This window comes from Bidens hawaiensis, unplaced genomic scaffold (genome assembly GCF_021521415.1).
Source record: "Bidens hawaiensis isolate Kalapana, Puna unplaced genomic scaffold, B.hawaiensis_p1.1 tig00020525_1, whole genome shotgun sequence".
In the NCBI taxonomy this organism is placed as follows: domain Eukaryota; kingdom Viridiplantae; phylum Streptophyta; class Magnoliopsida; order Asterales; family Asteraceae; genus Bidens; species Bidens hawaiensis.
In genome coordinates this window covers 175,954-320,132 of record NW_027493140.1, presented here as the reverse complement: position 1 = coordinate 320,132, position 144,179 = coordinate 175,954, and the positions used below count along the sequence as shown (strand labels likewise).

General features: G+C 36.2%; 8 protein-coding genes, 1 non-coding gene and 5 pseudogenes across 13 annotated transcripts in view; 7 read left to right on the top strand and 7 right to left on the bottom strand.

The window, feature by feature from the left end:
• The window catches only part of LOC143561042 (beta-glucosidase 40-like), a 3,606-nt pseudogene extending 2,962 nt beyond the window's left edge, over window positions 1-644 (bottom strand). Inside the window, exons 1-2 of the transcript XR_013140222.1 lie at window positions 569-644; window positions 95-153 (exon numbers count right to left, since the gene is read on the bottom strand). The product of XR_013140222.1 is annotated as a beta-glucosidase 40-like (transcript). The remainder of the gene's footprint in view (window positions 1-94; window positions 154-568) is intronic.
• Window positions 645-17,679: 17,035 nt separating this feature from the next.
• Window positions 17,680-22,193, bottom strand: LOC143561058 (beta-glucosidase 40-like). The gene is made up of 13 exons (XM_077049213.1): window positions 22,024-22,193; window positions 20,626-20,692; window positions 20,353-20,411; window positions 19,972-20,047; window positions 19,604-19,675; window positions 19,437-19,524; window positions 19,087-19,342; window positions 18,873-18,988; window positions 18,552-18,775; window positions 18,335-18,366; window positions 18,161-18,263; window positions 17,961-18,069; window positions 17,680-17,870 (listed from the first exon to the last, which is right to left on the bottom strand). The coding sequence occupies exons 1-13, from the start codon at window positions 22,162-22,164 to the stop codon at window positions 17,696-17,698; spliced, it is 1,518 nt and encodes a 505-aa protein (XP_076905328.1). The 5' UTR covers window positions 22,165-22,193; the 3' UTR covers window positions 17,680-17,695.
• A 9,206-nt stretch (window positions 22,194-31,399) lies between these two features.
• LOC143561031 (14-3-3-like protein GF14 iota) lies at window positions 31,400-35,622 on the top strand. The gene is made up of 7 exons (XM_077049191.1): window positions 31,400-31,701; window positions 32,625-32,931; window positions 33,321-33,408; window positions 34,276-34,385; window positions 34,464-34,612; window positions 34,704-34,747; window positions 35,181-35,622. Exons 1-7 carry the CDS (start codon window positions 31,629-31,631, stop codon window positions 35,190-35,192), a joined length of 783 nt encoding a protein of 260 aa, XP_076905306.1. The 5' UTR covers window positions 31,400-31,628; the 3' UTR covers window positions 35,193-35,622.
• A 1,843-nt stretch (window positions 35,623-37,465) lies between these two features.
• Window positions 37,466-41,624, bottom strand: LOC143561057 (pentatricopeptide repeat-containing protein At1g26460, mitochondrial-like; annotated as a pseudogene). Its single transcript, XR_013140224.1, has 6 exons — window positions 41,026-41,624; window positions 38,779-39,492; window positions 38,498-38,704; window positions 38,280-38,417; window positions 37,931-38,168; window positions 37,466-37,847 (listed from the first exon to the last, which is right to left on the bottom strand). The product of XR_013140224.1 is annotated as a pentatricopeptide repeat-containing protein At1g26460, mitochondrial-like (transcript).
• A 6,401-nt stretch (window positions 41,625-48,025) lies between these two features.
• Window positions 48,026-52,534, top strand: LOC143561059 (ureide permease 1-like). Its single transcript, XM_077049214.1, has 8 exons — window positions 48,026-48,276; window positions 49,197-49,464; window positions 50,313-50,451; window positions 50,544-50,709; window positions 50,790-50,824; window positions 50,920-51,014; window positions 51,424-51,798; window positions 52,194-52,534. Exons 2-8 carry the CDS (start codon window positions 49,228-49,230, stop codon window positions 52,347-52,349), a joined length of 1,203 nt encoding a protein of 400 aa, XP_076905329.1. The 5' UTR covers window positions 48,026-48,276; window positions 49,197-49,227; the 3' UTR covers window positions 52,350-52,534.
• Window positions 52,535-53,062: 528 nt separating this feature from the next.
• TRNAV-AAC (transfer RNA valine (anticodon AAC)) lies at window positions 53,063-53,136 on the top strand. Its single transcript has one exon. It is a non-coding gene; the product is annotated as a tRNA-Val (tRNA).
• Window positions 53,137-53,802: 666 nt separating this feature from the next.
• Window positions 53,803-78,624, top strand: LOC143561041 (ureide permease 1-like; annotated as a pseudogene).
• Window positions 78,625-83,120: 4,496 nt separating this feature from the next.
• Window positions 83,121-85,123, top strand: LOC143561055 (ureide permease 1-like). Its single transcript, XM_077049210.1, has 5 exons — window positions 83,121-83,369; window positions 83,450-83,588; window positions 83,656-83,809; window positions 83,888-84,359; window positions 84,729-85,123. The coding sequence occupies exons 1-5, from the start codon at window positions 83,133-83,135 to the stop codon at window positions 84,882-84,884; spliced, it is 1,158 nt and encodes a 385-aa protein (XP_076905325.1). The 5' UTR covers window positions 83,121-83,132; the 3' UTR covers window positions 84,885-85,123.
• Window positions 85,124-85,169: 46 nt separating this feature from the next.
• Window positions 85,170-89,102, bottom strand: LOC143561056 (protein root UVB sensitive 3-like). The gene is made up of 13 exons (XM_077049211.1): window positions 88,831-89,102; window positions 88,684-88,743; window positions 87,476-87,514; window positions 87,261-87,380; window positions 86,757-86,820; window positions 86,533-86,616; window positions 86,378-86,460; window positions 86,170-86,299; window positions 85,965-86,057; window positions 85,727-85,865; window positions 85,599-85,639; window positions 85,318-85,508; window positions 85,170-85,235 (listed from the first exon to the last, which is right to left on the bottom strand). The coding sequence occupies exons 1-13, from the start codon at window positions 89,002-89,004 to the stop codon at window positions 85,170-85,172; spliced, it is 1,284 nt and encodes a 427-aa protein (XP_076905326.1). The 5' UTR covers window positions 89,005-89,102.
• Window positions 89,103-91,091: 1,989 nt separating this feature from the next.
• LOC143561054 (pentatricopeptide repeat-containing protein At1g69290-like) lies at window positions 91,092-93,230 on the top strand. Its single transcript, XM_077049209.1, has one exon. The coding sequence runs from the start codon at window positions 91,092-91,094 to the stop codon at window positions 93,066-93,068; it is 1,977 nt and encodes a 658-aa protein (XP_076905324.1). The 3' UTR covers window positions 93,069-93,230.
• A 16,022-nt stretch (window positions 93,231-109,252) lies between these two features.
• On the top strand, window positions 109,253-114,256 carry LOC143561060 (putative inactive purple acid phosphatase 1; annotated as a pseudogene). Its single transcript, XR_013140225.1, has 12 exons — window positions 109,253-109,438; window positions 110,254-110,345; window positions 110,435-110,501; window positions 110,576-110,698; window positions 110,794-110,886; window positions 110,978-111,107; window positions 111,219-111,300; window positions 111,453-111,585; window positions 111,706-111,910; window positions 112,033-112,158; window positions 112,825-113,134; window positions 113,936-114,256. The product of XR_013140225.1 is annotated as a putative inactive purple acid phosphatase 1 (transcript).
• A 1,666-nt stretch (window positions 114,257-115,922) lies between these two features.
• Window positions 115,923-116,972, bottom strand: LOC143561040 (ureide permease 1-like). Its single transcript, XM_077049199.1, has 4 exons — window positions 116,952-116,972; window positions 116,756-116,833; window positions 116,216-116,533; window positions 115,923-116,123 (listed from the first exon to the last, which is right to left on the bottom strand). The coding sequence occupies exons 1-4, from the start codon at window positions 116,970-116,972 to the stop codon at window positions 115,968-115,970; spliced, it is 573 nt and encodes a 190-aa protein (XP_076905314.1). The 3' UTR covers window positions 115,923-115,967.
• A 93-nt stretch (window positions 116,973-117,065) lies between these two features.
• On the bottom strand, window positions 117,066-134,417 carry LOC143561030 (magnesium transporter MRS2-5-like). 2 transcript variants are annotated; one of them, XM_077049190.1, is made up of 7 exons: window positions 134,400-134,417; window positions 132,854-133,393; window positions 132,696-132,766; window positions 131,955-132,083; window positions 131,523-131,879; window positions 117,509-117,556; window positions 117,066-117,420 (listed from the first exon to the last, which is right to left on the bottom strand). In XM_077049190.1, exons 2-7 carry the CDS (start codon window positions 133,299-133,301, stop codon window positions 117,190-117,192), a joined length of 1,284 nt encoding a protein of 427 aa, XP_076905305.1. In that variant the 5' UTR covers window positions 133,302-133,393; window positions 134,400-134,417; the 3' UTR covers window positions 117,066-117,189. The 2 variants fall into 2 exon arrangements, with proteins under 2 accessions (XP_076905305.1, XP_076905304.1); XM_077049189.1 differs by lacking the exon at window positions 134,400-134,417 and having other exon boundaries at window positions 132,854-133,423.
• A 3,080-nt stretch (window positions 134,418-137,497) lies between these two features.
• On the bottom strand, window positions 137,498-140,935 carry LOC143561039 (receptor-like protein EIX2; annotated as a pseudogene).
• Window positions 140,936-144,179: the final 3,244 nt, after the last annotated feature.

The window sequence follows — 144,179 nt, the reverse complement described above, 5'->3', positions numbered from 1 at the left end:
AACTTTTTATATTATCACTACAGTAATTTTTCGAAACTCACTGGGTTCCCGTGAACCCGTGCTTAAACATGTAGGTCCGCCTCTGAGTACTTGCCTCATGCAAGTGATATTGATCAACTGCAACATCAGCACTGCTAAAATCAGATACCTTACCTACAAGATCACAAGGTCAAAAATGTAATTTTACATCATCCATCCTTGTGAAATGCAAACAACCCCTTAAATTTGCCATCTCTGAATTTCACCCTCACACGAAGCAAAATAATAAGGTTTTGAGTTGTTATTTGTATCCCGTTTATTAGTCAGGTTTTGTTTTTGGTTTGAACTGTTTAACAAAACCTGTCAATCTGTTAATCTTTTCTATGAGTGAGATTTTACTAGGCTCGTTCAAATTTATTGCAACCAGACAACCTGTTTAACTCATTTTTAACTTTGATTACAAATTTACAACTCATTCACAACAAGCAAACTTGTTTGACTCGTTTAGATAAATTGTTTAAACCAGTTATGTTCTGACACGGAAAAAAAATGAGTCGTGTTTGTGTTTATAAAAAATAATAATAAATACCAAATGTATGAGCAAATTTGTCCCAAGTAGCATGGTCCCTTCCATCTACCTTCACGGCTCCTTCTGAGTCCTTCATACTGTGAAGTAACAAATCAGTGAATAATGTATTGTACTATCATTTGGATATATGTTGTCGTTTAATAATGTAGTTCTGACACTAAATTAAAATAGCAATATAAGTACAAATTTATCATTTTATGTCCTCCACATTCATAATAAATACAAACTAGTTTTTAAGACTTTGTCGCTGGACCATCGAGTTGTGGCATGCTAAGCGTTAGGAAAAGTTAACGCTATTTATATACAAGCATTGATAAAATAAATATGTCTCAATGGAAAATCCGAATATTATAAAACATCATGTTTTTAAAGTTTTAATAGAAAAAAGTTTATAAAAAATTGAAACCTTGAAGTAGCTTTGACGGTTTATATGCGCGTTTCGATAACTTATAAATTATGACACAAATCTTTGTTTTGAATGAATTTTACATCAAAACGTAGATAAATATAAGTATAAGCTTGTCGTAATGGATATTCTGAATTTTATAAAAATGAACATTTATGAAGTTATAAGAGGAAAACAAAGATTTGCTTGAAGGGGGTAAAGTATATAAATTTGAGGGGTAAAAGTGTAGCATTGTTGTTGAAGATTTGCTTTTATCAAACCTACCATATGAACAAAGAAAATATGCATGACAATGTCATACTACATAAGTTTTGTATTAAAAAGGAATAGTAAATATGTGAGGAGGGTAGAACTCCTTTTTATAATAAATAGTATAACTAGTTTTTATCCCTCGTATTACGAGAGTTGTTTTATATTATTTTTTTTTAATATTTATTTATTTTTTGAATTTTTATATTTTTTATTGTATGAAAGTTAATAATATATTTATGCTTCGATGATAAATTGTTACACAAATATAAATGAGATGTTATAACCCGATTTAAAAAGCTATATGGGATTAATAAGACCTAAGACCCGTTTATTTTTTTACTATAATTTTAATTATAAATAATATATATCTTTCTTTAAATAAATCAGATATTAATTTTTAGTATATCCCTACTTTATAGGATTTTTATATCAAATATTTGGTGATATTAGTTTTTAGTTTGATGAGATCTTATAACCCGTTTAAGAAATATCTGGGTTTGATAAGACCCATACCCGTGAATTCGGGTCAAATGCATGAGAAGCCTTCATTTAAATATCAAGCAAATCTGGTGACTCCTAAAAAAAGGGAGCGACCACATCGCGACACGTAAGATTTTTATGTTTCGTTTATATATATTATAGATAGATTGACGGATAATATCTATTCATGATAACTAGTGTGTTCCCTTCGCACACGTTGCGTGTCGAACTTGGTAACATTTTTAGGAGTGTGATTGAAGCCCAAAAAACTTATTTGAAATTAAAAACGAAATGTTGGTTTTATGTTTTCGTAAAAACGAAGTTATAGCTTATTATTTCATATTTAAATAATCAAATAGTTATTAGTTAACAAAAAGAAAACTTATTAAGCCATTTTTTTCCCAAAGTTTTTAGCCCAAATGACAAAAGTCACAAAACATAAACCAATTGTCGAGAAAATCAAAATCGAACGGTTTTTAAAAACTCAAAACCTATATTTTGGTTTTAACCCATAAACCAATTGAAACCGACCCATGCATGCACTATGCACCCGCAGTAAAAAAAGAGTGGGACCCACTCGTTAGATTGGTTAATTGCAACGTCAATGCATAATAATAAATATGAATAATTCACTGTGTTTGTTTGATTGGAAATTATTCCATGGATTATTTAAAACCATTTACTATAATATTAATATTAATATTAATAATAATAATAATTTAGAGTAGATATTGACAATGAATAATTTAAGTTAGGCATTATGTAAAGATTGTCGATTCGAACCAAAATCCCCAAGAGTTCTAATCTCACTATTTGTTACACTAGAAAGTGGTGGCACAATAACTTTTAAGTGACATCCAAGCCAAACTCTGAAAATCAGTGTAGACTCAGTTATGACAACATAGTTTGACCAGAGTAAGGCAACGAGTCTCTCCAAATTTAGAGAGTGCGTTTGGTTTTAGCCCATCCAATTGAAACTGACCCATGCATGCACTATATTTTGGTTAATATGTTTGGGAAGAAATGTTTGTGTGTTTTAAAACCGAGTTTTGTGAGAATATACTATTATAATAAATAAAAATAATGTTTGTGTCACACGACACCTAATTGGCTTATTTTTGTACCAAGTGACACCCTTATCTTGTAACATTTAATTCATAGTTTTCTAATTAAAACAAATCAATTAAAACATTCCTTAACAATCCCTATTTATTTTAGACAATTTTTAATATGAATGAAAGACTTGAATTAATTATACTTATTTATATTTAATTTAGGTGTTATGGGCTAGATATATACAATTATGTAACCAATATAATAATTTTTCAAAATAATTGTTGTTTTATTTGTTAATTTATCAATTAACAACTTCCAATTAATATGTACTCAGAGTAGAGTATGTTGATAGAAGTTTTCCAATTGTGAAACCTGAGAAAATTTGAGAGAAAAAAGTTCATGGTTTCATTGGATCGATCTAAGTTTTTTTTGACAATAAAGTTCTTGACAAAAAGAAGATTTTTGATTTCTATTGAGTGACTCGTGTTCATATAATCAACTATAGCAGTGGGGGGTGTGCTTGTGTTTTCTTTTCTTGAATTACTAAGTTATGATTATATTTGTAAAGTACACTATTTAAAAAATTATTTTGAAATGTGATGTTATATGAATCAAACTAATAAGTTATTTGTTGCAGTTTGAACCAAGTTTTTATTTATATGGAGTATTTTTGCATAAGCGTGATTATTGGTTGGGCTTTCAAGTCAGTTTTTCAAGACATCCTACTTTCTTTTGAGGGGCAAATGAGTATTTTTATTTTCCACGCATAATATTTTATTTATGTATATGTAAAGACATAATTAGTAATTTGTTATGATTTGTTTGATGTATATTTGCAGAGAAAAGTTGAATTCTATCTGTTGTATCGGAGCATTGACTCATTTCGGTATTGCCTTGGATTAAATCAACTATGGCTTATACAACTAAGTTGACCATCTCTAACCATCTTGATACTTTTTTTGCATCATTTGTTTCATAGTTCATGGGTCAATAAGTTGAACATGTTTGATTGAACAACTAATGTATTTATAAAGATAATTAATTAATTTATTATACATGTGAATTGTTGGTAAAAAGTAGAATCTATCTGAATTGTTATAGTGAATTGGTAAATTGTCATTAGGTTTATTTAAATAAATGAAATGCCACTCAAAGTACATATGTAACTTTTTTTTAACTTACATTATTATTTTATATTTGCCTAGGAACATACATTAATAAGTTTCTTAAATATATTTTATGTTTTATTAGTATTGTCAACTTTCATAGTTGATGAAAACTAGAGTATATTATGTATATGAGATTATTTTGAAGAAAAGAAAAAGGAGAACTAAACAATTAGAAGAGGAACACTTGAAACAACGGGTTAAGAAGTCAAAAAAGTGATATTTTTGTATTTGAGATATGAATTTTAGCATTTTAATTTTTCAACCCGTGTAGTTTACGGGTTTTTAACCTACTTTATATTTATATATAAAAACGGCGGAGAGTATGTAAGTTGGAATGTAGGAATTAGAAAGTCATGGTTTCACACTTTAAATAATACACAAAGGAAAATACATAAATAAATGTGATGTTAATGCTTATTATGGTAATACAACTGTTAAATTGTTAATTAGAGGTGTAAGTGTGTAACACACAACATAACTACATATCAATAAGTATTGATATATTATACTCCGTATATTTGTTTTAGCTTTGATATAAAAGATGGTTATGTAATTGCTTGTTGCAGTCCTTTTCTATTTCCTTTTCTATTTGTTATTGTAGCTCTTTGTATAAGAATTGTATGTGCTATACGTGCTCGGTTATCTAAGACTTATTTTATTTCAATGGATGCTCTAATTAGAACCATTAATATGTTAACAATAGTAATAACTAAGAGATGTGAAAGGGCAATAGTCTACACGCCAACACTTAAACAATGAGGGTTTTCACATTCCATACCAGGTTGGCAGGTTGGATGTCTTATGGTGAAGTGAAATGAGAAATATGATCGTGGGGTGATATGAAGTGAAATGATTGAATATACAATTAATATTTAAAGAAAATAACAACAAACCAAATGTCTCTCACGCCCGGCCGGCCACCATTAAACGTGCGTCCTTTGGTGGTGTGTTTATCGACTAAACTTGCCAATATGGACGATTTTGGCACCCCTTTTGAGTGTCATAACACATGCACGCCCTAAGAAAAATTTGAAGTTTATGTAATTGTTTTGTTTTTCCCATTCAAAGCAATATACCTGTTAGAAATTGATGGACTCTATATATGTCTCTATGTATATCTAGAACTAGAACATACTCTAACCTGTTAGAAATATTTCAAAATTGAAAAGCTAAAGACTTTACTAAAAAAAATCATGACATTCTTATGTTTCATAATGTAATTTATATTAATATGAAAAATGGTGTACTTCATCATTAACGTCGGTGATGAAACTTATAGCATTTACATATTGAGGGTAGAAAAAATAGTAATTTATATTAATTGACTTCATACACATGATGCCATGGTGGTAGAACAATATTCACACAACATGGGCATAGATTTTGTAGTTCTAATTCAAAAATAAGAGGGGCCATGGTCTCTAGCTTGGACCATAATTACGTTTGGACAATGTACAACATGGGCATAGATTTTGTAGTTCTAATTCAAAAAATAAGAGGAGCCATGGTCCCTAGCTTGGACCATAATTACGTTTGGAAAATGTCGGGGTCCCCCACATACTGGTCATATAGACTACATGATGGAGGTTAATTACGTGTCTTATAATTGGGCGGTGTGGAGGTTTGATCACGAGATCCACGTTCCACCTCATTACCCCACTAAGGCATTATCGTGGGGACTTGTAGTTGTAGGTTTCTTGACCGGATCTAACAACACAACAACTATTACGAGTTATCTTGGATTAACCTCTACACTAGTTGGCGGAAACAACTAGTTAGGACCAAGACCTCGGATCTTGTTTGCTTGTTTATTGCCGAGAACTAAGAGAAGAGAGGAAGAGAGTTTGTAAGTTGTAAGGATAAGATTTGCAAAAGGTTATCTTGTGTATGAGATACACACACATTATATAGTGTGTGTATTCTCATGTACAATCTTTCATATAAAAGGCCTAATGGGCTCCAAATACAATGGCTTAGGGCCCAAACATACATGACAAAATGTTTAACAGAAATAAACAACATAAACAAAGTACCAACAAAATACATGATACAAATAACAAAGACTAATACTAGAACTGGGGCTTTCAATCTCCCTCTAGTCATTAGTACTTCTGTTATTAACTTCCATCACCACTTGCACTCGGACTCGTGCTCGAAGACATCATCTGGATCTTGAAATGGTTGTTTTTCAACAAGTAGTCTGGCAAACTTGTTGAACTTTCCGACGATAGCGTCCGTGTTGTCACGACGGACGTCTTCAATAGTACAGAGGGGCGACTCCACAAGCTTCTTTAAGTCGCTGAGTCCAAAACCTGCAAGTTCGTGTTCATCAAAGTACCTCAGGTCATGAGTGCGCTTGCAGTGAATGATGACTTCACCATGATCGTTCTCGAACTCCCAAGCGATGAAGTCAAAGAGAAAGTCGTCTTCAAAGGGCATGCCGTGACAGATTGGTTCACCATGATCTTCGGGCATCTTGTATCTTCGAACTTTGGACGTTTTGTTGGTGAAATGATTGATCTCTTTTGACTTGTACGACCTACCAGGATTGACGGCGAACGTCGAGTAGTCAGCTTTCCATTCTCGCTTCAAGAACCGCTTGAACCATGATTCCACAGAGTCTTTGATGTCATCTCGAGCTATGGTCTTTCTGAAGTAGTTCATGTCGAGAACAGACAGCGTGTGCATATCTCCGTAGGTGAGATATGTCAGATCCCTATAGGCACGCCAAATAGCCAAACTTTTGTTATCTTTGTGCCATGTTGCATATAGAAGGGGTCCGAATCATGGTACGGCTTCGATCTCCATTTCAACCTTCCCATCCTTCTCACGCTGTAGTATTTGATGCCTTTTCTAGACTTCCGTTGAGCAGGCTTAGCAGCAGGAGTGACAACTGGTTCTTCAACGGCAAGCTCAACATTTTCTTTAACCGGAGTGTCAGGGTTGGGGGAATAGTTGATGCCATCACCACTTTCATTGTTATTTTCTTCCACGGCTTTCTCAATTGGTGAATCGATAACTGCAAAAGTATAAACGTTATATAAAGAGGCGATTTCAGCCTCAACAGCAGCGTCTGTTTCATGTGTTTTTTCTTCCTCTTTTGCGGTTCATCATCACTCACCTTATCACCAGTGACATCTCCACTACCACTACCATCACCACTACTACCACCATTTCCACCACGAGGCTCATCAAAACTGTCATACTCGCGGTCATCGTCACCATCCTTCTTCTCATCACCATCTTCATCATCATCGTTGTCACCATCATTTTCATCATCATTAGACTCATCATTGTCTCCATCATCACCATCTTAACCTTAAGTTTCTTGTTGAGGTGGGGCATAAGCAATCAAGGCGGTTGTAAACACGACACTGACTTGCGCACTAGTAGTGGGTGCAACAAGTGGTGAGCTTGTAGAACTGGCCTGCCCAGATGTTGTAACAGTAGTAACTACAGGCTCAGTGCCCACAACGGTTCCAACAACAACAGCAGGCTCATCATCAACAGCCTTTGCACTAGATCCTCCTTCACCTGCATCCTTTCTAGGCTCTCCAGTGTATAGGAAACCATGAATGTTTCCTAAAGCTCTGACTCTTTCGCATCAGTGGCCAGATTAGCAAAAACAGTTTGTCGTCAGTTTCTCTGCTCTGCCCTGGGCTCAGCTACACGAAGAAAACCTTGAAAGGTCTCCATTAGATGCATTCTTAAGTTCTCCGCGTCTTCATCTGTCAATCGCATGACCTCCATGACAGCAAGGTATCGATTGACCAAAGATTCGTTTATGTGACCTTGAGAGTCGCGTTGTTCCTCTATTTGACCCTCCAACAACTCAATCATCCCACGCAACCTTACACTTTCACCCAACAACCTGCTCGCATCCCGGTATTCTCCACCTTCCAACCCACTGACTCTTGAGCCCAGACGCTCAAATTTGATCCACACTTTATCAAGAGTGGAATCGAGTTCCCTTCGGAAATCAATTGAAAATTTTAAAGAAGAAGGAAGATCGGTCTCCAGCTTGGATACTCTTGATTCAAGTTTCTCTAACCCAACATGTTGATCAACATTCCTCAACGAGTTGTGGATGATCAACTCTTACTGATTATTGATTCTTTACTGCAACAGATCAATCCAATCCTTTTGACCGACAATTTGAGCTTGATCTAAGTCACGTCTTTCTTGTAGGATGGCCAACTGATCAGCCATAGTGTCACGTTGTCAAGTGACTTCTTGATTAATAACTTGTTGATCCTTGATGAACTTGATCAACATGAGTTCGCTCTTGGCTCTATTCTCATTAGCTTCCTCCGGCGCCTTAATCCTATCGAGGATAGGATCTCGGAAGACTGGTGACTTCTTCGATTTGCCACTTGAGATTGGAGTGGTAGCTATGGCCGAGATTCTATGGGTTGAGGGAGGTGTGGTTGAAAAGGTTGTGTGTGGTGTGGTTGGTATGGGTAGGTTTAGGTTTAAGGTTGGGAATGATGTGGTTATGGTTAAAGGTAGGCTTGTTGGTGTGGTTGTTGTTTCTATGGTGGTTGTGGTGCCTTGGGTTTACAACAAGATGGGATCATTATAGATAATTATAGATAATTTCTTATCTATAATTAATTATAGATAAGAAATTATCTATAGATGGGTGAACCTCCACACCGACAACGTGTTATTGACCCGCGTATTCAGAGGCTGCAGCAGCAGCACACGTTGCGACAACCGCCACCACAGCCAGCTCAACCACTCAGGCTCGAGGGTTTACAACAAGAGATGCGGGGATATTTTCGTGTTTTATTCACTCATGTGTTGGTATCGCTCCCTGACACACTTAGAGATCCATGCGAGCAGACATGTGGTGATGCGAGTATGAGTGTAGCTGGTAGTGATGTAGTGTAAGGCTTCGGTCCTGGTGCCCTACTTTGATGTTTGATTTACTCATTAACACAGTTCTAAATATCAGAGTGAATTAAACCTTTTTGCGGAATATAAACTTCAACCATAAATTATAAAATCATTTAAATCTTTCCATAATGACAAACCCGTGTCTTTAAATATAATTTAAAAGTCATATTAAAACATCAAAAAATTCTTTCAAAGATGTCAGCCTCTTCAGGCCAATGCCATTTGTCTTCATTCAAGCGAGCTGCCTTAGCCTATTCACCTATGTGCATACCAAATGTAAGCTACGCTGAGTGGGTTCTAGTTAATCCGGCAACACACATTACATTCACATACTTACTTATACGTATCTGTCTATACATATTAGTTACTTAACATGTTTATCTTTCTTTCGTACATACATAAGTATATACCTTCATTATTACTTTCATTCTTTCTTTCTTCCATACTTTCATAATTTATCTTGCTTTACATACGCATTTATACGTTTTAAAGAGTCTTTCGCCCTATAACCTTGCAGATATTATTAGAGTCTGCCACCTTCCTTCACATATATTATTAGGGTCTGCCACCCTCCTTCATAGATATTATTAGGGTCCACCCTCCTTTACAGATATTATTAGGGTCTGCCACCCTCTTACCGTCAATTCATACATATCTTTCTTTTCTTTTATATTTACATACTTTCATACATACTCTTAGTCTTTTCTACATCATACATACATCATTCATAAACATTCACATGGAATACACTTACCACTTAAGGTAAGTGTATTAACTAATCACATCGAGTATGCACACAGCCCCGAAAACATAGCAAGGAAATGGGGGCTAGAAACTCACCTGAGTTATGTTTCTTTCGGAGTTAATGGTAACTCCTCTCTTTAACTAGGCGCGGCTAAGTGTATAACATTTACATGTATCAATTAACTATCACTACCCATATCGTATCTCTAGTTTAATATAACCCTCAACGAACGGGGGTCTGGGGGCAGCGCCACTAGCAGCGGGGTCTAGGGGCGGCAGCCCATTAGTTATGGAAAATGATTCCATTCGTTATAACGAATGGCTTGATCTGAGACGATTGAGTGCATAACGAATGACTAAGGCCATTCGTGATGTCTTTGAGACAAATGAAAGGCTCATTCGTTACAGGAGCGCACGAATGTATTATAATGAATGGTTTGATTCATTGTCTCCTCATGATGAATGAATGAATGGATAATGAATGAATAAGGTCATTCGTGACTTCTATAGGACGAATGGAAGGCTCATTCGTTACCAGAACATATGAATGTATCTATTCGCTATGACTGCTTAACGAATGATCAGTCATTCGTTTATCATAACGAATGGATATCTGTAATTATCCAATCTTGACACCGGTTGTCAAAATTAAAATTGATATGAACAAAAACAGTCAACATACACCAGATCTGCAATTGACCATCAATCACGATGAAACAACACGAAATTTGTATCATTCTACTCGTAATCACATCGCCTACAAACCTCAATCATCTAAACATCCAAACATTGTGTTGTAAATGGTGCATTTGATCGATATAAGTATATGGCTCAATGTTTGATTAATTAACCTGACATATGTTAACGAATTTCAACGGGAATCGTTGCGTTTGATTCGTTTTTATCATTTATGTATAGATCTAGGAATACTAAACGAGCCGAACAAGTTTTCGTTATAAAGCGTACCTTAAACGAATCGGTTTCACGAACACGATCTAATCTTAGTGTATGTCTTTCTCATCACGGTGCTCTAACACCCACAAGCTTGGGTCTTTTCCTCTGTATCTTGGTCCGAGATAAAGGAGGGTGTTTATGTGTGTTTTTTAGAGTGTGTGGAGGCTAAGGATAAGAATGAGGATTTTTTAGGGTTTAAGGAGGTTTAAGGGGTTTATACACCCTTAAGCCTATGGATCTAAGGCTCATCATAATCCCTTATTCATTTTTTAAAATTCAAGCCCACACTCAAATATTTCATTTATCTAAACTAGATAATAACAAATTATCAAATAAACGATATTTATTCTATTATTGTCATCGAAAGTAGGATGTTATATGCTAGGACGAGCGGAGCAGCGGGTGATCAGATGGAGGAGTAGTTGTGGGTGATGCAGCAGGCAACTGATTACATTTTTTGTGTTCTTTTTCCCTTTATTTTGTTTTTATCATCATGGTATGTATTTAAATAATATTATATTGGAACAAAGTGTATGGGTAACTGGTAGGGTAACATATGTATATATTACCTTTGTTTGATGTCTGCTAATCGTATTTTGTATATTGTGTTGTATTTGGAACTTTGTGGATGCAGTTTTCTATAAATCCTCACGAGGCCTTACTCATCCACCCGGGCTACCAGGGGGTTTAAAGGGCTTGTTGCATACGTTAAATGCAATTGTGATGTAACACCCAAAATTCATAAACGAATTTACAAAATATTTTAGTACGGAAAATACGATCCCAAAAATTTTGTATTCAATATCCATGTCAAAATTAAACATTATCATTTAAAAAAATGGCACTTTTCTACTCAACAATACATTAGTTTAATTAGTTTTAAGCAACACTTGACAGCAAACTTTAGATATCATAATCAAACAATGAAATCATTAACGCGAAGTAGTGTTTGTTATAGTTTCATCCATAGATTTTGATCTTCCCCTCTGAGTTCTGTGTAATGAGCTTGACAACTATAGGTACCACTACTATAAGTACAACTTATCGTTTGGTTCTTTATCCACGACACCAAAGTCCTTTGTGTTTTCCTATTATGTGCCCTTCAATCAACTTTTCATGAGTAAATTACTTGTGAACACACATAAACACATTAGCTAATTAGCATTCGCTAAGTAAGTTAATCACCTAATAATAATATGGAAATTTGCAACATATCACGCAAAAACTGACACCAATGTAAAACACCAGCGTATGGTACATCGTTTCCGGCATAGCCTATGTTCGCTACTGCACTGCAGCTCAAGTTTCCATTTTTCTGCATCTGAATCCGCCCATTCTATCTTGAGATTCTCGTACATGTTTCTAATCAATGACATCAAAACCGAAGTACTTAGATATATAACTATATCATTTCTACCCAATTATTTCCAACTCATAATATTTATTAGTTATAGGACATCTCAAATGGTTCAAATACAATATCACCTATTTTAGGCATCTTAGCAACAACACAACTTCTAATTTGCATGATTATAAACAAGTCATCATTATCATTTAATTACACTATTAACATGAGTACAGCAAATGGGTCAACATTTCTTATTAAATATATCATTAACATACCGTCAAAAACGGGTCAACATCTCTTATTAATTATATCATTAGCATAACACTAATAAACGGGTCAACATCGCTTAATAACTATATCATTAATAGAGGGGCACAAACCAGTTTAAAATTCAAAACCGGTTCTGGTTAAAACCGGTTCGGTTTAGTCAACAAAAGTCAAAACCGGTTTATGATCGGTTTCGGTTCGGTTTGAAACCGGTTTCTTACCATGTTACGATTGGTTTCGGTACGGGTTTTGACCGGTTTTTGGCCAGTTTTGGTTAGGTTAACCGGTTTAAAACCGGTTTTGGTTGAGAAAACTACAAACGGTTCCAAACCTCCAGTTTTAATCGGTTCCAAACCGGTTTCTACAAAATCAATTTCAAAACGGTTCGGTTTCGGTTTGATTTTCGGGTCGGTTTGGTTAACCGGTTTGTTTGCCCACCTCTAATCATTAACATAATATTAGGTCAACATCTCTCCGTTATCGTATTATGAACATAGCCTCAACAAATGAGGCAAATTCCCAATTATACAATAACACTATATCATCATCAATTAACAAGTCAAATTATTATTTAGCCACATTAGCATTTGCGCACAAGTACTACATAATGTTGTACAAGACATGCTTACTTTAACGAGTCAAAACGACCCATACTCATTCTTTTGAAGTCATAAAAATCAAGATATAATCTAAATGGGTCCAAAGAACCTGAATTTACTTCATAAAATTATGATAATCAAAACATAAAAGTAAGTAACATAACATCTTAAAATAAGCGTAAGATTAACTTGCCTTTGCCCATTGGAAACTTACTACTTCGCGAACTTGTTTCGTTGAATTACAAGCTTTAGAATACCTAGCTTGTTTGAAGGTCAACATGTAATCATTAGGATACATATATGAACCTTTGAAGTCTAACATTATTATCCAATTAAAAACAACTCCACTCGCGTATTCGTTTCTCAACAAGATCTAACATATAATCAATTGATCTGATTTGTAAGGCCCGTTATCGGTAGCCCTACTTTAGCGTCGGATTTACTCATAAACACAGTTCTTACAATCAGAGTTAATTAAAACTTTCGTGGAATACATAATATCAACCATCCGATACAAAACATTTAATTCTTTCCTTAAAACCATATCATAAAGCTTCATAATTAAAACATCATTTCTTCTATCTTCAGATGCCAATCGTTTAATCCATGTCATGTGCCATCCTCATGCCATCTCGGTAAACGTTATATACCTGAGTGCATACTAAAAGTCAGCTACGCTGAGTGAGTTCTAGTTAATCAAGTAACATACATTACATACACATAGCATACATACTTATGTATCCGAAGATACATATTCATACTTAACCAGTTAGCCTTCTATTATACATACATACTTACTACTACCTACCGCAATCCACCGAGAGTATGTTCATAGTCCGCCGTCTATACCTATACTCAGGGTCGTGAACATGAAAAAGGTCTGCCGTCCTTACCTATGTTCATCATTTATGGTACGTACAAAGTCCACAGCCCTTCCCTGTACCATCCTATATTAACGACACGTGCAAGGTCCGCAGTCCTTCCCTGTGTTACAACCTATTTATTAGCACGTAAGAGGTCCGCAGTCCTCCCCTATGCTATCACAACACAATTACAGCAAGTATAAGGTCCGCAGTCCTTTCCCATGCCGAATCCTATTTCATAAACACGTATAAGGTCAACAGTCCTTAACTACGTTCTCATTTATCGTATATAACTCGTATAAGGCCCACAGTCCTTAACTACGCCATCACATGCCAAGTTTATGTCCAACAAATGTTAGAGGGATTTGTCATCCTAACTTATTACGTCAGACGTAGAACTCACATACCATTCATGTACCTGCATACACTTACTTCACATATACAATAAATACATCATAGCATAAGAACACTCTAGGCGTTCTTCACATCATTCATTTAGCAATCATACTCCTTGTCGGTACGTGCAATATCCGATGATTGTTCACGCCCCGACAAATATTCATTCATAACGATCATACACCATCCGTATATAATATTCATATCTTTATTTATAACCTGACAGTACGCGCAATATCGAAGATCATTCGCGTACCTACAAGCAATCATTCATATATATCACATATATCATATATGGCATACACTTACCACTAAAGGTAAGTGTATTAACTAATCACATCGAGTATGCACACAGCTCCGAAAACATAACAAGGAATGGGGCTAGAAACTCACCTGAACTCGGTTAAGTTCACTGTTAATGGTTGTCCTTCTCTTTAGTTGTGCGCGACTATCTGTATAACAATTCTATGTATCAATTAACTATCACTACCCATAATGTGTTCCTGGTCCAATTATAACCCTCAACGAACGGGGTTTCGGGGGCAGCTCCCCTGACAGCAGGGTTCTAGGGGCAGCAGCCCCTAGCAGGGTCAAAGGGGCAGAGCCCCTGGCTGGGGTCGAGCTGCCAGGTCAGTTTGGAAAAATTTTATATACGTTAACTGTCTTAACACATTTTCCATTAGAAAATTAAATTATTAGTTAATTCGCTAACTAAATCTCTATAACGAATTAAGCCTGATTCGTGGCCTAATTCGCTATTCTACTTCGTTATCTCATCATAACTTGATTCGCCGTCTGGTTCGTTATCCTCATATAACGAATTGGCAAGTAACGAATCAACTGATTCGTTACTTGATTCGTTATGCTAATTTGTTATCTGACATCATCTGATTCGTTACCTAAATGTAACGAATTGGGTAAATAACGAATCACCTGATTCGTTATCTGATCATAACGAACTAGGGAAGTTGATTCGTTATTTGGACATAACGAATGGATGAACTAATTTCGTTATTCTTCCGGAACGAATTGGGCTAATTAATTCGTTACCTTTACTTAACGAATTACCTTATCTTAACGAATTGCACAGATCTTATCCAGACTTTGACTCATGGGGTCAAAGTCAAAATCGTCAAGAATATCAATAGTCAACATATCATAAATCTGTAACTAAACCCTCGCTTATTAACCAAATATCACGATTTGGATATCATTGGATTCAGAATCCAAGCGCCTACAAACCCTAACCCTCGAATCAGCCAAACATTCATGTTCAAGGGGTGCGATTTATGCATCTAGGTTACGGGTTATTTTAGGTTAACAATTAACCTATCAAATGCTAATCAATTCCAGTAATGTTTGTTTCATTTGATTCGTTTTTATCATACTAGCACAGATCTATGATTTCTAGACTAAATCCGAACCTAACGAACAAGATTTCGATATACGTACCGTAAACGAGTCGAACTACGAACACGAGCTGGTCGTTGATGTTGCTTTGGTTCGTCACGACGATCTAGCGCCAAAACGCTCGGGTTCTCGTCTCCGGATATTGGCTCGGGTTATAGGATAATGTTTGTGTGTGTTTATCAATGTGTAGGCTATGGTGTGGTGATAGATAATAATGGAAAGGATTAGGGTTTAAGGGGTATTTATACTCCCTTAAGACCATGGACCTAAGGCCCATCTTTCTTTTTTGGTCCATAAATAATTCCATCTACTTAGCCTACTTGAACCATCTTATTATTATGTCATCATTTCTCTACCAATTCTAGTAAACGTTCATCTTCATAAATAAATAATATATCATATCATTCTTAGAAATTTCGGGATGTTACATGCAAGTATTTCAAGCGCTTTGAATATACCATAATAAACCAATATAACCAATTTAAGGCAACCCTTTTTGTTTTAGGATAAACGCATGCGAACATCTACTTTTACTTGGTTTTCGAAAACGAATTTATGTGCGGTACTGTTTGTCCGCGCAGTTGCTGTAATTCACTTATTTGACCCACTTAATGACCATATTTTTCTTTTTCTCTAGAATTCTGTAGAAACTAGACTCAATAGGCTTTTCAACAATATATAACACACCTAAAACAGACTCGGTTGATTTTATATGATTTTTAAGAGACTGACAAATATCTGAGTAACAAGCTGTGATTTCAACATTATGGTGCATTCCTAATCCGACCCAATCTTCAAGAACAAGCTATTTTATTGTTCTTAAATCACATTCCTAATCAATAAATATTCTCAAATTTATTACCAATAAAACTAGGATATTGTTGCAACTATTAAATTGAAAATTTGTGATGTTACACGTGATTCCTATGAAAGTGGGTTAGGTCTTTTAACATATTTAACACGTTTAACAAAATTTATTATGAAACTAAATAACTCAACTCGGTAATCAGTTTTATAAAAATGAATTAAATATTATCTTTACAAAATTCTTACAAGACCTACATCTTACTCATGGTGAGAAGCTAAGTATGCTTATAAAATGAATTAAAAGACCTAAGTGTGCTCATATAAGAGCCTATACTGTGCCATACAAGTGCATGTACTATCAAATAGAAAGACTACTTATAACACAAAAACTGATAACTTACCTTACACGGAACGTGTGTAAAACACACATGACTTGTTTAACTGTCCTGAACCTTGATTAGTTGAGATCCTTTATTGAAACTTGACCTATTAAACTTCTTAACATATAACGGCCACTAACTGTACTAACTTGAAGTTAACGACTGATGGGGAACCAATTGGACTGAAGGCTATTTGCAAATGATTGGGCCTATCCATAACCATTTTCAAGCCCACACACAAATGGTCACTTGCAAACCCATTTGAAAGGGGATTCACATTATAACCAGTCCATAACTATTGGGTCATTGGCATGGTGACACACAGGCCCACTCGCATAGTTAATGGCCCTATCCGCATAACCTATGCCCAATACGGATACTAAGCCCATCCCCAAACATTCTTTTGCGGATAACTACCCTAAACACAAACAACCTTATGCGGATGTCAGCCCTTATCCGCATGGGTAACTGCAAATAGGCCCATAATAGCATCTCTTTCTTTTGCGAGTGTGAGACTCATTCCTATTTGTGGATATCGGGGTCTCCATCCCAAACATGGTTATTGTGGGCTTTATCGCATCTTATTAAGTCTTAAGTTAGATCAGGTTGTAGTGAGGCATACTATAGACAATAATGAAAAATAAAGATCATTGAAGTCTTAATGGATCCTATTGGGCCTTAATAGTAATCATAGCTCTTAATGAATAATGACGAGCTTTATCATGTCAAAATAGGTTCTAAAGGGTCGGATCAAGTGGCACACCACCATGACACTCGCGAAATGGGGTGTGAAACACGGGTTAGCATGTGGCGAAGTCAATGTGTGATAAATCTTTATCTTTCTAATTTATTGATTAATTATAAAATCAATTATTAGCGCACCCAACTTTGAATCAAATGACTCCTAAAGGACTGCCCTTGCATAGTTGTGTCGAACATCATTGTCACATCAACTTAAAACATTTTACATACAGTAAAAATGAAAATATTTTCCATCTAGTATATAACAAACCCGAAATAACTAACATGTGTAAATCTTTCATTTCCGGTCAAGAAATTTGTATCTTTTGAGCTTGTCATTATAAAATCATAATCTTTTAACCGACGATCAAGAAATTCTTGAACCAAACAGCAGAATCCTTAGCATATCTTTTGAGCTTGTCATTATAATCAACGAAATACAACCCAAATCGTGAACTGAAACCCGCAGCCCATTCCCAATTATCTAGCAATGACCATGCAAAATACCCATTCACATTACACCCATCCTCCCTGTTAAACCAAACAAGAAATTAACGCGATGATAGTTGTACCGTACAAGATTTATTGCATGTTGGAACTACAATATCCAAATGTGCTTACTTTATGGCAGTTAGTAAGTTTGTGAGATAGTCACTGTGGTACTTGACCCGTTTTTCATCCTTTAGTGCGTCTTTGCGTGAGATAAATGGACTATTCGGGTCGTCCATCCCTATGTGAACAAGAACATATAAATGACCGTGCTTTAGATGTTGTACTTTATACATGAATGGTGGTACAAAAGGTCGAAAAATGAAAAATACCATTTTCAGTAATGATCACTAGAGGATTCCCATATTTGTTCTTGATGTAATTTAATAAGCTTCTAAACCCTCCTGGCACAATGTATAGCCATATTGAATTTGCCTGCAATATACAAAATATATCAATATTGTAACAGTGACACGTCAGCCCGTACAATATAAAAAGATTCATACCCGATCACCAATAGCTTTCCCGTCCTTAAATGCTGAAAAAATACACAATTTGTCATTTGTGTCACATGAAAATATAACCATATTACAAAACCCATGCTTACCAAAATGAGAAAGTGTATATTGTTGAGTTATACGGTATAACTCAACAATATAGCCCCGGGTTCTGTAATAGGGTTTGGATTAACAAAAAGGTAAGATATATTTTTAAACGACTTACGAAGTGTTACAGAACCCGAATCTGCAATAGAATCGTTTAGAAGCACGCCAATGATGCTAGTTGAATTATGCCACGCGTACCATGTTGTGTAGTGATTTATACCGACAAAATCAATTGAACCTTTGAGAAGAGCAGATTGAAGTTTAGAAAACCTTGGTAACCGATCTCCGACTCTTGTTCTCATTGATGTCGGGTAATCTCCGAACATTATAGGATCAAGAAACCTAATGTTTTATACAAACTTTATATATCTTATGATCACTAATATAGTAAGAATATAGTAAGAGAAGTTCAAAAAATAATATTGGTTTAGAAATGTACCATCCCAATTGAAAATCTTGTGCTCTTTGTGTGGCCTCGATGTCCTCGGTTTTGTTTGTACCCGGCACGTACCACATGACATCAAATGCAATTCCAATGCGTCCGTTTTGCTTGGCCTGAATAATAGTAAAACGACGCGTTTGTTTTAAAACGTTGATGATTTTTTATATGACATTTTATTATCTGATTTTGATTATTTGATAACGAATTTTACCTTGTATTTTCGTTTGAAGATATCGAAGGCGGTTGCGTGGGAAAGTAGGGCATTATGAGCAACAACGTAAGGTTCAGTAGCCGAGTTTCCGGCCCTACATAACAACCTAAGAAGTATAGAGCAACGACCCGGTGCTTGAAGGCCAACATCGTAACCTTGTACCGTAAAAGTATGAGGTTCATTAAATGTCATCCAGTTCTTGACCCGATCACCAAATTTCTCAAAACATGTCTCCGCATAATTTGCAAAATCGTTTCTGTGTTATAAATTATAATAACATGCAAAATAACATAATAAGTTTTTTTTTTTTTAAATTAATAAAATAAAAATAGTTAATAGCTAATATTTACATGATTCTTGTGTCAAGCCAGCCATTATATTTGTCTTCCAATGCTTGAGGAAGGTCCCAATGGTAGAGTGTCACATATGGTTCAATATCTAACATTTCATTTCAAACTTTAAATAAAAGAAAATAAAAATAATATTAAATATTTAAGAGACTTAAAAATACACATACTATTGGCTAATAAAGAATTAATAAGCGCGTTGTAGTGATCGACCCCAGCTTGGTTGATCTGACCGTTTCCATCTACAAAACAGATAAACAAGAAAGTACGTTGATTTAATAGTTGCTTCGAGTTACACGAAATTATTTGATATGATCTAAGAATACACTCTAGTTTTAAACTAAAGTTTTGAGTGAACATATAAAAATTGTAGGTTTTTATGTAGCTTTTTTAACCTATCAGACCAAACTTTTGTCACATTTCCATGATATGTTAAAATACACTTTCAATAGCTACACATCCTAAATATGAGTTATCATTAGGACTCATTTTTTATTAAAAAAATTATATTTAATTATATAAAAGTACATTTAATTACCTGGGAAAATCCTTGGCCAAGAGATTGAAAACCTATATGCATCCATGCCCATATCCTTCATCAATTTTATGTCATCCTGCAATTGAACCATCGAAATAGTCAAACTCTTGTCGGGTTGGCTGGTTGAATTTTAGAACATAGTCTAGCCCGAATGAACCCGACAAAATTCATGGCTTGTTTCATTTTCACATTGTTTTAAGTTTTTAACGTGTTACATTTAAACATGACGAGTGGCACGTTAGTTAACCGAACAACATTGGATGGAGACACATTTAATACCGAATCGCTTAAAAGGAATATATTGTTGCATCATGATTCATGAATAGAAAATGACACTTAGTTAACTCTATGAAACATATAACAGAATGAAATATTACTTGCCTCATACAAGTGGTATTGATCAACTGCAACATCAGCATTGCTAAAATCAGATACCTTACCTACAAGATCACAAGGTCAAATTTGTAATTTTGCATCATCCATCCTTGTGAAATGCAAACAACACCTTAAATTTGCCATCTCTGAGTTTCACCCGAATACGAAACAAAATAATAATTTGTCATCGTTTAGATAAATGGTTTAAACCAGTTACGCTATGACACGAAAAAAAAATATATGGGTTGTGTTCGTGTTTATAAAAAAATAAATGAATACCAAATGTATGAGCAAATTTGTCCCAAGTAGCCTGACCCCTTCCATCTACCTTCACGGCTCCTTCATACTGACAAGTAATAAATAAGTGAATAATGTATTGTAATATCGAGATATACGATGTCGTTTAATGTAGTTTCTGACATTAAAATGGCAATATTGTACTAATTGATCAATTTTATGTCCTCCACATTCATACTATATACAATTACTTTAAATATGTAATATTTTCCCTCCCCGTGAATTAGGAGTGTGTATGAAGCCGAAAATGCCTATTCGAAATTAAAAAAACCAAACCCAAATCTTCGGATTGAAATAGAAACCGACAGTATGATTTTATGTTTTCATAAAAATCGATGTTCTAGATTTTTCTTTTTTGTTTAAATAACAAATCCTGTTATTAATTTATTAGCTAACAAAAAAGTTTAAGACATTTTTTTCTAAGCCCAAAATTTTCAACCCAAATGGCAAAAACTCCGAAAACCAATGTTTTCATAATCGGATCGCACAGCGAACCGGACCGACTACTGGTGGTCCGACCGGCCAAACAAATTTAACCTCAAAAATGTCGGTTAAGGCTAAAAATGTTAAATAAAAGACAAATTCACATAGTAAACCGGCCGGTTTTTTGAGAAGTGGTTACTGACCGGGATTAATATTCGGTTTGAACATGCCGTTTTTTGAGGAGTGGGCGAACTACATAGACCCGGACCGGTCAGGTGACCAAATCCTTGTCGAACCGGCCCAATCTCAAAAACATTGCGAAAACTGAACCGGACACAAACCAAATATTGAGAAAATCAAAACCGGACAGTTTCCAAAAACTTAAAAACTACATTTTGGTTTGGTTTTAAGTTTTAACCCATAACCAATCAAAACCGACCCATGCATGCACTATGCACCCCCTAGTAAAAAACAGAGTGGGTCCCACTTGTTATATTGGTTAATTGGAACGTCAATGCATAATAATAAATGTAATTAGTTCACTGTCTTTGTTTTGATTGGAAATTATTCCATGGATTATTTAAAACCATTCACTATTCACATAATAATAATAATTTTTTTCTAACGGTGACTTTCACTGTTAAGTTATCTCACTGCGCGAACACGTTGCGCCTCGCCACCCCACTCAGGCCAACTATGTTGACATGATCTGGATCCACGCTGGTATCCGAGTTTGGCTTGGCGTTCCCGGTAAAACCCAGTTGGCTCACCCCGCCCGAAGGCACGACAGGTTTTAATGCTCTGGTAAAATCCGGTCAGAATCAGGATTCGAACCCGGGACATCCGGGTCATCCATCACATTCCTGGCCATTGGGGCAAGCCCCTCTGGTTCACATAATAATAATAATAATAATAATAATAATAATAATAATAATAATAATAATAATAATAATAAACCTGGTAAGCAGAAGATGCAGTTCCAAAGACAAAACCACTTGGAAAGCTTTTTCTGTTAATCCCATCAGCCAAACATCCATGAATAAGAGCAAGTACAATCCCAAAAGCTAATGGTACAACTGTTTTGAATGTCAACGACATTTTATGTAACAGTACGATGAATAAGAAAGTGGATGAACAAGGGAAAGAGGCTGTTAAGATGTTAAGAATGTTTGTATGTTTTAAAACCGAGTTTTGTGATTTATATAAAAATGGCGGAGAGATAGTGGGGATGTAAATTGGAATGTAGGAATTAGGAAGTCATGTTTTCACACTACAAAATACAAAAATGAATAGACAAAAATAGTATAATAAATGTAAAGTTAATGCTTATTATGGAAATACAACTATTTTATTGTCAATTAGTGGTGTCACACACTACTTATCAAGAGTGGGTAGGGAATTATGAGTTTTGTATAAAAGAATAATTATGTATCTGTTTATGTGATTTGAATGAATAAATAATTATATATTTGTTTTTACTGTTATATAAAAACGGTTATGTAATTGTTTTAGTCTTTTTTGTTTGTTATTGTAACTCTTTATATAAAAGTTAGTTGTATGTATTATAAGTGCATGGGTTATCTAAGACTTATTTTATTCAATGGATGTTCTGTTTTGAATCATTAATGTGTTAACAACGGTAAGAATAAGATATTAATTTACATATAGTCAACACTTAGACAATACAATGAGGGTTTCATATTTCATACAAAGTTGAGTATGTTATAGTAAAGTGAAACGGGAAATATAATGGTGAGGTGATATGGAGTGAAATGATTAGATATACAATTAATAATTAATGGAAGCCCCGGTAAACTTTCTTACAGACTCTACGGAAGGGAGATCTACTCTACGATCGGCAGATTTGCTCGTCTTTGGTTGGGCCGGGGGAAAACACGCTTGTGTTGACCTCACAGGGGTATCTCCTTTAGCTGGTTTGAGGGATAATGAGTTTGTAGCTGGGCAAGCAATGAAAAGGGCTGAAACGAAGAAGGTGGAGAAACATGCTAAAGCCTGCGAAGAGAACCAACATGTTTTTGTCCCTCTGGCTTTTGATACCTTTGGCTCATTGGCACCGGAAGCTATCCGTTTCTTAACCAGGGTCCAACGGGTTGTGCAAAGCAATGTGTCGACTCCAAAGGGGCAGGGGTATGTCTTTAGCAGGTTAGGGTTTGCAATTAAGAAAGAGGTGGCGGCGCAGCTTGTTGCCCGCCTACCTGCTACGTCTATGTAATATCTATGTTTCTTAATAAAAAAAATAAAAATAAAAAAAATAACAACAAACCAAATGTCCATCACACCCGACACTAAACTCGTGTCCTTTGGTGATGGTGTTTAGTGCCTAAACCTGCCACCGTGGACGAGTTTGGCGCCCTTCTTGAGTATCATGACACATGCGCGTCCTAAGAAAATTTCGAAGTTTATGTAATTGTTTTATTTATCACAATTAAAGCGGTGGATAATTAGTTAAATCAAAATAACTCATGCGTATTTTAACCATTTAGGTAGTATGTCCAGTAGTAGAGGCTTAACGTTATTGACATGAAGTCTTAGGTTTAAAGTTGATTTAGAAGGAAAAAATGGTGTAATTTGAAAGTATGTGTAGTTTGCCTTTACGAAAAAAATATACATACGACTCAAATGAGTTTCTTTTTTCTTTTTTCAATTATTTCTTCGAATAAAACTTTTATTTATCTCTCTTTTTTTCTTGTCATTTATAATGGGTTTGTTTTCACACATTATTTCTTTCTCAGCTTATATATAATTGATGAAAACACCTTGGAGACATTGATGGATTGTGTATTTCTAGAACTAGAACATACTATAACCTCTTAGAAATATTACGACTTCAAAATTGAAAAGCTAACAGTTGGGTGCAAATCATGAAGTTAAAGACTTTGAACACTAATATATACAAGAAAATCATGACAATCTTATGTTTCATAATGTGATATAACTTTATACTAATATTAAAAATAGTGTACATCATCACATGCTTCAGTGACAGAACTTGAACATTTACATTAAAAGCCGAAAAAAATAGAAATTAATATTAACTTCATACACATGATGCCATGATGGTGGAACAATATTCACACCACATGGGCATAGATCTTGTAGTTCTAATTCAAAAATAAGAGGGGCCATGGCCCCTCGGGCCATAATTACGTTCGGACAATGTCAGGGTCTCACACAGACTACACGAGGGAGGTTAATTACGTGTCTTATAGTGAATTGGGCTGTGTGGAGGTTTGATCCCGAGATCCACGTTATGTTCCACCTCATTACCCCACTAAGGCATTATCGTGGGGACTTTGTAGTAATATATTAAGGGGGTGTTTGGGATTCCTTATTTGACTTCCTTAGTTCCTTATAACATTTCTCGAAAAATTAATTATCTCCTCATAATAAGTCATAGTACCTAACAATTTTTTAGTTTTTATAATAGTTAATAAGTTATAAATAGTCTAAAATAAATCTCAAACACCCCTAGTTACATGTATTGTTGAATGCTATATGAAATTATAATCGCCTATAAACTTAATTGAATCCTACTTATTCTATGAAACACCATGTCTTCGTGATTTGTCAATATTATAAAATTTATAACAAATCAATTAATAAAGAGTGAAATGCAAGTTTGTTTGGATAATTCAATTATGGATATTTTGACTTTAACTAAAAGTAGAAGAAAACGTGTCTACTTTAAACGGAATTTTTCTAAGAGAAGTTAACTTATAAACTACAAAGCCACGAGGCCTTCGCATATCGTGAAAGGATCTTCTCTCTTTATTAGAGGAATTAATCATTTAAAAGCTTTATTATGATCTACTTACATACGGATATTAAAAAAATAATTATTTGTTAAATTCAATTATATGCGTGTTGCTAAACGTAACACCACTTATTTGTTTATGTAAATAACTTTATTGGTCGCCAAGTATTCCAGCTATTAGCTATATATATATATAACAAAAGCATATATAGTTTCAAATAATGCTAATTTTATTTATATTTTTGAAAACCAGCTATACCATGTGAAATCAAATACGACCTTTTTATTCACACCACCTTATATTATGAATTTTATTTGCATAGTTTTTAGGTTTGACAAAATAAACGGTTTTTGTGACTCGTGGTCGATATCAATTATTGTAACATCACGTAAAATTCGGGCCAAAAATGTTAAGTTTCTAAAGTCAAGGGACCAATTCTGTCAATTTCCAAACCCCAGGGACTTAACTGAAAAATCTGATTTCTTGTCCTATCGCGATACGCGACGAGACAAAAGACAAGCCCATCGCGTACCGCGATAGGGCTTGGTCAAACCTTCTAGACAAGTCAACGGCGATACGCGATCGCCGTTGAGCCAACATCATCGCGTATCGCAATGACGTGGCCTGACACGTTGTGACACGTGTGCCACGTGTCAAGCGGTGGCACGGCGTGTGCCACGTGCCGCCACGTGGTGCCACGCGTCACAACGCCTGCCACGTGTCGACACGTGGCAGGTCTACCCCCTGTGTCATCAACCCTATATCGCGATACGCGATAGGGTTGCAGGGAACCTATCGCGTATCGCGATGAGATCCGAAAAACACTATAAATAGGGCAGCCACGAGCTCAGCCCTCTCACACCACAATTTTCACACACTTACTCTCTCTCTAGAATATCTCACTACCTCGTAAAACGTGCCCTCGTTCCGTCTCGATAAACGTGCCACACCTCGATTTCTGAACCAATTACCTCGAAATCTGTGCCATCCCGAAGTACTGCCCAACAACTCGGTAATATCCTCGAAGTGTGTGCCAAGACTTACCTCGAAGTACGTGCAAAGGTTGTCTCGAAAAGCGTGCCACGAAGGAAGGAGTTTTGAAGGCAATAAGTGTTGATCAAGTAGAGTCGAAGTGTTGCCCGAGTGTTGAGGGTATTTCTAAGCCGAACAAGGTAGGCATAATGCCCGACCAAAATAATAATAAAATATTATAACGGCTTAATACCCGAGTCGAAGTTATACTCGATGATAAATAAATGAAAGAAATATATAACAAAGAAAAGAATGATAATATATATATATATATATGATAAGATTATTCTTTGTTATAGAAATATATTTAAGTATTATGAATATACTTATATAAAGAAATACGTTTCTTAAAGAAGAAGAAACGTCGGGTTTTATAAACTAAAGGTTTATCAAATATTACTTTTTAACTAAAGGTTTTAAAGTAAAATAATGAACTAAAGGTTCATCGAGATGATAAGACTAGAGGTCTTAAAGCCGGATCGTGTATCCGACTAATGAATGTTATACTCGTACTATAGGTGCGAGATAGCAAAGGAGAACTAACGGACGGTGTTGGAAGCCGATCCCATTGAAAGGTGAATACGCCCCACTTTTACAAACTTGTTTTTCAAACAAACAAACGTGTTATGTGTAAAACTTTACATGAGGCTACGTGAAATAAGAGTATAAGCCAGCCCTCAGGCTATGGTATACGTTTGTTTGGATCCTTACATATGTGGAACGCGGTGGGCACATCGCACCACGCTTGGTCACGACCTCCAGCCACGATGGGCCGGACCTAAGTTATGTCCGAGTGGGGAATGGCCATGTGTATATTTATAGTACCTAAGTTATGTCATAAACGCTGCGGTGTTTCGCTGAGGTGATCTCAAGCAGAGACTCGAGTTTATAATGATTGTTTATAACTTGATTATTCCTAAGCCAAGATGGACCGAGGCTTACGTGGTCTCGAGGGGTAATTAAGTAGAGAAAATATTTTTGCATCAGCATATTCACCAGCATTCGTTGCTGACGTATTTTATTAACATTTTGCAGGTAACCAAGAATAGAGCTTGCAAGACGAAGAAGCTCAAGAATCCGGTGGCTCGGATAATTTTCATTGTAAATATAAAACGTGGTGGTTTTGTAAAACATATAAACAAGTAAACTTATAACGAGGCTTTCGTCTCGTTCTTTTGTAATGTAAATATTTTATATTAACGATTCTTTGTTTTATAAAGACTTCCGCTTAAACCCGCAACTTTGATTATTTACAAAAACGGTACCAACCGTGAGTCACGCTTCCTAGGCCTAGAATGGGGGTGTGACAATTATAAAGTCGATCTTATGGCACAAGGAGTGGGTTCCCCGATTCCCAAATCGGTGAACACGGGGAACGAAGTGGAGCTACGGCTGATTAGCGGTGAAAGATGGAGGATGGAAGGTGATAAGGTGGCAGTTATCAAGGAAAATGGGAAAGTTTCACCTTATTTCTGAGAGATGAAAAAGACAACAAGCAATCGGAGAAAATGACTCGGGATTTGATGCAGGGAAAACAAGAACACCGTCCCCTGAAATCAAGGAAATAAATCTGGAACAAGGGAATCAGGGAAATTGGACCACTCTGTGTGCTCTTTATAAACTGATCTTTTTAAGCCAACAATTGGATTTTGGAAATCACTAAACTTTTGTATCTTTGTTATCGGATAAATTTACATGAATTAAAATATAAAGAGTTAATGGCCATTTTCATCCTTGTGGTTTGCTACTTTCGCCACTTCAGTCCAAAATTTGTATTTTTGTCAATTTAGTCCTCATAGTTTTAAATATTAGCCAATTACGTCCTATTCGTCTAACGACATCCATCTATTCCGTTAGTTTAAGGGTATTTTTGTCTTTCTTCTTTTTATTTTGAGTTATTGGTCATTTTCGTCCCTGTGGTTTGATACTTTTGCCAATTCAGTCCAAAGTTTGAAATTTTGTCAATTTAAGTCAGTTTTTTTTCTATAACCTTAGAGAGCATTATCCAATCCCAAAACAAGTCTGCATTTACTCTGTCGACAACAGTAATCATACCCCCTCCTCTCGTATTTAGTTTCTAGACGGTTCCTAAACTCTCCCCCATGGTGGAATTCAATGGTAAAGTGGTCAAAGCAATTCCGTGAAACCGAATTGTACGGAAAAACTAAAAATCGTTTCTTTGATGAATGCATAATATTTAGGGTTTAGAGATTAACATATCATAACGAAAATATGGGTCGTAATCAACTATTATACATTAATCAACAAAACAATTTTTAGTTTTTTCTGTATAATTCGGTTTCAGGGAATTACCTTGACCACTTTATCATTGAATTCCACCATGAGGGAGAGTTTAGGAACCGTCTAGAAACTAAATACGAGAGGAGGGGGTATGATTACTGTTGTCGACAGAGTAAATGCAGACTTGTTTTGGGCTTGGATAATGCTCTCTAAGGTTATAGAAAAAAAACTGACTTAAATTGACAAAATTTCAAACTTTGGACTGAATTGGCAAAAGTATCAAACCACAGGGACGAAAATGACCAATAACTCAAAATGAAAAGGAGAAAGACAAAAATACCCTTAAACTAACGGAATAGCTGGATGCCGTTAGACGGAAAGGACGTAATTGGCTAATATTTAAAACTATGAGGACTAAATTGACAAAAATACAAATTTTGGACTGAAGTGGCGAAAGTAGCAAACCACATAGACGAAAATGGCCATTAACTCAAATATAAACATTTATTTAGACACTTTGTGATTGTCATTGGATTTCTCTTCAACTCTTTCTTATCATTAACGATAACGTCTTGTGTACATGTCACTCGTGGTGGTTGCTTTGAGAGTCCAATTATACATGTTAAATTGATAAACTATTAATTAATCTTTATATTAAAATATACAATTTTGTAACATAGATATTACAAGGATATTATAATTAATCCATGATTATTACAAGTTAAAATATATATGGCGTGCCTATAAGAAATTAGTAAACTTACCTATGTGTTTCTTATAGTATAATTTTAAAACATGTTATGAGTCGAACTTATTAATTAACAAGGTGAACAATTTAACTTGAACACGTCTCACCTAACTAAAAGTGTTAAATATTAACCATCATACGACTAGTTTTATTAAACATATTAAACATAACTACTAAAATAAGATTGTTTGGCGTAAATTTTTTGTTTGTTTGTTTCACTTCTTAGTATTCTTATCCCTTTTTCTAATAATGACGAACTCTCTCCTGAAAGTATACATTTACGTCGATCATGAGACCCTCAGCTTTCACCATTTGAAGAGGAACACCTCAATCCAATACCAAGGCACTTGGTTTGTTGTTTTTTATTCAAATATGTGAGTAATTCAATGCTTATTAATCATGATTCTCAACAACTCACATAAATTTTATATTGCTGTATACATGCAATAAATCATTTGACTTAATTTAAAAATAAATACAAAATGTATCTAATAAATGCAAAGGTACAACTTTGAGATCTTGGGGACATTTAAACGTAGGATGTGAATGCTCACATCCTCACTTCACATCTTGTTTGAAATAAATGTGTACTATATATGCAAATACAGAATTGCACAAATTGGTTGGGGATTGACTTTTTAAAGGCTCATAATCATAAATGAAAGATTTCAAACTTGTGGGGTTATTAACATGCAAGTGGTGAATTTTGAAAATATTTAAGTGTTATTAAGTTAATTAATTATCCCCATGCCACACAAACTTGTCATAACTCTATACAGCCACACAAATTCATTATCAGTATCAATATAATACCAAGCTTATCTTTAGTGAAGTTCACATTCACAACAAAGTATGTAAATAAAGTTTATGTCTTGTACTTTAGCCACATAAGTTTCAAAACTTACCTTTTGATATTTTTTATTTATAACCTTTGATTGATTAATTAGACTTTTGCCATAAAATTTCATATATATTTTTCTAGCCCCTTAGCTTTATAGATATAACTAAAATGCAAGTACAAAAGTTTAGTTTTTTATACTTTAATCAAATAAGTTTCAAAATTTATTGTTTGGTCCATCTACTTTATTTACACACTTTGGTTGATTTGACCTTTGCCACAACAGTTGTACATGGATACTTTTTAGCCCCTCAACTTTAGTTTTACACATTTACTTTTTGGTCTCTAAAATAATAAATTTTAAAAATATTAAATTTTGTAACATTGTATAATAAATTGAATTGTTTATTAAATGATAAGGTACATAAAAAAATGTTTCCCGGACTGGTACCCAAGTGCCAAACAGGCTAATTGTTGTAATCAGTATGTTATTAAGTATTTGAATCCAATATTTAATGAAAAAAATACTTTTGTTTTGCATTGATGTTATTGTTTAGGGATGATAATTTGTCTCTTAACGTGTTTAATAGGTTAAAGGCAACGTAATTAATACAAGTGTCAAACGTAAAAAGACTCGTTTAACACTTGTCTTTGATGATTTGAGTGTGACAGTACCAATAAGAAAAAATGATATACTAGCCTCTTAATATTAATATGATGAGAGTAGTAAACGTGCAGAAATCAAGTGATGACATTGTTATAAGGCTTACGGGATATCATGGTTGGCACTTGGCAACACTTATCACTCACCTTTCGTTTCGTATTTGTCCTAATCAAAAAGAATATATATAACACATAGACATCTTGTAAGTGACAACTTTTGCTAAACTATAATCACATAATCTTGATGATTCCGTAATTTACAGTCATCACACTACAATCACACTATATGACAGCCCTATCACATGTTAAAAAATAATAAGACAAAATTACAAATTTTGTTATTTAAATATATGCGATTTATGGATCATGTCTTTTAAAAAATTTATTTGCAGGCGATGTCCTTTATATGACAAAATACATTCGATTTTTGTCCTTTACACTAACTGTCATCCAAAAACTCAGTTAAATCCAAACATTTCAAAACTTAACGGGGTTTTTGTTTAACATATTTTAATTAGTTTCTTTTTCAAATAATATATTTAAGTTGTTTTTTTAATTATAAATACTTAAATAGTATACGTAAAAAGACTTAAATGCCCTCACATGCCAAAACTTAACGGGGCTTTTGGATGTCCAATTAGTCAAAAGGACGAAAAACAAACAAACATGTCATGTAAAGGACACCGACTGCAAATAAACTTTTTAAAAAACCTTATCCATAAATTGCATATGCTTTAAGGACAAAATTAGTAATTCTGATAAATAATAAAAATAATTAAAAACACACATATAAGTAAATATTTGGGTGGATATTGACAACGAAGAATTTTGGCCTAGACCTTATGCAAGGTTGTCAGTTGGAATTCAAAGCCCACCCGAGTTTTCGTCTCAACGTACATTACGTCAGAAATTTCTGTTCTTGTGAGGACACAACAACTGTCAAGTGACAATTATCAGTATAGTTTCCCGGATAAATGCTAAAGGCAAACACTAAAGTTTAGCATAAAAATAGGAGTCAAATGTATATATAAATAGAAAGTACAATTTCCGACATAACAGGATCTCAACTGCCCAAAATAACCACACAATGTTCCTTAATTTCTTCAAATGAAAACCAACGGTCCAGATTCAGTTATACAACATTCTCATTCCATAATAACCTCATATCATCATATTGTTGTTTCGAGCTTCAATAATAATATTATTATATCCTTATTCATTCATTCAATCGATAAATTTTTACTTGTGGTAATCCATCAGCAAAATGTCGAACGAAAAGGAACGAGAGACGCATGTTTACATGGCGAAACTAGCCGAACAAGCCGAGCGTTACGAAGGTATATTAAGTTTGTTATGTTGGGTGTGCATGGGTCGGTTTTGGGATGAGACGTAACCAAAAACTAAAATGTTGGTTTTTGAAAACCGTTCGGTCTAAGCTTTTTGGTTTTTGGTAACCGGGAACAAAAAACGTCGGGTTTTTGAGTTTTTGAAAACCGTTCGGTCTTGGTTTTTCGGTTTTTGAAAACGTTCAGTCTCGGTTTATCGGTTTTTGAAAACCGTTCAGTCTCATTTTTTTTCACTTTTTTTTTCGGGTTAGGTTTCGGGCTAAAACTAAACCAGAGACTAGAATTTCGGTTTTTGAGTTTTTGAAAACCGTTGCTTTTTTTGGTTTCTGGTTTGGGTTCGGAGCCTAAAACCGAATCGGAAACTAAAATGTCGGTTTTTGAGTTTTTGGAAACCGTTCGCTCTTGGTTTTTTGGGTATCTGGTTCAGGTTCGGTTTCGGGCTTAAACCGAACCAAAAACTAGAATGTCGGTTTTTAGTTTTTGAAAATCGTTTGGTCTCGGTTTTTGGTTTGGTTTCGGGCTAAAACCGAAGCAGAAACTAAAATGTCGGTTTTTGAGTTTTTGAAAACCGTTCGCTCTTGGTTTTTTCAGTATCTGGTTCGGGATTGATTTCAGGCTAAAACCGAACCAGAAACTAGGATGTCGGTTTTTGTGTTTTTGGAAATCATTCAGTCTCACTTTATTCGGTTTTTGGTTTTGGTTCAGGTTAGGGCTAAAACCGAACCAGAAACTAAAATGTTGGTTTTTGAGTTTATGAAAACCGTTCGGTCTTGGTTTTTTAAGTTTTTGGCTCGTGTTCGGACTAAAACCAAAAAAGAAACTAGAATGTCAGTCTGGTTATTTCATTTCAATCATTTCCGTTTTTCTGTTTCATGTACACCCCTATCATTAACTACACACTTTCTTGATTTCAGAGATGGTTGAATGCATGAAAAGTGTCGCGAAACTAAACGTTGAGCTAACCGTGGAAGAGCGAAACCTGCTTTCGGTCGGGTACAAGAATGTGATTGGTGCAAGAAGAGCATCATGGAGAATCATGTCATCCATTGAACAAAAAGAGGAATCAAAAGGAAATGAAAACAATGTTACACTTATTAAAGGCTACTGCAAAAAAGTTGAAGATGAACTTGCTAAAATCTGCAGTGACATTCTTGATATTATTGATAAGCATCTTATTCCATCTTCTGGATCAGGAGAAGCTACTGTTTTTTACCACAAGATGTGAGTCATATTAATTTATATTCCTAATTTTTTTTTATTTTTTTTTGTAAATTATGTTTATTTTTTTGTTATTTTTGTTATGTTTTAATGTGGATGCAAGAAAGGTGATTATTAAATTATGTTCCTTTTTTTTGTAAATTATGTTTTTTTAAAATTATTTTTATTATGTTTTAATGTGGATGCAACTCTGCAAGAAAGGTGATTATTAATTTATATTTCTAACCATTTTTTTTTGGTAAATTATGGTTTTTTTTTAAAATTCATTTTTGTTATGTTTTAATGTGGATGCAGGAAAGGTGATTATTAATTTATACTCCTAACCTTTTTTTTCTTTTTGTGTAAATTATGTTTTTTTAAAGTATTTTTGCTATGTTTTAATGTGGATGCAGGAAAGGTGACTATTATAGGTACCTTGCTGAATTCAAGACAGATCAAGAAAGGAAGGATGCTGCTGAACAGTCGTTGAAGGGCTATGAGGTACGAGTTGTTTTTTCCTTGTCTCGTTTACTCTTGTAAATTTAATTTGTAAATGAACTGAGTGTTCGGTGAATAATTCGTGAACCGTTCAGTAGGATGTTTCTTTATGTTTGTTTCTTTATTATATGAAGGAACATGAACAAAAATTTTTTTGTCTAGTTAGTTAAACGAACGAACATGAACACGTGTCTCATTAGTTCATTTAGGTTCATGAGTTATGTTTGTTTGTTTACATTCATCTATCTTCATTAGTTTATGTTTGTACAAGTTCGTTCATTTACGTTTCTTAATACATGCATTAAAATTTTTTTGACCCATTGATCTTCACATTACTTTTAGCTGGTTTTAGCTCAGGGTTATGTCCATTCATCTATGTTCAGTTATGTTTGTTCGTCTACGTATGTGAACTGTTCGTTTATACCGTTAATGAACGAACATAAACACAAATATGTTCATTTTCTTAACAAACGAACATGAACAAGAAAATTCTGTTCGACTAATTGTTCGTGTTCGATCGTTTGTTTGGTTAAAATTAAACGAACGAATATGAAAATGCTCCATTCATTTTCATTTGGTTCGTTTACAAGCGTGCTTACAATGAAGTAATGAATAGATTATGTCGAAAAACGACATGCAGAAAAAGGGTCAGGATAATATGGTCATTTTCAAAAATTAACAGTTAAAGTTAAGTAACATCGGTTAGTATAAAGGACATAAAGTGTGACATCATATGAACGTTAAGACGTTTCTTGTACTTACCGAAGTTAAACAACATGATCTGCATGCTACGTTATACATAACGAACGAAAACTGTAATTTACCATATATAGTTTATATAATATTTGTACTAACTTATACTTTTTATAGGCGGCTGCTGCGGCTGCAAACACAGAACTCCCTTCAACCCACCCGATCCGTCTCGGTTTGGCTCTCAACTTCTCAGTGTTTTACTATGAGATCATGAACTCACCCGAAAGGTATTTTATATGTAACATATTTTATCTTATATTAAAAAAATATACAAGAATTAGTTATAAACTAAATATCTATTGCAGGGCCTGTCATTTGGCAAAACAAGCATTTGATGAGGCGATTGCTGACCTGGACTCGTTAAGCGAAGAATCTTACAAAGACAGCACATTAATCATGCAGCTTTTAAGAGACAACCTCACTCTTTGGACCTCTGATTTACCTGAGGATGGAGGTACTGCAAGTCTGCAAACCCTTTTTTTTTAATTTATAATGACCCGTTTTAGCCCAAGCCCGTTAAGCTGAGTCGGCCCGTTTTGTTTCAGGTGATGAAAAGGGTGAAGAGCCCAAATCAGCCGCGGCCGCAGAGGTTAGTGCTGCATTTTAGTTTATGCACGGGTTTGACTTTGATCAAATAATTAATTATAGGGGGTGCAAATGAGCAGAGCTACTACAGATCGGCTCGCTAAAATATAGCCCGAGCCTTAAAATAAACTTGTTTAATAAACGAGCATGAACAACCCTATTATTTATATAATTTTCTAATTAATGTGTTAAAAATATTTTTTACATAATAATATTTTTTATATGTAAAAATTAAAAATAACAAAATAATATATAATATGCTATAGGTGGGATTTTTACTAGGTTGTTGGTTGTTATATATAATATGTTATATATAAAAGTTACAATAAAAAAATGTATGTAATTTAATTAAAAAATAGTAAACGAGCTGCGCTCAGGCTTGGCTCGTTTGCACCCCTAACTAATTATACTATAAATTAAACCGTTTTATTTTTCAGGATAAGAAGTAGTGATGGGGGATGAATATCAAGCCCGGCCCGAAGTGATGTCGGGTTGCAGGCGCTGAAGTGTTCGGGCCGTTTTCTCGCTTTTCTTACAAGTATACTTGTTTTGAAAAGTTTGGTGTTTTTTTTTATAGAAAACTGAATGGACAGTTTTATAAAAAAAATTTCTGCAAGTTTTTTGGATCTTGTTTGAGTTTTATTTTGTTAAGGTTAGTAACTGTCATAAGAGCTTTTAGCATTTATTTAATGTTGTTTGCATAAGTGGAAAGTTGTTGTTTGATCCAGAGATTTGGTCTTTTGAACATTAAAGGCTTTGTTTGCTTGGGGTTTTAAGGTTGTTAAAACTCTCATGTCTCTTATTCTTGCTATGGTTTCGTGTTCTTGTGTTCGGTTTTCGGTGTATTTTGTTTGAATTATTTTTTTTGGTCGAAACAAGTGTAATGAAGGTAGTTAAAAACCGAACCGAAATTAAAACTACTAAATTTATAATTTCAAATTATTTTTACCATTATTTGTTATTGGTTGGGCTGAATGAGTTAAATGGCAAAACTTAAATATTTTGTGAAACCGAAAACTGAATACTGAAATACCAATCTGGCTTCTGTTCAGACCAAACTGAAAACGAAATGTGTAACTTTGTTGGTTTAGTCGGTTTTGGTTCAGCTCGGTTTTCGATTTAATCGGTTTCAACCCAAACAATGAAAATAAGAAAAAAGAAAGTACCTTTGTGTATATGACATTTAAAGTTGTCAATAACTTGTTATATGCCTTTACATGTAAAGTATGCTAGAAAAACATATATTTTACCAATTTATATTATGTGAAAATAAATACAACAAAAGACGTGTGACGTTTTACAAAGGAATGAGAAAATTCGAGATTTTAGCCAATCAATATCGCTAAAATCATGCATTACAAAGAGAGATTGTACGCCAAGATGTTTATTCACTTAAATTATATAATCTCATGACTATAAACTGTATAATACGAAAATACACAGATTTCAACATTGAGTTTGAAGGTGTGTTTCATTCAATGTGAAAATTGTCACATAAGCGTCACCTTATTTTCATACCACTTTCACATGAAGTCAAAATAGAAAAGTGTGGTTCCACTTTCCACACCAAGTAGAAAGTGCCACATCATTGCTTGTTTTTAATAAAATTCACACTTTATTTAAGTAACGCTAGGTACTTCGTACGCAACCCCCATTGGCCAAAGGTAACCCGAGCCGGCCACTATTCCAGACGGATGAAGCCCCTAGCGGTCCACCCTATTGAGGGATTCACCGGATAAAACCCGACCCCCACACCCGCCTAATGGCACGACAGTGAGGAGCCGGTAAAACCGGGTGAGATCAGGACTCGAACTCTGGCAAGCCAGTGTCATCCCTCATATCTCCCATGTAAGTTGGTGATAGTGAGGTTTGAACCCCCTACATCTCACTAGTAATGTAAGTGCTCTACTATTGAGCCACATCCAACTTATATTTTCAAGAAATAATTATTAAAAATATAACCTTAAATGAAAAGCATTACATAACACTAAATTCAAAAAAATTGCATACTATTAGGTGAAACCACACTTCAATACTATAAAATAAAATAAAACGAGCGTGCGGAGAATCTGCGTCTTCTACGTTAAGCCAATGCTCGACCTAGTTATGTACCCTTTTCGATTCGTCGGAGCGAAGTCCACTTTTTGACAACGAAGGGTATATCCAAGCCTTTATCGTTTTTGTACAGGTTCATTTTTGTAAGCAAATGGTGGAAGATTTTGTTGTTTTTGGTTGAGTTGGAAGATATGTTGGGTTTAATATTGTAAAAAGGCATGTTAATACATAATAAGTTTTAAATTTTAAAAAATAAAATAAAAATTCGAGCTTGTTGTCCAACATCAACGGTCATATTACCGTTCCACACTACCACCAGGCACGTCGTTGGGTGCCTCTCAGACCCGGTGTTAGCGCCACCTCATCCACGCGTGAAACATGCTTTCCACACCCCATTGCTTAACAACCCAACACAAATCTCACTTAACTTTTTTTATTTGATTTATTTGTTGCATAATGTGGCATTTTAAAACAATATAATTTCAACAATAAAACCATCATAGTTTAGATCTAAAGAATATATTGCCTACCCTCAAACCATCAAGTTGTGAGGGAGCTCGTAACATTTTGCGAGGAAACATGTTGTGACGATTAGAATGACAAATTGGTTGAAAAACCATCAACTTCACGGAGAACCTCAAGTATACTTGCTTCAGCCGAAGCTCAACTTTGAGGTCAAAATCAAGTGAAGACTAGAACTATGACTTGTTTTACACACCATACTACTTTCATATCGAAAAACAAATAAATTAGCGTATAGTACGTCACAAGCAACATCAATGATTCATGGTGACAACACTCGAAAACATCTTTCGAGTCCCTAATAAATCAAACTTGCTTAGCCCTACAATTATTACTTTGACAAACAAAATCGACCATGCGTGCCACTTCATAAGCACAAACAAATACATAAATAACCGGAAAAAAAAACTATTATCCTCATTAGTCATTACTATTAAACTAAGTAATAAACCAAATACTAACTTACACTGGTTTAAAGAACTTACCAGCTGCAAAAATATACTCGCCATAGTGCCATCAAAGGATACCTGCAACTCGTTTTTCATAAGCCTATTAATATAAGAATATTAATGTATATGAAATAAGTCAATAACTAATACAGGTACCTTACATTTAAAAGGACAGATGCACTAGGAACTCTCTTGTTCATAATCGTCACCTCTTTATGCATATTCGGTACTAAATTGAAGGTTAAATAACATATCTCGTCGATTTTCGTTACCCATTCGGATTTTAAACTCTTTTGCAAAAGAATCCACTTTTTCATCGCTTTCATAATCCATTTCTCTCACACACCGTCTTCGGATCTTTTTCAAAATCTCCTTTGTTGGTTCGAATCCTGCAGCTACCTGCTTGCAGTGCATGGTATCAATAATTTCATTACATCATAAAATATACTATTATAGTAATAACACGGTTTTTATTTTTATATTAATAACTGTAAGAAACATTTTTATTACCATGTTGTTAACCGTAGAGAGTGCGGCTTGTAGGTCCCGCTTGATTAAATGAGCATCGACTAGAAGTTCATACGATTTTGCATTAGGCTTCACGCCCAAACCTACCAAGTGCTCAAACACTTTAACCGCTTCATCTCTCTGCAAAAATTAAACATTATTTACATACATAAGATTCTTTTATGACACTTCAATTGACATACTTAGCACCAAATTCTAACCTTGTTTAGTTTCCCAAAAGCATACAAGAGAGCGTTATACGAATGGATATCGGGAGTCAACCCAAAACTTGACTCCATGGCACTAAACGTTTGATAAGCTCGATCAACATCCCATATATTCGCACACCCTAAAATAACACAGTTTAACGCTGCAACAGATTTGTATGGCGGATCCGCACGGCTCAAATTTTCCAATTGATAATAAACCTAAACAAAACAATAAGTCAGCAACGAATCAGTCAACAAAAGTTGGTATTTAAAAAAAAGCCCGATATGCATACATTATCCAAAGTTGAAAATCCATTTTTCGAGCATGCGACGACCAACGGATACAATGATGTAAACGGAGAAAACAACTCTTCTTCGGTTTCTTTACCAGAATCTTTATAAGATAACTCAAACTCATGTAAAGTACTGAAAGCTTTCTGCAAGTTACCAAACGACGAATACGCGTATATTTTCGAAGATAAGTTTCTGGATTCGGGACTTTCTTTTGGCGTAAAGATCGTTTAAGGATGGCCCACGTGCCATCTAAAAGCTTAGAGTTATAAGTTCTACCAGCAGTTGCTAACACATTAACCACCAACCCTTCATCTACAGAAAGCAACACGGGTGGCCTTGCGTTTTCGCCCCGCGCAATCCATTTTGCCATAAACTCGAGCCCGTAAAACGCCAGCTCACTGTTGTCTTTGTTGAGTGCAACATCCATGATGTAATTGCATAGGTTCCACGGTGGACATAAGGCTTTGTTTTGATCCATTTTCTTGCATCGTTCTATTATTGATACTAATGTGTCGAGTCTGCCTGTATTAACGCAGCTCCTCACGCACTCTGTGAATACTACGACTGATAACATGTAACCGGATTTTAAGGCTAAATCGATGTACTTTAATGCATCGTCGACTTGATTTTGAGATAGCAGCAACCGAACAACAAGATGATAAGATTCGTCATCAGGTAAAGCACCCTTTGATTCTTTTCCAGTTTGAATCATCCTAATACATGAAACATAAATCGACTTAATCATGATAAAGATAACCACAATAAACTCGTTAACTAGTATGTTCTATCTAAGATGAGTTCTTTTTGTATTTACAGTTCTACTTGTACCTTTTAATGTACTTAATTATTTAGTATTAAACTAGGAACACATTCATACATCAAATAGGGCTGTAAACGAACCAAACCGAACAGAGCCTTGTCCGTGTTTGTTCGTTAAGGTTTTATCGGACAAACGGGCAGTTCACTAACACGTAACCGAACGAAACTTTGTGTCCGTGCTCATTCATTTAGAAAACAAACTTGTTCATGCTAGTTCATTAACTTTCTAAACAAGCGCAAACGAACGATTCACTAACACATAACCGAACGAAATTTCGTGTCCGTGTTCATCGTTAAAGAAATGAGCTTGTTCATGTTCATTTGTTAACTTTCTAAGCGAACGCAAACGTACATTTCTTAATTTTAAAATATAAAACAACGCTGTTAACCCGAAACTTCAAACATAAACATCCAAAAGATAATCAAGACTAACTTGAAAATACTTAACATAATAATCATAATCATTAATTATAAAAAAAAACATATACATGTTCTAAGCTCTCCAATGTTTAAAAAAATGTAAATGTTCTAAGCTCTCCAATAGTTATAATAATTAGATAAAAAATAGTGATAATAGTAGTAAATGATAGGAAAAAAACAATTTAAAAATAAAACATTACAACAATACATCTTTTAACACTAAAAATATCGTAGAGCAAAGTCCCAAAGACACATTTGTAACCGAAGACTATACATTTCCCCTAAAAGTCCTTAACCTTAATCCTACATCTCCAAGAATTCTTATCCTCAGCCGTGTCCTCGGAGAGGTGCCAGTCTAGCAAAGCATGCCTAATCCTCTCATCCCAAGTCCATTTGGGTCGGCCTCTACTGCCTCCTCCCCTCTATAGTAAGGCTTTCTACGGATCTAAGTGGCCTCCACCCCTCGCCTCCATGTTATAATCCTCCTTTGGATAATAAACCAAAAAATATAAAATATAAAATACAAAAAGCCTTTGATGAAGAAACCTAAAGAAACAAACGTAAATGAAGGGACGCTATCACACTAGCAAACGTAAATGAACGAGCGCGACCTTTTTTCATGCTGGATCATTTAGGGGGTGTTTGGGATTCCTTATTTTACCTCCTTATACCTTATTTAAGGCATAAGGTATAAGTTACAATGTTGTAACTTATACCTTATACACTCACAAAACCCAACTTTCCCAAACACCTTATAATTATACCCATAAGTTATAAGCTATAAGGAGCAAAAATAAGAAATCCCAAACAGCCCCTTAATTAACTAACGGAATTTATTGTTCATGTTCGCGGAACGTTCATGCCACTTACATTTCTAACATCATCTATACGCATACATGATCAAATCTAATTGCAAATTAAACATATTTAATATCTATCCAGTATCCACAATGTAAGCTAACAAAGCCCCTAACTTTAGTTAATTAAACATTCAACCAACAACATACCGATCGATCAACTTGACGGCAGCTTCCGCCTCCTTCGCCTCATACAACGCCTTCATCACCAAATTAAACGACGCGGTATTCCCCTCAATCCCAAACTCCTCCATCTTCTCAACCAAATCCAACAACTCCCCCGCCGACGCGCCCATCATCAAATTCGCCCGCAAGTAATGATTATACAAATTCACATCCGGCTTATTCGGCTTCCCGTCCTTCCCCAACGACCCAATCCAATACTCAAACACCTGCTTAATCTCACCCCATTGCTGTGACGTCATCCAGTCCGCAAACATATTCAAGATTTCGTCAGCATCCGAAAGTTGTCCAATTTGTGATGAAATCGGGTGTGAAATTGAAAACCCAGATGGGATTATTGATTTGGGAGATGGGTTTTGGATATTAGGGTTAGGGTTTCGCCAGTTTTGGGTGTAGAGTGGGCTGCCGGTGGCGGGGTTTGGTGGTAGTGGTGGTGGTGGGTGGTCGGCGAACTGGGGTTGTTGTGAGAGGAAGGTGGTGGTGGAGATGGTGGTGGGTTTGGGTTTATGGGTTAGGGTTTTGGAGAGTGGGTGGAGTTTACGGGGTAAGATCGCCATTGATGCCATTGATTGTGTGATTACAGAGTGGAGTGTGGTTTGATTGATTGCTAGGGTTTTGGTGAAGGTGAGGATGAAATGGTGGGATTGGGAGAAAGTTTGGGGGTGGATTTGGTGTTTGTTGAAAGTTGAAGGGTTAGTTATCGAACCGTGACATTGATAGTTTGAAGCTCAAAACCGGTTCGGTTTGATCAACAAAAGTCAATACCGGTTTATAATCGATTTCGGTTCCGGTGTCCCGCCACTGGTTTTTTTGGAAAAAACGACAAACAAGTTCTGAATCTACGGCTTCAAACCGGTATCTACATAACCGGTTTCAACCCGATTTAGTTTCTGTTTGATTTTCAGGTCGATCCAGTTAACCGGTTTATTTGCCCGCCTCTAGATGGGGGTTTCCAACGGGGTAAACAATTTTATTCCCTCTATCCCATTAAAATTGTTCATATTTTTTTTTATTTGTTTCGTTACAAATGTTCGTTTTCAAAATTTATTAGCCAATTTTCAAGTTTACCTTAAACACACACAACTAGCAATAATAAACAATATTGATGGACCAAATTTTCAAGGGCATTATTGTTATTTGGTACGCAAAAAAAATAATCATTCAATCTACCTTGAACTTTATGTTTTTCAAACTATGACTATTAAAGAGGGACGGATGGAGTAATAATTTTTTACCAAGGTGTGAACGAGCTGAGTTGAGTTGATCCTGAGCTTGACTAGTGTTGAGCTCGATTTATTTTGACTTACGAGTGCCCGAGTTTGACTGTGGCTTGTTTTGAGTTCCTTTTGCTAAAGTGTAGTATGGTAGTGATTTGGTTGGTGGTTGATTGTTGTGGTTTTAGGGATGGTGAGGATGAAATGGTGGGTTTGGTCTTGTTTGAAAGTTGAAGGGTTGTTTATGAAATTGTAATACTGGTGGAAGTTCGTTTATGCTTGCTTGTTTTATAAATGAACGAACTTGAACAAAATAATTGTGTTTGATAAGCTTAATAAACGAACACAAATAGAACTCGTGTTCGTGAACGTTTGGTTATGTGTTCATTTGTGTTTGTCTGATTACGTCTGTTGATGCCATGATTGTTGATCGGAAAGTGGAGTTAGGTAGTGGCTATGATTTTGGTTTGTGAATGGGAGGGTGAAATGGTGGGATCGAGATAGTGTTAAGGGGTGTTTGGCGTTTGACTATTTGTTAAATGTTGAATGGTTGGTTATGGAAATGTGATATTGTTGGGGACTTCCAAGGTGGTGATTTTTAGTGCGATGGAAATGATTCGTCTTGACTGAGTAGAGCTCGATCTATGCTTGTCTTGAGCCTTTGTTTTAAGGATTGTGGGTCATTTTTCAAGCTTTTGGGTTCAACTTTTTTATCATATTTTGAGAAAAACCATAAAGAGTGATCACTCGGCTCGAACTCAAACTCATGTGTTGTATCTTAAACTAACCAAAACTCGTATATGATGTTTGAAATTAAAACATAAAAGTCTGACATAGTTAAAACTTCAAAATACATCATGCTCAAACTTAGGCTCAATAACTAAACGAGTTTTATTTGAGGCTCAAGGTCGATAAGGCTTAGATGATTTCAATCTTTTGATTATCTTGGTCTCGAGTAGCGCCTCGTGAGTGGCTTAACTTGTTTGCGACCCTAAGTTTTACTATTTATACCTAGTGATGTTACTTGATATGTATTCTTATGTTACTTTAAGCCGTTACGCCATTGATTGTGATCGGGGAGTGGAGCCTGATAGTGACTAGGGTTCTTGTTATGAAATGGTTGGATTATGATAATGTTAGGGGGTTGTTTGGTGTTTGTTTAAAGTTGAAGCGTTGGTTATGGAATTGTGATATTGTTGGGGTTTTTGAGGTTTTCGGGGTAAAGATTTTAGTATGGTGTAAACGAGCCGAGCTGGTTTGAGTTGAAGTATGGTTAGGAATGATTGACTTGTTTTGACTTACGAGAGCTTGAGCTCACCTCGTGATTCATTTTTTTTTTGAAGTTAGGGCTCAACTCGTTTATTTTATTTTAATAAACACTGTAAGAGCCTAAACTTGGCTTTTGAAGTCATGTGTTTTTACCATAAATTAACCAAATCGTTGTTGTGCGGAGTGAAATTAATACATAAAAGTCTAAGGAGTTGTTGGCAATTTAGTGTTGAATCAATAAGAGTCTTGACTGATTAAGAAGTAGTTTTTGAATTGTTAAACATATCTCTCAAGCTTAACTATTAAGAGGCTCTGTTATTCATTAAAAGGTGTAACCAAAGACACTCTAACTCTGATCGATTCAGAGGTAGCTCTTAATGGTATCATTACACATGTCTATATTATATTATTTATGACGTTATCTGACGGTTGTTAAACAAGTGCAACCAGTGATTCAACTTTCAAACATGGCCGTCTTAGATCCCATAAAGGGCTCGGGCGTTGTCTAGGGAATTTTTAAATATATGTATATTTTTTTAAACAAAGGGCCTAAAAAATAAAAACAAGCTCATTACACGTTAAACAATCTAATAAAATGTTGTTTGGACTAAGCCTAGTAATGAAATAAATCATCAAGGGAATATCTCATAGAATATTAATCAACTTTTAAAAGTGTTCAAATTAGGTCACTCATGCATATTTTTCTCAAATCGGGTCACTAAATCTTCAAATCGAGTCTTACCGATTTTTTTGTGCGTTAAGAAAGAAATGGAGGATAAGATTGGGGGTCGGAATTTGCAATATATGTAGTTATATGTTAAAAAAAGTTAAAAAAACGTTAATTATATTAAAATTCAAAAATAAAAAATAAAATCCACGTTGCCACTCAACGTCAACATAAAAAAAAGATAAAAAGATTTCCTATGTGAAACAAAAAAAGAAAAACGCTAATAAAACATGTTAAAACCTTTAATATAATAAAATACGAAAGTTGAGTGAGTTAAGTAGAACATTTTTTAAAGTTAAATGACTTAATTAGACCATTTTTGAAACTTGGTTACTATTCTATGAAATTGTCTATGAGATTAGGAGGTAACTTTTGTTTCAAAAAATTTCCAACGAACCTCAATTAACTTTGTTTTCTTGCATTTGAAAGCAGGATCGTCTTCGAAATTTCAAGTATCCAAGACAAATAGTAATAAATGACCTTTATATAATTTTTTTTCTAAAAAACTGATTGTTTGTTGTTGATTTATGTGGCAATTTCTATGAAATTACCTCCTAATCTAGAGGTGCACAAATCAGGTTTTTTAAATACCCGGGTTCGGGTATAGAACCGGGTTCGGGTATGACCGGGTACGGGTATGATCGGGTATTGGTAGTAATCGGGTCGGGTTCGGGTAGGGTATTGTCTTTAAAAACCATACCCTATGCATCGAGTTCGGGTCGGGTATAGCACCGGGTATTCTAAAACCGGGTATTTGAATACTCTATTATCGAGTATTGAAAAAACCCTATTTACGGGTTTTTTCGGGTATTTTTTGGTATAGATTGGATTTTTTAAAAGTTTACACTTTTTAGGGGTATTATTCGGGTATTTTTAAGGTATTTTTCGGGTATACATCGGGTATTTGAAATACCCGGTTTCGGGTATTGGAAAACCCAGGTTTCGGGTTCGGGTATTACCGGGTACAAATCGGGTTTTCAGGTATTACCGGGTACAAATCGGGTTCGGTTCGGGTTCGGGTTTTAGTGCCAAAATGCATACCCTATCCGTACCCTACGGGTAGGGTCGGATACGGGTTCGGGTATAAAAAACCCGGGTATTAGAAAAACCGGTTCCGGGTATTTATTCCGGGTCCGGTTCCGGATTCGGGTTTTTTGTGCACCTCTATCCTAATCTCCTATCACCTAATCTCCTAAATATCTTGGGTTAAATTGGTTAAACTGGGCCTAAGTTTTCAAATAGAAAAAATACATTTGTTAAAAGAAAGAAAAAAATTAGAAATTAGCCCAATAGCAAATGTGGGTTATTTAGTTGGGTTCTTTCACCAAACGGATACTCCTAACTAATAATCGTTTACTCCTGTATATGAGTAAACGGCCATTGACGACTAGGTAGAAAATTTTAAGGATAGTCGGATACCCTCATATTGGGCCCGGTCTAAAGGGTTTCGTACAATCCCAAGCCGACTCATTATAATTGACCGAATCGAGATGAGCTATAGACCATATTACTTGATTGTGTTGACTATGTTTGACCACGACCTCAACCGCTTTGGTTTTAACCTGAACCGGTTTAGGGTTTGAACCCGAGATATGCACATCTACTTGACTATGCACATAGGGTTTTGAGAATGCCTTTAAACGTGAAGCCTTCAAAATGGAAGTATATTCGCCTATTTTATAGCATAGTTTTCATAATCAGATATATACTTTTTAACTTTCTATAAAAGTTTGTTAGATTGATTAGATTGATTCTCACTACTTGTTTATATATTTCCAATCAATATAGTTACAAAAAGTTATACCGAACCAGACCTATTTTGGTTTTAACTATCACCAATATTATTTGATTATTAAATAATATGATGCCGTTAATTTTCATTCATAATAATATATAGGTTTTTTTATAATACACACCAAAGCATAGTCAATGAGTGACACGTGAAAAAAAGATATAGATCCGTGTAAGAAATTTGTTACCGATTGTCTTAAATTTATTATAAAGTTTTATACATATTATAATAAAAATTATATATTTATATATCAATAGTGACGGATAAAATTTGATATTTGTAGAAATGAAAAAAAAAACATGTCTCTTGACCTCTTCTCTTCTTATCCAGTTTTTATTTCTCTCTCTTTTTTTAATTTATATTTATTTATAGAGTTTGCATGTTATTATATTTGTAGACATCTCGTTACAAGTCGTGAATATAAGGAGTGTAATACTTAGCTAAGGTTATATTTGATATATATACACTTTTTTTTATGTTAGTAATAACATATTACTTAAAAATAAATTTAAAAAGAAAATTATATCAGTTACTTAAATTTTCTAAATAATTAAATATCTCTTTGGACAATTTTTGTCGCATTAAAAAAGAGGAGTAGAGGACCATGAAGTTAGTGACATTTGTTGACTTATGTGGTGGTAATGTTTGACATTTATTTTTGAAGAGGACAAAAGAGAAAAATAATGCAAAGAGATGCACTTGACCCAATGATATTGATGGTGCATGAGGCTTCAATAGTTCAAATGCAGCCTTGAATATTTCTAGTATTTTATTTAAGATAAGGGGGCGTGGCCAATGCAGCCTTGTTTGGATGGTATAGGATTTTGGTCTTTTGAGAGAAAGATCATGGTTTAAATCTTGACATGTATTGGTGAGTATACTGGTGTATTAGTCACCGTTAAAAAAGGAGGAGGGGTGGTGGTGGTTAGTAACGTATTTTTTTGGTTGAATGAAGGAGACTGGAGTGTGATTTGGTACTGGCATAACATAGAGTGAAAGCTAGTACACAGTGGTCTATATCACACAATTTAAAACATGAGGATAGACGTACGTGGGTGTGTGTATATATACGAGTACAACTGATACACAAGGGACATATCGAGGCCTTGAGTGGCAAATGTGGAAGCCACAAGCCCTCAAATGGAGTCGAAAGCCACCGAGCTTCACTGTAAAGGCATTGAGGTATATGGGACGCCAACCAAAGCGTTAGTCAATACCAGGGCGAGTCATAGCTTTGTCTCAAAGGAAGAATTAACAAGACTTGAGCTCAAAGCGACTAAGGAGTTCACGAGGATCAAGCCCACACATGGGGACACTAAGGGGTCGAGGACACAATCAAAGACTATGAAGGCACATTGGAATTGTCGGTGGTGCCAATGGACGATTACAAGTCTGTGCTTAAGAGTAACGTAAAAAAGAAGTGTTGGGTTTGAAAAGTTATTAAAACTATACTAAGTTGTAATGGACCAAAAATAATAATCATAAATGAATATATTATCAAATGTAAGTTAACAAACATAAACAAACGTATACATCAAACACAAACGATTTAAATGAATGAACATATGCAATTTAAATGAGTGAACATAAACAAATTACACGAACAAACGTTAACGAATGTTTACAAACATAAATGAACGTTTTATGAACATAAATGGACAGACTAGACATGTGTTCATGCTCGTTTAACCAGGTGAACAGATAATTTTATTCATGTTCTTTCGATTATCTTATAAACAAACTTTCCATCAAACAAATTACAAATAGCTATACTTAAAAAAACCATAATGTAACAAATAAATACTATATTTAATTGAATACACATGGAAAAACCTTAATGTAACAAATTAATACATTAGTTATTATTAACATATATTATTATTAACATATATTATACCTGCCAATTGCCAGTTATTTTCAACCTTTTTTTCTCCTATAAAATGTCATAAGATGGAAATGGAATCTTTAAGTATCTGTCAGAATAAGTAGAAAGTCAAGCAAAATGATATACACTTGATCTTTGCAAGCTCATACCTCTCTCTTCAATTTTCAAGACACCCTTATATTATTTAATAATAATCTCATAAATTTTGTCTTTGTCTTCATATATACAACCAAACTGGGATCTTTAAAATTCTGCAACTGCAAGAACAAGTACCCATTCATCATCATCATCTCTTCATCTTCAACATACTTTTTGGACTTACTTCATATAGGTAATCATTAATCAATCATTACAAGATTTCAATATATATATATATATATATATATATATATATATATATATATATATATATATATATATATCAAATTTGCATTGTTTTCTCAAGTCTCAATTTTGTAAATTGTAATTTTGTGTATATGATAGGGTGAATAATTGTGTGGCTTAGAGGACTTGATTGTTTGTTTGTTTGGATGTGAATCTTTGTGGTTAAAGGTGTTTTTGTGGGATTCTAATGGTTGTTAGGTAGTTATAGTTGAGTATATCCTTGTGAGATTCATCTTCTTAATGTAGATTTCTTTGTTATGGTTGGTTTATTTTTATTTTTTTTCTTTCTTTTTTCCTTTGGTCAAGATGCAATGAATCTATTATTATTTGGGATATTCACCTTTTTTATGTGTTCATATATATGTGATTAAACCATTTTTTTAAATGACATTTAAACCAACTTTTTTTTTAATCTTTTTTTTCTTTTTACCTTTTTTTCTTGCATATTTGCCTCATGTTATATATATGGAAAAGGGCAACAGAAAACAATTCACAAAAAACCGATTTTTTTTGCACAATATATATCTTTGTTCTTATTTAATTCATGTGATGCTTTTTTATAAACGACTTTTTTATGTGTTTGGCTACTACACTGCTCAAATTTTTCTCATCCCTAATTGTGCAGTATCTTAAAGAGCCAAAGCTCGGCTCGAGCACAATAACTAAACTAGCTAAAATTAATACACAGAAGTCCAAAAGAGCTAAACTTTAAAAAATACATAAGGCTCCAGCTTAATAACTAAATAAACTTTATCTGAGGCTTAGGCTTAGCTCAAGCTCAATAAGACTCGGCCCTTTTCAAGCTTTTGTCGATCCGATCTCAAGTACTCATTCAAGACTCTCAAAAAAATCAAATTTTTATTTCAGGGTTTGTTCAAATATCAATTCTGGTTTGAAGATGTATGTGGTGGAAAGCAGAGGAGGTGCGATCGCATGCATGCTGCTTGCACTCTTCTTCCTCGGAACATGGCCCGCCATTTTAACGTTGTTGGAACGACGCGGCAGGCTGCCTCAACACACTTACCTTGACTACACATTCACCAATCTTTTGGCTGCTGTTATTATTGCCTTCACATTTGGGGAGTTTGGTCATACTAATGACGGTAAACCGAATTTTCTTGTCCAGCTTTCTCAGGTAAAGTTTATGCGCGTGTTTAGTTTGATGAATTGTGTTATGAATATTGTTTGTATTGTTGAATATAAAGGTGTAAAACTGTAAACTAGCCGATCCGAGCTGAGCAAAAACTTGTCTTGTTTAATATAAGAGAGCGGCTTGTTCCAAACTCTCCGCTCAAGCTCGGTTAGCGAGTAGTTTTTCAAGATTGAGCTCAGCTTGGGCTCTGCTCGTTTAGTATTTATTTATTAATTAACATATACACATTTATAACTACAGTACTACACACACACACACAAAGTAGGACCCGGGAACTACGTGTTACCAGTACAAAATTCAAAAACAAAACAATTTTAAACAATTTTTTCTCATGGCTTTTGCATATAAACACATATAGTAGACGCTTTAATAAAATAAAATAAAATTTTTTTTTAAATGTAAAAAAGTTTGAAACAACAGTTTAAAAAAAGTAAGTTTTGTTTTATACAAAAATGAGTGTTTTTAGTATAGAATACCTTCTACATGTGTTTATATGCAAAAGCAGAAAAAAAAAAGAATTATGCGAAAATGAACTTTATGTAAAAATGAGGTTTTTTATGAGCTTTTTTTATCTATCACATAATATATATTATTTAGTTATTTTTATCGTAAATGTATATATAATAATATCTTTTATAAAAATATAATTTCAATATGCTAAATAAAAGTTGTTTAAATAATAGGCTCGTTAGCCACCTCGAGCTCGATAAGTGAAGCTCGGTCTTAGACTCGTTTATAAAACAAGCGTATTTATAGGCTCGAATAGCTCAGGAACTGCTTAGCTCGTTTACACCCTAATTGTTGAGATGTAAATAAATGTTTTGTTGCAGAATAATTGGCCAAGTGTTCTGTTTGCAATGGGGGGTGGGGTGGTTTTGAGTCTGGGAAATCTATCAACACAGTATGCATGGGCATTTGTCGGTTTATCGGTAACCGAAGTGATCACTTCAAGTATTACTGTTGTCATAGGTAACATCTTGAATTCTTCATTATTTCATTTCCACATAAACACATGATAAAAGCCTGTTTTAAAACATATTTGTGGTTGGTTACTTGGTTAGGTACAACTTTGAACTACTTTTTAGATGACAAGATCAACCGAGCTGAGATACTGTTCCCAGGTGTTGCGTGTTTCTTGATAGCGGTTTGTTTTGGTTCGCTTGTGCATGCGTCTAATGCCAAAGATAATGAAGCAAAGCTTGAAAGTATAGGCGCGGGTGAAAAAAGGTTTTATTTTTTTTGAATACTATTTGTTTATTAACTTTTCGGTTATTAGTTAAATGACATTATTACATGATACTTGACAGTTTAATTACTAATGGAGTAGCGAACTCGAATCCAAGTAAGAACACATGAAAATTTACGTATAAGTTTTTAACGGTTGCATTTTTAACATTTTAGTTTGGATTATTAGTTTAAGCTTTCCTTTTTTCGCAGAAAAAGATTTGGAGTATGCAAGCGGTAAAGTCGAGAAAGCCAAAGCAGGGACCGCAAATTTTCTTATTGAACTCGAAGGCCGAAGAGCAATCAAGGTACATAATACATTATTCGTTTACTATCTTTTTTATATAATCGCCACCTATACCCTGCTAACCAATGGGATCAGGTAAAACATAGGAATTAAGTTCGTTTAATAAACGAACCCGGGCCCGAGCTTCACTTATCGAGCTCGAGCTTCGTGATGAGCCTTATGTATATTATATTTATTTAACATATTAAAAATATGTTTTCATAATAATGATTATTTTATTTATTAAAAAATATATGTTATATTATATATAAAATATTTATTAAAAAATATGTCTGTGTATCTAAATTAATTAATAAATAATAAATGAGCTGAGCTCGAGCTTTAGAAACACAGCTTGAAACGAGCCGATCTAGAGCTCAAAGTTCGTTTAAAGCCTGAGTTAACCAGTTTACATCTTGTCGGGATTACAGGTGTTCGGAAAAAGCACATTGATTGGTTTGGGCATATGTTTGTTTGCGGGCGTTTGTTTCTCTCTTTTCTCACCGGCTTTTAATCTTGCAACGAATGACCAATGGCATACACTAGACGACGGTGTCCCTCATTTAAGTGTCTACACTGCTTTTTTCTACTTCTCATGCTCGTGTTTTGTCATTGCAATGATCTTAAACATTACACTCCTTTACCGCCCCGCCTTCAACTTGCCACAATCGTCGATCCACGCTTATTTAAACGACTGGGACGGTCGAGGTTGGGCTTTTCTGGCGGGATTTTTGTGTGGGTTCGGTAATGGTCTACAGTTTATGGGAGGCCAGGCTGCTGGTTATGCTGCAGCTGATGCGGTTCAGGTTAGTTATAACTTGTAAAGTATGTACAACCCACTAGGGGTGTTGAATTCAAAACCGACACCGAATTTTGGATATCTGAAATATCCGAAATATTTATTTTTCTGACTATTTAATAATAAATATCAATCAGAAATTTCAGATAATTTTATTTTGGATATTTTCTCAGATATGTAGAATATTTTTTAGATATTACGGATATCCACCCGAAATATATATGTTTTACAATTCTCAAATATTTTTTTTTAAAATTTTTAAATAATAAATAGATTTTAGAATTCGGATAACCAAAACTTTCGGATATCCGAATTTTTGGATATCCAGCTTTGAACACACCCCTACAACCGACCAATGCATGTTTATGATTACCTTATTATGTCTTTATGAACTCATTTCAGGCACTACCACTTGTGAGTACCTTTTGGGGTGTGCTCTTTTTTGGCGAATACCGCAAATCGTCTAGAAGAACATACGTGCTACTCGCAGGCATGTTATCCATGTTTATCGTGGCTGTTGGAGTTCTAATGGCGTCGTCAGGACACCGAAAACATTAAACGCACCACCTTAAAAAGTTAAAATTATCAACATTGTATAGGAAGAAAACAAGTTTGATAACAAAGGCACAAAACACATAAGAATTTATATATTAGTCTAATATCAAAATTGAAAGTTGTATCATAGGAATAAGTTGAAATTATGGGCTTGTATTCAGTACATTCATTTATCAGTATAAATATAAATGCAGGTATTTGGTTTTGTTTATTAATATCAATGATATTCTAGTTACTCAATAGCAATGTTTGTTAATAAAGCTACCCAACACATGAAAGTATATTTATTAAAAGTGTGTTAGTATTTAGTTATGATTATGTTAAATAAATAGAAGTTGTACCATTTTAATAATTCTTTATACATAGATAAAGTTTGTTGAAGTTTGAATACACTTTTCATATGGTTTGATCCACTTTCATTGTAGCTAACTGACAACTGTTCTTAATTTTCGCAAACGGGTCGAAAAATGTCGTTAGAAGAGCTCGAGGCTACACTCTAAAGCCGATTTTAAAATCCAGAACTTTAAGATATATTTTTTTATATAGTTGTAACATGTGGGAATACGATGAAAGATATTTTTTGTGTACGATTTGTCGATTTCTCTTCTATATAAATGTACTTCAAATGATTAAAGTGAGAGATTGAATATTAAATATGACCCTTGTTTGGATATGTTACATATAATCAATCTTGTGATTAGAAACAGAAACAAATTGGTTTCGTGGTGTAGTTGGTTATCACGCCAGTCTAACACACTGAAGGTCTCCGGTTCGAACCCGGGCGAAGCCATTAATAATTTTTTATACTCATTTTCAGCCGGTACAGATCCACCATCATTGCAGCCGCAACACCGCCACTAGCCACCATAAAAATATATATTTTGATATTTTTTTAAACGACTTATTTCAACACGAGTCAAGTTTTTGGTCAGAACTTGTTTTATCCCAAACAAAAGTGACAGATTTTTAAAACGTCCAAAACACGTTTAACTCGTCACCAACCCGCCCCATTGGCCAGACTTGCTTAAAATCTTAACCAAAAAGCTTTTAACATGTAACATGTTATGCTGCAAGTTTATTCTCACTGTAGTCTGTATAAGCAAAGATACATGTAAAGTAATAATATGCAGTTTTGAATAAAAATAAAAAAAATAAAAAATATGAAGTTAGTTTTACTGAGATGATATAATATATTTTCATCCAGCTATTTTAACAATCTTATAAAGCACCATGTAGGACTGTATTATTCTTCTTCTTGTTATTTTTTTTGGTCAAAATTGCCCACGAAGAGCTCACGGATTTGCTTTTGGTTGCCCACGTTTGTTTCAACTCCCACATGAGCACGCTTAACTGTGGAGCTCTCCTCTCGTCCACTAGGGTTAAGCCCAAAACGCGTTGGTGTTTTAAGAGGCGGGACATTTACTTATGAACCAATGATCACTCATGTCCACGGCCAATGTGGGATTTGCCTAGGATGTTACAAAATATGTGTAGGTGCATGAGTTTATCAGTAACCGAAGTGATCACTTCAAGTATTACAATTATATGTATCATATTGTTTATATTCTTTAAACTATAGTTGGGATCATGTGTTGATTTTTTTTTAAAATTTATTTACAGGAACAACTATGAACTTTTTTGATGACAAGATCAACCGAGCTGAGATTTTGTTCCCAGGTGTCGCGTGTTTCTTGATTGCAGTTTGTTTTGGTTCATTTGTGCATGCATCCAATGCCAAAGATAAATTTTTAACCTTTTATTTTCGATTATTTGTTTAAGCTTTTGTTATCAACTCACAGAAAAAGATTTGGAGTATGGAAGCGGTAAAGTCGAGAAAGCCAATGCAGGGACCACAAATTTTCTTATCGAGCTTGAAGGCCGAAGAGCAATATGTTTCGTGTACTAAACAGGTAGACACGAATTTACCTGTTAATTTTCGTGTCTAAACAGGTAAAATACATGTTTACCTGTTAAGTACATGTTAAATACCTGGTTAGATTTTTATAATTAAATACATATATAATTATAAGTTATCCTAAACCCTAAATTTCTAAAACATTCTCATTTTCTGTTTCTCAGTCGTCACCACTCACGAACATTCCCTCTCCGGCTTTTGTTTCACTAAACAGGTTGTCAAATACTCAAATATGTGTTTCTAAATAGCTCTTATCATGTATTATCGTGTTTTATCGTGTATGCCAGGTAGTAATAGGTTCGTGTTCGTGTTTGGGATACAAGTATACGATAATTTCCGTGTTGTGTACAGGTATACACATTTCATGTTCATGTCTTATCGTGTACATGTATACACGATATGCCAGCCCTATTGGAAGCTGGATTCGAAATGAGACCTTTGCTAAATATTTTTAAATTGAAAGTTGTAGACCGGCATGCGGGGGCGGATCCAGTGTTCGGCCAGGGGTAGCATTTGCATCCACTCAAGTCCATAGTTTCATATATAAATTTGTAATATATTAGGTCTAAAGACCCAAGTGACCCGTCCTAAAAAAATTCAGTGACCCATTCAAAAAAATTTTAGTGCCCCAAACTTAACATTTTAAAATTTTAATCCATAATTTTTAAATCCAAATTTAATTTTGTTATGAACAATACCAATTAAACCCATTTTAGTTAATTACTCAACCATTTTAATTGAATGACACTGGTTATAGACCCAAAAGACAAAGGTACACAATCACAAATCAACATTATTATAATTTTGACTTTTTAACAATGCTGTCGATATGGAAATTCAAGACTTTAGTGATCGCTATAATGAGATTAACACGGATTTACTTCAAAACATGTTGGCTTTCAATACGTATGATTCATTTTCCAAGTTTGATGTATCAAAGTTAATGAGACTGTGTGAGTTTTATCCATATGATTTTGATAATGTGGACAAAATTGTTCTTGCATCTTAACTTGGTTTGCACATTTATAGTGTTCGAAAAGATGAAAGATTTGCTAATGAAAGGTATTGCGGATCTTGCTAGAGTTATGGTGGAAACAAGGAAACACATCTCTTTTCATTTGGTTTATCGATTATTAAAGCTAGCATTAGTTTTGCCAATTGCAACCGCAACGGTTGAGAGATGTTTTTCGGCGGTAAAAATCATAAAGACAAATTTACATAATCGAATTGGTGAACATTTTTTGAATGCTTGTGTGATTTGTAGTGTTGAAAAAGAAGCACTTTTAAATGTTACAAATGAAGCTGTAATTGATCGTTTCAAAAGATGAAATCATGTAGAGGTCAATTATAATATGTATTTCCTTTATATTTAATGAAATTTATTGTTTACATTCTATTCGTAGTTTGTTTAATGTAAACTTTTTACTCAAACCTTTTCGGTTTGACCCGACCAATTTGTTTTGACTTGTTTTAGTTTGAATTGATGAGTTATAGGTTGAACTTTTTTTTGCACCCACTGGCTAAATTTTCTGGATCCGTCACTGCTAGCATGTTCAGTATATAATCAACATTGTACAGGGTCTGATATCAAACTGAAAGCTGTATCATAGGGATTCTGGATAAGTTGAGATTATGGGCTTGTATTCAGTACATTCATCACTGTAAGTTTAGGTATTTGGTTTTGTTTAATAATGCATGAAAGTATTAATAGAAGTAAATAAATTAGTTATGATTATGTTAAATAAATTGAAGTCGTACCATTATAAATTCTTTTACAGGTTTAAATATACAAAGACAAGTTTGTATAGAGGTTTAAATATTCTTTTTTACAAAAAGATGTACAAGTTTGTTAAAGTTTGAATACACTTTCCATATGTTTTAATCCACTTTCATTGTAGCTAATAAACGGATCGAAAATGTCGTTTGAAGAGCTCAAGGCTAAACTCTAAAGCGGATTTTTAAAATCAAGAATTAAAAAATATATGGTAAACACGTACATGATTTGAAGGCGCGATTCGATATGACCCCGAGACAAAAGACAGTTTTAGCTTGTCTCAAGGGGGCTTATGCCCAGGATTTTTTGACTGTTGTGCCCATTGAAGGTCTTGGACAACAGATGTATGCAGTTGAATACAGAGTAATCCTTAAATACCGGTTTATGATTCCCCTTTTCCCTCCAGATGAATTATGCCACATTTGTAAAAAAACTTGTTTGGATAGATTTGGTGAGCATGCCCTCCACTGTAAGGAATTGCTGTGATTCAAGTATCGTCATGACTGGGTTAGAGATGTCTTATGGGATGTGCTTAGACGTGCCGGGATCTCAGCCAAGAAAGAGGCACTTGTTAACTTTTTGACTGATCCGCGAGAGGGAAGATCTACCATGCGTCCTGCGGATGTTCTTGTGTTTGGTTGGGCAGGCGGTAAGCATGCGTGTGTTGACCTCACTGGGGTGTCCCCGTTGGTGGGGCTGATAGACAGACGGTTTTGAGAGCGGAGTCTAGGAAGGTTGCTAAGCATGAGACTGCGTGTTTGGAGAATCAGCACGTGTTCATTCCATTTGTCTTCGACACCTTTGGATCCTTAGCTCCCGAGGCGGTTCGCTTCTTGGAGCGGGTGCAGAAGGTGGTCCACAGTGACTCGCAGAGCCCGAGGAACCAAGGATTTATATTTAGTAGAATAGGCTTTGCGATTCAAAAGGGGATAGCGGCGCAGCTTGTTGCTCGCTTACCCATTATCAAGATGTAGTTCGGTTTGTGTTATATTAATAAAAAAGAATATATGTCGTTAAAAAAAATATATATTTTTTTTATTAAGTACTCACATGTGAGAATACAATAATACGATTCGTCGATTTCTTCTCGAGATAAATATACTTCAAAATTTAAAAGGTACACAATCACCACTTATAAAAGTTAAAGTTAGTTTTAGTGAAAAGAAAAATAGCCTTTTAAACACACAATCAGTATCTACTATATTACGTCGTGTAACGGAAAACTAGACTGACGTTAGTCGAGTGACGGTAGCAATTCGTGTACTCCAACAAAAAAAACTCGAGATATTGAGAGCTGATGGAATTGTGACCGGACTGAAAGAATCAAAGCTTAAATAAGTTGAGTGACCCTTAAATATGACTCCTGTTTAGATATGAAACATTTTATTATTCCTGTGATCAGAGAGTAAAGCATATTGGTTTCGTGGTGTAGTTGGTTATCACGTCTGTCTAACACACTGTTCGAACCCGGGTGAAGCCATTATTAGTTTTTTGTATCCATTTTTAGTCAACAATGAAAATATGTTATTCTTATCATATGTAAATGGCAAATTTGCTGATTTATTTTTTCTAATTATGATGGTACTATTAAAGATCTAAAGTATGGTTCTATCTGTACTTCTATATGTGCTTCTTGTAGGCATGTTATCACCTTAAAATTATTTATCAAAAGGCATAATTTATGCATCAAATTCCATAATTTATGCTATTTAAAAAGGGGTTGCGGCGCAGCTTGTTGTCCGTTTGTCTACCACTTTATTGTAATCGTTTTATAGTAAATCGAAGAAATGAGGAATGAGAACATTACAAACGTAAAAAAAAAATTCCATTTTCCATTGATCATGTTGACTAGTGACCGGATGCCATATACAATTACTCATTAGTATACACTTTGGAATCAGGCATAATAAGGTTGTCACTTTACCTGAAATCAGAAACTTGACCCGAGAAAACCCGAATCCCAACTTAAATTAAATGAACCCGAAAAACCTAAACCTGACGCAGGGGCGGATCTATAGTGTAACGAACGGGTTCACGGGAACCCACTGAGTTTCGAAATTTATATAGAATATAGTTATAATTTATGAAAGTGAACCCGTATATATTTTAAGAGTAAATCCATATACAATCTACAGCTTTGGTCTGATGGCAACCCTGCTGGATTCAAATCTGCAAACCCCGGGAATCTCTTTGGCAACGTTTGTTTTTTTTTCCTTATTTACTGTCCAGCCAAGTTAGGGTTTTTGTTTACCTATTTACCCATTATCACTAGTTATGCAAACAAAACATCACAGCAGTTCAAACTTCAAACCCTAACAGCCCACCATCTATCAAGCTTTCATACTCTGACAGTCCACCTCCGCGCCCTATCGGCCTCCTCTCTTTCCGTCGTGACAGATCGACACCCTCGGCTCTCCTCTAAAATGTATCATAGTCTCCATCTCTCCTTCACTTCAATATTCAGGTAAGGTATATTTTTGATGTTTTGCTTCAATTATTTTTGTTTATATATTGAAAATACAATTAGAAAGATATTGAAATGGTTAACATGGAAGCCGTTTATGTTGACCCGAAAAATCGAAGAAAGAAGACCGGCCATCACTAATCGTCGCCATTATGTTACGTTATTAACCTTACCCGACCCGAATCGTTGAACCGACCCAAACCTTCAAATCGAACCAGAAATTTTTGTGACGGGTCGTATAAAATTAGAGCTTTTAAAAACAGTGAACCCATTGGAAAAAATTCCTGGATCCGCCACTGAACCTGAGAAATGGCTAACCTGAACCCGAATCGAAGTAATTAGGGTTGGTTCTTGGGTTTAATTTCTAGGTTTCAGGTCAACTCGAAAAATCTGAATAAAAAATTTGTTTAATAATAATATATTATTATTAGATATGCACATTGTATACGGAACATTCTACCCATTACACCCACTTGTTCCTACTCCACCTAAACCACCTACTATGGTTGATCTATTATTTTTATGGCCACTAACAACCATAATTGAAGAACATGTTACTTTACCAGGTTATATTTATTTATTATTCGGTTATTTCCGTAACAAATAGTGAAAAATATGTTGATTTAGTTATTGTGTTGTAGTTTTTCTTTACTTTTTCAATTTTCTTTTTGGTTCCTTAGATACCCAAAACCTGATTAACCCAACTCGAAAAACCCATGAGAGATTTTGGGTGGGTTTCGACTTTCGTGTCTAAAATTAAAACATTGAAACCCGAAGAATCCAACCCGAAAACCCAAAACCCTAAAAACAAACCCGAAGAACACCCATCGGGCATAATAGCCTTAATATTAAAGAGTTAAAAATAACTATAATAGGAATTTTAATATATGTTAAAAATACAATTTTTTTTTTTTTAAATAAACATATCAATTTTCTTTATTTAGATGTGTCAAAAATTGGGTTCCAATATGTAGAAACATAGATATTACATCAATATAGCAGGTAGGCGGGCAACAAGCTGCGCCGCCACCCCTTTCTGAATTGCAAACCCTAACCTGCTAAAGACATACCCCTGCCCCTTTGGAGTCGACACATTGCTATGCACAACCTGTTGGACCCTGGTTAGAAAACGGATAGCTTCCGGTGCCAAGGAGCCAAATGTATCAAAAGCCAGAGGGACAAAAACATGTTGGTTCTCTTCGCAGGCTTTAGCATGTTTCTCCACCTTCTTCGTTTCAGCCCTTTTCATTGCTTGCCCAGCTACAAACCCATTATCCCTCAAACCAGCTAAGGGAGATACCCCTGTGAGGTCAACACAAGCGTGTTTTCCCCCGGCCCAACCAAAGACGAGCAAATCTGCCGGTCGTAGAGTGGATCTCTCTTCCGTGGGGTCTGTAAGGAAGTTTACGGGGGCTTCCTTTTTAGCTGATATCCCAGCTCGCCTTAAGATGTCCCAAAGAACGTCCCGCACCCAATCATGTCGGTATTTGAACCCAGGCATCTCCTTGCAATGAACCGCATGCTCTCCGAATTTATCCAGGCAGGCCTTACGGCAGATCGGACATGTTTCGTCTTCTGGGTACATTGGGACCATCAAACGGTACTTAAGAATGACCCTATACTCGACCGCAGACATGCTTTGGCCCAAGCCATCAATCGGGATAACGGTCAGAAAATACAAAAGTACAAATAAAAAAGAATTAACCGCCATACACCATTGCCATAAATATATTGCTATGTAAACCCTAAATATTTATTATATATTTATATTGCATTCCGTTTGTCCTGATAAACCCTAAACCCTAGACGTAAATTCATTCATACAGATAATCAAATGTCAAACTACATTCCTGATGAGATCCAACTGGAAATCATGAAGCGGCTTCCTGCCAAATCGTTGATTCGATTCCAATCAGTCTCCAAAACATGGAAGTCTGTGATAGGTAGCTCTGATTTTATTATTAAGCATTGCCACCACACACACTCGCACTCACAACATCTGCTTCTAAGGTATATAGATAATCTTACAAGTGATGATCCAATTGATAATCACTTCAAATACGTATCGGTTTTTGATGATGGTACTTTTCCCGAATATGTTCCTATATTGGCTAAGATGATTAGATACCCATGCGTCGTAATTGGCAGTTCTCACGGGTTAATGTGTTTACAAGATAGTGAAAAGGGTGTTGTTTTAGTTTGGAACGTTTCGATTAGAAAAGTTGTTGTTTTTGTGCCTCGTATAAGAAACTACTTACTTAAAGAACCTGTTCTCGGTTTTGGGGTTTGTGGTGAGACCAACGACCCTAAGATTGTCAGGGTTGTGTTTGTTTTTAGTTACGAGTTGAAGGACCATGGTATGGGAAGTGAAACCAACATCCATCCCGAGGTTCAAGTTTTTACGTTAAGCACAAGGGCTTGGAGAAATTCATATGGTAACCTCCCTCGTGAATCGATTGATTTTGTTCCTTCTAGTGGGGTAGTTATAAATGGAGTTTATTACTGGCTTGCTTATGATATGAATAGTATGGATGGTGACCGGAAGCATGTGATTATTTCGTTTGATATGACAAGTGAAGAATTTGGAGAAATAACTGTCCCTTGTAGTTTAAGCTACGCAAAAATATTTAAGCTTAGGGAGTCTCTTGTTGTAGTTGATCGACATAAATACTGTTACAAATATACAGGTCACGATGTATGGATGATGGGGGACGGTGTTCCAAAATCGTTTACAAAGCTATTTACTTTACAACAAGACAACATAAAGGTATAATAGGATTTCGAAAGAACGGTGAACCTATAATTGATGGAGAAGAAGAACTCGTTGTTTACGAGCCCAACACAAAACGCATCAATAGCCTTGGGATTGAGGTACGAAGTTATTCATATGCTGTGTATGACTACATGGAGACACTACTTCTGCTTGATAAGCCAAATTTTATGGTTTATAATGACTTCTGAAAGTGAAGAGTTAAACTGTATTTAAGTTATCTGGTGTATTTTTAAATATCACTTTTAGTAGCACTCTATTGCATTGGATTATTATAGTGTCATTCATTCAAGTCTACAATGTTTTTTGATTGCAGTAATCTACAACATTTGCACTCCTTTGCTGACCCGGGTTCAACTTGTCTCGATCTTCCATTCAGGCCTATTTGAACAACTGGGATAGTCGAGGCTGGACGTTTCCATTGCCAATACAAGTACAAAAACAGGTCTGTAATGTATAATCTTTTTCCCAAAGATCGACGATAATTATTACTAGTTTCCACTTAGCCGTGAACCCTAACTAAGAACCATTATGACTAATCTAACTAGGCCAAAACCATTATTAGCCCATATCCCTTATTATTGTTTTAAAACATATTTTTTGTTTTTGTTTTTTTAAATTTCGGGTCCCGCCAAGAACTAGCCTTAGAAGGCGGCCGAGGCATGATCGCAGGTGTCACATGTTTCTTGATCGCAGTTTGTCTTGGTTCGTTTGTGCATGCATTCAATGACAAAGATAATGAAGCAAAGCTTCAAGGAATAGGAGATATATATTTGTTAATTCTTTGATTACTATTTGTTTACCATTATTAGTTTGGAATGCTAATGATAGCATTACATGATACTTGACACTAGACGTGCACAAAAAAACCGGTTCCGGAACCTAACTGGTGGAACCGAACCGGAACCGGTTCCAGTTCCAACCCGGTTGGAACAATACCCGGTTTGGGTATTTTTGTACCCGAAAATCGTACCCGGTTCTCCTATTTGTATGTCAGTACCAGTTCCAACCCGGTTCTTAATTGGAACCGGTTTGGTTCGTACCCGGAATAACCGGTTCCGACGGGTTTTTTTGAAGGGTCAAACTATTACAAACATTATTAAAACATAAACGATACTAAACATAACAACTAAAACATAAAAAACAAAGTCCGTCGTTTTAATCCGGGAATACTTATTTTTGGGTTGTAGAGCCGGACGACTCTCCCACTTCCGTTTTTTTAGCTTCCAATCTTCTTTTCTCTCGACAATACTTATTCGTATGTTTTCGTAATGTCGAGTTGGACGCTGCTTTAAGAAACTTCGAGCCAACTCATGTGAGTCGGTCATGAGACACAAATCGTAATGAACCCAAACATCGGGGCATCTTGTTGTTTCGATCACCATAACAACGTCATCATTGGTTGCCATTTGTTGTCGGTTTAAGGTTAATTGTGGTTTGGAGTGTGTTTTATAGTTTTGGGAGTGGTTTAACAAGTACACAAACAAACCTTGCTATTTATAGAAAGAAGATAACCTATTTATAGTTAAAAAACCGGTTCCAACGGTCAAAAACGGCTATATAGCCGTTGGAACCGGTTCCTAACGGCTATAATGTTTAAATTTCAAAAAAAACCGGTGGAACCGGTTTTTACGTAAAAACCGGTTCCGGTTCCACCCTACCCGGTTCCTAAAAGTTTGCATTTCTGGGCATCGGTTCGGGTCGGGAACCGAACCGGTTCCTGACTGGAACCGGTGTCATTTTGTACCCGGGGTAAAAAAACCGGTTCCGAACCGGTTCGGGTTTTCAAGGTGAACCCGAATTGTGCACGTCTACTTGACACAGTAATTATTAATGGATCAAACCCGAATCCAAGTAAAGATCATTTGAAACTTCTTTTGTATAAATTCAAAATGTTGATTTTTTAAACTTTTTTACTTTCGATTATTTGTTTTAAGCTTTTGTTTTCAACTCTCAGAAAAAAGATTTGGAGTATCGATTGCTGTCAATAGCGAATAACGGTAAATAACGACAAGCTACATAAATGCTACGTAGTAAATAACGGTAAATAGGGACACTATTTCATGTTTAGTGATAAAAGAAACACCAAAACATACCTAACAAATTAAATGCAAATACTTATCAACAATTTAGATGTAATAGCCTAATATTCTAGTATTCAACAGCAGATTGTAGTGTATAAATGTTTACAACAAATTAGCAATTTAGCATTCACATCAAACAAACAACATACAGTAGAAACTCGATAAATTAATACTCGATTATTTAATAAACTCTTTAAGATAATATTTTTTGTCGGTCCCGACTCGGAGATAGGGTGCTAAGTTTATAAATCGCTAAAATTATAAGATAATACATTTTTGATAATTTCTTTAGACTTCATATAAAATATAAATTAATAATTCCTTATATATAGCATATTAGGGGGGGGGGAGGGGTGGTTATCACTCATCAAACACCCCACCCAATCAAATGGTGCCACATCACCACCCTAAATCCATCACATGTGATGGTTTTTTACTAGGGGTGGTGGTGTGGTGTAATGGTGTGTGATGTTTTTTTTTAATAAATACTAAAATAAATAAAAAGAAAACAATATTACATTAACTAAAAATAAAACAAGATTACATTAAATAAAGACAACTAAATTAAAAAAACCGACAAAAAAAAACCTACGGCCTTTCCCAACCCCACTTGTCGCATATTACGCGTTTGCGTTGGAGTATGAGCGATTTAAAGGGTTCCTTAAGATGTTCGTGCGGTTGTAGGAGGAAAGTTAGATCGGCGTTTTTTTGTTTTTCATTCAAATGGTTAATATACGTCTCCTCATGTTTCATTTTTAAAATATGAGCCTCTTTTCTTCGCTCCTTCGTCTTGGCCATTTCCTCCATCTCAGCCGACTTATATTCGGTGAAGTTTTCGGCCACCGCTTCCTTTTCAAGTCTTGACGGTTCCCCACTTTTCTTGCGATTCGGCCGTGTGGGTGTGGGTATGTCTTTGTCGGGATTGTCTTCGGGTTCTTCGTTCAAGTTCATGTTCGGTATGTTGCATGACAAGCCGCCGGTAGACGTCGTGTAGTCCCCAGACTCGGAAGTTTTTGATCTTTTTGAATAAGATCCTTTCTTCCTTGGAGCCGTTGGTCCGTTAAAATCGACCAACAGAATCGGTACCCACTTCGCGTGACGTCTCGCAATCTGCCACACATCCAAGTGGGGAAAATCCTTACATTGTAAACTCTGACATATTCGCGCAAAGCGTTCGTTATCATAGTCGCCTCGCTCGATCCGCTTTGTGGAGTTCGGGACTACAAAACATTTAGAATATATATATATATATATATATATATATATATATAACAAATTGTAAAAATAAAGTACTAGATTATAAAATAAATAAACTAAAATAGTTACCTCTTGAATGTAACAAGGACTAAATTTTGACATTTTTCGATTCAAATCTCCCCACTTGCCAATCATTTGATCCTTGTTTCGTTTGGTTGCGCCGGGAAGTTGTGAGAAATGTTCTTTAATACGTTTCCATAACGCGTCTTTTTTTGTTGGTTTGAGCGTTTTTTTGATTCGGAGCAATGTAAATAAGCCTTGGTCAAGACGACCTCCTCATCGGCCAACCAACGTCGAGCACCTCTTTGCTGCGGCTCCTCATCCTCGGATTCATCTTCATCCAAAGTTTGCACATCGTGACGAAAAGCACTTGCAAATTGATATATAACATCGTTATTGTCTAGGGGATCGACGAACATTTGAGACGGTTGAGATCCAAATATTTGAGACGGTTGAGATCCAAAAGTTTGAAAGCATTATTTGGGTAATTTTGGGTAGAGAAAGGGGGAATAAAAAGTTGGTTTTGATACAATTGGTTTTGGGACAGTTGATAATAACGTTGTTGTTGGGAAGGTTGTTGTTGGTTTTGAGACGGTTGAAAAGGTTGGGGATAATAAGGTTGTAGTTAGGAAGGTTGGTTTGTGTCGGGTTCGTCTTGTAAGCGAAATCTCGTTGGTTCGCCTAGATTTTGTCGAACCTTTGGTCGGGTTTGGGTTTTCTTTGAACCCGACCCACGTTTCTTAGAACCCTCCATTTGATATGTTAAAAATGGTGTGTGTAATAGAAGATTTTGAGTTGGATTTGTATATGTTTTGAAGATATATTTATATAGGTAAATAATGTTTTTTTTCCAAGTCCAACGGCTGCATTCCTCCCCCCCTAACGGCTCTTTTCTTGGAAATGCAACCCTCACCAAGCGTGATGGCCATCACGCATTCTCCCTATTATCCGCGTGACAAGGGGGCGGCAGCGGTGTGGAGATGGTCATCACGCGTGATGGTTTTCCCATCACGCACCATCCATCCCCCCTTACATGAATGATTTATGAAGGTTTATTGAAAAATGACTCAATTGTCTTTTGTTTTTTGTTGAAATCAATTTCCCCTTAAATCTCGTCTCTAATTTTCCTTAGCATGGTAAGAACTTCTGGTGTTGTTTTCTCATAGTTCAACAAGAAATTGTTCAATGTGATTGCCGCTTTAATAGCTTCGTTTCGCGAAGGAGGGATCCATTGTAGAACTTTCATCATCTTCTTCATCGATATCATCTTTATTAATCCCAATAACGCTTTCAATAATTTCTTCATCAGTCAACAACTGTGCAACTACATTTTCTTCTGGGTGAGTGAGAACATTTTCGACATCCATTGCATTGCGATAACCCAACTCTTTGATCAAATTCTGGAGTTCTTGAGTGCTTTCACCACCTTCATCTGAGTTCTCAAAAGTCATGTTATCTGTTGATCGAAGTTTCGCGAAGTCATGTTATCTCTTGAAAGGTGTTTGTAAACTAAGTATTCTACTATAAATTAATAAAATATTAATTAATATATAAATTAATAATTAATAATTTATCGATTAATTAATAACTCTTTTAATTAATAAATTTTGGTGGTCTAAAGTGTATTATTTTATAGAGTTTCTACTGTATTTGCATTAGGTTGTAACGTATGAACAATAGCCTACTTTTCAAGTATTCAACATAATGCTAACAGAGTAGCAAAAGTATAAAAGTAATATCATTTAACACCATCTATTTAGTACCAAAAATAAATAATAAATATTATGAGAAATTAAAAAAGTATTTATAAAAAGCACCAATAATCAAAAACACTAATTATATATATATATATATATATATATATATATATTAATTTACAACTTTGGTTTTTGAGGGAGAATCACTGTTCATTGAATTCTTTGCATGAGCGTATGTACATTATGCTTTATATGTGTTATTTACACTCACCATTTCACACCGCCACAACCATCCAGTTAAATTCCTTCAACTTTGATGATGACTAACAATATTGTACAACCCACCAATCAATGCATGTTTATGGTTAACTTATTATGTTGTTGTGAACTAATTTCAGGCACTTCCACTTGTAAGTACCATTTGGGGTGTGCTCTTTTTTAGCGAATACCACAAATCGTCGAGGAGAACATGGGTGCTTCTCGTAGGCATATTATTCATGTTTATTGTGGTTGTTGCGGAGTTCTAATAGCGTGAACGCATATAAAAATTTATTAGTCTAGTATCAAACTAAGGCGGTGTTTATTTTTTCTAAAACGAGCTTCCTGGCCTCTTCTGTCTGCGGCGGGCAGACCACGCGCAGACATTACCCTCTGCAGAGTGTTTGTTTTTCCGAAAACGTTTCATTAAAAAACGTCTGCGCGCCCACTTCTTGGTGCAGACATGGTCCAACTACTTCTGACATTTCTAAAACCTCTTCTAGTAAATTCTCATCAGATTTCTCTCAAACCCTACTCTCCACTCTCAAACCCACCACCTCCACCACCATACCAGCCGCACCTCCACCACCATACCAGCCTCCGCCTCCGCCACACCCTACGCTACACCGCTACCACCACCATCATACCCTCCGCCGCCGCCATACATGTCGCCGTCTCCTCCACCCACCACAGCGGCCGCTGTCTCCTCCACCCACCACAGCGGCCGCCGTCTTCTCCACCCATCACGACCGACTTCACTATTTTGAAAGTTGAAACTATTTTGTGTTTCTAATAATATGTGTAATGAATTAAATTTGTATCTGCTTTATGAACTTGTGTTATTGATTAACCTTATCTTTAGCAAATTGTGACATTCGTCAATTTCGGGTCACTTTTGTTATGTAAACCCGACCCGTTTGTAACCCGAACATTTCAAATATATAAAATATTGGATCTTGTAATTTAAAATATATAAAATATTGGTTTTTTTATATTATGCATTGTTTGACCATTTAAACATACCCATTTTTATGCAAACCATAAAAGAATCTTTATACCCAACCCTTCACTCCTTCCCTATATATACACACCCATCTTCTTCATTTTACTTTTGCTACATCTCCAAAAAAAAACTCTCTCAAAATTCCATAGATTCAAGGTTGTTATTTCGTATGTATTCTTGAAGTTTTGACTTCTCAAGTCAAACTAACTATAGTCTTTCATTCTAACTTGTTCATCTAACATTACTAACTCTTGAATCTGGTGGTACAACATATATATAATACACACCCCTTGTTTTCTTTATTTGTTACTTCACCGACTCTGGTTGGTTAAGTTTCGAATGTCATAATGCAAGGCTTCATGGAGGACTTCGTGTTCTTGATATATATTTACACACACATAACTTATTATACATATCACTTATGACTAACTTCTAACCCTTTAGTTTGTTCATCTTATTTACAAGTTCCATGGTGTGGGTTTGTATAAGACTAACCTCGGTTTAACCGAAACTAGTCCAAACCGGAAACCGAACTTTTGTTTACTAGTTTTGTTAAAATAGTTGTTTAAACATGTTTATTGCTAGATTTGAGTTTCAAAATTTTTTTTACAAGTTCTTTGATATTAAGCATATGGAATCCATCTATGAACTCGTTGGGAGATGGAAACCGAACTAAACCGAAACTTTTGCTTAAAAGACTTGTAGTTAACTTTTTATGTTGTAAAATTTAAGCTTTCTTTATTTATAAACCAATATACAAGTTCTATGATATTTGGGCATGTATAAACCATCTATGAACTATTTGTGAGATGGAGACCGAACCAAACCGAACTATACCGACTTTTACTCGCTTAAGACACACAAGTGTGTTTTTAGCTATCAAGACTTGTATATTTCTTTAAAAAAATCGTTTACAAACTGATTTTAATTATTTTCTTAAGTACTTGGAATAGTTGGATCCAACTTGATCTCATAACATAGTTTGGACCGACAAAACCGAACACTCGCTTAACGTGTGTTGTTAGTTCTAAACAATAGATCTACATACTTGGTTAAGTGTTAGTATGTTTTAATGAGTTATCTCATAACAATTAATATTTTGGAAAGTTGACTTTGGGTTTGACCATTTGTCAAGACCCGAACCGACAACCCGAACACTCGTTAAAAACCCGTTTTAGTATCTTTAGCCTAATGGAACTTGCATTTTAGCATTTTCCCCACCTTATTACTTAACATTGGTTAAGTAAATATTAAGGTTAGATACTTTAACCCGGTTTTGAGCAAACTTATATTTTTTAAAAGGTTATTATTATAAATTCTTAAATAGTTACATTTTAAACCTTGAATTTTAATTGATTAGTTTTTGCAACAATTATTTTATTTAAAGATCTTCAAGACAACCTTTTTAAATCCAAGACTTTCTTTTATTTAGGCTTCATACGTTAAACTCGTCGTTCCGACAAATCTCCAAATAATCAATCTTTCAAGTTTATTACTTGAACGCGAGTAACTTCATACCCCGTTTTCTATCTTTTATTTTGGGGGTGACATTTCAACTTATCTAAACTAAATGTTATATACTTGGGTCTTAAACCACAAACGTTGATGTATATCTTACTTGAATAATTGCTCGATTTGGTGTTCTATGCTTATTTGACTATGTGTTTATCGCTTTTGGATGGTGGAACTATAAATCCTAGACCATTTGGCAACCCCTCATGGCAAGGTGTCGTTAACTTAATGCAATTAACGATAACTATAAAATCCTAAACTATTTGGCAACCCCTTATAGTTGGGTGTCGCTAACTTGTTAGCGATAACTATTTATCCAAGTTTATAGCTATTGTTAGCGATAATTATTTACCCCGTATACTAGTTTTGTGGCTTTTCATACTATATATCTATTGTTCAAACTTATGAATTGCTCACCAACCTTTGTGTTGATAAATTTTATTTTATGAAATGTTACAGGTTTGCATCTAGGTTGATTATGGAGTTCGGTGAAGAAAACGTCAAAAATATCGTTAGGATATTAGCAAAAATTAACAATATTTGATTTGCTATATTTTGTTATATTTTATTGTATTTGAGTTATGAATATTTGGTTATGTGACATTTTCGATGTTGTGAAATGAAATGAGTTTGTTAAATATTGTCGCTTTAAATAGTGTCATGCGCTTATGAGCAATCGTTGCACCCCGGCATGTTCCGCCGCCTTTGGTGACAGAAATGATTTATATTAGTGAAGTTGTCAATAGTTGTTTTTGTGTAGACATGAATTTTAAACCTAGCATGTTAGATTATATATATATATATATATATATATGAGATATAAATTATGAAATTAAGTTGTTTGTAGAAACTGATTTGAATTTTTATAGAAATTGATTAGTTTGTATTATCGTTCAATTGTGTTATTAGTGCAATTGTTAGCGGCCTGCAGACGTTAAAAAACAAACAGTTTTCTTCTTGCAGACTGTAGAGGTTTGGTCCACCTCTTCTGTTGCAGATGTCTGCGACGTGGTCCGCAGACTGCGGACTTTTTACCTCTGAAAAAACAAACAGCACCTAAGAGTTGTATCATACTATCATCTTGGTACATTTAATACTAGGCTAATAAATTTTTTTATGCTTTGTTTAAAGCTATGATTACAGGTGTATTAATTTAGAACTATTGTAAAAGGATTAATGGCTTTGCCCGGGTTTGAACCAGATACCTTCAGTGTGTTAGAATAATGACGTGATAACCAACTACACCACAAAACCTATATGTTTTTTTTTTTTAATTCTAACCACACGATTAATCATATGTATCGTATCCAAACAACGTCATACTTGAGGGTCCTCCAAGCCTAAACTTTTTAAACAAATCACAAACTTTTTTAATTAAACACATCACAACTGGTAAAAGAAAACATTTTAAACGCATCACAAACTTGATATGCGAGTCGAGGACATCATTGTTATGCTAAGCTTGATTTGCATTGATCACGAATGCCCTCCCGCGAGCATTGGGGACGGCTGGTGTGGCTTGAGAAGTCGATGGTTAATTGGCATGAACCGGTTGAACAACTTGGTTTGCCAAAAGCCGCAGAACTGGTTGAAAGGCCTGAACTTGATAGGCTTGAGCAGGGTACACAAGCGAAGCGACCATTTGGACTTGATATGCGAGTCGAGGACACGCGTTGCAGAAATGACTAGGATCTCCAAAGTTTATTGGGTTATGATTTGTACTGTGTTAATTTTTAAATACAAAATACGTGCTTAAATGAACGGGGTATTTGGGTTTAATCATTAAAAATACAAAAAAAAATAAATTCAAAAGATATATATGCCGAGGTGATCGGGCGGAAGCAACCCCCCCTTGTCTTCTCAAAGCCTTTAGTGTGTGTTTGTATCGGGCAATTGGATCCGTTATCATCCTTATTTTCTATCAACAAAACCAAACACCAAGTATATCAAATCATGTGCTATGTTATGTTTCTAAGATGATGTCAATATTTTTTTAACATAAAGCACACTCATTTTTGTCACCTCTGTCGAAGGCCATTCAGTTTTCAACGAAGAGTGTATATGTAAGCCAACTCCAAGCTCGTGTTGTTTAACTTACTAGACTCGAGCTTGTAGCTTGACTTATTAATAATTTTCAAGCTTGAGCTCGACTTAAGCTTTGTTAGAACAATCATGTAAGACTTGAACCTAAAACCTCTCAGTTCTTTTCTGTCTTAAAGGCTTTGGCCATTATCAATGGGCCACCTATCCCTAAACAGAGTATATTGTTTAGGTATTCTTATCAGTTATCATAATCTATATATAATTATATCTACCTATTCTAATAAAGTAAAATAATTGTGACACGTGTCAGTTTATGGTTAATCCTTACAATTTTTTTCCCTCCAAAACTTATATATGGCAATGTACGTTATTAGAATATATTTCACAACATACTTGGTGAAATTCAAAAATCCACAACAAACCATGTTATTAAATATTGAAAATTTATGAAAGACTTTAGCTATATCTTTCACATCGAAATGCCTCATTGTTTTAAATTTTCCTTCAGTGGCATTGCTTCATTATCGTACAATGATTGTAGAACAACCCATTCTCGATTTAAAAGTCAAATATATTTGATGATATAATACGACTATATTTGTAATACCTTTTTTTACATAATATAAAGAGGCTTAGTTATCTTTTTTTTATGTATATTAAATTATTCATTATAATTTATACATTAATTTTTTCCGTATAATTCACGGGTTTCTAAAGCTAGTTTTTTATATTAAACTTAACTTAGGGTTAATATATATTAACATTAAATATACAAAAATCTAAAAAGAATTAACCCTAAATAACACCATACAACATAGCCCATAAGCCATAACCGCCATACACCATTGCCATAATATATTGCCATGTAAACCCTAAATATTTATTATTATTTTGTCTCTTATAAACCCTAAACCCTAGACGTACATCCATTCATAGAGATAATCAAATGTTAAACTACATACCTGATGAGATCCACCTGGAAATCATGAAGCGGCTTCCTGTCAAATCGTTGATTCAATTCCGTTCGGTCTCCAAAACATGGAAGTCTGTGATAGGTAGCTCTGATTTTATTATTAAGCATTACAAGTGTCACCACACACATTCACACTCGCAACATCTGCTTGTAAGGTATACAATTAATCTTACATGGGATGATTCGGTTGATAGTTACTTCAAGTACGTTTCGGTTTTTAATGATGGTACTTTCCCCGAATATGTTCCAATATTGGTTAAGATAATTAAATGCCCACGCGTAATTGGCAGTTCTCACGGGTTAATGTGTTTGCATGATAGTCAAAGGGCGTTGTTTTAGTTTGGAACGTGCCGATTAGAAAAGTTGTTGCTGTTTTTGTGCCTCGTACTAGACATTACTCACCTAAAGAAACTGTTCTCGGTTTTGGGGTTTGTGGTGAGACCAACGACCCTAAGATTGTCAAGGTTGACAAGTGGAAGTACTTTAGAATCCATTCCGAGGTTCAAGTTTTTACGTTAAGCAAAAGGGCTTGGAGAAATTCATATGGTAACCTCCCTCGTGAATCGATTGAGTTTGATCGTTCTAGTGGGGTGATTATAAATGGACTTTTTTACTAGCTTGCTATTGATAGGAATACTGTGGTTGGTGACCGGAAGCATGTGATTATTTCGTTTGATATGACAAGTGAAGAATTTGGAGAAATAACTGTCCCTTTTAGTTTAAGCCATGCACAAATATTTAAGCTTAGGGAGTCTCTTGTTGTAGTTGATCGACATCATGAATATAATTCAAGTCACGATGTATGGATGATGGGGGACGGTGTTCCAAAAGCGTTTTCAAAGCTATTTAGTTTTACAACAAAAAATTATGAAGTTATAATAGGATTTCGAAAGAACGGTGAACCTATAATTGGAGGAGAAGAACTTGTTGTTTACGACCCCTGCAAAAAACGCTTTAATAATCTCGGGATTAAGGGATCACCTGGATCATTTGAGGTGTACGACTACATGAAGACACTACTTCTGCTTGATAAGCCAAATTTTATGGTTTATAATGACTTTTGAAAGTGAAGATCATGAGTTAAACTGTATTTAAGTTATCTGGTATATTTTTAAATTTCATGTTAGTAGCACTCTATTGCATTGGATTATTATAGTGTCATTCATTCAAGTCTACAATGTTTTTTGATTGCAATAATCTACAACATTTGCACTCCTTTGCTGACCCGGGTTCAACTTGTCTCGATCTTCCATTCAGGCCTATTTGAACAACTGGGATAGTCGAGGCTGGACGTTTCCGTTGCCAATACAAGTACAAAAACAGGTCTGTAATGTATAATCTTTTTCCCAAAGATCGACGATAATTATTACTAGTTTCCATTTAGCCGTGAACCCAGAACCAAGAACCATTATGACTAATCTAACTAGGCCAAAACCATTATTAGCCCATATCCCTTATGATTGTTTTAAAACATATTAAATTTTTGTTTTTTAAAATTTCGGTCCTGCCAAGAACTAGCCTTAGAAGGCGGCCGAGGTATGATCGCAGATGTCACATGTGTCTTGATCGCAGTACGTTTGTCTTGGTTCGTTTGTGCATGCATTCAATGACAAAGATAATGAAGCAAAGCTTCAAGGATTAGGAGATATATTTTGTTTCTTTGATTACTATTTGTTTACCATTTACCAACTTTCTGTTATTAGTTTGGAAAACTAATGATAGCATTACATGATACTTGACAGAGTAATTATAAACGGATCAAACCCGAATCCAAGTAAAGATCACTTGAAACTTCTTTTGTATAAGTTCAAAATGTTGATTTTGTAAAACCTTTTTACTTTTGATTATTTGTTTAACCTTTCGTCTTCAACTCCTAGAAAAAATTTTTGGAGTATCGAGAGCTGTCAATAGCGAATAGCAGTAAATAGTGACAAGCTACCTAGCTATATGCTACGTAGTAAATAACAGCCTAAGAAAATGCATATACTTATTGGCAATTTAGGGGGTGTTTGGGATTTCTTATTTTCATCAACTTATAACTTATAAACTTTTTGAAAAGTAAATAAGGTGTTTGGAAAACCATAAGGCCTTATGGATTTTAACTTATGATGAAGGCAAAATAGAAGGGTTTTAAAAAGTTAAGAATATGTAACTTATTAACTGATTTACCTATTACACCCCTCTCACTCTTAAACCCCATTATACTCATTTAAAAAAAGAGTGTCCATTTTGGTCATTTTGGTTTTTCCCAATACATAAGCTAATCCAAACATTCTTTTAAAAACTTATTTTCAAAATTTCATAAGTTTATAAGTCCCTTTTCACTTAAATAAGCAATCCAAAACACACCCTTAGATGTAATAGCCTAATATTCAAGCATTCAACAACAGATTGTAGTGTATAAATGTTTACAACAAATTAGCATTCACATCAAACAACATATTTGCATCAGGTTGTAACGTATAAACAACATTAACCCCTAGGTCAGACCCAAAACTTGAGATTGAAAAAAAAACGATCGCTATTTTCAACGCTTTTTGATCGCTAAACATCATATAGTGGGGAACTGTCGCTTCTTTACATATCGCACTATAGCGACCGCTAGAGCTGCTATTGACAACTATTCACTATGGAAGCGGTAAAGTCGAGAAAGCCAAAGTAGGGACAACACATTTTCTTATCGAGCCTCGAAGGACGAAGAGCAATCAAGGTCATTACCATGGTTCATTATTGTTATTTTCACAATTACCCATTTTATCAATGAAATAAAGTGTTGATTAACCAGTTTACATACACATCTGCTTTTTCTATAACTGTGAAAATTCATTGGGTCCCATCAATACCATGCTAACCAAATGAGATAAGATAAACCGTAGTCATGTGACATCAAAGGGTTAAAGGTAGAAACTAGTGGAAGTTGGATTCGAAACTAGACCTTTTATAAACATTTTTTAATTTTGTTTGGATTACAACACATTGATTGGTTTGGGCATATGCTCATTTGCGGGAATTTGTCTCTCTTTTCTTGCCGGCTTCTAACCTTGCAACGAATGACCAATGGTATACATTGGAATTTGGATGATGGTGTCCCTCATTTAAGTGTCCATGCAACCTTTTTCTACTTCTCATGCTCTTGTTTTGTCATTGCCATGATCTTAAACATTACACTCCTCTACTGCCCAACGTTTAACTTGCCTCGAGGGTGGGCATTTTTGGCTGGCTTTTTGTGTGGGTTCGGGAATGGTCTAGATCTCCAATTCATAGGTGGTCAATTAGTTGCTGGTTACGGATGCGGTTCAGATTAGTTCTAACTTCTAAAGTCAAGTAGTGTTAGGAATCAAGCGGTGCAACGGAAACCCAAACACACAATCGAGCCCACACGATGTCGCACAATACATAAAATAAATGATAACAATAGAAATGTTAAAAAAATTACGTGGTGAAAATCTAAATCAACAGGCTACAACTAGTTTATTTCATTATTTACAGGTGTGATGATTACAATCACATAGCAAAAGTATTAGTAAGATATAGACTAGGGTTAATAAGTTACGGAATAAGAAACATAAACATGGGCACAAGCCCAAAACCAAAAGCCTTCATAAAACCTCACTAGCAATATTGTACAACCCACCGATCCATGCATGTTTATGGTTAACTTATGATGTTGTTGTGAACTAGTTTTAGGTACTTCCACTCGTAAGTACCATTTGGGGTGTGCTCTTTTTTGACGAATACCACAAATCGTAGAAGAGAACACACGTGCTTCTCGTAGGCATGTTATTAATATTCATGTTTATTGTGGTTGTTGGAATTCTTATGGTGTCAACTAGACACCGAAAACATTAAATACAGATCATTAAAATTGTATAATCAACATTGTACAGGAAAAAAACAAATTCGATTACAAAGGCACAACACATATAAGAATTTAGTAGCCTAGTATATATCAAACTAAGAGTTGTATCATACTATCAACTTGATACATTTAATTCGAGACTAATAAATTTTTGTATGTTTTGTTTTAAGCTATAATTTAAGGTGCATTAATTTAGAACTATTGTAATAGAATTAATAGCTTCATCCGGGTTTGAACAGGAGACCTAACACACTGACGTGATAGCCAACTACACCACAAAACCTATATGTTTTTTATTCTAATCACACGATTAATCATATATATCGTATCCAAACGTCATACTTGAGGGTCCTCCAAGCCTAAACATTTTAAACACATCACAACGTCATAGCCCATAAGCCCATAACCGCCATACACCATTACTAATAATTTGCAACTTAATTTCAACCCTAAATATTTATTATATATTGCATTCCGTTTCTTCTTTTATAAACCCTAAACCCTAGAAGTACATCCATTCATAGAGATAATCAATTCAAATGCCAAACAACATACCTGATGAGATACACCTGGAAATCATGAAGCGGCTTCCAGTCAAATCGTTGATTCGATTCCGATCAATCTCCAAAACATGGAAGTCTGTGATAGGTAGCTCTGATTTTATTATTAAGCATTACAAGTGCCACCACACACATTCACACTCGCAACATCTGCTTTTAAAGTGTATACATAATCGTACATGGGGTGCTGATCCGATTGATAATCACTTTGTATCGGTTTTAGATGATGGTACTTTTCCGAATATGTTCCTATATTGGTTAAGATGATTCAATACCCATGCGTCGTAATTGGCAGTTCTCACGGGTTAATGTGTTTGCAAGATAGTAATATGGGCGTTGTTTTACTTTGGAACGTGTCGATTAGAAAAGTTGTTGCTGTTTTTGAGCCTCGTATAAGATACTACTTACGTGCAGAAACTGTTCTCGGTTTTGGGGTTTGTGGTGAGACCAACGACCCTAAGATTGTCATGGTTGACAGGTTGGAGTACTATGGTATGGGAAGTTTAACTGACATCCCTCATCATAAGGTTCATGTTTTTACGTTAACCACAGGGGCTTGGAGAAATTCATATGGTAACCTCCCTAGTGAATCGATTTCTTTTTTTCGTTCTAGTGGGGTGGTTATAAATGAAGTTTATTACTGGCTTGCTTATGATAGGAATAGTATGGATGGTGACCGGAAGTATGTGATTATTTCGTTTGATATGACAAGTGAAGAATTTGGAGAAATAACTGTCCCTTGTAATTTAAGCTACGCAGAAATATTTAAGCTTAGGGAGTCTCTTGTTGTAGTTGACCGACATGAACATTGTGACGGATGTAATACAAATCACGATGTATGGATGATGGGGGACGGTGTTTCAAAATCGTTTACAAAGCTATTTACTTTTACAACAAAAAAAAAGAAGGTATAATAGGATTTCGAAAGAATGGTGAACCTATAATTGATAGAGGAGAAGAACTTGTTTACGACCCCTGCAAAAAACGCTTTAATAGTCTCGGGATTGAGGGATCACGTAGATCATTTGAGGTGTACGACTACATGAAGACACTACTTCTGCTTGATAAGCCAAATTTTATGGTTTATAATGACTTTGATAGTGAAAAGTTAAACCGTATTTAAGTTATCTGATATATTTTTAAATTTCATTTTAGTAGCACTCTATTGCATTGAATTATTATAGTGTCATTCATTTTAGTCTACACAGCTTTTTTCTATGTATTTTTTATTGCAATAATCTACAACATTTTCACTCCTATACATTAGATGATGGTGCCCCTCATTTAAGTGTCTACACAGCTTTTTTCTACTTCTCGTGCTCGTGTTTTGTCATTGCCAAGATCTTAAACATTACACTCCTCTACCGCTGAATGTTTAACTTGCCTCGAGGGTGGCCATTTTTGGCTGGCTTTTTGTTTGGATTCGGGAATGGTCTCCGATTCATGGGTGGTCAAGTTGTTGGTTACGCTGCAGTTGATGCGGTTTAGGTTATTTCTAATTTCTAAAGTCTGTAAAGTAGTGTCAAGAATCAAGTGGCGCAACGGAAATCCAAACACACAATTGAGCCCACGCGATGCCACACAGTACATAAAATAAATGATAACAATAGAAATGTTAAAATTTTTTTTGTGGTGGGAATCTAAGTCCACGGGCTACGTCTAGGTTATTTCGTTATATACATGTGTGAAGATTACAATCACGTAGCAAAAGTATCAGTAAGATATATATTATAGACTAGGGTTAATAACTTACTAAATAAGAAACATAAACATGGGCCCAAGCCAAAATCAAAAGCCTTCATAAAATCTCACGAGCAATATTGTACAACCCACAGATCAATGCATGTTTATGGTTAACTTATTATGTTGTTGTGAACTAATATCAGGCACTTCCACTTGTAAGTACCATTTGGGGTGTGCTCTTTTTTAGCGAATACCACAAATCGTCGAGGAGAACATGGGTGCTTCTCATAGGCATATTATTCATGTTTATTGTGGTTGTTGCGGAGTTCTAATAGCGTGAACGCATATAAAAATTTATTAGTCTAGTATCAAACTAAGAGTTGTATCATACTATCAACTTGGTACATTTAATACGAGACTAATAAATTTTTTTATGCTTTTTTAAGCGAGAATTAAAAGTGCATTAATTTAGAACTATTGTAATAGAATTAATGCCTTCGCCCGGGTTCAAACCGGCGTGATAACCAACTACACCACAAAACCTATATGTTTTTTTATCCTAACCACACGATTAATCATATGTATCGTATCCAAACAACGTCATACTTGAGGGTCTGTAACCACAATGACTATATGCTTAACACACCTTCAGATCGAAGAAGTACTTTTTGGAAAGGATTCAGCGGGGTGGAGGAATGGTCAACACTATTGTAATAGAATTAATGCCTTCGCCCGGGTTCAAACCGGCGTGATAACCAACTACACCACAAAACCTATATGTTTTTTTATTCTAACCACACGATTAATCATATGTATCGTATCCAAACAACGTCATACTTGAGGGTCTGTAACCACAATGACTATATGCTTAACACACCTTCAGATCGAAGTACTTTTTGGAAAGGATTCAGCGGGGTGGAGGAATGGTCAACACTATTGTAATAGAATTAATGCCTTCGCCCGGATTCAAACCGGCGTGATAACCAACTACACCACAAAACCTATATGTTTTTTTATTCTAACCACACGATTAATCATATGTATCGTATCCAAACAACGTCATACTTGAGGGTCTGTAACCACAATGACTATATGCTTAACACACCTTCAGATCGAAGAAGTACTTTTTGGAAAGGATTCAGCGGGGTGGAGGAATGGTCAACACTATTGTAATAGAATTAATGCCTTCGCCCGGGTTCAAACCGGCATGATAACCAACTACACCACAAAACCTATATGTTTTTTTATTCTAACCACACGATTAATCATATGTATCGTATCCAAACAACGTCATACTTGAGGGTCCTCCAAGCCTAACCTTTTTAAACACATCACAAACTTTTTTAAACACATCACAACCAGTTAAAAAAAACTTTTTAAACACATCACAAACTTGATATGCAAGTCGAGGACATCGTTGTTATGCTGAGCTTGATTTGCATTGATCACGAATACCCTCCCGCGAGCATTGGGGACAGCTGGTGTAGCTTGAGACTTTTCGTTTATGTTTACCTTATGATGTTGTCCTAATACTTCCATGTTTTCCATATCTTTTTGATGAATACCGTAAATTATCAAGAAAAACATGTGTGCTTCTCGCAGGTATGTTTTCCATGTTTATTGTGGCTTTTGGAGGTCTAATGGCGTCGTCTGGACACCAAAACATTAAACACGCTACCTCAAAATTATCAAAAGGCGACAAATGTTACATTGAAAAGAACAGAGTTGATTACAAAGTTATAAAGAAATTATAATTAGTCTGGTATCAAATGTATCTAGTTGAAATTATGGCCTTGTGTGCATTAGGTTGTTAATATGTTATTATTGGTTTGGCCATACGTTTCAATTTTCTAACATGTTACATAAGGTATGTTAGCCTCATAATTGTTAACCAAGTTTTGATTATAAAGTTTGTGCCAAATCGTGTAAAGTATTGTTTAGGGTCTGTTGAATATTTGTAATTAGTTTTCATGGTTTTTGTGTAAGGTTTGTAAATAAAAAACCATTTAATAGAACGTGAATGTACAATCAGTATATTGTATATAAACCGATCACCGTGTAAACATAAAATGATAAATCTTGATCGATGAATACAAAGTTCAAATTTGGGTTCATCCCTCTTGTTGTTCTCTGTAACTTTTTTTTTCTTCTTAACTATGATTGATTTAATGATCCATGGGCCTATTGAAGGTCATGATTAAGTTTTCAAGAAAGAGAGGTGTAATTGAGCCGGTCCCAAGCTTGACTCGTTTGATTTGCTAATCTCGAGCTTGTAATTTTTCAAACACAAGCTTGGCTTCTAATTATGTTCAAGCTTGAGCTTGCTTTGGATCTGTTAGTTTATTATTCATTAGATAATTAGTTATTTTATATATCTACATATATAACTATTTTTATGTTTGTTTCTAGCTATACTTTATATAACCCAAAAAAAAAAGAACCATGACTTAATGAACAAGTGATATGGTGTCCACACTTTTAAGTTAGAATTAAAGGTGATGGATTTAAATCCTTGCGAATACAATGTTTGGTAGATTATAGGTGGACATTAGATGTTACAAATATATATATATATATATATATATATACTAGTTTAATCCTCCCGTGTTACGGGACTTTATTTAAGTTTTTGTTTTTTAATCGTTTTGCTATTTTATGATGATTTATTTTATTTTTTAACGTGGTTTGTTAAAATTTAATACATATATATTAGTTTGTTATTATATTTTTTTGCGTTTGGGTATTTTCAATTGAGATACGTAGGTTTTTTTTATTTTTAACGAACAAAAATACACGAACACGAACATGTTGATTTTTTTAAATGAACAAACATGAATACAAATATTTGTCTAATGAAAAATGGGACGTTGATGTAGTTGACGATGGCGGGTAGTATCGGAAGTTAACCGGAGATGAAAGATCAGCAATGGAAAACATGTAAAGAAAATAAATTAAATTAGGGTTTGAGGATGAAAGTATTTACCAATAAATAAGATCTTATAACCTATTTGAGAGCTATTAGGGTTTGGTAAGACCCATAACCCGTGAAAATTATTCTTTGATGATTAGGGGTTATTTCACAAATAAATGAGATGTTATAACCCGTTTAAGGGTTTTCCGGGTTTGGTGAGAACCCATGACCCGCAAAAATTATTGTTTGATTATGAAAGAGTTTCACAAATAAATGAGATGTTATAACACATTTAAAGACTATCTGGGTTTGGTAAGACCCATACCCGCGATTTCAGGTCAAATGCATGAGAAACCTCCATTTTGAAATCAAGCAATCTGGTGGCTCTAGAGAATGGGGGGAACAACCTGAGAGACACGTAGGATTTCATGGTAGGCAATTATATAGATAGTTATATATATATATATATAGAAAATGGTTCAAATAAAAAGAAGTTGTTTCCTAGGAATGGTAAGAACCAATAGAATTTTGACATTTGGCATTAAAACCTATAGTGAAAGAATAATTCTAGGAAACTATGTCGGTTATAATGGTGAAAGAGTAATTCTAGGAAACTATGACGGTTTTTGGTAATTTTAAATCTCAACCATTGATTGATATGATTCAATGGCTATGATTTATTCTTAGTCTTCCTAGGAAACTACTTATTTTTAGGATAACCCTCCCCTATATATATATATATATATATATATATATATATATATATTATATAACAAAATATACAATATATAGGTATTATTGTCATGGCTAGTTCTAGGGTACAACTCATCTATGAATAGAATTCCATTGATTCTTGTACAACTACACACATTTGTACAAAGTGCATTGGTAGCTTCTAGTTTACTACAAATTTATGAATAATAAACTAAGAGAATCCAAACAAACTCAATCTGGCATATTCTGGTTTACTAACCAGAACAAGTGGCCTAACTGGAATGCGTTAGAAAACTAGTTTACTACAAATTGGTAGCTTCTAGTTTACCACAAATTTATCATAACTGGAATGCGTTGAAAATAGTTAAGACCACTTGTTCTGGTTAGTGAGAGGTCATAGTGAAAGGAGCACCACGTACAAGCCACCTAGGCGGAGGGGTGATCACACTCGCTATCGCTTAAGATGTGTTATGGGTAGCAAAAATTAAACCATCACCTTTCACATTAACAACGATCAACCTCATGAACATGGACATCGTCATTTTATAAGTTCATTTCATTAAAAGCATATTGCCAAATGTTCTCACCGACATGGAGAGAGAAAAAATTAAAACTCTCACCCAAAAGAAAATCAATAATAATAATAATATTTTATTACATTCTCGCCGAGTCAACGAGATAATATGGCAAATTCTCACCCTAGAGAGAGAGTGTGCCACGTCAAGAGTCACCCAAGCGACAATTTAAAAAAAGAGTCAATGTTCATTTTCGTAAAAATGGATGGTCAACTGGCCATATCTGTAATTTGCCTAATGATATAGCTTACAATCCTTTGAATGATTTTTTTTTTCAAAAACAAAAAAGTTATCAATTTGTTAATATTTTATTACAAAAAATGGCAACTCTCTATTTCTTTTCCTTTTTTAAATGTTTTTCTTTGTGAATGATTGATTGGTTGGCATCTGTCCTTTCCTTGTCCTCTTTTTATTTCTGGTGGTTTGCTTATTGTAAAAAGGAAACTTTAGATTCTTTCTTCTTCATTGACCCTTCTTTAGATTCTTTCAATCAGCTCTGCCATGGTGAGTTTGACTTTTTTAGAAAGTCAAGATTCAACCTTGTTCTTGAGTCAACTTCTTTATGTTTCATACACTTTCTTCTTATGGCTTTTTGCTGCAAAAAAGAAAATATAATTTATATATTGTAACACCTTAATTAATTCAAGATTTTTCAAAATGCTAAGACCCTATAATCTTTCTGCTATTTTGGATTCAGGGTTTCCCCGAATCTCGTTCTCGGTTCGGTTTTGAAGATGTATGTAGTGGACAGCAAAGGAGGAGCGGTAGCGTGCATGCTGCTCGCGCTCCTCTTCTTAGGAACCTGGCCCGCCATTCTAACTCTGTTAGAAAGACGTGGCCGGCTTCCTCAACATACTTACCTCGATTACACGGTCACCAATCTTTTGGCTGCTATCATAATTGCCTTCACTTTTGGGGAGTTTGGCCATTCTAATGATGATATGCCCAATTTTCTAGACCAGCTTTCTCAGGTATTATGCAGCGTTCAACCGAATCCTCAATGAATCTTCAATCTTGTATGCATTATTCAAAAGTTGCAATATTGCTGCAGAATAATTGGCCGAGTGTTCTATTTGCAATGGCGAGCGGGATAGTTTTGAGCCTCGGGAATCTGTTGACGCAATATGCTTGGGCATTTGTCGGTTTATCAGTAACCAATGTGATATGTTCAAGCATTAATGTCCTAATAGGTATCAATATCATCATCAACATCATAATCTTGAGCTTTCATAGTTTTTTATCTGTCACGGGCCACAGGTACGACTCTGAACTACTTTTTGGACGACAAGATCAACAAGGCCGAGATACTATTCTCGGGTGTTGCTTGCTTCTTGATTGCTGTTTGTCTTGGATCTTTGGTGCATGCATCCAATGCAAAAGATATTCAAGCAAAGCTTGATAAACCAAAAGGGTATGTATATCTTCTTGCTTTGAAAACAATCAATTAGGTTTTGGAACTCTAATGACATAATTACCCGATTCTTGACAGATTAATCGGTAACGAGTCAAACACGAGTTCAGGTAACAAAGCAAAAGCAGGGACCGCCGAGTTCCTTATTGAGATTGAGAGCCAAAGAGAAATCAAGGTGTTTGGGAAAAGCACATTGATTGGTTTGACAATATGTTTCGTTGCGGGAGTTTGTTTCTCTCTTTTCTCGCCGGCTTTTAACCTTGCAACGAATGACCAATGGCATACGTTGGATGACAGTGTCCCTCATTTAAGTGTCTACACAGCTTTTTTCTACTTTTCGTGCTCGTGTTTTGTGATAGCCATTATCTTAAACATTACACTCCTTTACCGCCCCGCCTTCAACTTGCCTCGGTCTTCAATCCGAGCGTATTTAAACGACTGGGACGGTCGAGGTTGGGCGTTTCTGGCTGGCTTTTTGTGTGGGTTCGGGAATGGTCTCCAGTTTATGGGAGGCCAAGCTGCTGGTTATGCTGCAGCTGATGCAGTACAGGTTTGTTCTAAAGTCTGTATAAGTAGTACTGTACTGCCCGCCAACGCATCTTTACGCGGGTTGGGTCGGGTAGCAGGTCAACATAGTTAGAGGTGGGTCATCTGCATTTAAGTTCTTCCATTATTATACCATTTTGAAAAATGGTACACTAAATCATTAATGCACACATTTATTGCTAGGGTCTAGTGTGCAACTCATCCATGCATTGTTGTACTATACGGTATAACTAGCCAATGCATATGATTCATAACATGTAGTGGTGGCAAAAATGGTTAGGATTCAGAGTAATAATATTAAAAAGGTAACAATAAAAATCTAATTCCTTTATAATAAAAATGATTTTTAAGTTTTTTCTGTATTTTTTTTCAGGCAATTCCACTTGTGTGTACCTTTTGGGGAGTGCTTCTTTTCGGTGAATACCATAATTCGTCGAGGAGAACATATGTACTTCTTGCAGGAATGTTATCCATGTTTGTTGTGGCGGTTGGACTTCTAGTGGCATCATCTGGACACCGAAAACAATAAACACATTACCTTAAAATCATCAAAAGGAAAACATGTTACACTGCAAGCCTGCAAGTTTCCGTCACTGGATAATGGAAACTGCAAGGGCATATAAGACCTTTTGACCTTGTTATCAAAACTGAAAGTTGTAATATATAATGCAATTTCGATACTAGAATCATGAGTACCGATGTACATACAATCATTAAAATTGTTTCAAGAACCTGAATCCAATAAAAATGTTTTAAATTTTGTCTGTATATGTTAAATCTTCTAATTTATCTTTTTATCTTGACTCACACGGCTTCAGGTTGCCCTCCGCGTGATTGATGATGACAAAAGTCGTTCAGTTTTCCAACCAGATGACTGAAGCTGCCAATTATGGTAAAAACGTTAAATTTATGTAATCTTATAATAATTATATATTTAAATAAAATATACAAATGCAATGAACCTTCAAAACAAAAGCTTCGTAGTGTTTGTCCATCCATATTTGGCTATCCATAAGTAACGATGTAGGGTTATGATTTAGAAGATTTGCCATGACAAGAGCATGAATATACCCCTGCATGACATCACCGGTAGTTGAATCTTTATGCATAATAATGCTGATGATTCCTTTCTTCTCAAGTAACAAGTATTTTGCTGAAACGCAAACAGCAATAATCAGTATAATATAAGTATTCCATTTGACATATAATGTTATTATTTTAAATAGAACTTGGTAATCTGAACCTTTCCCATATTGAGATTCAGCGGAACCTAGTAACTCCTTCCTGTTTGTTGACAGGTAAAATAAACATCACGGTCAAGTAAAAGTCCAGACGTATAGGTTCAAAGTTTTTATAGAAATTTAAACTCACATTTCCAGGCTGTTTAGTGAGGAGACCCTGACACCTAAGCGAACCCGTGTATACAAAAACTTGTTATGATCTGAGCTCCAAGAACTGACCCATAATGGTAAAACGTGCTCCAACACCGAGACCTCTTTTGGAGACAAAACTGCATATGATAAAGACAATTTATGTTATCATGCATCTTGATCATGAACGCAATATAAATAAATAAATAAATAATAGCCTGTATCGACTGTTATCTGACCTTGGCCAGTCTTCATGAAATGCATCAAAAGAATTGAGCTTCTTTCACAGTTTAATGTAGTCAGATTAAGGCATCTAACAGCTTTGTAATTAGCTACAAACCACCGCAACCCGAAATACAGAAAGACAAATTAGTTTCTACTAAGTAGAACAAACTTATAAATGCTTTGTGACTCTGATATCATGAAGTAGAACAAATAACTAACCATACATGTGGAACACTGTGAGAGACAAAAACGAGAACCATATGATCATTGGATGTCCCATTGTAATGTGTGCGAGAAGCATTCCTAAAGCCATTCCAATCATCGTTGCAACCGTCTCTTGGCTTCCTTCCTATCAAAGAACATAACATAAATCAAAGCATTTGTAAGTAAGCGGGTCGAAAACTCGACATTGCTTATTAAATGTTACCTTTGCGGATATATCTGCAGCGTTATTCTGAAGAGCAAAATGTTGGGTCAAAGCAGCCCTAGTTGCTCCACTGGCAACACCAGCTAAAAAGAATACTTGGTCATATTTAAACGGTTTAACTGGTTTACAAACATGGCATAACGTTAATGACTTACTGAAAGATCTCGACAAGCTCCCTATGCAGACAATGAATACAAATGCTGAAGGAAACAACGGAGAAACAAGGTCCATCAACATTCCTGCAACAGAAAACAGTTAGCAAAAAAAAAAATTCAAGCAACCTCTAGTGAGTTAAAGGACCATTATTCCCTTACAAAAATAAGAACTTTATTAATTATCCTACTGCAAAGTGCAAAGTCAGCATACAGTAGAGCAATACCAAGATCATTCATGAGATCAGCAACCAAACGCCACATTTTAGCATTGCTGTCTAGGTTTGAGCCCTGGAAAGAACAAAAAAACTCTCATGACTGAGTGTTTTATCATTGATTTAATGCATAGAGATATAACAGACCTCTGAATGCATAAATGTTATCTATTTTAGCCTAATGTTTTGGACGCTGATAACTACATACTAATTGTACACGTAGCATAAGACCCCTGGGTACTTATGGGTTCATCGCAGACGCGAGGCGTTGCCGCGTTGCTATGTACAACTAAATAAGCTTTCTTGTCAATCAGAAGCTACGTCTCTCACAATGCTTCGCATATCAACCCTTTTATCAAGCAAACCTTTCTACAATTCTTGACCACTTTGCTTGTTTTACACTTCAGTCTCCTACAAACCCTAATCATGACCAAGTTTGACCAACATTCATCTATGTCTTTAAAAACGTGCATGTGCAAACAGAAATAGCCTACAATATGCAGAACAGAACAATACCTGGTAGAATGTGAACATGACACCTCCAAGCATTCCTGTTAAATCCCTCAAAAACCACTGAAAAGTAGCCCCAATTACAGTTGCTGATTTCTCCCCAACTCCTATAGCACTCAAAAGAGCCTAGCAAAACATATCCAACCGAATGATTTCAACACAAATTTGAAATTGAAAAGATTTCGAAAGGTATAAATTCAACTGTAAAACATAAACTTCACCTGTGTAGAAAGCATTGTCCTTATGTATGTCGAGAGTCCCTATGAGCAAAGATTGAATCAGTTACAATTTAGTATGTGCAAAGTCGGCTCGGTTATAGAAGACTGCTTAACCATAAGAGAATGGTTGGTTAACTGTCCGATTCGGTTAATTGTCCAGTATATTTTTTAATATATTTTTTTTTCTATGCTCCAGTTAAAATCGGTTCATTTATGATGTTCCAAGCTCAATTATGAAGTTTTGAAGCTAAAATATGCCAATTGCAAGCTTGTTATGGTGTTCCAAGCTCCGTTATAGACGATTGCAACATGAATTTATATGTTCGAATCTACAAACGGAGGTATAAAATATGGAAAACACAAACATACAAGTTTCGGTTCGGTTTCGGTTAAATCAGTTACTGAGAACACATTAACTGTAACCGTAACCGAATAGTCGATTAACCAGATTCACTGTCTGTTATGGTTAGTTTCGGACAAAGTCAGTTAACAAAGACGCATTAACCATAACCATAACCATAACAAGCGACTGATTAACCAGATTCACTTAAACATAACCTATCCGTTATGTTGATCATGCTTAATTTCAAATTTCAACTATTATTTTCAGTTAACGGTTCGGTTTTAGCTAAAGTCGATTAACAAAGCCACATTAACCTTAACCATAACCAAATGATCAGTTAACCATGTTCACTCAAACATAGCCTATCATTTTTGTCAGTTATACTTAATTTCACTTAAGTTTCTCACTTAACGGTTCGGTTTCAGCTAAAGTAAGTTAACGAAGACACATTTACCCTAACCATAACCAAATGATCAGTTAACCAGATTCACTCAAACATAACCAATCGCTTTTATCAGTTATGCTTAATTTTACTTAATTTTCTCAGTATACAATTCGGTTTCAGTCACATTCGGTTAGCAAAGACACATTGACCGTAACCGTAACCGTAACCGTAACCGTAACCGAATGATCGGTTAACCACATTCACTTAAACATAACCGATCAATTCCTGTCAACGTCGGTTAACAAAGGCACATTAACGGTAACCATAACCAAATGATCAGTTAACCAGATTTCACTTAAACATAACCTATCAGTTAAGTCAGTTATGCTTAATTTCAAGTAATATTTTCAGTTAACAGTTCGGTTTTCGGTTTTTTCTACAATAATAAATGTAATGTGAATCGAAAATAATCGAATATCAAACCTGTAATAAGTCCCATGTTTGAAAAGGAATGTAATCAGGAGTCACACTGTTTGGAAAACCCTAACAATTAATAAACTAATTACATCAATACACAATAACTAATAATATATTATAATATATTAACTAATTAATGAATGAATTAATTACCTCTGGAACGAATGCTTCTATGAACCTTCTGGAGAAAACGTTGAACCGGTTACCGTGTGTTTTAACGGTGAAGGATGATGATGACGGCGTTATAACGGTGGTTAACGATAGCTTGTTCGATGAGCTACCGCTCCATTCTTCAAGTGTAATTGGAGTGTCGATTTGTTCGTTCATTGAATCCAATTGAATGATATTATTGATCGTCTTCTTCAGTACAACAGTTACAGTTTGTTATTCTGTGTGATTGAAAGTTGACTTCAGTTCGAACTGTTAAGTCCGTTTACTTTAGGTAAAGTGCAGCTAAAGTCCTTTCAACTTGGATAACATGAATATTATCAATTCCGACATGAAAGTAATTAGGTTTGGCCGGTATAACTCGTCTACTTATGCCATCTTTTACGACACACCAACTCGTTTGACACACTTAGATAAATGTGAGAAACAGTCATGTTTGGGTCAAATGGTTAATAGATAAACGAGGTGAGTCAAACCGAGCTTGCTTAGGCTTAAGCTCAACTCATTTCACTTATAAAAGCTTGAGCTTCGCTCGTTTTGAACTTAACGTCTAAAGATTGAGCTTGATTCGCGAATAATTAATAAGCTTGATCTCTACTCAAATCGTTTGTATCATATTTATTAGTTTCTTTATATGCATATACTTAATGTTATATATGTATATATTGAAATTATAGTTTTAAAAGAAAATTGGATTTTAATAATCCCAACTTAGTGCAGTTGCCCGATAATAATTCCAACTTTAAAAATAGCTGTCACTGGTCCCAACTTTCACACTATTTGTTTTCATTGGACCTCCGTTAAAAAAACGTAACGACGTTAAGTTTTTTTCAAATTTCAAATTGATATTTTAGGGCTTTTGATCGGAATGAGAATATGAATCGATTGATTTAAAACTTAACTCGAAACCGGCTCTTCAAACAACTTGATTTTTGTTAATTAAAAGTTTAAACACCAGAATTAAAGCACGCTTTAGTTGTTTGGGCCACCGTTTGGATGTAAGTTTTACATCAATCGACTCGTATCCTCATTCCGATCAAAAACCCTAAAATATCATTTTGAAATTTAGAAAAACTTAACGTCGTTAAGTTTTTTTTAACGGATGTCCAATGAAAAGAAATAGTGTGAAAGTTGGGACCAGTGACAACTATTTTTAAAGTTATGATTATTATAGGCCAACTGCATTAAGTTGGGATTATTAAAATTCAACTCGCCTTTTTTTAATAGATAAATGTAATATATATATTATAATTCAGTTATTTATCATAACTTTATGTATAAAATATTTAAAATACTAGGTAAATGTTATATAAATAACATGCTCTTTATTTTAAGGAAACAGGAATGCATGTCGTTAAAACATAACAAGTCGAGTGCAGCCTGATATTAATCTTCGATTTGTTTCATTATCTGAATGAATCTTGGGTACATGTCACTGAAGCCGATTTCTAATACCCTCACATTTTATATTCGGATACTAGAAGCACCCTGGAAACCAAGTTCACTATCCGATGAAACGGAGGTGGTGAAGCCGAATGCATTACCCGAGGGTGGCCCGAGTATCCTGCGTCTCGCGAGCCTACTCAAACTCGTTAAGTGAAGCTTGGGTTTAGCTCGCCTGGTAACTTTTAGGTTTGAGCTTAGGCTCAAACTCGTTTAAGTTCAACTTGATTCAAGTTTTTAATAAGTCGATCTCGAGTAGCCCACGAATAGATTAGTTCATAAACTTTAAAATAAAAACACAAGTTTTTTGGTAAGCTGGGTAGACATTTAATTACAAAAAAATGAGGAAAAAGATATACAAGTTAGGTTGAATTTTTTTTTTTTAAGATATGGGTTGTGTACTTGTGTAGGTGTGTTTCTGTTGAAGAAATCAACCCGTCAATGTTCGGTTAGAAATTGAGTAACCCGAAATTTATAGGTAGGCAAATAAACAAGTTAACCAAACCAACTTGAAAATCAAGCTAAAACCGAACCAGTTTGTAATTTTCTCCATCAAAACCATCAAAACTCAAATCGAAACCGATCTTAACCTGGTCAACAAACTGATTTTAACCCGAACCAAAACCGATCTTTGTGACCAAACTGAACCGATTTCAATCCAAACCAGTTTTAAGTTTTAAACCACCGAAAACCACAATAAATATAAACCAAAAAAACCGATCCGAAACCCGATAACTTATTCGGGTTTGGTAATCTGATACATACCTACATGGGTTTCTCTGCATTCACCTGAATCTCAAACCATGTGGAGAAGACAACTTTATTACCCTTTAATCAAACACTTCTCATCTTCATCATCACCACCATCACTTTACTCCTTCCTTAGACCCTCAATCTTCACCATCAAACCACCCAATTCAAACCCACCTTTAACTCCTCAAAACCCTAATAATCTTGAATTTAAACCCACCCACCAAACCCCACAAAATCTTGAATCCACCATCCAAACATCCATCCAAGAATCCAACACAAATGAAGCATGGAAACACTTCAAAACCCTCACATCATCAGCAACAATATTACCAAGTAAACATATTATTAACTTATTAATCACTCACTTATGTTCCAAATACAATGACACCCATAACCTCAAAAGGGCTTTTGCCACTTTAATGTTTGTGTTAGAAAAAAACCCTAATTTATTACATTACAATACTATTCAAACATTCTTGAATTGTATAAAGGTTACAAATGGTAGTGTTAATGGTGCACCTGCTTTTGCTTTGGTTAAAACCATGTTCAAGAATAGATTTTTTATGCCTTTTGGGATGTGGGGCGACGCGTTAGTCGAGATTAGTCTGAAAACGGGTCGGTTTAGTGAGTTTTTCGAGGTTTTTAGCGAGAGTTGTCGGGTTGCGATTGAGGAAAAGATGGAGTCTTTGAAGCCGGATTTGTGTGCGTGTAACGCAGCGTTGGAGGGTTGTTGTGAAAATGAATCGGTTACGGATGCGGAAAAGGTGGTTGACGTAATGTCGGTATTGGGTGTTCGTCCGGACGAGACGAGTTTCGGGTGGCTTGCGTATTTGTATGCGGTTAAAGGGGTCGATGAGAAGGTAACGGAGTTGGAAGATTTGGTGGGTAAGTTCGGTTTTTCGGATAAAAGTTTGTTTTTTAGTAAGTTGGTTAGCGGGTACGTGAAATTGGGTAATCTTGAATCAGTTTCGACTAGTATATTGCATAGTTTGAGAACAGTAGACGGTAAAGGTTTAAACTTTAACGAAGAAACGTATGGTGAAATAGTGAAAGGGTTTATTGAACATGGAAGCGTTAAATATTTAGCAAGTTTGATACTTGAAGCTCAGAAGTTAGAATCCGAAACCGTGGTAGTTGAAAAATCTGTCGGTTACGGTATTGTAAACGCGTGTGTTAATCTTGGGTTATTAGAAAAGGCGCATAGTGTTCTTGATGAAATGAATGCGCTAGGAGGCTCGGTTGGACTTGGTGTTTACGTGTCGATTCTAAAAGCGTATGGGAAAGAACAGAGAACCGCAGAGGCTGCACAATTAGTATCGGAAATGTGCGCTTTAGGGTTAGATCTTGATGTAAGTATATTTGATTCGTTAATAGACGTTTCTATGTCGAGTCAAGATTTTCAGTCAGCGTTTTCGCTTTTTAGAGATATGCGAGAAGCAAGAATACCCGAACTAATGGGAAGTTATTTAACAATAATGACGGGTTTAACCGAAAACCATCGACCGGAGCTTATGGCGGCTTTTTTAGACGAAGTGGTGGAAGACCCGCGAGTGAAAATCGGGACCCACGACTGGAATTCGATTATTCACGCGTTTTGTAAAGCGGGTCGGTTAGAAGATGCCAGAAGGACGTTTAGACGGATGGTTTTTCTTCAGTTTGAACCGACCGAGCAAACGTATCTTTCTTTGGTTAACGGGTACATGAACGCGGGGAATTATTTTAACGTTTTGATGATGTGGAACGATGTTAAGAAAAGGTTGTCGTTTAATGATGAAAAGGGGTTTAAATTGGATCATGGTTTGGTTGATGCTTTGCTTTACGCTTTGGTGAAAGGCGGTTTCTTTGATGCAGTTATGCAAGTTGTCGAGAAGTCTCAAGAAATGAAGATATTTGTCGATAAATGGAGGTATAAACAAGTGTTTATGGAGAATCATAAGAAGCTTAAAGTTTCTAAGTTGAGAAAGAGAAGTATTAAGAAAATGGAAGCTCTTATTGCTTTCAAAAACTGGGCCGGTTTGAATGCTTGATGTCAAACCTGGGCTGCGACAAACAACAAACGATGAAAGTCGAGATAGATGTATAAACAGACTTATAGCATCAGTATGGAAGCTGTTCACAAAGATGAATCTTTAATACGTTTAGTCCATGATTTGACTCGGTAAGGTTGATTATTATACCGACAGCTAGAGGCGACGAAATGGGCAGGTCATGTTGTGTTCTTAACATGCTAAAGTTGGCCTTTTTAGTGCGGGATAAAAGTGGTCGGGTCGGGTTGGGCCGACCCTCAAGCACATTTTTGTTCTTTGAATTTTTTTAAGTTGTCAAAATTGATTATAAGTTTTGTAATAAGGTTATATGTATCTTAATAGTTGTGTGTTAATTACTTAATAATTATTTGTTTTTTTGGTTCCATGGATCTGCAAATAATGTTATGATGACTGATAAAAATATAGAGATACCATTAGCATTGCTACAATTTTCTTCATATATCTTGTTAGCCAATTACTCTTCTTTTGAATGTGATTTGTCAAGTTGGAGCACTTCATGTCTTCTAAAATGTGACGTATGCTTCAAAATTCTAAAAATTATTAAACTTTCTTGAATTTTCAAGATTTTATCCAATAGGGGACACATACATTTTCAACATCATCAATCCTCTTTGGAGGAAGTTTATTTGAATTTTCTTGACCTTACATGTTAAGCTTGGAAAAAGCAAGCGAGCGGGTCGAGTAGCTAGTCAAAACATGTTCTGAAATAAAAAAAAATAAACCATATTAAAAGGTATCAATTTGATTCGGATCAAAATGATTCTGACCAAAATGGGTCTGTATCAACACGAGCTTAACAATTATTTATAATAGGTATCAACAGGAGATATCAAAATGATTTCACCCGGTTTATTGTGGTGCTATCAATTTGAGCCCGTCCTAAGTTAGCAAGTTTTATGTAATAAAGAAATTACATATATAAAATAACATATATGTCATCCAATCACTTTAAGTTTAATTCATATGGTCAATGAGACGAGACTGGTGCTGAAGTTATAAAGAGACTTTATGTTTCATATGACTCAGATTCGATTCCTACCCCATTATCTAGTTTCAGTAGCACAATGTGATGATGGGAGACTAAGCGAGTAGGCGGCGTGGCATTCACTTGTGAATCCTTGAACTGGACGAGTTTCATCTCACCGCACAATCGTGCCTTCGGGTTAGGTGATGTGCTAAAAGTAGTTATAAAATAAATAACTAAAATTATACTAATCTAGACACTAAGTAATACTCTAGACCCTTAAACTACTAACCGGCAAGTGAACCAGTCGACTCTAGTACAGCTAAGTAAGTCCGGATATCGAACCCACGAGACTCTTTAAATTACGAAACTAGCAAATTAGACTCAACTACAAGACACGACTATTTATTATAATATTTGAGGGGGATTTTAAACTAATTATTAAAACTCAATAATAATTAACTAACGATTACTTTAATTAACTAATTATTAAACTAATTAAAACAAACCCTAATTAATAAAATAATTATAAAACATAATCATTACTTTAAACTAATTAATTAATTAATTAAACTTAAACTCAATTACTTTAAACTAATAAACAATTAAGAAAACTTAGATTAATTCTGATGATAAAGATAACTACCCAGGCCAGAATCTCCAAAGTTAAGGTTATTAAATAAATGGAAAACTCACGTTATGGAACTGGAATCATAAATAGACCCTTGACAGAAAACCCAAACAGGACCCTTGAACTTCAAGAAGACGCCTATGGATTTCTAACAAGTTTTAAGACCCACCAGTTTTATATTAAACTTCCTTACGGTTATTTAATCGCTTATGTCTAAGATAGCAAAGCAGACCCAATTAACTTAATAGACTAAGCTGACAATCAAACTTAGACGGACTCCTTACGAAGAACTAAATCTAGCAATCCCGACAAGCAAAGATCTATCAACAACCTATCACCTTACAGCTTTCTAGGCTGGCAGTTCACTTTTATCTATTTACTTGATTTTATTGTTTCTATGATTTTAATGCATATTAATCACAAACCAGCCAAGAACACACAGTAAATGACCTAACAAAACCCTATCCTATGAAACAATCAACAAGGGCAATGTGAAACAATAAATTCAAGTAAACAAAACCAAGCAACCATACGCATTAATTAAATTAAACTCAACCGTTTACTTAGAACATAAAATCCATAACGAAACGAAATCCAAACAAATATCAAACCGAACTAAGGTTCATCACGACCTAGGTAGTCTAATAAATTTAGCCTAACATCTTAAAATCAAAGAAAACAAAATAAATAAGTTCAACAACCAAGCTCATAATTAAAATAATAAATTCAAACCGAACTATGTTGATGCTTGGTTGAGTAGGCGTTGAACCCAAACGATATCAGCTCGAACATAACCTTTCTTCTCTTCTTTCTTGAAACTTCTTGCGATCTCCTTCAGCGTGCGTAGGGTTATATCTCTCCACGGCTGCCTTCTGTCATATCAATAATGATGTTCCCTTTTATTATTGTTCTAGCCGACTTCCTCTTCCACAATTCTTATTTTATGGGCTGAAAAATGTGTAACTGTGAGTTTCATTCTCATGTGGCCTGCTAAACACTTATTCCTTCGGGCCCACACAATAAGAATTTAGTTTGCACTTGAGCACCTATTCGTTTCTACAAAACATGAAATAAATAAACTAATTTAGCAATCCATAAATCAATATTACTTTTCTTTTTAGCTTACGTATTATATGCATTCATGTCTTTCATTTTTTTTACTTTTAGTATAATATATATTATAAAGTAACATACTACAAAAATAAACATATGCGTTTACAACTATTAATCAGATGCCTCTATTGTTGAGTTGCTTTATTAGTTTCTTTTAGCTCATGGTCTCCTAAAACTCGTAGAATTTCAATACGCACCGAGAACGAATATAATTTAGTAAAAACAACTATAAATCAACTCAAAGTGTAGGAAATATTTATATAATAAAATGTATATTTTGGACCACATCAAATATCCTCACACTTACTCTTTTTTCGTCCCTGAAAAAGTTTAATGCAGTTGGATCAGAATCAGAAAATTATAGTCTAACAAACATATAGGTTAATTTTTAAAAAGCTCAGAAAAAACGCAAAAACCGCGATCACCGATATTGTTGTCCACTTAAACCCATGCCTTAATTTTTACCGGGACAAATATGATCTGACATTTTTTACTCAGTGGTTTACATAGTTAAGACCCGCTTATTTTCAGCTTTTACCGGACCAAACCACCCCAACTTGACTTAAACCTCAAAAATTAGCAGATTTAAAACTTTTTGTTGCTCTATTTTTTTATATGAATAGTTAAGACGATCAAGGGTATTGTTTATCCACCTAAGCTTAAGCATCAAAGTCTACCAAGCAGCCATTAGATATTATTAAGGTTCAATTAATTTATAGCTAGTGTTCCCTATAACATGACATACCCCCGTTATCAAGCAATACATCGAACCATTACCATAGGTGAGTATGCAAAATTTCATCTGTAGGGCTTACATGTAGCGTGTCCCTTGTGGTCCGTTTCTTAATGGTAATGAGACGCGAGCAAGGGGACCCCACATGGCTAACAGCGTGGATGATCAAGTCTGTAATGCATTTGTACTTTTGTACTTTTTGTGATCATGTTTATAGACTTATTTGGCAGATAACTGCGGGGTTTGCTTTTTCTGTTTTTTTTAGCTTAATTTTAAATATTCACAACCCCATTTGGAATTGTGAATACCCAGATGAATATTCGGCATACAGACCCATGGTCTCCGGACCCGGGGCATCCCATCAATACAAGATTTAAGGTTATAAAACCATACGCCAATGATGTGTAAAACACTAAAACTAAGCAGTTTAAGATTTATATCACAGGCTACACGGCATACTCTAACGTTAAACCTACCCAAGCATCATATGATAACGTATTCAAAAAAAATTTTAAACTTTTCAAACTTTTTGATATTTTCACTTTTTCATACCAATAATTGAGGCTTGAGTATGGCTGACCTTTCATTACTTATTTTCTACGGACAAAACGCTTTACCCACAAGAGATTTCCGACCCATTTTATCAAATTGCCCTTTCATTTTCAAGGCTGAGCCTACCGACACATCCCAAGTTAAGTGCGCTTTCTTTTATTTATCTCATATTATTAGTAGTTTGAAAAACCAATTTCTGATAAATATCATCATCTCCCACTTTAACGCAAAAAACTAGATTCAAGGGACATTTTTAAACATTTTTCAATTTTTTTAAATTTTTTTATTTTTTTAAAGCAAAAATAAACTACGACTCAAATATCTTATCCCCACACTTAAATTTTGCATTGTCCTCAATGTAAGGATAATGACGACTCAAAATAAAAATAAAAAATAAAAATAAAGTCGGACTACAAAAAAAAACTAAAAAAACTTAAAATAATAATAATAATAAAAGTTAATAAGCTAAATAATGGAAAAGACTTAGCCGGTAATATGCGCATGAAATATGATGCCAAAGTCTTCTTCCATGAATGCCCTCCAACTACGAACGTGCTCAGCAAATGGTAACTCTTTCTTTCACGAACGTGAGCGGCAAAACAAAACAAACATATCTAAAAACGTATCTTATCAAACATGATAGATATTATTCATTCAAAGTACTTCACCAACCCACAAATATATAAAACATGAATAATGAGCAGCAAATAAATAAATATAAAGTATACGGCTCAGCTGCTACTCCATCCCACACTTGTTTTTTTTTTGTTATACTCAACCTCGGGGATCGTCTCTAGCTCAATCTTTCTTCAAACTGGCAAAACTTAAAAACACAAAACAACGAAAAACTACAAAAAACTACGTTAGCGACTCAATAATAATAATAAAAAAAACGGTATATGAATACAAACTCTACACTTGAGTTTTCACTCAAGAATTTATGCGGTGATTTGAGATGACGGTTCGAGTGGAGTTTCCTCCATCTCGATCACCTCTTCTGGCCCTCCTAGATATAGCTTCAAACGATGACCATTCACCTTCCATGAACTTCCATTGTCCGGATTCTCTAGCTTCACTACACCATACGGAAAAACCTCTTTGACCACATATGGACCCGTCCATTTCGATCTCAATTTTCCTGCAAATAACTTCAAACGAGAGTTAAATAATAAAACTTTATCACCTTTCTTGAAGTTTTTACCTCCCTTTAAACGTCGATCGTGCAACACTTTCGTCTTTTCCTTGATATTTAACGATCGAGAATACGCCACATCACGAAGTTCCTCTAACTCATGAATCTGAAAATACCTCTTTCTAGCGGCCTCAGTAAGATCAACATTTACCGTCTTCAATGCCCAAAATGCCCGGTGCTCCAACTCAACGGGAAGATGACATGCTTTACCGTAAACTAACATAAATGGTGTAGTACCCAACGGTGTCTTGTACGCGGTTCTAAATGCCCATAGCGCATCATCCAAATTCTCTAACCAATCTTTCCGACTTATTCCCACCGTCTTCTCCAAAATTCTCTTCACCCCTCTATTAGCATTCTCGACTTGATCATTCGTTTGAGGATGGTAAGCGGTAGAGGTGCGATGAGTAACTCCATAACGAGCTAATGCTTTCTCCATGACGGAATTACAAAAATGGGTACCTCGATCACTAATAATTGCTCGTGGAGTTCCGAACCGAGTAAACAACTTATTTAAAAACTTCACAACAACTCGAGCATCATTCGTGGCTAATGCTTGTGCTTCAACCCACTTTGAAACGTAATCTATCGCCACTAAAATATACTTGTGACCACTGGAAATGGGAAACGGTCCCATAAAATCGATACCCCAAACATCAAAAATTTCAAGAGTTTGTATGGGGTTTTGAGGCATCTCGTTTTTCGATGAAATATTTCCGGTGCGTTGACAAGCATCACATGTCTTAACAAATTCTACCACGTCTTTTACAACCGATGGCCAATAAAAACCACTATCAAAAACCTTTTGATCCGTGGCATGCGCTCCATGATGATCACCCGTTAGACCTTCATGAACATGCTTTAGAATATTCAACCCTTCTTCTTTCGACACACATCTTCTAAGAATTCGGTCACCACCAATCTTGAAGAGATAAGGATCATCCCAAACATACCGATTAACATCCCGGAAAAATTTCTTCTTTTGTTGAGTAGTCATCCCTTTCAACACAAGGCCCGTAGATAAAAAATTAGCAAAATCGGTGAACCATGGCAAACCTTGCTTTTCGGCTGTAACAAAATCAATCGACTCATGCGGAAATCTATCACCAATTTCTTCTTCGCGAATCTCCTCTCTCTTCGGATCTTCTAAACGAGAAAGATGATCCGCCGCAACGTTCTCCGCCCCCTTTTTGTCTTTAATCTCTATATCAAACTCGGAAAGTAAAAGAATCCACCGTTTGAGACGGGGCTTCGCGTCTTTCTTGTGAAAGATAAAACGCAACGCCGCATGATCGGTAAAAACGGTTGTCTTAGAAAGTACGAGATAAGACCGGTGTTGGAATATCGTATGCCCGAGACACGTAATTAGGTTAATGTGGCTAGTTGTGTTTGATCCAAGTCGGGTCATACCCAATAACGAGTTAGACACACACCAATTATATATTTGTTAAGATAAGATCTATAAAACAAATACAGAACACGATACATTCAGAAAATCGGGTTTCTGAATATTTACTTGAAAGTGTTAAATAAATTAATTGGTTAATTTATTTATTCAAATAATTATTATTGGAATAATTATTTAACTATGTATTCTTTTATAAAATGGTTTATAAAAGATGGGGTGTTTATATATTTTATAAAATATAAAATAAAAAAAAAAAAAAAAAAAAGATATAATTGGGGCCGGTTTTGGGTGGGCCCCACACCCCATAGTCTTGATCACATCATGTCATATATTTGGTAATGGATACATGATCATATATACCTAACATCATGGGTGTATGTTTATGTATGATGAAAATAAATGATGATCAAAAATAACATTATAAGAACACTTTCAAGTAAACAAAAAACACAACTCTTCCTTTCTTTCTTTCTTTCTTGTTTACGGCCAAAAGAAAAAGAAAGGGCTCGGGTCTCGGGTTTTTCGTGTTCAAGCTTCCTAGCATAGCTCGGTGTGTGTTGGAGGCTCGGGGTATATTCCGTTTGAGGGTTTTCCTTTGAAAGTCTAACATTCACATCATCATCTTCTTCAACCATCTACTAAACTCTTAAAGGGTTAAGAATGTAAGTGTTTACAAGCTTGATAGTTTAGCTTTTCCGTATCATTTGATCCTTGCTTCGGGTTTCTAGTAAATAGATTATTGGTAATCTTATAACATGAATAAACTAGGTTATTCATGAACATATACATATATAAACACATGGATACATATGTTTAGTTTGTAAATATCACGCTTCCGCCTTAATTGTGACTAGTTAAATGGTTAACTAAGCTTGTTAATTTCATAGAAACCCAACAAATGGCATCAAGAGCCGGGATACGGGAAACTAAGCTTCGGGTTCTCGGTTTTATATTTTTTCCCCTTGAAAGATTTTATACAAAAATTAACATGCATAATTTTTTTTGTATTTAATCTTGTTATTGTTTTTGGCTTTGTTCAAAAAAAAAAAAAAAAAAAAAAAATTAAAACCGAGTAAATGGGCCGAAGCCCAATTCGGGTGAATTTGGGCCGAAGCCCACTTTAATATGGTTATTGGGCTAACCGGAAATTAAAGGGAAAAACTATATGGGCCGAAGCCCATTTTTGGTTAAATGGGCCGAGCCCATGAGTTTTTTAATTGGGCCGAAGCCCATGTGTTTTGCACATGTGGGCCGAAGCCCATAATCACGTTATTGGGTCAAGCCCAAATTGGGTTGGGCTAGGCCCGATAAAGCCAAGGGGTTTTGGAACGGGTTCCTAAGACATAACGGGTTATGTTTGTTAATACTAGACCGAGCCGTAGACCAAGTGGATGTTTGTTTGTGGTTGATGTTGTGATTGTAGTTAATTATTCAAGTTTCGGTTTGTAATAATTAATTAGGGGCAATTTTGTAATTTTGTAATTATTTATTCATATGGGTATGTAATAAATAGGTTATTTGTAATATCTTTATTTTATAGAAAAATGTATTAGGACATTTGTTTTGTAAAATAAAGAAGATTGCAAAATTGGAAGTTTGGGCCTAATTGGGCCGGGTATGGTAATAATGGGTCTCACAAGCCCATTAAGGGATTCAAGCCCAAAAAGGACCTAAGCCCACCAATTGAGCCCAAATGGAAGCTTATGGAAGCTAAGGCCCAAGTTCAAGCCCAGTGGATCACAACGGGGTTGAAGAAGATGCTCGAAGCATTTGGATGCGGGATCGAGTGGGAGCTACAACATCCATGTGTCATGTGTCCCTTAGGATTGGACCTAAGACACACACTTGTTTCGGCTAACAAGTGTGGTCTAATTTAGTGGCTCGTGTCTAGTATAATTGTGTATGCTTGTTAATTGATTGTTTGATTGTGTGGTTGTTAGATATTAGGATATCAACTTCGTCACATAGAATTAATTAACAAAGCATAAAACGGGTTCTAATAATTATCGGTAATTACGTGACACATAGTTTAATAAAATGGATTTATTAACTAGCCGTCTCACGCCCATAATAAAATGGCTTTATTATAAATTAGAATTTTGAAAAATGGTTTCAAAATATCGTGTTACTAAATGCATGTTAGAACATGATTTAAAGTTTTACAACTAGAATTATTAAAACTAAAAATTCCCTTTTTAAAATTAAGGATAATAAGTTAAAACACCATCCTTTTGTATAACGCTTAACATATTAGTAAGCTCTTAGTGGGAAAAAGGTCACCTAACCACGTAGAGTAAATTAATATGTTGAGGTAATATTGGCATATAAATGGGAAAAAGGTCACCTAACCGTTTGTATGTTAATATTACAAGTTGATACAAGTAGGACGACTTAAATTAGAACCATGTGAAGAGGGTCACCCAAGCATGGGGTCTAATAGGTGTTGATGGGATAAACATGCCGACACGAAATATGATTTCGAACCGGTCCCATAAACTCTAGAAGTTGCAAAAGGGTTTGCAATTGTTATGAATAACTACCTTGATAAACCGACAATGGGAAAAAGGTCACCTAACCGGAGTCGGGTTTATCGTTGGATTCTAGATTTTAATTATTAATTATATTTGGTATATATAAAAAGGGTATTAATAATTAAAAAGGTAAAACACTAAAATGAACTTAATTAAAATTCTGCAGATGGCCGCACACGTCGACGACAACATAATCCCTAACGTCCAAAATGTCTCTCTCCGATCTATTCTCGCTAAAGACCGTCTTAACCACAATAACTTTTCGGATTGGTTCCGAAATTTAAGGATTGTTCTAAAACAAGAAAAATTATATCATGTTTTGGAAACACCTATCCCCGAAGAACCGGAAGAGGGAAGTGAGGTCGAATATATGAATTGGGTCAAACTCACGGAAGATTCCATTCAAGTGTCATGCCTCATGTTGGCGACTATGGTTCCCGAAATCCAAAAGGATTTCGAAAACCATAATGCGTACGACATGATTACTCAACTTAAGGAAATGTTCCTTAAGCAATCAAGAGTTGAAAGGTTCGAAACGGTTCGAGCCTTGCATGCATGTAGAATGGATGATAATCAACCAGTTTCAACTTATGTACTTAAGATGAAAAGTTACATTGATCGCCTCGCCAAGCTCAATTGTCCCATCTCAAAAGAGTTAGCAACGGATTTGATCCTTAACTCTTTGTCGAAAAGGTTCGACACTTTCGTATTAAATTATAACATGAACGGGTGGGACAAAACCATTGGAGAACTTCACTCAATGCTTAAAACAGCCGAGGCGAGCATGGGCAAAAGGGTTTTACCCATGTTTGCGATCAATGAAGGTAGATCCAAGAATCGATCTCAACCCAATCTTAAGGCTAAGGTAGCCAAAAGAAAGGGTCCTCCTGTGCATCTTAAGGGTAAGGGCAAATCACCGGTTATGGCAAAGAAACAAAAGGTTATGGAACCGAGGGGTCATAAGGATGATCCTTGTTTTGGTTGTGGGGAGACCGGACACTGGAAACGCAATTGCCCGGTCTACCTAAAAGAGCTAAAAGACAAGAGGAATGCGGCGCATACCTCGGGTAATGTCTTTATGATTAATGTTGAGCTAAATCTTATTTCTTCTAACACATGGGTATTGGATACCGGATGTGGAACTCATATTTGCAATTGGTTGCAGGGGTTCAAAAAGAATGAAGACTTAAAGAAGGGCGAAGTGAATCTTTTCATGGGCAACGGTGCAAGGGTGCACGTGGTCGCTAGAGGAGACTTCACTTTATCTCTTCCAAGTGGTTTGGAAGTTGTTTTGAGAAATGTTTTGTATGCTCCTAGTTTGACTAGGAACATTATTTCTGTGCACCTTCTTAGACAATGTAATTTTGACTTTAAATTTGTAAGATCAGAAATGCATGTATCATCTAATGGTATCTTTTATTTTAAAGCTGTACCAAACAACGGTATTTATGAATTGGTTCATGATAATACCTTAAATAGCTCATTATATCAAACTTCTACTAAAAGACTCAAAAAGGATTTGAGTGATTCCTATATTTGGCATTGTCGCCTTGGACACATAAACAAGAATCGTATAAATACTCTCCAAAAGAAAGGTCTTTTGAAAACAAACGAGTTAGGTTCGTTTGATGAGTGTGAATCTTGTATTCAAGGCAAGATGACCAAAGAGCCTTTCAAAGGTACAAATGAAAGGGCTAAGGATTTGTTAGGTATCATACATACGGATGTATGCGGACCTTTCAAGCCAACTAGTAGGAATAGTGAAAGGTACTTCATTACCTTTACCGACGATTTTAGTCGATATGGGTATGTTTATCTAATGAAACACAAACATGAAGCCTTTGAAATGTTCAAAGAATTTCAAAATGAAGTACAAAATCAGCTCGACCGAACAATCAAGGTACTCCGCTCCGATAGAGGAGGCGAATACCTAAGTGATGCTTTTCAAAGTCATCTTAGAGATTGTGGAATTATTTCACAGCTCACTCCTCCTGGAACTCCTCAACATAACGGAGTATCCGAGAGGAGGAATCGAACACTGTTGGACATGGTTCGATCAATGATGGCACGAAGCTCACTACCGCCATCATTTTGGGGATATGCGCTACTCACAGCGGCTCGTATTTTGAATATGGCCCCGACCAAAAAGGTGGATCGAATACCCTATGAAGTGTGGCATGGAAAGGTTCCATCCTTTTCATATTTAAGGGTATGGGGATGCATAGTTTATGTTAAACGTGACACCCCAAATAAACTTGAGGCTCGATCCATCAGGTGTATCTTCATAGGATACCCAAAGGATGATATAGGATATATATTCTATGATCCTAGTGAACAAAAAGTGTTTGTTTCACGCAAAGGATACTTCTTAGAAACTAGGTTCCTTATGGAAGGACCTAGTGAAAAGAGAGTGGAACTTGAAGAGGTTCAAGAATCACTGGATGATACACAGTTGGTCGATACTAGCTTTCAACACGAGGATGTTGAAGATGATCAAATGGTTGATCGTACACACGTTGCTCGCAGATCTAATAGGATTAGTCGACCTCCCAAGAAATATGGATTTCTTGTGGATGATTGCTACTTGGTCGATTCGGATGAACCGATCTCCTACAAAGATGCTATGTCACAACCTGATTGTGACAAGTGGCTTGAAGCCATGAGCGCCGAGATGCAATCCATGCACGATAATCAAGTTTGGGAATTGGTTGATCGTCCACTTAACTCCAAACTGGTTGGATGTAAGTGGGTCTTCAAAAAGAAGACCGATATGCATGGAAATTTAGATACTTACAAAGCTCGACTTGTCGCAAAAGGTTTCACGCAAACTCAAGGGATTGATTATGATGAAACCTTCTCGCCAGTTGCGATGCTTAAGTCGATCAGGATATTATTTGCCATTGCAGCTCATTTTGATTATGAGATATGGCAAATGGATGTCAAGACCGCTTTTCTAAATGGATATCTTGAGGAAGATGTCCATATGGTTCAGCCTGAAGGTTTTGTCGATCCATCTAATCCTGATAAAGTATGTAAGTTAAGGAAATCAATCTACGGGTTGAAACAAGCATCACGGATGTGGAATCATCGTTTTAATGAAGAAATCAAAGCGTTTGGTTTCGTCCAAAACGGTGATGAGGCGTGTGTGTATAAATGGGCTAGTGGGAGTATAATCATTTTCCTTATTTTGTATGTCGATGATATACTTTTATTTGGAAATGATATACCAAGTATGGAAAACGTTAAAGCGTGGTTAAGTAGTCGTTTCTCAATTAAGGATCTTGGAGAAGCGACATATATCTTGGGAATAAAGGTCTATAGGGATAGACAAAGGAAATTGATCGGACTCAATCAAAGTGCGTACATTGATAAAATCCTGAAAAGGTTCAGGATGGAAAACTCTAAGAAAGGTTTGGTACCTATTCCTAGAGGAACCGTGTTAAGCTCATCCCAAAGTCCTAGCTCTAAGGAAGAGCAGGATAGGATGAAGCATGTTCCTTATGCTTCGGCAATAGGATCTATTATGTATGCAATGATGTGCACTAGACCGGACGTCTCGTATGCTTTAAGCATAACGAGTAGATACCAGCACAACCCAGGTGACAGTCATTGGATGGCTGTCAAGAATATATTAAAGTACCTTAGAAGGACTAAGGATATGTTTTTAATATATGGGTCTGGTGAGGAGGAACTCGTCGTAAAGGGTTACGTGGATGCGAGTTTCCAAACTGACCGAGATGATTCTCGATCACAGTCGGGATATGTCTTCATTTTGAATGGAGGCGCTGTCTCTTGGAAGAGTTCGAAGCAGGATGTTGTCGCGTTATCCACTACAGAATCTGAGTACATCGCCGCTTCAATGGCAGCCCAAGAGGCTGCATGGATGAAAAAGTTCATCATGGATCTAGGGATTATCTCTACCATTCAGGAGCCCCTAGAGATATTCTGTGACAATGAGGGTGCTATTGCACAGATTAAGGAGCCTCGTGCTCATCAGAAAACGAGGCACATTGAGCGTAGATTCAACTACATAAGGGATGAAGTTGAAAAGAGAAAGATATGTATTCATAAAGTTCATACCGATCAAAATATTGCGGACCCACTCACGAAGCTCCTCGATAGGCCAAAGCATGAGGGTCATGTTTGTGCATTAGGACTTCGGTATTCTAGTGAGTGGATTTAATCTGTATTTAGTGTTTGTATAAGAACGAATGTAATGGGTATCTCATGAAAATTAATTATGTTTTAATGAGTTATGTTCTATATTTGCATGTTTAATCCATGAATGACTTATGTTGTTCTAAACGTCCGTAGTCGATCATGCTTGTGGGAACAAGTATGAAGGTAAGACTATTATGAACCCGGATTGGTTGATATTCATGTGATGAATATAAGGCATAGGTTTGCCACCAAGGTTCATAGATATTTGTGGGATACAAATATTGGACATGATCCGCTCTCAAGGATCACTGCATAGAGTTAGTGCAACTGATCATAAGTAATCCTTGAGTAAAGGCGAGTATCATTGTGTCCTTTGACCTGAGATGCATATTGGATCTGGTCTTTTCATCAAGTCTGATAACTTGACTCTCTTCTTTGTTTTTCGGTAACACGATGACGTAAAAGAAAGAGCTCAGATATCATACGAGATGTCAACAAGGATGTATGCAGTCAAGATGGGATTTGTTCCTCTTATGTGTTGAGAGTTTAGATGTCTAAGGCCTGTTAAGTTAAATCAATGAGAGAATGATCAATCTGTGTCTCTTCGATTTGACAGGACATCTAGCAACAAAGGGATGTAATGATAAGACTTACCTATATCATATCAAGTATGGACTTGAAGGGGATGATGTTATTGAATGGCACTTAGTCAAACACACTAGGGATGGTGAACTGTTGTTAGGCGGTATTCACCATTAGCGTTAACTACCTATGAGTCTCGTGCAAGTGGGAGATTGTTGGAATATCGTATGCCCGAGACACGTAATTAGGTTAATGTGGCTAGTTGTGTTTGATCCAAGTCGGGTCATACCCAATAACGAGTTAGACACACACCAATTATATATTTGTTAAGATAAGATCTATAAAACAAATACAGAACACGATACATTCAGAAAATCGGGTTTCTGAATATTTACTTGAAAGTGTTAAATAAATTAATTGGTTAATTTATTTATTCAAATAATTATTATTGGAATAATTATTTAACTATGTATTCTTTTATAAAATGGTTTATAAAAGATGGGGTGTTTATATATTTTATAAAATATAAAATAAAAAAAAAAAAAAAAAAAAAGATATAATTGGGGCCGGTTTTGGGTGGGCCCCACACCCCATAGTCTTGATCACATCATGTCATATATTTGGTAATGGATACATGATCATATATACCTAACATCATGGGTGTATGTTTATGTATGATGAAAATAAATGATGATCAAAAAATAACATTATAAGAACACTTTCAAGTAAACAAAAAACACAACTCTTCCTTTCTTTCTTTCTTTCTTGTTTACGGCCAAAAGAAAAAGAAAGGGCTCGGGTCTCGGGTTTTTCGTGTTCAAGCTTCCTAGCATAGCTCGGTGTGTGTTGGAGGCTCGGGGTATATTCCGTTTGAGGGTTTTCCTTTGAAAGTCTAACATTCACATCATCATCTTCTTCAACCATCTACTAAACTCTTAAAGGGTTAAGAATGTAAGTGTTTACAAGCTTGATAGTTTAGCTTTTCCGTATCATTTGATCCTTGCTTCGGGTTTCTAGTAAATAGATTATTGGTAATCTTATAACATGAATAAACTAGGTTATTCATGAACATATACATATATAAACACATGGATACATATGTTTAGTTTGTAAATATCACGCTTCCGCCTTAATTGTGACTAGTTAAATGGTTAACTAAGCTTGTTAATTTCATAGAAACCCAACAACCGGAACTTATCAAATGCAAACACAACGGCTAAAAGTTCCTTCTCGGTAGTGGTGTAGTTCTCTTGGGCATCATTCAACGTCTTGCTCGCATAATAAATAGGATGAAAATGTTTTTCACGTCTTTGCCCCAAAACTGCTCCAACCGCATAGTCGCTCGCATCACACATGAGCTCAAACGGTAAATTCCAATCCGGTAACACGAGAATAGGAGCACTTACAAGTTGATCTTTCAGAAACTTGAACGCCTTCAAACAATCTTCATCAAACAAAAACGGGACATCTTTCTCTAATAACCGGGTCATCGGGCGGGTAATCTTTGAAAAGTCTTTAATAAACCGCCGGTAAAAACCCGCATGACCAAGAAAACTTCTTATAGCTTTAACATTTGTCGGGGGAGGAAGCCTACTAATCGTGTCAATCTTCGCCCGATCCAATTAGTAATCTTGCTAGGGTTTGCTTGCATCAGCTATTAAATTTCAACTGTTTTATCAGTTAGATTGCTATTATATAAGCAAATTTCAGTGCATCGGACGCGTAATCAACGACGTACGCCTGATGCGTGTAACTGATCTCTGACGGGTTAACCGGTAGGGGTGTGCATGGTTCTGTTTGTTTGGTTTTGCCGGTTTTGGGCTAAAACCGAAACTTCGTTTTTAGACTTTTGAAAACTGTTCAGTTTCGATTTTTTTAGTTTTTTTAAGGGGGGGGGGTGTTTGCCATTTGAGCTTGAATCATTTTGTTAATTAATATCTAACTGGTTATTATGCATTTGAGTTGAAATATTGTTGATTTTTAAAGTAAAATATGAAAAAATGAAAATCTATAAATTCGGTTTGGTTTTCTCGATTTTTACATGCAAAACCAAAACTGAACTGTAAGTTCAGTTTTTAAAGAAACAGAAAACCAGACCGTCGATTTTTGTTTCGGTTTATTTTTTTCTTCTGTTTTTCAGTTTCGGCTCGATTTTTTTTCGGTTTCATGCACACCCCTGTTAATCGGCATCAGACGCGTAACCGGCGAAGTACGCGTAATGAGCGCCGGAAATTGGAAACGTATAAATGACTTATTTTGATAATTGCTAATAAGCATATTTTTTATTTGATTTCGAATACAGGGAGGGGTGATTCGAGTTCAAGGGCTCACTTTACTAGTAGGGTTCTTGGTCCTGTTGACCCTAGAAGAGGTGACATCACATGGAGATCATCCTTTTGCTAAAATTGGCATACATCAAGTCACATTTGCTTTAAATGATGCTGCATATGTGAAAGCTTCTCCTGAGATTCTAGGATCAAAAGTATGTCATACATAATATTTACTTTAACCGCTATTGACCTCTAAATTTTGATTTGTTTCTAACTTTTTTTTAGTGAGAGTGTAGGCTATGTTTGAGTCTTGATTTTCATTGTCGCATATCTGCGGTTAAAGTTTATTAGATATATATATATATATAGGGTGATGCGAGGAGTGTAAACGGGTTGGGCCCGAGATCGGCTCGGCTCATTTCGAGCTCTATTTCTAAAGCTTTAGCACGGCTCATGAGTAGTTTTTCTAGCTTGAGCTTGGCTCGTTTATTAGTTATTAGTTAAAGTATATGCATTTATAATTATTCTGTGTATGTATTTTAATCATAATTTTTATATTAGACACAATATGTATTAATGTATATTATAAAAATATATATTAAATAAAATTTATACACATAATAAGGGCTCGTTTTGGCTTGTGGGTCACATCGGGCTCGTTTATTAAACAACTTTATTTTTAGGCTCTAGCTATTCTCGAGATCAATTAGCTCGGCTCGTTTACACCCCTAGGTAATGCTATACATACACCGCCCCAAATCTGCATGCCATCACGGTTTTTCACATCACGGGCCGTATGACTTTTGCAGACCACATATTCATCATATCTGACATATCATATGGGCCGTATAAAACAAACTTTCACATCACACGGTCGTATGAATTTTGACACTACACACCACCGTCACATCATACGGCCCGTATGATTTTGCGGAAAGTCGTATGTCCTGTATCACTTGTCAGTGGTATTTCTTTAACACTGACCTAAATATATAACAAACTTATGCTGCTTTTACTGTTTTTCTAGGACCAAAATTCTGAATGGGTGACTGTACATATTAATAATCCGAACCCATCTATTGATGATTGGATTGGAGTATTCTCCCCTGCCAATTTCAGGTTCATAAAATGTTTCTTTATATATAATGTTTTAATGTAGTTCAAGCTAAAACATGCATATTTAATCCATGATATATTATTACTTTCAGTGATTCTACATGCCTTCCTGAAAATTCAAGATTTAGCCCTCCATATTTGTGCTCTGCGCCTATTAAGGTTTTTTTTTGGACAATTTTATTAAAAGTTTGAGTTTTTACAGTTCTTGGCTAATTATGCAACTTATTTTGCAGTTTCAGTATGCAAATTACACCAACCCGAATTACAAGGTTACAGGAGAAGCATCGTTAAAGCTTCAGTTAATCAACCAAAGATCCGACTTCTCGTTCGCGTTATTCACAGGAGGATTATCAACTGTAACTTCTAGATTTTTACTCTTTTTTTATAAATTTTCTTTTAGTGCTAATTTGATTTTACAGTATTATAAGTTTCTCTAACTATATGTTGACAGCCAAAGCTGGTGGCTGTTTCAAATACAGTTGCTTTTGAAAACCCGAATGCGCCAGTTTACACTCGGTTAGCACACGGAAAGACGTGGGATGAAGTGAGTTTCACATTTTTCATCATGCACACTTTTTTATCATTAGTATCTACATACACACTTTTACATAATTACATACGCTTATAATTTTCAGATGACTGTAACATGGACAAGTGGATATGGAATCAATGAAGCAGAACCGTTCGTCGAATGGGGTAAAAATGGTGGAGATCAGAGGCATTCGGCTGCTGGAACTTTGACTTTTGATCGTCGTAGCATGTGCGGTGTGTAAAACAATCATAAAGTTAAAAACAAAATCATATGTTGCAACATGTTATAAACTATCATTTATTACAAATATATATTGTTCTATAAATACGTGTATGCATATGCAGGTGCACCAGCAAGAACCGTGGGTTGGCGTGATCCTGGTTATATTCATACCAGCTTCTTGAAAGACTTATGGCCCAATCAAGTGTATGTTATAGCGTTATATCCATGAATCAAAAACGGACTTTGGTTGACTTTTGGCCCGTTTGACCCGTTCACCAAGTCAACCCTATTATAAGTTAATGGGTCAAAATTGCCACCTCTAGAATCTTATAAAATTTGTGATTATGTTTATGTAGGTATACATACAAGCTAGGACACAAATTGTTGAACGGTACAATCGTCTGGAGTCGAATGTACAAGTTCAAATCTTCTCCATTTCCGGGCCAAGACTCTCTGCAACATGTTATAATTTTTGGTGATATGGGAAAGGCATTGTTGTTGTTGTTATTATTATTATTATTAGTATTATTCAAACATTGATTTTTTAATCAAATTCTTGGATTTCATATAAAGTTTGTTACTTTTTATAATAATGTGAACAAAATGCAGGACGAGGTCGATGGCTCTAACGAATACAACAATTTCCAACCCGGGTCCCTAAACACTACAAAGCAACTCATTGATGACCTGGAAAACTATGATATAGTTTTCCATATTGGAGTATTTGTTATGCAAATGGATATCTTTCACAATGGGATCAGTTTACTTCTCAGATAGAACCAATCGCCTCGACCGTACCTTATATGGTTGCAAGGTATTGACTTTTTTACATGGTTGACCTCAAGACTCAAACTTTACATCTTATTTCAAAAGGCTTTATTTATAAAGTTTTGATCTTGATTCTTGAATAGTTAATTTGTGATCTTTACTTTGTAGCGGTAACCATGAACGTGACTGGCCCGATTCAGGATCTTTTTACGAGAACAATGATTCAGGCGGAGAATGTGGTGTTGTGGCTCAAACTATGTTTCAAGTTCCAACTGTTAATAAAGATAAATTCTGGTATGTTATAATGGGCCAAATTATTCTACACAAAAAATTTAAAAAAAATAAATAAATAAATCATAACTCAAAATTTAATAAAAAAACGAAAAAAGTAAAAAAAACAAATATGTTTCCACCATCTTTCTCGTTCTCAATAAAAAAAACACAATGGTAAGTGAAAAAAGTCGTGTCTTTTTGTTTATCGTTGTGTTTTGTGTTTATTTTCGTCATTGATTGTGTCTTTTTTCCTTGACAATGTGTCTTTTTATCTTTATATTGTGTTATATTACTCAACATTGTGCTATATTTTGTTCGGCATTGTGTTATATTTTACGATCTATTGTGTCTTTTTTAGTTATAATTGTGTCTTTTGTTCATTTTCTTCATTGTGTCTTTGATCTCGGCATTGTGTCTTTTCGTCAATTTTTTTTTTCGTATTTTTTTTTTGAACGCGAATGATGGCGGAAACATTTTAGTTTTTTAAATTTTTTTCGTTTTTTATTTATATTTTGAGTTATGATTTTTTTATTATTTTTTATGAATTTATTTTTAAGGAATTTTTTGTGTGGTCACAAATCCTTCTCACACTTCTCATTTTTGTCTCCCTTTGTATTTTAACTTTACCCTGTTATAATAAAGATAAATGATTTTCAATAAAACTGACTTTGACTTTGACTTTATTAGGTACTCGACGGACTATGGCATGTTTAGGTTCTGCATTGCTGACTCAGAGCATGACTGGAGAGAAGGAACCGAGCAGTACAATTTCATCGAACAATGTTTTGCATCGGTTGACAGACGAAACCAACCGTGGCTAATTTTTATCGCGCATCGCGTATTGGGATATTCTTCTTCTTTGAATTATGCAGTTGAAGGTTCATTTGGAGAACCAATGGGTAGAGATAGTCTTCAAAAGCTTTGGCAGAAATATAAAATCGATATAGCCGTTTATGGTCATGAACACAATTATGAAAGGACCTGTCCGGTTTATGAGGTATGTCTCAAATCAGTGTCTAGCGTTGTAAACGAGCCGATCCAGTGTGGGCTCAGGCTTGAGCTCGAACTTAAACGAGTTGGCTTGGCTTGGCTTGTTTATTTTAATGAGCTAAGAACTCGAGCTTGGCTTGTAAAAAGCTCGAGCTGCCCCATTATTTTTTGTGGGTCGTTTATTAACTAGTTGAAAAGTCAAGCTCGAACTCGGCTCGTAAAAAGCTTGAGTTGAGCCAAGCAGAGCCACGTAGGGTACGGGCTTGAGCCGGAACTTAAACGAACCAGCTTGGCTCGGCTTGTTTATTCTAACGAGCTGGAAAGGCGAGCTGGAGCTCGGCTTGTTTATGTTAACGAGTAAAAAAGTCGAGCTCAAGCCATCTTGTTAATTTTAATTTTTTTTTACAAATATTGGTGTATATAGACAAAAAAATATTTTTTTGATATACACGTAATACAAAATAAATAAACTAGAGAATTTATAACATTATATGTATTATTATTATTATTACTATTATTATTGTTTTTTTTTAATATTTTAAAGATCGAGAGGCAGACAAATATTTTATGTATTTTTTTTATTTTATTGTTACTATTATTGTTATTATTGTATGTATTTAAATTCGGGGTTTAATTTAACCGGGCCAATCAACCGAGCCCTGAGCCGAGCCAACCCTGGCTTAGCTCAACTTGTTTACAAACAACATTATTTTCGAGCGAGCCACGAGCTTTTGAAACAGTCCTATAAAAATATAAATGTTATCATATTATTTCAACTTGTTTTATTGCTTGTGATTAAATGATTCAGAATATTTGCATGAGTAATGAGAAGAACCATTACAAAGGCAGCTTAAATGGTACGATACATGTCGTGGCTGGGGGTGCTGGGGCCTCACTCACACCGTTTGCACCGTTAAAAACCACTTGGAGCGTTTACAGAGAGTATGATCATGGGTTCTTAAAACTTACGGCATTTGATCATTCTACACTATTGTTCGAGTACAAAAAGAGCCGAGATGGGAAAGTTTATGACTCGTTCATGGTTTCTCGGGACTATAGAGACATTTAAGCGTGTGCAGTCGATAGTTGCTCGAGTACAACCCTTGCATCTTGAAGATTATAGTGGTTTGTGAAATGGTTATGTGAAGATATAGTGTGTAGATATGTAGTTTAATGTGATTATCATTTGTAAGGATGCATTAATAATTGAACAAAAGTATCAATGTGTAGAACATATAGTTTAATGTGTTTTTTGATAAAATGTCTAACTTGGTTTTCACATTGTCATAGTAATTAATAAGCAAAAAAGATTTAACAAACTGAGTTAAAAATAATAATAGTGGCTTCGCCCGGTTTCGAACCGGAGACCTTCAGTGTGTTAGACTACGTGATAACCAACTACACCACGAAACCTATATGTTTCAGTTTCTAATTAAAGACTTAATTATATGAATCATATCCAAACAAGGTTCATATTTAATATTCACTCTCTATAGACTTTTAACATTTGAAGTACATTTATATAGAAGAGAAATCGACAAATCGTACACAAAAAATATATTTCATCGTATTCCCACATGTTACAACTATATAAGAAAATATATTTTAAAGTTCTGGATTTTAAAAGCGGCTTTAGAGTGTAGCCTCGAGCGCTTCTAATGACATTTTTGATCCGTTTGCGAAAATTTAGAATAGTTGTTAGTTAGCTACAATGAATGTGGATCAAAACATATGAAGAGTGTATTCAAACTTCAAGAAACTTTTAAATCTTTCTATAAAAATAGTACAACTATTTACTTTTAATAAATACTTTTGTGTTGGATTGCTTTTGATGGACACTGCTCTTGGGTAACTAGAATATCATTAATAAACAAAACCAAATTCCTACATTTATACTGATAAATGAATGTACTAAATACAAGCCCATAAATTCTATTTATTCCTATGATAGTATGATACAACTCTTAGTTTGATACCAGACTAATAAATTCTCACATGCTTTGTGCCTTTACGCCTTGCTTGCGGTCATCATCATCATCATCATCATCATCATACTCAGTATATCCCACCAATAGCAAAGCTATGGTAGGGTCTGAGGAGGGTAAGATGTAGGCAGCCTTACCTCTACCCCATAGGGATAGAGAGGCTGCTTCCGGTGAGACCCCCGGCTCGATAGTAGTTTTGCATCAAGCCTTGGACATAAGGCACATAGCACTCAATCATCGGGACACCGGCTGATCGGTGCATGTACCCTTATCTTTCAGCTATCAACGCCACTACATGATGCCTGATTAACCGTCCATCACTTTTAACGTTATTTTCACGAGATTAGTAAAATAACGTCAAAATTAGTGCAATTTCACTAATTTTGACGCCACTACATACGCCCTGCTTGCGGTGCGCGCATATAATGCATATATGTGTGAACCCTCGGGTGGACAAAAGTGAAATTGCACTAATTTTGACGTTATTTTACTAATCTCGTGAAAATAACGTTAAAAGTGGTGGAAGGTTAATCAGACGTCATGTGGTGGCGTTGATAGCCGAAAGACAAGGGTACATGCACCAATCAGCCGGTGTCCCGATGATTGAGTGCAATGTGTCTTATGTCCAAGGCTTGATGCAAAACTACAATCGAGCCGGGGGTCTCACCGGAAGCAGCCTCTCTATCCCTATGGGGTAGAGGTAAGGCTGTCTACATCTTACCCTCCTCAGACCCTACCATAGTTTTGCTATTGGTGGGATATACTGAGTACGATGATGATGATGATGATGCTTGTGCCTTTGTAATCAAACTTGTTTTGTTCCTATAAAATGTTGATAATTTTAAGGTAGTGCGTTTAATGTTTTCGGTGTCCAGACGACGCCATTAGAACTCCAACAGCCACAATAAACATCGATGGCATGCCTGCGAGTAGCACGTATGTTCTTCTAGACGATTTGCGGTATTCACCAAAAAATAGCACACCCCAAAAAGTACTTACAAGTGGAAGTGCCTGATATAGTGATATGAGTACACAATAACATAATAAGTAAAACATAAACATGCTTTGGTAGGTATATACAGACTTTAGAAGTTATAACTAACCTGAACAGCATCAGCTGCAGCATAACCAGCAGCCTGACCTCCCATAAACTGTAGACCGTTACCGAACCCACACAAAAATCCCGCCAGAAAAGCCCAACCTTGCGGTAAAGAAGTTGTAATGTTTAAGATCATGGCAATGACAAAACACGAGCACGAGAAGTAGAAAAAAGCAGTGTAGACGCTTAAATGAGGGACACCATCATCCAATGTATGCCATTGGTCATTCATTGCAAGATTAAAAGCCGGTGAGAAAAGAGAGAAACAAACGCCCGCAAACAAACATATGCCCAAACCAATCAATGTGCTTTTTCCAAACACCTGTAATACCGACAAAATTTTAAAAATGTTTAGCAAAATTGTCATTTCGAATCCAGCTTCCACTGGTTTTTGCCTTTTTATCTGGTCTCATTGGTTAGCAGAAAATTGGTGAGACCCAGTGAATTATCACGGTTATTTGGTCTCATACTCTCATCTGGTCTCAACACTTTATTTCGTTGCAAAAATGTGAAAAAAACATTAAAGGAAACATGATAATATGACCTTGATTGCTCGTTGGCCTTCGAGCTCGATAAGAAAAGTTGCGGTGCCTGCTTTGGCTTTCTCGGCTTTACCGTTTCCCTACTCCAAATCTTTTTAAAGGAGTTAAAAACAAAAGCTTAAACAAATAATCAAAAGTAAAAAAGTTATAAAAATTTAACATTTTGAATTTAGAAAACAAGTTTCAAGTGATCTTTACTTGGATTCGGGTTAGATCCATTAATAATGACTATGCCAAGTATCATGGAATGATACCATTAGCATTCCAAACTAAAATTATCTAAAATTTTCCAACCCCTTAAACTGCATAACATAACATAACATAATCCACAACCATAAAACCACAATGCACATAGTAAAAGATGATACTAATTGTATATATGAAGCAATGATAAAGCAATACATATACCAACTGCAACTTCATTTTATGATAAAATCTAAAGAGGAAAAACTTTCTTATGTTTAAAATAAAGCAAGAAACAAATATACAAAACACCACATAACACTGCACTGATAGACACCACCCAGTTGAACCTGGTTGGCTCATTGAATACTTCATCTTCAAAGTTCATTCCAAATACGGCTGTCACAACCGCAAACAACGTTGCCAAAAAAGTAGCCGCCGTCAATAGCAGCTCGAACTTTATCAGCTTGTTCTGGACATTACCCTTGTTACCAAATATCATACAAAATTAATTAGTAAATTGCTGAAACGGTTAAGACAGTTATAGAAAGAGTAACAAACACGTTGCTTACAAGTTTAATGTTGATCAGATCTTCGGTGTCATCAATGTATTCCTTGAGCTGCAATTGGAAAATTTAAATGAGGTTAATGAAGAAGCGTGGATCGACTTACTTGTATACAATCAACGTTCCTCGGGTACGAGTGTGCTATATCACCGATGGTTTTCCGAGATACGAGTTCTTCCACCTACAAAACGAACAGCACCGTGAGCTTACCCCTCAGAAAGGGACAGAGGGGTCCTCTTTGGGGTAACCCTCCGGTGTGAGAATCAGGTATTGTAGGAGAAGATAATCAAGATGTGAAAATGAGTAAAGGACTTAGAATATATTTTCTTGCCTGCCTCCAACTGTGGAGGTGGTGTGGTATTTATAGTATTAGGGTTTCCAAAGATTTGGCTCAGACCCAATTAGGGCCTTTTTGGCCTCCTCCTATTGCTTCGCGCCACGTGTACTTAGGACACCTGGTGCTTTTTTATTGATTATTCTCTGACCAAGGTATTTCACCTGACCCATGTGCCATCACGTGGTGGCACATGGGCTTTGCTGAGTTGTCCACCCTTCATTGGCAGCTGTCAACATCAGCACATTCTTTATTCCTTAAAAGATACCTTCTGGAAGGTTGCCTGATGAGTACAATCATGGTTGTCCTTATCCTGATTTGGATTAGACTATTGTCTCATTTGTTGTGTGTCGCTTACGCGCGGCCTTTATGCGCCTATCCCGGGGATGCGCAAGGTCTTCTCTTTATTCTCACAAATGTTTCATGCGCTTGCGCGTATGTGATATGCGCCACGCGCAGAAGTTTCATGCGCTTGCGCATAGGTTTTGGCTTTGTGTCTTCATGACATCCTGATTTCAAGCCTCTTGTCTATATCTTGTGGGTTGACCCGCCCTGCTCGATGTTAAGGCGGGTGCATACCCCTTCAAGCCCCCCCAGTCTAATGTGTGTCTTGTCTCGCGCGAGCGAGGTAAGATGGATATTAGACTTAATAGTTTGCTTTTTCAATAGGGCTTGTTTTTTCTTTTTCTTTTCTTGTATGCGCGTTGCGCGAAATTCCATCCCTTTGGTTAAAACGAATCGTCAATGCACGTGGTTGGTTGGTGTTGACATGCATCAGAAATAGAGACGTTATGTGTCAGACCTTTCGTGTGCTCGAGGTGCTACAGTGGCCTTTCACGTCTCCTCATGCAGTGTCAGGAACACGTGTCGCGCTTATGTTGGCCTACGCCTGCGAGTGGGGGCGCGTGAGCGTAGATCTGATTATTACTTGTTTCTCTTTCTCTCCCCTGGGCCTATAAAACCAAACCTTTTGAACGGTTTTTTCTTCATCTCCACTGTCATTTTCAGAGCTTTTGCTTATCATTTACATTCCAATTAAGAGCTTTCGCCTTCGTCCCTGAATTCCGTGCTTAAAGTAACCATATTGTTCGATTTGCAATTGTATGTCTGATAACTCAGACACCACAATTTCCCCTAGTAAAGGCCGTGTAAAATCAGTGGTTATGTCTACTTTGAAGAAAACCGGCAAGGGTACTCGGGTTGCCGAGGCTTCGTCGGAGGAGGGGGGAAAGAATAAAACAGCAAAAAGATGGGACGAGATCCCCTGCAAGTTGAAGCAGCCTGAGCTTGATAGTCTCATTGCTTCTCAGGGTTTTCTCCCTGAGTATGGTTGTCTGCTCCCGGCAGCCGGGCAGACGGCTGCGGATCCTCCTGCCGGCTATATCTCTCTATATTCTCATTTTTTTACTCACTGTAACCTTCGTCTTCCGATGACAAGGTTTATAGGTGCGCTCCTTCAATTTTATGGGATTCACATATCCCAAGTTCACCCTTTTGGGTTGGTGCGCATGACTCATTTTGAGTTTATGTGTAAAGCTCAGCGCGAAGAGCCTACTCCTCGCCGCTTTCAATATTTCTATAAACCGAAGGTTCAAGATTCTTGGTTTTCGTTTACTCCGCGCAGTCAGAAGGTTAAATGCTCTACTATCACTTTTAAGAGCCTTCATGACTGGACTGAGAAGTTTTTCTACGTCAAAGCTGGTGTTATTCCAATCCACATGACTGTGCGCGCGATCACTTCTGCGCCCGCGGATGACAATGTCCTTAAGAACCCAAAGGGCACATGGGTTAAAAAATTAACTGCTGAACCATCCCCCGCCAAGAATATTTGCGAGGAAGCGTTGGTGGGGGTTGGTATGAGCAAGAGGTGGACTGACAGCGAGACTGAGCCTGTCATCCATGTTGATGGCTTAGGTGGGTTGTTTATTCATTGCATTAATTTTGCGCGAGTATAATTCGTTTTGTTGATATCACTTGTCTTGTTTTATGCAGAAAGCAAGGAATACATCCACGCCGCCTATGACGAGCATACAGAAGGTGGCTCTGTCGCCCTGAACGCTTGGGAAGTTGCTTTCCCTGATCGCTTCGATGATATGTTCATCCCTGTCGACTTAGAATTTTGCTTTGATAGCGATGCGCCTGGTAAGCCCTTGTATTTGTGTTTAGGCCCTTAGAATACCAAATTTGGTTTTAACATTTCTGTTGCGCGTATTGTAGATGCGCTCGCTAATTATGGGTTGGAGCCTGTGGAAGAGGAAGGGGAGGAGGAAGAAGCTGAAGCGCAAAAACTCAAGCGCAAGGCTAAAGGCAAAACTGGCGCAGGGGCCAGTAAAAAACATAAAAAAGATGATGTCTCTGTTGCCCAGAATCTTCCTCCTTCTCAAGTGAAGGGACTTGAGAAAACCAAGGGTTTTACTTCCAAGTTTTCCTCGTCTTCTTTACCTCAAGGTGTGGGCAGTCCTCCAGTCCACACGAGGTATGGTGCTGCCACCTCATCTCTGCGCGCGGTGGACAAGGGAAGCGGTGCTGCGCCCGCTGTTTCGTCTTCTCCAATAGGTATACTTTGTTTATATTTTGTGGTTTTATGAGCGTGATTCCGATAGAGTTATTAATGAAACTTTGTTCACTCAAATGTTTGTAGAGCCGGCAACGTTGGTGGCTCAACCTCAGGCGCAGCAAGGTGCCAAGGCTATGCCGAAGGTTGTTTTGAAGTCCTCTGTTTTGCCCTCAAAAAGGGGGAAAATGGACTTCATGCCGATGCTTACTTCGCGGACTGCGGTGCGCCAAGGTATTTATTGCGCTTTGATTGTCTGATTTTTTCCTTTAGTTCAAGTCATGAATCATTTCTCCTTGTTGGTTTTTTCATAGGAATTATAGATGGCACACAAGCTGCTGGTGGCGCTGCTAGCGCTGGCGCTGTTAGTTCTGCTCCTGCTCCAACAAGTACTGAATCTCCCCTTATTGGGATCACTAAGGAGCAGGAGACTATATTTCGCGCTACTCTAACAGCGTCAAGACCTCCCTCACCTCCTCCTGCGCGCAGCCCTCCTCGTGAGACTATTTTTGATTCTTCCAAGTCGCAGGAGAAGAGACCTGTTATAGAGGATGATGAGGAAGTTGATTTTGAAAATTCTGATGGTGGCCGCGTAAGCCCTACAGCGCCACGCGATTTCGTGGCGTAGCCTTCTTCTCATGGGGCAGGCAGGAGCTCATCAGCTGGCGTTAATCTTTCTGCCGGTTCTCCTCAGGTATAAGTTTATTTTGCTCCGCTGTGCAGACTTCCGAGTTAGTGTTTAGATAACTAAAACGTTTCTTTGCGTTGCTTTGTGTTTGTAGGGAGCCGATCACATATACCGCCCGAGCTGGAGTATCACTGAAGAGAGCTCATTCCAATCCTTGGGCGTATGTGAAGACTTTTGGGCTCACTCTGTTCCTCCAGCTGAAAGGAGGTTTCAAGAGGACCGCGCTCGCGTGGATTTGCTTAATGACCACCTTTTTGCTGGGTCTGCGTTTTTTGCTGCCTCCCAAGAGCTTCGCAATGATTATATAAAGGTACCTGATGCCCTTGTGGAGGCCAAGCAAGAGGCTAAGATTTCTGCTTGGAATCTTTCTGATGCCCGAGAGAAGGCTGAGAAACTCCAAGCAGAACTTAGCGAGAACTGGGCTAGTTCCAACGCTGCTTTTGTGAAGCGCGGGCTTGAGCTGCAAGCTGCGCGGGAGAAACTGCAAGTGGCAGAGGCAGATGCGGCAAAGCACGCGCGTCAAGCGCGTGACCTGGAGTTGGCGGTGGAGGCGCGTGACCGAACTATTGCGCAGGTTAATACTGAAAAATCTTTGTTGGAAAGTGAGGTTGCGCGCCTGAAAGAAGAGCTTGTTGCTGCGCAAGCAGAGAAGAAAGAGGCCTTGGCGGCGGCGGCGTCCGAAAAGGAAGAGCTGAAGCAAGCCAAAGAAACTGTTGAGTTGTTAAACTCTCAGATTCCTGCTTTTGAGACGTCTGTCTCTTCTCTTGCGCAGGATCGTCATTGGCTGATTTCACAGGGTGTGACTCGTTGCGCTTATGCCATGAAATATTCAGACGAGTTCCAGACCCTTGTGATGGACTGTAATGCGGCGTCGCGCTTGGTGGGTCAGGCTGAGGGGTTTAAGGATGGTTATGAATATGGCATGCTAAAGAAGAATCCATCCGACTACCCTTATCAGCTCGACACTGTCTGCGCTGACATGGCTGAGGTGGGGGAGAAGTACTTGATACTCCAATTCCCATCCTTGAGCAGGTATTTTAATCTTAATAAGTTTACTTGACTTATTTTCATAATCCTTTGTACTTATACTGTTCCTTGTGACTTGCAGATAGCCGCGCTTGCTGACCAGCCCGATCTTGGCGCTTTACAGAAATTACTTGATGAATGTGAAGGGATTGGTGGCAATGATGATGGCGCGGGCAACGCTACCTCTGCCAGCGGCTCTGGCGTGGCCAAAGGACCTACTCCTGACGCTATCATGACAGAAGACGACTATATTCAAGATGAACAGCTTGATTATGGTAAGTTTGGAGATGACGAGGAGCAGGCTGCGCCAGATGCTGAGGGAGGAAATAATGATGAGGAAGATGAAGAGGCTGATATTAATATAGAGACTTGTAAAGCCCTTCTTGTTTTTTTTTTTTTTGTTTGTAGTTTTTACCTCATCATTTGTAAATTTGTAAACTTCTATGTTTCGGAATGAAATTTTGTTTTTCCGTTATTCGCATCTTGCGCATTCCCAATTCATCTCTTTATATTGCATGTGTGTGCTTGTTGAATATATGGTATGCTTACACATTGGAACTTGAACAAGGTTGTAAGGAAATTATTTTTTACTTATTCCTTAACAGTTGTCATATTTCAAGTTTTTTTTTTTGCGATATTCTGAATATGCTGACACGTGCCTTGGCATTTTATTATTCCTCTTTTGCGCGACGTTATCGTGCATTTATTATAGGGAATTATGAATGAGTTTTTTTTTTAGCCTTTACGTGTCAGTATGTGTTACTCTGCTTATATCCATTATAATCCCATGCGCGGCCCCGACCTGAGACCTTAACAACTATGCTTTGGCATGTGCTTTGCCTTAGTTGTGCTTAGGTATTTTTATGGTCCAGCTGCGCAATACGTAGGATGGATGCTATGAGTAATTTGAGCTAAGGCTCATATTATTGGGCTAAGGCCCTGACGTTTTAGAGTTAAAACTCGTTAACACGTCTGAGCTTGAAGCTCGCGCATGTATGTTTTACTTCGTTTTATTTTTAGTTTGATGTCAATACAATGTTGTCATATTGCTCAAAATTAATAAAGGGAAGTGTGAAACATGTATGCAAAAGGTAATAGAACGCATATAGAGCGCATCATTATTCATAATGGCTTAAAAAGCCTTGATTACAAACTTGACAACTTTTACATGAAACATTTTCTAAGTTGTGCTGCGTTCCATGTGCGCGGGATCTTCTTTCCATTTAAATCTTTTAAAGCGTATGCGCCTTTTCCCAATTCTTCCGGGACTTGATAAGGTCCCTCCCAGTTGGGAGACATCTTTCCCGGGGGTATTGCGCGACTAGCTTCATTGTTCCGAAGGAAAAAATCATTCTTCTTGAAGTGGCATTCTTTCACGCGCTGATTGTAGTATTTTTCTAGCTTTTTCTTGTATTTGGCTTCACTGATGATAGCCGCCTCTCTGCGTCCCTCAAGTAAATTGAGATCCAACCTTCTTTCTTGCTCGTTATCCGTCTTACTCATCATGAGCACTCTATAGGATGGGCATCCAATCTCTGCTGGAATCATAGCCTCCGTTCCATAGGTTAGGCTGAACGGGGACTCGCCATTGCTGGTTTTGCTTAATGTCCTGTGCGCCCACAGGACATTAGGTAACTCCTCGACCCATGCATGGGACTCTCCCTCCAATCTTTTCTTCAGCCCATTCAGCAAGCTTTGGTTCGCGCGTTCCACTTGACCATTCCCTTGAGGGTGGTATACTGAAGTGAAGACCTGATTGATGTGCAATTCCTTGAACCAACTGGATATCTTCCTATCAGTGAATTGTTTGCCATTGTCGCTCACGATTTCCATGGGCGCAGGCCAAAACGGCATACGATGTGGCTCCAAATAAATTGCTTCATTGCCTAGGCTGTAATTTTTGCCAGTGGCTTGGCTTCAACCCATTTTGTGAAATAGTCTACTGCCACTACCAAAAATTTCACTCGCCCTGGCGCTTGTGGTAAGGGACCCACAATATCGATTGCCCACTTGTGGAAAGGCCATGCAGAGGTTACCGGAATCAAGTTGTTCTTTGGCCGCATGGTATTTGGCGCATAGCTCTGACACGCTTTGCATTTTTGGATCTCTTTTAACGCGTCCAAGTACATGCCTGGCCAATAGTAACCTGCGTTCATTGCCTTGGCGACCACCATGCGCGGGCCAGCATGTATTCCACAGATTCCTTCGTGTATCTCTCTGATCACATAGCTTGCTTCCTCAGCGTCTAGGCATTTCATGAGTGGTCCAAGATAAGAGCGTCGATATAACGTACCATCGAGCATTTCGTAGTTCTGCGACTTGTGTCTTATCTTCCTCGCCTGTGCGCGATCGTCTGGTACCTTTCCCTCCTTCAAGAATTCCATTATTGGAGCTATCCATGATGAATGTGTTGTATGAATTACAAGAACAGACTTCGCTCCCACTGACGGGTTGCTCATTACTTCCACCTTGACATCTTTGCCAAAATGATCGAAGCTGGTTGATGCCATCTTGCTTAGCGCGTCGGCAGACTTATTTTCACTGCGCGGAATGTGTATGATTTTGAAAAAGTCAAATTGTTCGGTGAGTTTCTTCTCCTGCTATAGATACAGAGGCATGGTGTTCTCCTTGGCATCATAAAGGCCATTGACTTGTGCTGCTACCAGGTATGAATCTACATGAGCCTCTAGCTTTTTAACTCCGAACTTGTGCGCGATGCGCAAACCAGCCAGCAGGGCTTCATACTCAGCTTCATTGTTGGTGCTCTTGAAATCCAACCTGATTGCGTAAGTATACTCATGATTTTCTGGATCCACCAATTTGAGGCCTGCGCCGGACCCTTCGTTGTTTGAAGCTCCATCAGTGAATAATCTCCAAACGTTTTCTTCATTATTGGCTTGCGGAGGGTCTACTTCGCGCTGAGCCTCTTCGACTTTTCCTTCAGGGATTTCTGCGATGAAATCAGCTAAGACTTGTCCCTTGATTGCTAGACGAGGCTTATAGGTGATCGTGTGCTCCCCTAATTCCAGCGCCCATTTTGTCAGCCTTCCTGAGAGCGCGGGACGTCGCAAGACTTGCTGGATGTTGTAATCAGTCGGGACTTCAATAGGATGACCATTGAAATATCTGTGAAGCTTGCACGACGCATGCGTTAGTGATAAAACTAACTTTTCTATGATGGTGTAGCGCGTCTCAGGATCTGTCAGCACCCGACTTACATAATAAATTGGTGTTTGGATTCCCTTGCGATCCACCAATAATACTGCGCCAATGGCGCGCTCTCCTGCTGACAGGTACAACGTTAAAGTTTCACCAGGTAGTGGAGTTGTGAGCGCAGGCATATTTATCAGACATTCTTTTATCTCACTGAAAGCTTGCTCGGCCTCAGGCGTCCACTTGAATTGGCTTTTCTTTAAGCAATTTCTCAGTGTGTTAATGAATGGGGTAGATTTGCTTGCATGGTTTGCTAGGAACCTGTTAATTGATACCAATCTACCATTCAACTTTTGAACTTCCTTCATGGTGGATGGTGAGGGCATGCCGAGGATAGCCTCCACCTTCTCTGGGTTCACCTTGAAACCATCCTTGGTAACCATTACGCCGAGAAATTTCCCTTCTTCAACACCGAATGTGCATTTTCTCGGGTTGAGCTTCATGTTTACTTCCTTTAGGCGCCGAAGGGTTTCTTCGATGTCTTTGAGCATTTGTTTTTCCTCCCTGCTTTTAATCACCAAATCATCCATGTAGACTTCTAAGTTTTTTCCAATCTGCTCGTTGAAAATTGCATCCATGAGTCTTTGGTAAGTGGCTCCTGCATTCTTCAAACCAAAGGGCATTTTTGTGTAACATAAAACACCCTTGTCAGTTCTGAAAGCAGTCTTGTCTTCATCCTGTGGTGCCATTTGAATTTGGTGATAGCCCTTATAGGCATCCAGGAAACATTTGAGCTTAAATGGCACCACAGAGTCCACCTTCATGTCAATGTTTGGGAGGGGGTAACAATCTTTTGGACACGCCTTGTTGAGGTCCTTGAAATCAATGCACATTCTCCATGACCCATTGCTCTTCTTTACCATCACAGGATTGGCTACCCATGTTTGATATCGTATTGGGCGAATGATATTCGCGCGCAGTAGATCTTCTACTTGCTTATTCATGGCCTTTGTCTTCTCGTCTCCCATGACTCTTTTCTTTTGAGCAATTGGCTCCACGGACTTGAATGTGTTGAGAGAGTGCTGCGCCAGGTCTCGCGGAACCCCAGTCATATCAGAATGTTGCCACGCGAAGACTGACATATATGTTGTGAGCAATCTTTTCATTCTCACTCTTGTGTCATCTGATATCGTAGCTCCGATTGTGATTGTTTGTTCTGGGAATTTTGGGTTGAGAATCCATTCCTCTGGCGTGTTGTTTGCCACTGGAAGCTTCATTCTCCCCTCTCGAGGTATACTTATTACTGCGCACAAGTGATCTCGGTACACAAATGTTACTCCCGTTGGTGTTGGGAACCCCAACGCGCCATGCGCTGGTGACGGTATGGCGTTGAATTGGGCAATCGTTCCTCTGCCCAAGATCATACTATGGCATGAAGTGGTGGGCAAGACCAGGAAGTTGACAATTTCAGCTCGCTTGTGCTTCTCATCCCCCATAGTTAGTTCGAATTGTATCTGACATAGGGGGTGAATAATTTCGTTTGAGACACCCGAGATTGGTGCACTCACAACTTCAAGCCTTGCTTGGTCTTCTGGATCCAACTTCCTGAAACATTGCTCATACATAATGTCTGACTCACTACCGGTGTCCACCAGGACTTTTGACACCTCATAATGAGCGATGTGTGCAGTGATGACTAGAGAGCTGCTGATAGACGGGCCTCCTCTGATTCTTGGAAAGATTACTTGTTGCTCGCGCCAATCCCCTTGGATTTGCGCGCTTCTCTTCCTCGATCTTTGCTCTTGCCTTCTTCCTTCAGCTACACAGATTCTTTTGAATTTTTTACTGGCTGAGGCTCCGTCTGGTTGTTCGTTCTCTGGTCTTGGATTTTTCACCAGGTGAACCAACTTGCCTGATTTCACATCTTTTTCGATCGCATCCTTCAAATGATGGCATGCATCAGTGTTGTGCCCTGTGGATTTGTGAAACTCACAATATTTGCCACTGTTCGGTGGTCCCTTATGGAGTAATGGCCTGGGGTTTTTAAACTGGACATTCTCTGTGCTTAACACTTGTGAAGGCGTTTTGGTGATGGGAGTCCATATTCTTGGTAGAGGTCTGTTAGGCTCTATGCCGCCTTCCTTCTTGTCACCTTCTCCGCGATTAAGAATGTCTTTTTGGGGTTGGGGTGATCTTTGTTGCGCTTGCTTTTCTGTAGGAAAATAATTGGTTTGTTGCAACCTGGACCATACGGAGTTTTGTTTGCGCCTCGTTTCATTGTAGCATGGTGCTTCTGTTTGATGTCCTTTGTCTCTTGCTCTGTCTTGGGCAATTTGCTTTTCATTTTGCGCGAAGACTCGCGACGCTTCCATAAGCTTAGCCCAAGTGGTTGGCATGCCTTCTCTGCTCACGAGAGCTCTGCGGAGTTGATCACTGCGCGCACCTTGTATAAAGGCCATGCGCAAGAGTTGTTCAGTGATGTCTCCAATTGCAAGAGATTCCTGATTGAAACTAGTTATGTAGTCTTCAATGGTTTCATCATTCCTGCGTACGCAGTGCATGATGTCATCGGGGTCGCGCGTGTGTCTGCGCTGCTGTACAAAGTGAGCCTGAAACTTTTCCAATAGCTCTTCGAACCCATCGATTTGTCCTGTCGGCAAGCTTTCGAACCAGACACGCGCTGCGCCCGTGAGGCAGCGAGCAAACATGTGACACCATGTTGGCATCGTCCAGCTTTCTAAGTTTCCAGTGTTATAAAAACCTTGTAAGAAATCATCTGGATCTGTTGTACCATCGTACTTGCCTAAACCACTTGGCATCTTGGTTTTGTGTTGAATGGGAGCGTACGCAGTGCATGATGTCATCGGGGTCGCGCGTGTGTCTGCGCTGCTGTACAAAGTGAGCCTGGAACTTTTCCAATAGCTCTTCGAACCCATCGATTTGTCCTGTCGGCAAGCTTTCGAACCAGACACGCGCTGCGCCCGTGAGGCAGCGAGCAAACATGTGACACCATGTTGGCATCGTCCAGCTTTCTAAGTTTCCAGTGTTATAAAAACCTTGTAAGAAATCATCTGGATCTGTTGTACCATCGTACTTGCCTAAACCACTTGGCATCTTGGTTTTGTGTTGAATGGGAGCCTTCGCAATGCGCTCAGCGAACTTTGAATGTTTTACCAAGATGGCTGGCCTATATGGTGTGGTTACGTCCACTTGCTCTTTCGCTTGTGGGTTGTATGGTGTGTATAAATCCATATCAGCTTTGGCTCCAGGTGCTATGTGCATGTGTGCGCGAAGCTGTGAACCTCCTGCATGAGTACCTCGCGTCTTCTTCATGCTGTGCACCTCTTCCTCATCACTAATATCAGCTTGTTCGGTGTGAACAGAATGACCGTCTTCCAGCGCACGCGTCTTTTTTGTTGTTCCCTGAATGGTTTGTTTATCAAATGCGAGCCTTTGTGTTAAATCGGCTAACTTTTTGTGTTTTACCAACTCAATGTATTTGTCCATTAAACGCCGTTGTTCGTTTATGAGTCATTCTTTAGGGTCATTGGTTTCAACTTCCGGGCCCATTGGTCCTTTTTGTTTTGCATCAGTCAGATTTTGGAACGTGAGATCGTCTGGGGGAGTTTCAGTTTGACTATGAGGTGTTGTGTTGAAGGGATGGTTACTGGTGGTGCGCGCAGTGTCACGCGGCGCCCTCAGAACCTGATGTCCCTCATTAACATCCTCAAGCTCATTATCCTCCAGAACTTGATCATTGTTTCGAACACCGGAAACCATGGTGAAGAGAAAATTGATGAAATAGTAGTTTTGTTGCCGTTGTAACAGGTGATGGCGCCAATGAAGAAGCGTGGATCGACTTACTTGTATACAATCAACGTTCCTCGGGTACGAGTGTGCTATATCACCGATGGTTTTCCGAGATACGAGTTCTTCCACCTACAAAACGAACAGCACCGTGAGCTTACCCCTCAGAAAGGGACAGAGGGGTCCTCTTTGGGGTAACCCTCCGGTGTGAGAATCAGGTATTGTAGGAGAAGATAATCAAGATGTGAAAATGAGTAAAGGACTTAGAATATATTTTCTTGCCTGCCTCCAACTGTGGAGGTGGTGTGGTATTTATAGTATTAGGGTTTCCAATGATTTGGCTCAGACCCAATTAGGGCCTTTTTGGCCTCATCCTATTGCTTCGCGCCACGTGTACTTAGGACACCTGGTGCTTTTTTATTGATTATTCTCTGACCAAGGTATTTCACCTGACCCATGTGCCATCACGTGGTGGCACATGGGCTTTGCTGAGTTGTCCACCCTTCATTAGCAGCTGTCAACATCAGCACATTCTTTATTCCTTAAAAGATACCTTCTGGAAGGTTGCCTGATGAGTACAATCATGGTTGTCCTTATCCTGATTTGGATTAGACTATTGTCTCATTTGTTGTGTGTCGCTTACGCGCGGCCTTTATGCGCCTATCCCGGGGATGCGCAAGGTCTTCTCTTTATTCTCACAAATGTTTCATGCGCTTGCGCGTATGTGATATGCGCCACGCGCAGATGTTTCATGCGCTTGGGCATAGGTTTTGGCTTTGTGTCTTCATGACATCCTGATTTCAAGCCTCTTGTCTATATCTTGTGGGTTGACCCGCCCTGCTTGATGTTAAGGCGGGTGCATACCCCTTCAGTTAATTTATCTAAAGGAAAATCTTATTAGTTTGTATGAAGATATTAAAAATGATAAAAAAGATGGCTCGTGATTATAAATTTATAATACATGTACTTAACTATATATTCCAAAATTGTAAAAAATATACTTAACTATATATATATATATATATATATATAGGGTTAGGTTAACGTAAAAAACAATAGTTTTGTGAGAAGCATAAGAATAGATGTAGACCCTTGGATCTAGGATCTAGTGGTTGAGATTGGTAGGTTTTAAAAGTTGTATAGTTTCCTATTTACATGGTATAGTGTCCTATTTAGGTGATGTGTTTTATTTTAAAGCCTTCTCACACTTCTCACAAAACAATTGTTTTTTATTTGAACCCTTTTCTATATATAGGATGAGTATCATTACAGAACTCTTAAATTATTTAAGAACTTTTATAAATTTTTTTGTATGTCAGTGTGTGTATATATATATATATATATATATATATTTAGGGTGAGGATCATAAGAGAACCTTTTGAAATTGAGAACTTTAAGAATCATTTTAGGCCAAAAAAAACCCCTTCAAAAATTATAAAAAAATTACAAAAAAAAAACAAAACTTTTAAAAAAGTAAAAAAACCAAAAATTTTTATTTTTCAACCCGGTTTTATTAAAAAAACCCTAATTATACACATATGAATATTTTTATTGAATCTCGATTTACATAATGTACGCATAAGTACATTATCATTTATCTTAATTGTACATATGTGTATAAAGAATAACTTGTATAAAATTAAAAAATACGTATTATACATATATGTATAATTTTGTTAAGCCGATATTTTTTTTTAAATTTTTATATTTTTTTATGAAAACGGGATGAAAAATAAAAATTTTTGTTTTTTTTACTATTTTATAATAAAAGTTAAAAGATAGGATTACACGGATGGTCCATGTGGTTTGCCCATATTGCATGTATAGTCCCCATCTATCTAAAATTATATTTATAGTCCCTATTGTTCACACAACCATAACACAAATGGTCATTAGAGTGAACGGAGGTTAACATTTTTGTTACATTTTTTTAGAATTGACCAAAATGCCCTTTATAACGCAGATGGTCATTAGAGTGAACGGAGATTAACTTTTTTGTTACATTTTTTTAGAATTGACCAAAATGCCCTTTATTTAAAAACAAAGTTTTTTAAAATCACACGTATAGTCCAACTATTCACTCAACCATAACACAGATGGTCCTTGGAGCAGATGGAGATTTAACTTTTCTGTTAAGTTTTTTAGAATTGACCAAAATGCTCTTTATTTATAAAAAAGGTTTCTAAAATGACACATATAGGCTCTATCGTCATTCAACCGTAACACAGATGATCCTTGGAGAAGATGGAGGTTAACTTTTCTGTTAAGTTGAAAATGACCAAAATGCCCTTTATTAAAAAAAAAGAAAGAAAAATGGGGACTAATCCGCAATTGGACAAAAAGGTTTACAAGGCCGGTTTCAAGTTTCATACCGGACTGAACCGTTAAACTGACAAACCACAAAAACCGAACAGTTTGGATATCAAGTCTGCTAAGTTTATTCGTTTAACGTCTTACCGAAAGCAACTTGTTTAGAGTGTTATCAATTCCAACAAAGTAGGCTTCCAGCAACATCTCAAGTTGGTCTATGTTTTCAGTATCAGCAGTCACTGATGAACTCAACAAGCTTCCATGTTTATGGGCACTCACATTACTAAACGCCCTCTGCAGTTTATGCGTGTCACTTGTGGACCCCACAGGAGACACGGGAGCAGATTTTGATCCTAATCCCACTCCAGGCTCAATAATAATATTATTATTTCCTTGCACTTGATCGTATAAATCGTTACACGAGTTCCTTTGTTTCTTCTCGGTTAAGTACATCTCAGCCATATCACCATCATCATTCATTAAATGTTCTATTTCATCACAAACCTAAAAAATATATTTAAAGGATAATTATCATAAGCATAAGCTTTGTAATAAATAATTAATCAAGTTTACGTGTACCTTTTGCACCCGTTGAGTCAATGCTAGAAGGTGACCTTTGAATCTACGAACACGCTCAAGATTGAGAGTACTGATAGATTTTGCAAGTTCATCAAGAACAGGATGAATTTCCATTTCTAACTCTTTAACCTATTAATTAAATAGGAATAAATATTTATCATAAAAAAGGTAACTTGAGGTTAATATACACCTAAAAAATACAACTTTTAAATCACATTTAGGGGTGTGCGTGTTTTGGTTTTCGGAGCGGTTTCAGGCTAAAACCAAACCGAAAACCAAAACTTCGGTTTTTGGAGTTTTTGAAACCGTTCGGTTTTGACTTTTTCGGTTTCGGTTTTCGTTTTGGTTTCGGTTTTTTCGGTTTTTGTCATTTGAGCTTGAAAATTTTAGGCCGAAAAAAAAGTTGGCAAAAAATAATGAATTTAGGTATAGATAATTTTGTTTATTGTAAAATAATAGACTATTATTACATTTGATCAAAAATATTGTAGTTACATATTTATTGAATTCTTATAAAGAACTTAATATAAAAAATATAAAAAAAAATGTAGGAATTCGGTTCGGTTCGGTTATTAGGGTTTTTTTACATGCAGAACCAAAACTGAACCGTTAGTGCGGTTTTACAAAAACATAAAACCAAACCGTCAAAATTTTTTTGCGTCGGTTTGGATTTTTCAGTTTCGGATCGGTTTTTTCGGTTTCTTGCACACCCTTGATCACATTAGACTTTCTAGATTATACCTGAGTATCTAGAGTGAGGCATGCAAACTCCAAAGCTAGTTCTAATGCTCTAAACTCAAATGGTAGGTCATCTAGATGTAAACAAAAATCATAAAAAACATATATTAACATGAACTAAAATATTACTAGTTTATAAAAAACTAAACTTTAATATATACCTGAGTTATACTTCTCTTTCTGAAGGCGCTTGCACAATTCGGATTTGTACTGAACAACCGATCCATCCAATGAATTCATGAGAAAAACCTCATCAGCTGTGATTATACATCTAATCTGTTCAAGACTAACTACAATCGCCTTCTCACGACCTAAAATTGTTGACGGATATATAAAAAGCGGATCCAAAAGCCGAAGATCTTGAGCAGGTAAAGAACAGTGTCTCATTACGGTAGCCTTATCTAACTCCACAACTTTTGAGTTCCCATTTTCCTCAATTTTGTTCCAAGAACGGTTTCCGAGCGCATGACCTCGTTTCCTCAAACCTGGAAAACCGGGCCCGATGAAGTTTTGGCGCCCACGTTTATCAAGGTTGAATCTTGAGCTATACCCGTTAGCAGGCTCGGTATTATTATGCTGAAGAAATGGACTTCTTGATTCTTGTTCCATTAGTTGCCACTTTTCTTGATTTTGATATTTGACCAAATGTTTATGTAGTCATATGAATGTACGATGTCTGCATCATTATCCTAGCATATACCCTATATAGAAATTGAGTTTATGTTAGGGTGACCAAATGAATGATTAAAGCTTTTAGAAACGAACGAAGAGCATGAGTTTGTTATGAAATATGCAGTTTTTTAAGAAAAAAACACGATTTTGACCCCCTTAGTTGTACACTTGTACCGTCTTATGACGAGTATGATTAAGAGAGTATGAACATGCCATCCAACATAAGAAAATACCAAATCATGAAGGGTCGACAACAGCTTGTGACAAGCAGCTTGCTTGTCACACCACAGTCCGTATGACCTTTTTCGCTTACCATACAGGCCCGTATGATACAGCGAAAAAAATCATATGGCCCGTATGAGCTTTGTCAGTGATCACGTCAATCATTTCTTTGTTAGTTAAAAAATCATACGGGTCGTATGATCTGGTCCTCATACAACCCATATGACCTTTTACACCATACCATACGGCCCGTATGACTATCAAAACGACCCGTTTAACCAGCTTTCCCCCTACCAACCATATGACTATATATGTCGTATGATCTCATATGGGTTGTATAAGTATGCAAAAAAATGTCGTAAGTAGTCACTTCAGTCATTTCTTTCGCAGTCAAAAATCATGGGCCCTATTATTTTACCCTCGTAAGACCGATCATACGGCCGTTTGACCGTATGACACGTCAATGGTGTTTATATAGGCGTAACCATCAAAAAAAGAAAGTACTGATCTTTAATTAGTTACAAATTGCTACAAAAAACCAAACTATATAAAAATTCAACAAATAAGGATGCAATAATAATAATAATAATAATAATAATAATAATAATAATAATAATTTAACAATTGGGGAGACTATAAACACTTCCACAATCTCAGTTTCAAATTAACCTATTAATTCAACAATAAATAGTAATTAATTCACAATTCACACAATTGATGATCAAATCACTGACGAATCTCGTAAACCCAATTTGGAAAATCAAACAGATTAAAACAATAATAATAAAATCTTCTAAATTGAAGATATGATACCTCAAAAGATTAACTGAATTGTGGTTGTAATGATGATGATGATGAATTCCATGGAGATTGGAAAACCTATTTTATTTTATTTATTATTTTTTGTGAACGCAACAGTTTTTTCTTTTTTTTAATAAGTGACACGATAATAAGTTAACAATAAAATAATACAAAGTTTGAAAAGAAAAAGAAAACTCATCAATTATGAGAGATTTATTTACGTCAAAGTCAAAGAGTGCATCGGTAAAAAAAATCAACATTCGGTGAATTGTTCCTAAACTATTTATAAAAAGTTTGTTTCTATTCATTTATTTAATAAACAAACGAACATGAACAAAAATTTATGTTTGTTTAATTAAACGAACGAACCAATGTTTTTATAACCGGTTCAGACAGTGAACCGGTCGGGCAACGGTTCAAATGGTCGAACCAGTCGGGGCGGCCGAATGGCTTTTGCTTGAAAAATGTTCAAAAAAAGTTTTTTTTTTCAAAAAATATATTTTTAATAGAAAATTGTCTCAACCGATCCGGTTTTCCGGTCATACCAGCGAATCGGTTCAGACCGGCCGGTTTTCCGGGAACCGAGCGAACTGCTTAGAACCGGACCAGTCGATGGACTATCCTAATCGGACCGGCCGGTCCGGTCTACACAACATTGGAATGAACATGAACACATTTATCATTCGTTTATTAATGTTCGTAAACATTTGCTTATGTTTGTTTATTCATGTTCGTTTATATCCATTTAATTATGTTATTTATATACTAATAGAAAACAATTAAATATTATCTTGAGTAGTCATCTAATTAATGGTTTTATATTTTGTTCATGTGTTTATATATGTTTTTTTTTTGTTTGTTTATCTTTGTTCAGTCATGTTCATGAATTGTTCGTTAGAGGTTAAAAAAACGAACATAAACGAGCACGAACTTGTTCATTTTTTAAATAAATGAACACAAACACAAAATATGTGTTCGATTAAGTGTTCGTGTCACTTAAAATTAAATGAATGGTTCGTGTTCATTCAGTTCATTTGAACCTATCAACGAGTGCTTGAAATTGTCTGGTGGGTAAAATGATTATTTAATAAATTGTTTTCTAATTAACTGGGTATAACTGAAACTTTAACTAATTTGTAAGGGCATATATGATATTATTATTTTTGCAATGGTATATATATATGATATTTTTCAAGTTTGAGGGTATAATATATATAAACGAAAACCCAAAAATCTTAGGTGTCGCGATGTGATCGCTTCCCCTTTTTTTTGGAGTCATCAGATTTGATTGATTCTTAAATGGAGGCTTCTCATGCATTTGACCCGAATTCACGGGTATGGGTCTTACCAAACCCAGATATTCCTTACACGGGTTATAACATCTAATTAAACTAAAAATTATTCTCACCATTATTGATGTGAAAATCCTATAAAATAGGATATACTAAAAATTATTATATGATTTTTTAAAAAAGAATATTATTTATAATTAAAAAAAATTATTGTAAAAAAAAAATAAGCGGGTATCGGGTCTTACCAAACTCAGATAACTTTTAAACCGGATTATAACATCTCAGTTATTTGTGAAACATTTTTATCATCAAACTCTAAGTATATTATAAATTTCATTACAATAAATAAAATTAAACCCAAAAAAGTATATAAATATTAAAAACGAGTAATGTAAAACAGCCCCCGTAATATGGGGATAAAAACTAGTTGTTATATTTAATATTATATATAATTAATAATATTAGCTGCTTGCGGTCCTTAATTTTATCAACAACTGCTACAGATCAGTATATTTATGTTAAGTCTTCCTTTCTGGTTGATTATATTTTGTAGTTTTGTTGATTATGGATCAACTTATGTAGTACATTATGTTTTAGAATCAAAATGCAAAATGAAATTAGTGGTGATAATTCCAAACATGATCTGAAACACATTAACATAAAAGATAACTAGGTTTTAAGGCCTGGCACGTTTAATAATTGAGTCGCATTCAAGTTGATTGAATTGGCTTGTTAACACGTTTAATTAAACAGATGGATCTGTCAACCCATTTAATTACACATGTTTACCAGCCAATCCTCCAACTTGTTTAAAGCTTTTCAGTTTGATTATAACCTGTTTACAACCTCACAATCCGTTTGACTCATTTAGATCAATGGACAAGACAGATCGTGTTGAGGTTACATGATTTCAAGTTTACTAAGTTAGGATCAATGTCTTTGACATGCTGTTTGAGTCATTGTATGAATTCAACGAGTTAGCCGACCAACGCGATACGATTTACATGATTTACTCTTGCATTGAATCAACATCATTTTGAATATACAAGCCCAAAATGAATTGAGACATAAACACATGATTTCCTTACTTACTCTTCACACTAACACCATCTTTCCAAGCAACTATAACCGCGGTAGTCTTTACAGTTAATTTGTTGATGATCTTGACTTTAACATTGAATTAGTGTTTCCGGTTTCTATATGTCATGTAAATTGTGTTTTTAAAGGGTTTCCTTGTTATATAATATGAAAACAAAGAGAAGAGTTTACGGTTTATATAAAAAGTCATGTATAGTTGTATACAAGTGTAAGGGGGCTGCTAATTGATTTTAAAACATTGTAATGTGTTTCAAGTTTCCATATGTTGCACAATGCACACCGATCATGTTCAGCGCTTATCCGATCTAACCTGGCCTTGAAGTTTGATCATGTCAAAAACAACCAACTTTTAAATCAGACCATTTTGAACCCAAATCATGTTGGCCGCAACCAAATGAACCCTTTTTTAATCGGCTCGTTCTGACCTGCCATGCCGCCCGACTGACCTACCCATTTTTCCAGGTCTAGTGTCAAACCTAATCGAATCATAACGTGAAGTTGTGAACACCCCTAGTCATGTTAGAACAATGTTCTTCCTTAATATCTGGAAATATTATGTTTCACATTAAGCTCTAAATAAAGTATAGTTATTCAACACACATAAGGTATTAAAGTCCTCACAACAGTAGTATAAAAAAAGCACACTAGATTAGAAGCATTGCATTGAAAAAGAGAAGTGGATATTTCACAATTATATATATATTGATTCTTACCAAGGATTTAAGCAGCCTCCCTTCCTCTTGTCATCTTCAAAACTTTAACCACGACTGCAACGTATATCTTGTCCATGGTTACTTCACAAAACATGATAAGCTTATGTCTCCATTGCTTTTTGAACAGAAACAATCCAATAATACCCCAAAAACCTGTTGCAAAACCACTCACTATGTTCAAGTAAAACAATAACTTCTTTGGCTTATTACCATTTTCGTATGTGTTCTTTCTTGTTGTGGTTGGTGGCTTTTCGTGAAGGGAACAATTCTTTGGCAGTGGTGCACCACAAAGATATGTGTTGCCGGTATATATTGATGCGTCCGTAAGCGTTTGCAATTGATTTCCTGTTGGAATTTGTCCAGACAAGTTGTTGTGTGACAAATTCAAGAAACTCAAAAAATGCAAAGCTGCCATGCTTGGAGGAATCACGCCGGTCAACTTATTTTCCGACAAATCAAGAGAAAATAAAGACTCCATTTTCCCAATGTTTTTAGGAATGCCCCCGCTTAATTGATTATAAGACAAATTGAGACCCACCAATGCATCAAGTTTCGTCAGCGCTTCAGGTATTTCTCCAACAAGTTTATTGTTTGAAAGATCCATGTTTATGACTAAATCTAAGGTTTGTGTATAGCCAAGTGCAACACCTTTGAGAACTTGCATAACGCTTCCATAACTAGACAACGAAATATAAGAGTAACCTGTCGACAACTTCATGGCATCCAACTCTCCAAAACAATGAGGGATGGATCCTGTAAAGCTGTTGTCACCGATATCTAAGATTTGAAGCCCTTGAGCGTTGCACAAAGAGTGAGGAATACATCCTGTGAAATTATTTTTATGCAACCTGAGAGCAGACAATCTTGTAATATTGTCACCAATCCATTCCGGTATGTCTCCGGAGAATTTGTTCTCACCCAAATCCACGACTACCAAAAATTGGAAAAACCCAAAATCTTGAGGAAGCTCTCCATTGAAGTTATTGTCATTTAATTGTAACCACTCCAAGGGTACGTAACCTAAAGGACCCGGTATGACACCAGATAGTCTATTTGAACTAAGCACCATCGTTTGCAGCGACATATTCCATAGACACTTAGGAAATTTCCCAGACAACCTATTTTCGGAAAGATCAAGAAGTTGCAAATTTTGCATTGTGCACAAACACCTTGGAATCATCCCACTGAAAAGATTATTTTGCAAAGTTAATCTGCTTCCATATTTATATCCAACCTTGTTTTCAGAAGGAAGGTTGGTTAGAGGACCAGTGAGTTTGTTGTTAGAGAGATCTAAGACACGTAAGATGGGCAGGAAGCGCAACCATGTGGGAAGAGGTCCAAAAATGCTAGCATTGGATAATACTAACTCCTCAAGTTTCCTTTGGTTTTGGAACCATTGTGGAAATCTGTCTTCAATCTTGCAAGAAAGAAGTCGAACTACTTTCAATTGGGATGGTGGTATCCACTCGCATGAAATATTGAAAAGCAATTTACTATTGTAGTTTGCCATTAAGTACTCTAACATCGAGAGATTAGCAAAATGGTCTTCCGAAATCACTCCTTGTAAAGAGTTATTGGAGATGTCTAGAAAATAGAGTTTGGTGAGTTGTCCGATTGAACTTGGAATGGTCCCATTTAACAAATTTGAAGATACTGAAAACACTCTTAATGAAGTGAGTCTTCCTAGAGATATTGGGACCGAACCTGTTACCCGGTTTGATTCCAAAAATATTTCCCTTAAAGCTGTTAATCTTCCCAATGATTCTGGAATTGGGCCATTCAAGTGGTTATGAGATAGAGATATTGGGACCGAACAAATTTGAAGATACTGAAAACACTCTTAATGAAGTGAGTCTTCCTAGAGATATTGGGACCGAACCTGTTACCCGGTTTGATTCCAAAAATATTTCCCTTAAAGCTGTTAATCTTCCCAATGAATCTGGAATTGGGCCATTCAAGTGGTTATGAGATAGATATAATACCTGTAATGATCTTAATTTCCCTAGAGCTTTAGGAATGGGACCTGTGAGTTCATTGAATGATAGATCTAAGCATCTTAAATTGGTCAATCTCCCCACGGATTCTGGAATTGAACTGTTTAATGCATTGTCATCTAAATACAAAATCTCCAATGCATTTTGATTGCATTTCGATACATTAGTTGTCGGGCCAATCATTTCTCCTTCAAGAACATTGCTTGAAACCAATAATTCTTTGAGGTGACACAGTCTCCAAAGTCCAACATCCTCAACGTGCCGATATTTATTTAGAGATATATCAAGCTTTAGAAGGTTAGGCATGACAGGAATTGATGAATTTAACTCGTTCATTGACAGGTCAAGAGAAAATAGAGAACTCATGTTTGTTAAAAAAGCTGGAAATATGCCTTCAATATTGTTAGAACTAAGATCCAAATGTTGGATGTTAGAATATGTACTGAAATTAAGATCTTGGGGAGAAAGATTGATCTTTCGGAGATTACAACCCCGCAAATACAACTCTGATACAGTATGTATCAAGTTTAACAGTTTTCCGAAGCTCCATGCCCTACTAAGATCATTCCCTGAGAGATCAAGGAACGTTGGCGATGTCTTGTTTAGAAATAAGCCAGGGAGTTTACCTCGGAAATCATTTCCAGCGAGATCCAGGTGCTTGATGGTGGCAACTTCTCTACTGGAATTAAGATGAGAACCAAAATGAGCCACAGAAAGTCCGCACCCGGACAAAATAAGCTTCGACAGGGAATGAATCGTGTAAAGTAAGCTGTCAAGGTTTTGTGATTAACTAAGATCCGCGTCAATCAAGTCAAGATGCTCAAGTTTCAAAAGGCCAGAAATCCATGCCATATCATATGTCATCAACTGGTTTGAATATCCGCCTGGTGAGTAATTTGGTAATGAGCTAAGATCAAGAACCTTCATCCAATTTGACGGGGAATATTACCACTGAAACCCGAACCAGAGAGATTGAGATACCTTAGTTGTTTTAAGGATCCAATGAACTCTGGAATCCGGCTTTGTTTAAAATTATTCCCACTCAAGTCTAGATGTTTTAGATTTACCAACTCTTTCAAACAAGAATTCACCTCATCGCCGACTAAGCAGTGATCCTCAACTATATTGGTGTTTTCATCAAGCCAGCCAAAGTCGGCGTACAAGTAATATTCCATGGGCTTATTTCTAAGATGAAGGCTGATAACCCGTCCAGTGGCATCGTCACAACCGACTCTTTCCCAGCTACAACAGTCATTGTCAACCCCCCATGATGACAATATTCCTTGGTCATCTTCGAGGCTCCGTTTGAACTTGATAAGAGCTAGTCGATCTTGTTCAAAACAAGAAGCGGTTGTCAAATTTCCTCCACCCACACACTTACGTGCCATCGTTACTAAAAAGATACATATGAAAACAAAGCGGATTCCCAAAACCCAATGAGTATTCCCCATGTTACAACCCCAAATTTGCTTCAAGTTTTTGTTGGAAAAAATGTTGAAATGGAAAGATTGGTTATCTCATAATCAGCCAACTAGTATTTTTTGTTTTTTATTTATGATGCATGACTTAATAGTTACAGAAGACTTGGAATGCATTGTGCAATTTTTGTGGTGGACGTTGGGCCATGAGTGACTAAATGTCCATGGTTGACCTGAAGTCTTCCTCTACGAAGTTTAATAAACCCACAAATTTAGCTCATTATTTATACATATTACATCTTATAAGCTTGCTAACAATAGAGGTAAGGTACCAAAAAGATCCAAATACCCTTAAGTACCATCCGCGGATCACAGAGAATCCTCTTATAAGCCACCCACGGGACACATGGGTCACCCGCATATCACGATAGAGAAGGAACGTCCTTGTAGCACGCGCGGAAGCATCCGGGCGTCCTCAGAAGTTGTCCGCAGGACAAGACATCTGTCCGCATAGCAACTGGAGGACAGTGCCTGCGGGCCAGCTGTCACCATTCAAGTACTCTCTAGAAGAAGGCTCATGATTCTTACTTAGGGAATACATGACACACTAACCAATGAACAAAGGACACCTGGCCAGGTTGTTATAACCGTGTACATGGTCAGGGTACGATCCATCCTATCAGCTGGTGACACGTGTCCAGGTTGTTATACTCATGCACATGGGAAGTATAGCCCAACCTATCACAAGAAGACACGTGTCTAGGCGATTATCAAAGATCTTCCAGAACAGGACAGCTGTCCCAATCATCTTCCATCATCCTTCGGCTATAAATACCTTGTCAAACGGTATGAGGTATTCATTCACTCACCCACATTCTGACTACACTTAGTCTTTACATTTCAGTACTTTCTCCATTTACGAACGTTACTGATTCTCACGCTGGAGGGTGGTTACAGGAAGACCCCCCCTCTTGTCCTTCCTGTAACAAGACTCACGGTGTCTGTTTTGCAGGTTCCGGTCATTGGACTTTAGGAAGCTTTACTCATATCGTGGTAGTAGTTATTGTATTATACCCTGTGGACTTATTGAATCCAGGACTCATACCCGGGGAGTGGATCCGTGTTTCTTCACTAACATATTTAAGGATCATGATAAGTAACTTCTATGTGGTCCATATATATGTTTCAAGATTACCAGGATGCAAGATATAATATAAGTTCTATTGTTTGGATGTAAAAAAAAGTACTTGGCATAAATCAAAACACTTGCAATTGTGATGTCCTTGAGAGCTTCGTAACGAGCTAAGAAGTGTCCAAAGTATAGCGAAGATGAATGAGAGATTAATGGTTAAAGTGGTATGTTGAAATGAAATTGTTATGAGAAAGATCGATAGGATGAAAACTGGTTCCACAAAGAAATATTTTTTGAACTTTGAAGTGTGAAAAAAAGAGGTCACGCGCTTGGAAACGCCTTAAGAAAGAAAAATATCACTTCGTTATCAAGAAGTTATATGCTAATTCATGTTAATATATTCTTTATGATGTTTGTTTACATTTAGATGATCTACCATTTGAGTTTAGAGTATTAACGGAACTGGCTTTCGAGTTTGCATCCCTTACTTTGGGTACTCGTGGCGTTGTTTTAAACCGTTGTGACCGCTTGCCACCTATATAAAAAGATCTTTGGTCTATTTTGTTACACATTGTTTTATAGCAGAACTTGCATGTGTGTTCCTGTTTTCTTCATAAATTTTTAACAGTATCATAAAAACTTTAGTTTCAAAGTGATCTTACCAAGAACCCGGAAAACCAAGCCCGATGAAGCTTTGACACCCGAGTTTATCAAGGTTGAATCTTGAATTATGCCCATTAGGAGATTCAATAACATTAGGCTGAAGAAATGAATTTCTTAATTCTTGTTCAATTAAGTGTCACTTTTCTTGATTTTAAATTTTTACCTAATTTTTATGTAGTCATATGAATGTATGATATATGTATGTGTGAAACAAAGAAATTAAGCAATAATTACCTCATTCTCTTAGCAAATACTTTTAAAAAGTGAATTTTATAAACAAAAAACATGTTAGCTTTTATGAAAGTTTTTTTTTTTAATAAAGATAACTTACGGGCATTCATAGTCCATAAATCATCTTCATCTCTATAATTACACTAAAAAAATAATAAATACTACTCTTTCCTTTCCTTTGAAAGTGTCCACATTTCATTTTTAGTTTGTCTCATTACAAATTCCCACTTTCAAACTTTATTAATTAATTTCTAAATTTACCCTTAAAAGTGCAATAATTTAACTTTCTTAAATTTTGTCTTTTTATAAATTTTAAAGACATTAAAGTCATTTGTTAAGAAGAAAGTGTAATCATTCAAACTTTCTTAAATTTTGTGTTTTTCAAACCATGACACTTGTAGAGGGACGGTGCATGGGAGTATTTTTCTCTTCTTTTTAATTAAACAGTTTTTTTAAACCTTTATCATAACATTTTCTATCTCTACTCCACTCAAAACCACTTTTCAAAATATTAAAAAATTAAAAAGAATAAACACTGGCTTACCAAATTTACTAATGAACAATATTGTTTTCAGTCATTCACTCACAATCACGCCATACAACATAGAAAAACCTACTCATCTAAATATGAAGAGTGGATTCTCATTGCTCTAAAAGATTTGACCAAATGTTTATGTGGTTATATGAATTTATAACATTAGTGTGAAACCAAGGCATCTATTCCTCAAAACTCTTAGAAAACACCCCAAGGAAAAAACAAAGGTAAAAAGAACATTTTAAAGCTTTTATGATATGAATCATTTTTATTTAGTACTTACGATGAGCATGATTAAGCTTTAAGAGAGTATGAACATGCCATCCAACACAAGAAGATAGCAAAACACAAGCACTCCTACTATCAGAACACCAACTCTAAAAGTGTACATTAGCTTGTTTGTCACATCACAAGCTGTATGACCTTTTTGCTTACCATACGAGCCATGTGATATGGCGAAAAAGGTCATACGGCCTGAATGAGTTTTTTCAGTGGTCACGTCAATCATTTCTTTATCAGTCAAAAATTATACTGGATCTGTGATTTGGCCCCCATACGACCTTTTTTTCGCCCTACCATATGGCCCGTATGCCCATATGGGTCGATGGGTTGTAAGATGTCACATGGGCTGTATAGTTACGCAAAACATGTCGGCCATTTACTTGTTGGACAAAAAATCATGGGCCTTGGTAGACTTTTTTTTACCCCATCATACG

Bases quoted from the DNA above. Each gene is read 5' to 3' on its own strand.
- LOC143561058 (XM_077049213.1), bottom strand. From the start codon at position 22,164: ATGTCGTTGACATTCAAAACAGTTGTACCATTAGCTTTTGGGATTGTA. The intron at 20,048-20,352 runs GCAAGTAATATT...GTTCAATTGCAG, and splicing joins ATCAATACCACTTGTATGAG to GATGACATAAAATTGATGAA. The intron at 17,871-17,960 runs GTAAGCACATTT...TTGGTTTAACAG, and splicing joins AACTTACTAACTGCCATAAA to GGAGGATGGGTGTAATGTGA.
- LOC143561031 (XM_077049191.1), top strand. From the start codon at position 31,629: ATGTCGAACGAAAAGGAACGAGAGACGCATGTTTACATGGCGAAACTA. The intron at 31,702-32,624 runs GTATATTAAGTT...TCTTGATTTCAG, and splicing joins ACAAGCCGAGCGTTACGAAG to AGATGGTTGAATGCATGAAA. The intron at 34,386-34,463 runs GTATTTTATATG...TATCTATTGCAG, and splicing joins ATCATGAACTCACCCGAAAG to GGCCTGTCATTTGGCAAAAC.
- LOC143561059 (XM_077049214.1), top strand. From the start codon at position 49,228: ATGTATGTGGTGGAAAGCAGAGGAGGTGCGATCGCATGCATGCTGCTT. The intron at 50,710-50,789 runs GTTTTATTTTTT...GATACTTGACAG, and splicing joins ATAGGCGCGGGTGAAAAAAG to TTTAATTACTAATGGAGTAG. The intron at 51,799-52,193 runs GTTAGTTATAAC...AACTCATTTCAG, and splicing joins CTGCAGCTGATGCGGTTCAG to GCACTACCACTTGTGAGTAC.
- LOC143561055 (XM_077049210.1), top strand. From the start codon at position 83,133: ATGTATGTAGTGGACAGCAAAGGAGGAGCGGTAGCGTGCATGCTGCTC. The intron at 83,370-83,449 runs GTATTATGCAGC...ATATTGCTGCAG, and splicing joins TTCTAGACCAGCTTTCTCAG to AATAATTGGCCGAGTGTTCT. The intron at 84,360-84,728 runs GTTTGTTCTAAA...ATTTTTTTTCAG, and splicing joins CTGCAGCTGATGCAGTACAG to GCAATTCCACTTGTGTGTAC.
- LOC143561056 (XM_077049211.1), bottom strand. From the start codon at position 89,004: ATGAACGAACAAATCGACACTCCAATTACACTTGAAGAATGGAGCGGT. The intron at 87,515-88,683 runs GTTTGATATTCG...CTTTGCTCATAG, and splicing joins AAACATGGGACTTATTACAG to GGACTCTCGACATACATAAG. The intron at 87,381-87,475 runs GTGAAGTTTATG...ATGTTTTGCTAG, and splicing joins GGACAATGCTTTCTACACAG to GCTCTTTTGAGTGCTATAGG.
- LOC143561054 (XM_077049209.1), top strand. From the start codon at position 91,092: ATGTGGAGAAGACAACTTTATTACCCTTTAATCAAACACTTCTCATCT.
- LOC143561040 (XM_077049199.1), bottom strand. From the start codon at position 116,972: ATGGATCTAACCCGAATCCAA. The intron at 116,834-116,951 runs GTAAAGATCACT...GATTTGGAGTAG, and splicing joins TGGATCTAACCCGAATCCAA to GGAAACGGTAAAGCCGAGAA. The intron at 116,534-116,755 runs GTCATATTATCA...TCGGTATTACAG, and splicing joins AAGGCCAACGAGCAATCAAG to GTGTTTGGAAAAAGCACATT.
- LOC143561030 (XM_077049190.1), bottom strand. From the start codon at position 133,301: ATGGAACAAGAATCAAGAAGTCCATTTCTTCAGCATAATAATACCGAG. The intron at 132,767-132,853 runs GTATATATTAAA...GTTTACATCTAG, and splicing joins GAAAGAGAAGTATAACTCAG to ATGACCTACCATTTGAGTTT. The intron at 117,557-131,522 runs GTAAGACGTTAA...TTCCAATTGCAG, and splicing joins CTCTAAACAAGTTGCTTTCG to CTCAAGGAATACATTGATGA.